At 48.0% G+C, this 118,525-nt stretch overlaps 1 protein-coding gene and 1 non-coding gene across 2 annotated transcripts; one reads left to right on the top strand and one right to left on the bottom strand.

The window, feature by feature from the left end:
- Window positions 1-17,501: 17,501 nt before the first annotated feature.
- Window positions 17,502-17,583, bottom strand: TRNAS-UGA (transfer RNA serine (anticodon UGA)). Its single transcript has one exon. It is a non-coding gene; the product is annotated as a tRNA-Ser (tRNA).
- A 24,290-nt stretch (window positions 17,584-41,873) lies between these two features.
- Window positions 41,874-83,224, top strand: LOC141976044 (uncharacterized). Its single transcript, XM_074936827.1, has 4 exons — window positions 41,874-42,008; window positions 49,230-49,352; window positions 81,124-81,229; window positions 81,600-83,224. Exons 3-4 carry the CDS (start codon window positions 81,145-81,147, stop codon window positions 82,706-82,708), a joined length of 1,194 nt encoding a protein of 397 aa, XP_074792928.1. The 5' UTR covers window positions 41,874-42,008; window positions 49,230-49,352; window positions 81,124-81,144; the 3' UTR covers window positions 82,709-83,224.
- Window positions 83,225-118,525: the final 35,301 nt, after the last annotated feature.

Here is a 118,525-nt window from a genome sequence, read left to right as displayed (position 1 = left end):
GCGATCAGCAGGTTCTCTCAAGTGCTTATATACGAATGCACAAAGCCTTGGAAACAAGCAGGGAGAACTGGAGGTCCTGGTGATGTCAGGGAATTATGACGTGATTGGAATAACAGAGACTTGGTGGGATAACTCACATGACTGGAGTACTGTCATGGATGGTTATAAACTGTTCAGGAAGGACAGGCAGGGCAGAAAAGGTGGGGGAGTAGCACTGTATGTAAGGGAGCAGTATGACTGCTCAGAGCTCCGGTAGGAAACTGTAGAAAAACCTGAGTGTCTCTGGATTAAGTTTAGAAGTGTGAGCAACAAGAGTGATGTAGTGGTGGGAGTCTGCTATAGACCACCGGATCAGGGGGATGAGGTGGATGAGGCTTTCTTCCAGCAACTCGCAGAAGCTACTAGATCGCACGCCCTGGTTCTCATGGGTGACTTTAATTTTCCTGATATTTGCTGGGAGAGCACTACAGCGGTGCATAGACAATCCAGGAAGTTTTTGGAAAGCGTAGGGGACAATTTCCTGGTGCAAGTGCTAGAGGAGCCAACTGGGGGGGAGCTTTTCTTGACCTGCTGCTCACAAACAGGGAAGAATTAGTGGGGGAAGCAAAAGTGGATGGGAATCTGGGAGGCAGTGACCATGAGATGGTCGAGTTCAGGATCCTGACACAGGGAAGAAAGGTAAGCAGCAGGATACGGACCCTGGACTTCAGGAAAGCAGACTTTGACTCCCTCAGGGAGCAGATGGGTAAGATCCCCTGGGGGACTAACATGAAGGGGAAAGGAGTCCAGGAGAGCTGGCTGTATTTCAAGGAATCCCTGCTGAGGTTACAGGGACAAACCATCCCGATGAGTCGAAAGCATAGTAAATATGGCAGGCGACCAGCTTGGCTTAACGGTGAAATCCTAGCGGATCTTAAACATAAAAAAGAAGCTTATAAGAAGTGGAAGGTTGGACATATGACAGGGAAGAGTATAAAAATATTGCTCGGGCATGTAGGAATGAAATCAGGAGGGCCAAATCGCACCTGGAGCTGCAGCTAGCAAGAGATGTCAAGAGTAACAAGAAGAGTTTCTTCAGGTATGTTGGCAAGAAGAAAGCCAAGGAAAGAGTGGGCCTCTTACTGAATGAGGGAGGCAACCTAGTGACAGAGGATGTGGAAAAAGCTAATGTGCTCAATGCTTTTTTTGCCTCTGTCTTCACTAACAAGGACAGCTCCCAGACTGCTGCGCTGGGCATCGCAACATGGGGAGTAGATGGCCAGCCCTCTGTGGAGAAAGAGGTGGTTAGGGACTATTTAGAAAAGCTGGACGTGCACAAGTCCATGGGGCCGGACGAGTTGCATCCGAGAGTGCTAAAGGAATTGGCGGATGTGATTGCAGAGCCATTGGCCATTATCTTTGAAAACTCGTGGCGAACGGGGGAAGTCCCAGATGACTGGAAAAAGGCTAATGTAGTGCCAATCTTTAAAAAAGGGAAGAAGGAGGATCCTGGGAACTACAGGCCAGTCAGCCTCACCTCAGTCCCCGGAAAAATCATGGAGCAGGTCCTCAAGGAATCAATCCTGAAGCACTTACACGAGAGTAAAGTGATCAGGAACAGTCAGCATGGATTCACCAAGGGAAGGTCATGCCTGACTAATCTAATCGTCTTCTATGATGAGATTACTGATTCTGTGGATGAAGGGAAAGCAGTGGATGTATTGTTTCTTGACTTTAGCAAAGCTTTTGACACTGTCTCCCACAGTATTCTTGTCAGCAAGTTAAAGAAGTATGGGCTGGATGAATGTACTATAAGGTGGGTAGAAAGTTGGCTAGATTGTCGGGCTCAATGGGTAGTGATCAATGGCTCCATGTCTAGTTGGCAGCCGGTGTCAAGTGGAGTGCCCCAGGGGTCGGTCCTGGGGCCGGTTTTGTTCAATATCTTCATAAATGATCTGGAGGATGGTGCGGATTGCACCCTCAGCAAATTTGCGGATGATACTAAACTGGGAGGAGTGGTAGATACGTTGGAGGGCAGAGATAGGATACAGAGGGACCTAGACAAATTGGAGGATTGGGCCAAAAGAAACCTGATGAGGTTCAATAAGGATAAATGCAGGGTCCTGCACTTAGGACAGAAGAACCCAATGCACAGCTACAGACTAGGGACCGAATGGCTAGGCAGCAGTTCTGCGGAAAAGGACCTAGGGGTTACAGTGGACGAGAAGCTGGATATGAGTCAGCAGTGTGCCCTTGTTGCCAAGAAGGCCAATGGCATTTTGGGATGTATAAGTAGGGGCACAGCGAGCAGATCGAGGGACGTGATCGTTCCCCTCTATTCGACATTGGTGAGGCCTCATCTGGAGTACTGTGTCCAGTTTTGGGCCCCACACTACAAGAAGGATGTGGATAAATTGGAGAGAGTCCAGCGAAGGGCAACAAAAATGATTAGGGGTCTGGAACACATGACTTATGAGGAGAGGCTGAGGGAACTGGGATTGTTTAGTCTGCAGAAGAGAAGAATGAGGGGGGATTTGATAGCTGCTTTCAACTACCTGAGAGGTGGTTCCAAAGAGGATGGTTCTAGACTATTCTCAGTGGTAGAAGATGACAGGACAAGGAGTAGTGGTCTCAAGTTGCAGTGGGGGAGGTTTAGGTTGGATATTAGGAAAAACTTTTTCACCAGGAGGGTGGTGAAACACTGGAATGCGTTACCTAGGGAGGTGGTAGAATCTCCTTCCTTAGAAGTTTTTAAGGTCAGGCTTGACAAAGCCCTGGCTGGGATGATTTAATTGGGGATTGGTCCTGCTTTGAGCAGGGGGTTGGACTAGATGACCTCCTGAGGTCCCTTCCAACCCTGATATTCTATGATTCTATGATTCTATTGTCTGGTGGGATACACATTTGATCTGAGTTTGAGGGCTCTCAAAAATTGACATTCTGAGAACCCACAATGAAATTTCAAACAATCATTGCTGATAGAATAGTTATAAAAATGTTCAACTCCACTGCCTTGGCATGGTAGCTTTTTCCCCTGGGATAATTCTGCATCTCTCCAGTTACATGGGATTGGGTATATTTTTTTAGGAGCCAGTTTGTCCCGCTCATTGAGAAGTTCCAAGACACAATGTGGTAGTCTGTATTTGACAGAGACTGGCTCTGTTATCATGCGTATCTCTTCCTCATGCCTCATCAGCAGTCACGCAGAGATCATAGAATCATAGAATATCAGGGTTGGAAGGGACCTCAGGAGGTCATCTAGTCCAACCCCCTGCTCAAAGCAGGACCAATCCCCAATTAAATCATCCCAGCCAGGGCTTTGTCAAGCCTGACCTTAAAAACTTCTAAGGAAGGAGATTCTACCACCTCCCTAGGTAACGCATTCCAGTGTTTCACCACCCTCCTAGTGAAAAAGTTTTTCCTAATATCCAACCTAAACCTTCCCCACTGCAACTTGAGACCATTACTCCTTGTCCTGTCCTCTTCTACCACTGAGAATAGTCTAGAACCATCCTCTTTGGAACCACCTCTCAGGTAGTTGAAAGCAGCTATCAAATCCCCCTTCATTCTTCTCTTCTGCAGACTAAACAATCCCAGTACCCTCCGCCTCTCCTCATAAGTCATGTGTTCCAGACCCCTAATCATTTTTGTTGCCCTTCGCTGGACTCTCTCCAATTTATCCACATCCTTCTTGTAGTGTGGGGCCCAAAACTGGACACAGTACTCCAGATGAGGCCTCACCGATGAGGCCTTGAATAGAGGGGAATGATCACGTCCCTCGATCTGCTTGCTATGCCCCTATTTATACATCCCAAAATGCCATTGGCCTTCTTGGCAACAAGGGCACACTGCTGACTCATATCCAGCTTCTCGTCCACTGTAACACCTAGGTCCTTTTCCGCAGAACTGCTGCCGAGCCATTCGGTCTCTAGTCTGTAGCTGTGCATTGGGTTCTTCCGTCCTAAGTGCAGGACTCTGCACTTATCCTTAATTTTTTGATTTTGAAATTCTTCCTCTATATTGCTTGCCAATGCAATGCACTGAATTGTTTCATCTTCTGAATGTGCAATTTTGTGTAACTGCCTTGCCTGAATAGAAGGGATGAGGCTAGCAAGTTTCATCACAGTCCACCATCTCTTGATCTGGCATAAATGACGCTGTTACAGGTGTCTTTTGTAGATGGAGCCACTGATTCACAGAATTCCTGATGTTGTCATCCAGGGAAGATAGTAAGGTCTTTTTATAATTGGTGTGGTCAGCTAGATAAATGATCCTTGGTACTGTAAATGTGTTTAGAATAATCAATTTTTCTGAAGGTTTTAGTGGGGCTTTGTTGATTCTTTCAAGCCAAGTGTCAAGCTTTTCTGATAATGCCAGTTTGGAAAACCTAATCCATGGGTCAATCTCCCAAGCTCATGATAAATCCACTCACTAAAAAATATTTTGTCCATAGGTCCAAGGACCTGAATCACTCCACTAATATATTTTACACTGCCAGCCGGGGCATCAAAGCAGGCAGCGGGGGCGTTGTTTACCCAGTCCAGCACCAATTTGGTATATAAATTAAAATTTATTTTCTCCATAACTAATAGATATAACCCTTCACAGGGGGAGGCTATCCCTTACCGGGGGAGACTAACCCTTACCAGGGGGATTCAACCTGTACCTGGAGGAGGCTACGCTTGCAAGGGGGAAACTACCCTTACCAGGGGAGCAGATTTTCTTGTGACTGCCCACCCCAATCCACCACCCCAATAGGGGTGGAGATTTGCTCTTTGCAATCTGCCTGGCTATCCAAGCCTGTTACTGACTCTCACCATGAGGAGGTGGTGGTAGGACTTACCATCCAGAGGCTATGCTCACTGAGGGGTCCCAGCCAACATAACGCTGAGCCCTAATGGGAGTGTGGAAGAGGGCTTGGATCTTGGCAGAGATTGCCCCTATTGGCAGGGTTCACACCTGTGAGGATTCCTTCCCCACTCTGAACTCTAGGGTACAGATGAGGGGACCCGCATGAAAGACCCCCTAAGCTTAGGTTAAAAACTTTCCCAAGGCACAAACTTCGCCTTGTCTTTGAACAGTATGCTGCCAGCACCAAGTGATTTAGACAAAGAACAGGGAAAGGACCACTTGGAGTTCCTATTTCCTCAAAATATCCTCCCAAGCCCTTACACCCCCTTTCCTGGGGAGGCTTGAGAATAAACAAGATGAGCACAAACCAGCCTTGGATTTTTAAGACCCAAAAAACCCATTCAGATTCTTAAAAAACAGAACTTTATTAGAAAAACAAAAAAAGATAAGAGAACAACTCTGTAAGGTCAGAATGGAAGATAATCTTACAGGCAGTCAGATTCAAAACATACAGCATCCCTCTAGGCAAAATCTTAAGTTACAAAAAGACACAAAAACAGGAATACACATTTCCTCCAGCACAGCGAATTTCACAAGCCAAAACAAAGAAAACCTAACACATTTTCTAGCTAGAGTACTTACTAACTTTACAGGAATTGGAGGGCTTGCATCCTTGATCTGTTCCCAGCAAAGGTATCACACAGACAGACAAAAGTCTCTCCCCCTGCCCCCCAGATTTTAAAGTATCTTTTCCCCTCATTGGTCATTTTGGGTCAGGTGTCAGCCAGGTTACCCCAGCTACTTAACCCTTTACAGGTAAAAGGACTTTGCCTCTGGCCAGGAGGGATTTTATAGCACTGTATACAGAAAGGTGGTTATCCTTCCCTTTATATTTATGATAACACCCTTCTCCACCTCACTGATTACCCAGAGATGCATGGAAGGTCTTAAGAGAGTCATAGTTACTCCTGCCATTTGAGAGCACTGGGAAGAAATCACATTGTGTCAACACCCACTGCAGAGATTCACGATGCTTTGTTTTAATTAAACAGTCAGATTCCCCTGGTCTGCATCAGGTCTAAGTCAGCTGCTAGGTGCCAGCTGAGGTGGAACACCACCCCTCCCACCATCCCCAGAGAGGGGGAGAGGTGAGCGATGCCTGCTGCAGCTGGGGCGATCCACAGGAAGGGCCCAACTCACATCCAGAGTTGCCGCCGCCCCCTGGAGAGGGCGGCGCCTCATCCAGCCATGGATCACTTCCAGCCCCTCTTGTAACTCCAGTCCTTAGAGCCAATCTTTATCCCAAAGTTACGGATCTGGCTTGCCAACTTCCCTTTCCTACATTGTTCTAACATGCCAGAGGCTGTTCACCTTGGAGACCTGCTGAAGATATGGGTATGGCCCAGGAAGAGATTTACACCATCTCCCCCAGATTTTCAAAGCCAGTGAGAGCTCACCAGACACTGCTGGAACATTGGTGCTTTCCAAGGCTCGGGCCACTCTCTTGGAGTGAACCCATTCCAGGGTGCCCTGCCCTTCACAAAGAAAAGAGAACTCTCCCCGGGGCTCCTGCCGGCTTCTCTGGAATCGGTTGTTTTACCGGACTGGAAGTTTCATGGCGCCCATCTCCGCCACTCCGGATTCGGGGATCTGAACCTGACTCCCTTTTCACTGGCTGAGGGCAACAGAGGCCATTGCCTGCCTTTTGGAATGGCACTCGCCTATCTCTTAGGACTGACTGACCCATGTTCAACTGCTGTTCACATTGAACCCACCCTTCTCCATTTCGGCCTTCAGAGTTCTTGTTTAACTATTTGCTACTATCACCAAGATCTGCATCTGTGGCAGCTCCACCCAGGCTCACACCATAGGCTTCAAGGTGCACTGCAGCAGCCCTCCTACTCGTTGCGGCATAGCCCCCACGGCTCACTTTGCCGACGATGGCTGGATATGGGCCCGACGCTCCAGCGCCATCCGTTTTCAGGGCTAGTTGATTCTGCAGGTGAGTTGTTATACACTCCTTAGCAGATTCCAACTTCCATGGCCACTCTCTTGCTCTCTGTATCAGCCAACACCTTTTCTGTGGTCTGATGAGTGTTGGCATTGGGCACCTTAACTCGGCATTCGGTTATCCCACAGTGCCAGTTCTACTTACCAAAAGTGGCCCTCTAGGCACTTGCATTCCACACCTGGCTCCACGCCAGCGAGCCGGGCTTCTTACCCAGTTAAAGTTTAAGAATACGTTGAGATCGTTTCGGCCCTAAGACCTCTAACCATTCACTTTACCAGATAAAACTGCGGAGACGGATGAGTGCCAGCTATCCTGAGGGAAATTTTGGAGGGAACCAGCTACTAGATGGTTCAATTAGTCCTTTGCCCCTATACCCGGGTTGGATGACCGATTTGCACATCAGGACCGCAATGGACCTCCACCAGAGTTTCCTCTGGCTTTGCCCTGCCCGGACATAATTCACCATCTTTCGGGTCCTAGCACTTATGCTTATGTTACACCTCCCCTACAGGGTGGGCGAGACAGGCTGGTGGTGTGCCCTCTGCAAATCAGTGGCCTCGGGATTCCATCTCAGCCAGCACACACTGGCCCTCACCTTTATTGCGCCATGGGCTTTCGTTCAAGCCTGTGACTCATGCATGTGTTAGACTCCTTGGTCCATGTTTCAAGCCGGATCAGGTGGGTTGCCGACATTGCTGCAGACCCTGGGCACCCTGGAGTGGCCCTCCCCACCAGGCAGTGTGACGTGGTCAGGGCACACTGAGGAGCAGAGGGACCCTCACAGCCCCCATACCGCCTGTTAGGATATAGATATTCAGGCCTGTCTGCAAAGGCCTATACTGTGATAGTCTGAGGCCCTGTTCTTAGGCTAAGACCTCTGGCTAAGCAGCAGAGGCAGCCATAAGCTGGGAAGCGAACGGTCACATCCTTACATTCCAAACTGGTCACATTGAAATAAGGTGCTATTGGGCTGTTCGGAATACAATCCTGTCCTGATAATGCCTATCACCTCCAGAGAAAGGGAAGTGCCTAGAAAATGTAAAAGGAAACTTCGTTTGATAGCATCCTGTCTGGCAAGAACTCACTTATCAATAGCTGGGATGTGAAATCCTCATTTCTTTAAAAAGAAAAGGAGTACTAGTGACACCATAGAGACTAACAAATTTCTTTGTTGTTCTATCACTGTAGTCCCCATTTCCCTATTGTTTGTCTGTATAATCTCTGTCTGGTTCTGTGATTGTTTCTGTCTGCTGTATAATTAATGTTGCTGGTGTAAACTAATTAAGGTGGTAGGATATAATTAGTTAAATAATCATGTTACAATGTGTTATGATTGGTTAGTTAAATTTCAGTAAAATGATTGGTTAAGGTATAGCTAAGCAGAACTCAGGTTTTACTATATAGTCTGCAGTCAATCAGGAAGAAAAGGGGGGGAATGGGAATGGGGAATGGGATGGGGAATTGGAATCATGTTTTGCTAAGGGGAAGGAAATTGGAATCATGTTTTGCTAAAGTGGGGAATGGGAACAGGGACACAGGCAAGGTTCTGTGGTGTCAGAGCTGGGAAGGGGGACACTAAGGAAGAAAATTGGAATCATTGCTTGCTGGAAGTTCACCCCAATAAACATTGAATTGTTTGCACCTTTGGACTTCGGGTATTGTCGATCTCTGTTCATGCGAGAAGGACCAGGGAAGTGAGTGGGTGAAGGAATAAGCCCCCTAACACCGCCCGGGGAGGCGGAGCAGGGAGCCACGGGGGAAGGTGCCATGGCAGTCATCTCCCTCGGCCTGGGGACTGTAACACTCCCTGCCATGAAGCAGCAAGCCACCTGCCCACCAGGCCTTCCCAGCCAACCCAGAGCCATGTGACATTGCACTCCATAAGCTTTATAAAAGCTTTATAAAAATATGTTTATATATGTGAAGATGATGTAACTAAAATATGCTTTATGCAAAAGATCTCTTATAAGGTATCATTACAAAGCTTATGATCTACTGAGTGTGTTCATCCCATTTGTTTGCATGTATTATTTCTATGTCTGGAGTTAGGAGAATAAGGTATAAACTTGGTATTACTGATGCAAACATATTATGTGGAAGCCATTAAGGGTGCTTCAGAATCAATTTCCTGTAAATGGCTCTGTTTACTTGTAAGCCTTCCTGTATATGTGTGTGCCAGCCAGTGGGTAATGAAGTTTTACAGTGACATGTGACCATGTCACATGATACTGGAATCCATCTTAAACCTGGTGCTTTTCCATTTAGAAGGGGGGAGGGAAACAGAGAGACAAAGGATTCCTGCCTTTTGCTGGGCTGGTTTTGTTCAATATCTTCATAAATGATCTGGAGGATGGCGTGGATTGCACCCTCAGCAAGTTTGCAGATGACACTAAACTGGGAGGAGAGGTAGATACGCTGGAGGGTAGGAATAGGATACAGAGGGCCCTCAACAAATTAGAGGATTGGGCCAAAAGAAATCTGATGAGGTTCAACAAGGACAAGTGCAGAGTCCTGCACTTAGGATGGAAGAATCCCATGCACCGCTACAGACTAGGGACCGAATGGCTTGGCAGCAGTTCTGCAGAAAAGGACCTAGGGGTTACAGTGGACAAGAAGCTGGATATGAGTCAACAGTGTGCCCTTGTTGCCAAGAAGGCCAATGGCATTTTGGGATGTATAAGTAGGGGCATTGCCAGCAGATCGAGGGACGTGATCGTTCCCCTCTATTCGACATTGGTGAGGCTTCATCTGGAGTACTGTGTCCAGTTTTGGGCCCCACACTACAAGAAGGATGTGGATAAATTGGAGAGAGTCCAGCGAAGGGCAACAAAAATGATTAGGGGTCTGGAACACATGACTTATGAGGAGAGGCTGAGGGAACTGGGATTGTTTAATCTGCAGAAGAGAAGAATGAGGGGGGATTTGATAGCTGCTTTCAACTACCTGAGAGATGGTTCCAGAGAGGATGGTTCTAGATTATTCTCAGTGGTAGAAGAGGACAGGACAGGGAGTAATGGTCTCAAGTTGCAGTGGGGGAGGTTTAGGTTGGTTATTAGGAAAAACTTTTTCACTAGGAGGGTGGTGAAACACTGGAATGCGTTACCTAGGGAGGTGGTGGAATCTCCTTCCTTAGATATTTTAAAGGTCAGGCTTGACAAAGCCCTGGCTGGGATGATTTAATTGGGGATTGGTCCTGCTTTGAGCAGGGGGTTGACTAGATGACCTCCTGAGGTCCTTTCCAACCCTGATATTCTATGATTCTATGATTCAAAGCTATAAGAGGGGATGAAACAGAACAAAGGGGCTTCTAGTCATGAGAAAACCCCTAGTTTCCACCTAAGATGCCTGCTGGAACTAACAAGGACTGTACCAGGGGAAAAGATTGGGCCCAGACTAGGAAGGAGTCCAGTCTGTGAAAGAATGTTATTGGAACATCTCTGAGGGTGCGATATTCTCTGTAATCAGTTTCTTAATGTATTAGGCTTAGACTTGAGTGTTTTGTTTTATTTTGCTTGGTAACTTACTTTGTTCTGTTTGTTATTACTTGGAATCACTTAGGCCTGGTCTACACTACGAGTTTATGTCGGATTTAGCAGTGTTAAATCGAATTAATCCTGCACCAGTCCACACAATGAAGCCATTTTTTTTGGACACAAAGGGCTCTTAAAACTGATTTCTGTACTCCTCCCCAACGAGGGGACTAGCTCTGAAATCGACATCGTTGTTTCCAATTAGGGTTAGTGTGGAGGCAATTCAAAGGTATTGGCCTCCTGGGGTTATCCCACAGTGCACCATTGTGACCGCTCTGGACAGCACTCTGAACTTGGATGCACTGGCCAGGTGTACAGGAAAAGCCCCGGGAACTTTTGAATCTCATGTCCTGTTTGGCCAGGCGAGCTCATCAGCACAGGTGACCATGCAGTCCCAGAATCGAAAAAGAGCTCCAGCATGGACCAAACGGGAGGTATTGGATCTGATCGCTGTATGGGGAGAGGAATCCTTGCTATCAGAACTACGTTCCAAAAGATGAAATGCCAAAACATTTCAAAAAATCTCCGAGGCCATGAGGGACAGAGGCTACAGCAGAGATGCAACACAGTGCCGCGTGAAACTTAAGGAGCTCAGACAAGCGTACCAGAAAACTAAAGAATCAAATGGACGCTCCGGGACAGAGCCCCACACATGCCGCTTCTATGCTGAGCTGTATGCAATTCTAGGCGGGGCCGCCACCACTACCCCACCCCGTCCATGGACTCTGATAATGGGATACTCTCCGCCATGCCTGAGGATTTTGTGGATGGGGAGGAAGAGGATGAGCTTGAGGAGAGCACACAACACACCGTTCTCCCCGACAGCCATGATCTTTTTATCACCCTGACTGAAACACCCTCCCAATCCAACGAAGCTGGAGAAGGGACCTCTGGAGAGTGTACCTTTTAAAATATAATACAAGTGTTTTTAATGATTAAGTAGCCCTGAGGACTTGGGATGCGTTCGTGGCCAGTACAACTATGGGAAAAGTCTATTAATGTGTCTGGGGATGGAGCGGAAATCCTCCAGGGACATCTCCGTGAAGCTTTCCTCAAGGTACTCTAAAAGCCTTTGCAGAAAGTTTCTGGGGAGAGCAGCCTTATTCTGTCTTCCATGGTAGGACACTTTACCACGCCATGCTAGTAGTCAAGTAATCTGGTATCATTGCATGACAAAGTCTGGCAGCATATGGTCCCGGTGTTTGCTGGTGTCAGGGTTCCTTCCCCACTCTGAACTCTAGGGTACAGATGTGGGGACCTGCATGAAAACCTCCTAAGCTTACTTTTACCAGCTTAGGTTAAAACTTCCCCAAGGTACAAACTATTTTACCTTTTGCCCTTGGACTTTCACTGCCACCACCAAACGTTTAACCGGGTTTATTATTGGGAAAGAGCCATTTGGAAATGTCTTTTCCCCCAAAATCCTCACCAAAACCTTGCACCCCCCTTCCTGGGGAAGATTTGATAAAAATCCTCACCAATTTACATAGGTGACCACAGACCCAAACCCTTGGATCTTAAGAACAATGAAAAGAAGCATTCAGTTTCTTACAAGAAGAATTTTAATAGAAGAAAAAGTAAAAAGAATCACCTCTGTAAAATCAGGATGGTAATTACCTTACAGGGTAATTAAATTCAAAATATAGAGAATCCCTCTAGGCAAAACCTTAAGTTACAAAAAGACACAAAAACAGGAATATGCATTCCTTTCAGCACAGCTTATTTTCTCAGCCATTTAAAGAAATCATAATCTAATGCATATCTAGCTAGATTACTTACTAAATTCTAAGACTCCATTCCTGTTCTGTCCCAGGCAAAAGCATCACACAGACAGACACAGAACCTTTGTTTCTCCCCCCCTCCAGCTTTGAAAGTATCTTGTCTCCTCATTGGTCATTGTGGTCAGGTGCCGGCGAGGTTATCCTAACTTCTTAACCCTTTACAGGTGAAAGGGCTTTTCCTCTGGCCAGGAGGGATTTTAAAGGTGTTTACCCTTCCCTTTATATTTATGACAGCTGGTGTTCAAGCAACATCCGTTCTTTATCTCTCTGTGTTATCCTCAGGAGAGTCATATCGTTCATGGTAACCTGGTTGAAACAGGGGAATTTAATTAAGGGGATTCAGAGATGGCCATTCCTACTGGGCTGTTTGCCTGTGGCCAAAAAGAAATCCTCCCTGCAAGTTAGCCACACGGTGGTGGGGGAGGGCATTGGCGTTGATCTTTTCATGTTTGGCTAGCAGAGATGTTCCCTGATACCAGCCATGTGGTGGGGTCAGGTGTAAAGCAATCATCCCAGAGAATTGGATGGCGGGGGGGTTAGTTTGGTTTCTGCTGCTGCATAACAGGAAAACCGCAGCACTAAATGGCCAACTCAACATGCTTTGCTTGGTATGGGAGAGGAGGGTGCTGCTGTTATGAAGGTTGCAGAAGCCAAAAGACTATGGCTTACCATGGCTGCCTGCAAGCTGAATTCTGTTGCCCGGCACTGCATGTGTGATCTCTAACACCAAAGCCACAGGCACTGAATATAAGTTGCAAAATGCGACCTTGTACCAAAATCACGTTATGTAATGTGAATAGTGTTGTTCACCGTGAAAGAGTATAGCCGTTGTTCTGTAAAATGTATCTTTTTAAATACTTCACTCCCTTTTTTTTCCTCCAGCAACTGCAAATGTTTCAAGCCTCCCTTCTCCGTCCCAAAGGCTATCTCAGGTAAGGTGGCGAAAAAACGCACGTGCGAAGAAATGTTCTCTGAGCTCATGCAGTCATCCGGCACTGACAGAGCTGTGTGGAGGGACACAATAGCAGAGTACAGGACAGTGGCTGATGAACGTGAGGAGAGGTGGCAGCAGGAAGATCAGAGGAGGCATGAGGCAACACTGGGGCTACTGCGGGATCAAACGGACATGCTCCGGGTCTGGTGGAGGTTCATGAATGGCAGCAGAATCACAGACTGCTGCTGCAGCCCCTGTTTAACAGCCCTCCCTCCTCCCCAGGTTCTATAGCTTCCTCACCCAGACGCCCAAGAACGTGGCGGGGGAGGCTCCGGGCACCCAACCACTCCACCCCAGTGGACAGCCCAAGCAACAGAAGGCTGTCATTCAACAAGTTTTAAAATGGCCTTTTCCTTCCCTCCTACCATCCTCCCACATCCCACCGAGGCTACCTTGTGAGTTATCTCCCCATTTTTATAATCAATAATAAAGAATACATGTTTTTTAAATGATAGTGACTTTATTTCCTTTGCAAGCTATCTGTGATCAAAGGGGGGACGGCGAGTGGCTTAGAGGAAATTTAGAGTCAACCAAGGGGGCGGGTTTTCATGAAGGAGAAACAAACAGAATGTCACACAGTATCCTGGCCAGTCATGAAACTGGTTTTCAAAGCTTCTCTGATGCGCAGCACTTCCTGCTGTGCTCTTCTAACCACCCTGGTGTCTGGCTGCATGTATTCAGTATTTGCCTTAACCTCCCACCCCACCATGAACATCTCCCCCTTACTCTCACAGAGATTGTGGAGACGACAGCAAGGAGCAATAACAATGGGAATATTGGTTTCGCTGAGGTCTGAGCAAGTCAGTAAACTGCGCCAGTGAACCTTTAAACGTCCCAATGCACACTCTACCACCATTCTGCACTTGCTCAGCCTATAGTTGAACAGCCTATAGTTTCCTTACTACTGTCCAGGGTGCCTGTGTACGGCTTCATGAGCCAGGGCATTAAGGGGTAGGCTGGGTCCCCAAGGATAACTATAGGCATTTCAACATCCCCAACAGTTATTTTCTGGTCTAGGAAGTAAATCCCTTCCTGCAGCCATTTAAACAGACCAGAGTTCCTGAAGACGCGAGCGTCATGAACCTTTCCCGGCCATCCCATGTTGATGTTGGTGAAATGTCCCTTGTGATCCACCAGTGCTTGCAGCACCCTTGCGGTTTATATACTGGCTGCCCTGGTGGTCCGGGCACTGTGGCCCCACTACAGTTAGGGAATTCCATTGCAGCAAAGCTATCTAGTATGACCTGCATATTTTCCAGAGTTACTACCTTTGATAGCAGCAGCTCAATGATTGCATTGGCTACTTGCATCACAGCAGCCCCCACAGTAGATTTGCCCACTCCAAATTGACTACCGACTGACCGGTAGCTGTCTGGCATTGCAAGCTTCCACAGGGCTATTGCCACTCGCTTGTGAACTGTGAGGGCTGCTCTCATCTTGGTATTCTTGCACTTCAGGGCAGGGGAAAGCAAGTCACAAAGTTCCATGAAAGTGATCTTATGCATGCGAAAGTTTCGGAGCCACTAGGAATCATCCCAAACCTGCAACACTATGCAGTCCCACCACTCTGTGCTTGTTTCCCGGGCCCAGAATCAGTGTTCCACAGCATGAGCCTGCCCCAGTAACACCATGATCTCCAAATTGCTGGGGAGCGCAGTTTTAGAGAAATCTGTGTTCATGTCCTCATCACTGCACTGCTATCACCTCCTCGCCTGGTTTTCAGGCGCTGGTTCTGCATAAACTGCACAATAATGCATGAGGTGTTTATAAAGGTCATAACTGCAGTGGTGAGCTGAATGGGCTCCATGCTTGCTATGCTATGGCGTCTGCTTGGGCAATCCAGGGAAAAGGGTGTGAAATGATTGTCTGCTGTTGCTTTCATGGAGGGAGGGAGGGTTGACTGACGACTTTTACCCATAACCACCCGCAACAAATTTTTGGCCCCATCAGGCTCAGCCCAGAATTCCAATGGGCAGCAGAGACTGCAGGAACTGTGGGATAGCTACTCACAGTGCACTGCTCGGAGTGTCGATGCTTGCCACTGTACTGTTGACGCACACCGCCAAATTAATGTGCTTAGTGTGGATGCATGCACTTGACTTTATACAATCTGTTCTCCAAAATAGACTTCTGTAAAATCGGAATACTTTCGTAGTGTAGACATGGCCTAAAATCCTGGTTTTTATACTTAATACAATCACTTTTGTTTATTAGTAAATCCAGAGTAAGTGATTAATACCTGGGGGAGCAAAGAGCTGTGCATATCTCTTTATCAGTATTATAGAGGGTGGACAATTTATGAGTTTACCCTGTATAAGCTTTGTACAGAGTAAAACAGATTTATTTGGGGTTTGGATCCCATTGGGAGCTGGGTGTCTGGGTGCTGGAGATAGGTGACCTGCTGAGCAGTTTTTGGTTAAAGTCTGCAGCTTTGGGGGTGTGGACCAGACCTGAGTCTATGTTGCAGCAGGCTAGCATGTCTGGCTCAACAAGGCAGGATTCTGGAGTCCCGAGCTGGCAGAGAAAATGGGCTCAGAGGTAAATTCAGCACATCAGGTGACAGTCCGAAGGGGGTCTCTGTGACTGAACCCATCATAAGCTGGTCGCAGCACACCACCTCAGAGGGAATGTGCCTGATGGGGACCAGGGCCGTCCGAGTGGTGGTCCCCTCCCAACAACCCCAGCAGGGGGGCGAGGGTGATCCATCGTCCCAGGCCCGGCCAACCGAACCCACCGGGTTGATCCTCTGGGCAGACTGTGTGGACCCCACCCATTTAGCTCTTAATGGTTTCACTGCCTCTTGAACTCTCTCTTCAAAGTTCTTTTCAACTTTCCCTTATTGTACTTGTTGACTATCGGTCTCGTGCCAATATTTAGCCTTAGATTGAGTTTACCACCAGCTTTGGGCTGCATTCCCAAGCAACCCGACTCCAAGAAGACCCGGTCCCAGCGTGCTGGGGGCCATTACTGGCCTCACACCATCCATGGGCTGTACCTCAATCAGAAGGATTTGGGCCCCCAAAAGCAGCACTGGGGAGTGGGTCTTCTGTACGCCACATTTCCTGTGCCCCATCGCAGGATGGGGATTCAGGACTGGGCTCTTCCCTGTTCACTCGCCTTTCCTCTTTGGGCACAAGAAGTAGAGTTCCCAGTGAGATGTGAGACTTAATTCTATGGAGCCAGGTGCAGGCCTTTGGCAGGGAGACTTAAGCATGGGGGATTGGGGTGCAGCGGATGGGTTGGCTATCTAGGTGTGGAGATTTAGTGGCCCCGAGGTGCAGGAGGGAGGAGGAGGAGGAGGAATCCTGCTGCTAGGCAGTGGCTGTGCAGAAAAAGAGGAGGGATTCCTGGGACTTTTTTTCCCTCTCTTTTGCCTGTCTGCTTGCTCGCTCTTGTGGTGGAAGGGGAAGATGCTTTCAGCAAGCCCGGCTAGCTCAGTCAGTAAGCATCAGGCTCTTAATCTGAGGGTCCACGGTTTGAGCCGCTGTCCAGTTAAATTGCCTTGTGTGCCAGGAGCCAAATGATTCCTGGTGGTGTCCAGAGCCATGTGAGGGAAAGAGAGGCTGAGACTTGTGACACCCTGCTCTGTGGCAGGGATCCCGGTAGCTCAGACTCAGAGCTGGAACAGGCCCCTGATTTAGGGGGTGGCTGCAGGGTTTCCAACACTCGGATGTCTCAGATAATCTCTCTCTCCCAAACCCTGAGGCTTGGAGTCCCAGGGAAGGCTTCTGTACTCAGAGGCACTGACTTTGAGAGTTCCTGGGGGGTGCTCAACCCCTGCTCCACCTCAGGATCTGCCCCCACCCTGATCCATCTCTTCCCTTTCTGCCACATTCCTCTCCCTCCCCCACTTCTTCCTGTCCCTGCTCCTCTCCCTCCCCCAACAGCACCTCCCGCACACCACTGAACAGCTGATCACTGGCAGGGGGGATGTGCTGAAGGGGAAGGGGCTGAAGGCATTTTGGCAAGGCCGGCTAGCAGGTGGGAGGTGCTGGGGTGTGTGGGGAGCTGGCTGCCAGTGGGTGCTGAGCACTTTTGTTTTCCATTGGCCCCATAGCACCCATGGAGTCAGCACCTCTGGCTGCACTGACTCAGCTCCTTTCACACTCTAGAGAGAGGAGCAGCAACCAGGGCTATGGCTGATCTATGGGGCAGGGGGCGTTAGGTGAGTGGCAGAGGCTTCAGGTGCTGAGAGTTTGCCTGACACCTCAGGGACACAGTGTGAGGTAGTGTCCCAGGCATCTCTACGAAAGGAGCAGAACAGGATTTACTTGGGGTGGGAAGTGAATTGAGAGTGTCTCAGGGGGTTGTATAGCAGTATTGCCCAGGTTAGAAACTGGCTAAAACACAGACCACGCTGTGAGCAGGATTTGAACCTGCGCAGAGAAACCCTATGGGCTTTCAACTCCAATGCCTTAACCACTCAGCCATCACAGCTGGGAGCACAATAATGCCCCAATCCCAGAGAAACTGGTGAATAATCACAATGTCCAGGCTTGACATAATCTGAAATACAGAATTCAAACAGCAAACCTGGCTCCCAAAGCACACAATCGTAGACTATCAGGGTTGGAAGGGACCTCAGGAGGTCATCTAGTCCAACCCCCTGCTCAAAGCAGGACTAATCCCCAACTAAATTATCCCAGCCAGAGCTTTGTCAAGCGTGACCTTAAAAACCTCAAAGGAAGGAGATTCCACCACCTCCCTAGGTAACGCGTTCCAATGCTTCACCACCCTCCTAGTGAAAAAGTTTTTCTTAATATCCAGCCTAAACCTCCCCCACTGCAACTTGAGACCATTACTCCTTGTTCTGTCATCAGCTACCACTGAGAACAGTCTAGATCCATCCTCTTTGGAACCCCCTTTCAGGTAGTTGAAAGCAGCTATCAAATCCCCCCTCATTCTTCTCTTCTGCAGACTAAACAATCCCAGTTCCCTCAGCCTCTCCTCATAAGTCATGTGTTCCAGTCCCCTAATAATTTTTACTGCCCTCTGCTGGATGCTTTCCAATTTTTTCACATCCTTCTTGTAGTGTGGGGCCCAAAACTGGACACAGTACTCCAGATGAGGCCTCATCAATGTCAAACAGAGGGGAATGATCACGTCCCTCGATCTGCTGGCAAAGCCCCTACTTATACATCCCAAAATGCCATTGGCCTTCTTGGCAACAAGGGCACACTGTTGACTCATATCCAACTTCTTGTCCACTGTCACCCCTAGGTCCTTTTCTGCAGAACTGCTGCCGAGCCATTCGGTCCCTAGTCTGTAGCAGTGCATAGGATTCTTCCATCCTAAGTGCAGGACTCTGCACTTGTCCTTGTTGAACCTCATCAGATTTCTTTTGGCCCAATCCTCTAATTTGTCTAGATCCCTCTGTATCCTATCCCTACCCTCCAGTGTATCACAGGGGGGATTTGGGGTTTGTTCTCTTTGCTTAGCCATGTGCAGTAGCACAGAAAGTGCTTTTCAAAGTTTCCCCTCCTGCAGAGTGGGAATGGGAAATGATTCTTAACTTGACGCTTGATGTGAATGAGGATGTCTGGAACATAGGGCCAGGGACTGACCTTTGCTAGTGAAACCAGTGACACACGGAACCAGGCTAAGAAAAATGTTTCCTGGAGTCAATAATAGGAATAGCAGCAGTATTGTGTAGAAGGAAATGTCTCATAAGAGGTGTTACAGCACTGGCGGTTCCATAGAAGAAGTCACAGATACAATGTGGAAGATCTAGCTTCGGTTTCTGGCCAACAGAGGGTTGAGTTTTATTGTCTCCAAATTTCAGTAGAAAAATTCAGACCCAAACTGTGTGTGGTGGGGGTTTCTGGGGTTTGCATTTGGTTTCGTTTGTTTTTCTCATTTGAAATGTCCTTGATAATTTGTCTGGGAAAACTGTTTGGACAAGGCCAAGAAAGAGTTAGAACAATTAAAAAAGCTCCATGGGAGTGAGCGGGTCCTTCAGCGCCAGGGGAGGGGTGGAGATTTTCATGGAGGGGAGTTGAGGAAATAAATGAGAGGCTTTTGCTCCAGAAGAGGGAGAGGCTTGGCAGTTTTATTTTTATCAAGTGAACCCCCCCCAACATTGCTCCCCTGCTGTTGCTGCTGCCCCAGCTCAAACCCCACTGTCACCCCCAGCATGTGACCTACAGCTTCCCACTGAGAAAGCCCTTTTAAGTCAGAGACAAAATCCCCTCATCTGTCCCTTCTCCCCACTGAGCCCTCCACCCACAGAGCCCAGTACAACCCCTACCTAGCTGGATCTTGTGGCAGATGAGTAAGGATGTGCATTGCTGACACGAGGACCCAAGTGTGCACACACTCAAGCAATGTAATAACTGTGTAAGTTAGACATAATTCTGTAGTACAGACATTGCCTTAGTATTTCAGTCCATGCACTGAGATATGAGTGTAAAACATCCACTCACAAATGCAGCAATTGAAATCCCCCAATTTAATATCTCTGCCCTTCTCAGAAAGTCATAAAATTCAGTTCATTCTTGCTAGCAGAGGGGAAATTCAAGTGACTAATGTTTATGATTGATTTAAATAACGTTTAGGGTTTAATTAATATAATATAAATATAAATAGTGATTCCTTGACACAACACCACAAGGTGAAACAGGAACAGAGACAAACCTTGTCAGTAAAGTCTCTTTTCCCCAAAGATCCTCAAAATATTCTTAATTCCCACCCCACCTCCATAGGATGTCTGTGTAGGTTAAATGCCCTGCATCCATCTTCCCATTAGAATTGCCCTTGTTGGACATTTCCAGACCTAGACATTTGTGAAATACAGAATTTGAACAGGAAACCTGGCTCCCTGCACCAAGAATGATGTGGGGTTTTTCTACCTGTCACTTTTTCCTTTATAATACCACAGAGAAAGTTTTTTTCAAAAGCCAAACCATCCCCACACCATCCTCAGTCAGCCAATGAACTAGGGAAAAGGTTACAGACAACAGAGACCTTAGAAACAGTTAAGTAACAACAAGCCCACCAGACAAAGTGGCCAAGTAGTTAAAACAATAGCCTGCTAATCTTTTCTCATCCTTGTGGGCAGGAGCGATGGAAGCCCCCTAAAAGGTTGTGGGCCACAGGCACCCAACCTATGGCCCCTCCCCTCATGCTGCCCCTGAGGCTCTGCCCCACCACGCCACCCTGAGCCTCCACCCTTCCCCCAAGATCCCAACCCTGCACTGTCCCATCTCCTCAAGAACCTGTCCCCTGCTTGCTCCTCTCCACCCTCTCTCACAATCCCTTGCCCTTAGGGCCGGTAGAGAGTTGGAGGACATAGTCCCCCCATCTTTAAAAGTTGGGGGCCAGGCCCCTCTGCCTCCCTGATTCTGGGACTATTTTATTCTTCCCCCATCTCTCTCAACAAACCATTTCGCTCCTGCAGCTCAGGACAGCCCTTTCCTTTCTACATGTAACCCTTCTGCCAGGCCAAGTTGATAGCAGCAAGGGCAAAGTTCAGTACACAGGGGTTCCCTCTCATCAAAGCAAATGCAAAACTGGCTCGAGCCCCCACCCAGTGACCTGGGAAAATCTTACACACCCCCTGGGCGCCTCAAAGAAGTACCCTGGGTACTTCTCCTCTCGCAAGCACAGAGTGTCGGTGTAACAGAGAATCTTTAATAACATGAGGTAAATGACATCAGCATTAAATTGGGGAAACACCACAACTAGTGTTCATTAACCAAACCATGAGCAAAGACCCACCCCAGCAAAGTGGGCCACATCCTTTCCCTCAGGTTCTTGAGTCCAGCAATCCACAAATCACCCAAAGTCCAAAAAGTCCAGCCCCAGAGTTCAAAAGTTCATCTGCATAGTGTTACTCCCCAGTCTGGCTAAAATGTGCCTGTGGGGGGGGGGAAGAGGTAAGGGGCACCTTACGTGTCCTGAAGCTGACTGCCCCACAGGGCTCTGCTCCGCCATCTCACATACAGCTCCGCTCTGCACAGCTCGCCATCTCACAAATGCTCCACTCCGCTGTCTCATGAACAGCTCCACTCTGCTCTGCACAGCTCGCCTTGCCATCTTACAAACACTCCACTGTCTCACAAATGGCTCCACTCTGCACAGCTCACTGTCTCACGAACACGCCACCAGCCTATCCACGAACAGCACCACTGCACGCTAGATCTTCCAGCTCCCACTACTTGACACAGCTCTCAGTGAGTTCAGCTCATAGTAGTGGGAGCCTTAGTGCTGGTGCACCATAATGCCAAAGTGAATTCAGCACAGTACTTGTAGCAAGACTCTTAATAAACTCAAAATTAGCTCTGACATTCCACAGTGGAGAGAGACAGAGGTGCAATTGGTGTTTCAGGCCCTCACAAAGGGGCCCACACCACCAGGTACTAATACCTGTCTCAAGCCTCTCTCCCTTCACAGAGTTTTGGAACCCATGTCCCTTGCCTAGCGAGTGCTACTTAGTTGATGGTGAGTCCCTCCATCATAACTAAAGGCCAAGTACAGTTCCAAGCACAGTTCCCATAATCAGGGTAATAACAATTTATTCTTCCCGCCCCAATAACAGAGACACTGGGGATCCCACAACAGCCAAAGTGACCATTTGGGCAGTTATGGCCTCATTCTAGGCGGGGTGGGTATGCCTATGCAAATGAGATCAGCCCCTGAAGTTCTTTTCCACAACTTGCCACACCTCATCGCCAGATGTCAGGGTGGAGCTCATCCTGACTCTGCTTACATCCACACAAAGATTCACACACAGACCTTGCAAGGAAAACCTCCTCAAGGAGTCAGAAGCACTTGAAGTGATGGAAAACAGAGGAGAACTGACAATGTGACCCAGAGAGGTTCCCAAGCAGATTAAGGAGATCCCCTGCTGCCCATTTTCACCAATTTTAGGGAAGAACCATTGCTTTTGGGAAACTGCCTTGCAGGGCCGTCCTTACCCATACGCAAAGTACGCAGCTGCGTAGGGCACCAGGAAATTGGCACCAAATTTCCTGGTGCCCTGCACGGCTGTGTGCTGCTCCAGCCCCTGCTCTTCCCCAGGGCCTCAACCCCTGCTCTGCCCCAGCCCTGCCCCCACTCCCCTGAGGACTCCAGAAGCGGTCAGACCTGCACTCACTGGTAAGTAGAGTGACCTGGACCCAGCCTGCTCTGCTCCCCTTGCTCCCAGCCGCGCTGCCAGTGAGTGCTGGGGAGTGGTTCCCCCCTCCCCCAAGCCTGGGAACCAGGGGAGCAGAGCAGGCTGGGGCCGGGTCATTCCACTTTTTGCAGGAAGTGGGCAGCCCCCCCATCCCCCACGGAGGTCTGGGGCCAGCCCCCACTCCTGTGGAGGTCTGGGGTGGGGCTCCACACAGCTCCCCCACGGGGGGGGGGCTGCATAGGACACCAAAATAGCTAGGGACAGCCCTCCTGCCTTGAATTAGATATAAAATCATTATTCAATCTGAAATATGGTTACAGCATCCACAACCCCAGTGTCACAACTACTGAAATCGCTTGGTCCTTATAGTTTACCAGCCACAGAAATAAATGGATTTGAAATAAATCCCTTTTCAGAGTCAATGAGGACTGAGGTATCATGGAGCTTTTCATGTCTTAGACTCTGGCACCATCGTGTGGCCATTTAATTTTACTCTTTACAACAGTGGTCACCAACTCATCGATTGCGATCACTGGTCTATCCTGGAGCCTCGGCCAGTTGATCATGATCTCTGGGCTGCTAAAAGTCCAGTGACATAGTGGGGCTCAGAGGTTGTCTGCCTCACATGGCCCCATGCCACTTGAGAAGCGGCTGGCTGCTGGCACATCTCTGTGGCCCCTGGGGGAAGGGATGGGGCATGAGGCAGCTCCATGTATTTCCCCCACCCACAGAACTGTCCCCACTGCCCCTCTTACTCCCAGGGGCTGCATGCACAGATGTGCCAGCAGCCAGCCACTGACTAGGAGCTGCCTGTAGTAAACACCTCCCAGCCAGAGCCTATAGAATCATAGAACATCAGGGTTGGAAGGGACCTCAGGAGGTCATCTAGTCCAACCCCCTGCTCAAAGCAGGTCCAACCCCAATTTTTGCCCCTGATCCCTAAATGGCCCCTTCAAGGATTGAACTCACAACCCTGGGTTTAACAGGCCAATGCTCAAACCACTGAACTATTCCAACCCCCAGCCTGGAGCTCCCTCCCAGACCCTGCATTCCCTCCCACACCCCAACACTCTGCCCCAGCTTGGAGCCCCCTCTTGCATCCAAATTCCCCCTCAGAGCCTGCACCCCTAATCCCCTCCTGCACCCCAATCCCCTGCAGCAGCCCAGAGCCCCCTCCTGCACCAAACACCGTCCCAGAACTTGCACCCCTCACTCCTGCACCCCAACCCCTGTTCCAGGCTCAGCCAATGCACACCCACAGCTGAGAATGTTACACTGATTTGTGACAATCCCTGAAGGATTTTGTATCTATAAATCACAGATGACACTAATAAAAAGTAAAACTCATTAAATGTCCAGTGGATGCTGTGAGATTAGGTGCAGTGTGACCATATGACACCTCCCTCCCAGAGCCTGTGTCACAACCCCAGGGATTCCCCTGGGAAAGGCAGATCAGCACTGCATGTTGCTAACACTGTTGTAAGCATTGCAAAGCATTTTGGGGAGGGTCAAAGGTGTGAGTGGGGAGTGGAAAATTCTTTTGCAGGCTGCAAGAGGCCAAAGGGGGAAGGAGAAAGAGAGCAGAGAACAGGTTAATGCAACACTGCAGTTAGCAAGCTCAGTCCAACGATAAGATGCTGGCCCCAGTCCAAAGTCACGGCGCTAGACAAGAAGTTTATCTCTCACCTAGCCACAGCCAGGGTAGAGAAAACCAGGGCTGCAGAAATGGAAAACACAGGCAAAATGACAAGGGGGGAGCAGAGTTTCGTGTCCCTGTAGCTGTTGTGTTTTGGGAAAGTGAAGAAGACCACAGAAAGCTGGTTTGGACTGGCACAAAGAGCACCAGAAACAGAGGTCATGGCATGGAACACCCCCAAAGGACCCCAGGACTTAAAACCCTCCTGAGAGCTGGAATAATTCAGAGATCACAGTGAACCCTGGATGACTTGTGCGCACAGGACAGAACTCCCATCCACCCTTCCCCCTCTTCTTCTTATGTTACACCCAGGCCTGGCCAGCTTCGGCCTGTGTGAGTATGAAAGTGGGTTAGGGTTTGGGGCTTTCTTCCTTCCTCTGAGTGACGTGGGGAACACCCCCCCCCCCCAGCACACTCTGCTGTTATTTTATTATTTTATCAATAAAGCTTTAAAACTCAGTTGCTTGATGTGCTCCATCATCTCCCCCCCCACAACGATCCTGTGGCCTCAGCCTGATCACCTGACACCTCAGACAGACTGGTAACAGAAATCTGTCTCAGTTTTGGTGGAGAATTGCAGAGCGGGGGAGCCCTGTGGGGTGCACCAACTGTTTTGCCCTTGGTATTTCATGTTTGCCCTGTCCAGCACTGTTGGTTTTACATGTTGAGGATTTTATGATTAAAGGTGTCCACACTCTCAACCGTAGTAGGCCTGAGAACTGGAGAGAGGTTTAGCACTCCTCTCTCCACCTTGGTTGGTGGGGGTAGGGTACAGGTGGGTATATTTCCAGTTGTAGAAGTCCGGGGTAGTAGTAGGAGGACTCAGGGAGTCTCGCTCCACACATATAATTCTTGGTGTATATGCCCTCAGTCGTAGTAGGACTGAGTTGAAGAGGAGGACATAGGGTGTCTCACTTTGCCCAGGAAGGGTTTTGGTCTATGGACCCTCAGTGGTATTGGACCGAATAATACAGAGGGAGGCTTAGCGTCTTTCCCTCCTGGCCTCGGTGCCAACGTGGGCAACGTAAAATTTCAAGTGATTGAAAAAAATCTTATAAGTTGTACTAAGGGATTGTAACAACATGTTCAAAAACCAGAAGGGTACAGCTGTGGACTCGGGAGTCCCGCAGTCATGGGTGATGGCATCAACGATGGGTTCAAGGCTAGACGTATGTGCATTAGGGAGTGCGGACATGGTAGTCAGTCTGCCCGGTCAGCTGGCATCACGGGAGGCAGGTGAACCTGATGCCCAAGCCACAGGGGAGGCAACAAAGAGGGATGGAACCGTGCTGCCTCTTTCACAGGGGGGTGAGGACCTCTCCTGGCTGGAGAGGGCTCTCACCAAGGTGGGATACAATCCCTGGGGTTCCATGGCGGAGCTTCAGAGAAGAGTGCAGACTTGGCAGGATTTGTTCAACCTATATGCCGAGTATAAAAAGCAGAAGGGTAAGAACTTAGGGGCAGCTGTGGGACTAATTTGGACTGCAACAGCCATGTAGTATCAAATATTGTCAGGACAGAAAGAGGAGTTGGGAAAAAGGGAAGAGGTGTGTACCCAACAGCTGGTGGAAATGGAGCAATTAAAACCGCAGATTACTAACCAGGCTGCAACACAAACCTATGCCCAGGACAAGTTGCAAGCCTTGAGACAGGACTTCCAGGTGGAAAAAGTGGAACGCACCCGCCTGGAAGCACTGGCTAAGCAAGTACTGGTCCTTCAGGGACTTGTCAAAGATTTGACCATTCATGCTCAGCAACGCCACAATGGCAGTGTGCCCACCACAAAAAGGAAAATGAGCAGTTAAAACGTCAGTTAACTGTGCATTCGGTTCAGGTGGCGAGCCTCACGGGGGATGATTCGGGTGACCCTTGTAAGGGCTTTGATCTCTCCCGTTGTGAGGATCCTCAGTTTTGGGTGAAACCTTGTTGCACCCCTCATTAAGACCGAGGAGAAGTCCAGAGGGTGAAGGGGGAAAAGGTCATATGTACAGCACCCCCAACTATGAGGAGAGCACACCGTGGGGTGATTATAAAGAGGAAAGGGACTAGGAGGAGTGGGGGCTAATTAAGGAGCCCATCTTCCTTGCTAAATTGGTAGTGGAACAAACCCTGTGCCCATGAAAAGGGACAGTGCAGCAAAAACAAAACAAAAAAAGAATTGGGCCCAGACAAGCAGACAGGCAGCATATAAAAGCATTAAAAAACAGATTAAAAACCTTAAAAAGTAAAGCAGGAGTAAAAAAAAGCAGTAAGTACAGGAATGGGAAATTCAAATCCCTAAAATAGTACTTAAAATGGTAAAATCTGAGTTAATAAAGGTGTCATTTTGGGAGATAATCAAGTAATTTAAGAAAAAAAAGTAAAAAGTTAACTCTGCAAAGATGGGGGAAATTAAGCAGTTAAATGTTGTAAAAGTGTTAAAAAAAATTCTTGGTTTCTTTGCAGCCATTCTGAAGGAAAAATGGGCCCTTTTCCAAAGGAATGTCTGTAAATAATCCAGGAAAAAAAACCCTATCTAACTAAAATAATTCAACTATGGACAATTTAGTGAAATTTGCTAAAAAAATATAAGGGGGTTCTATTAAAACTTAACTGCCCCAAATGTATAAAGGGAAGGTAATTTATATACAGCTATGTAAAAACAAAGCCATGTATATTGTAGAACGGGTAAAAAAAAAAATGCAAATATACCTTGCTACGTAATTAAAATCCTATTAGGGCTCCAAAGGGAGCCACAATAGATTGTGTTTTCTTTTTCAAATTTTTGTATGTCTTAAAAGCAGAAGTTAAAAGTGAAAAGTAATCAAAACTCTGGTAAAAGTTAATTGTGTCCCTTTTCAGACAGAGTCTCTTAGCTGCTAATGGCTTTGAATCCAAAAGCAAATGAGAAAGCGCCTGTGTTAATGCAAATTACCTAACTAATAAAGGTAGAAGCAATTGAAACCTAACCTGCCTATAAAACAAATACAGGAAAATATGGGGGTAACTCCTCTGTTTTGCCTGAAATCAGCAAGGGTATTTGTAAATATATATATATAAAGCAATAATCTGCCACCCCCAAAGGGGTAGAAATATGTTCTTTTTGTCTTTCACAAAATAAAAAGAAGCTAATACCAGCTGAAGAGCAATCCAAAATACCATAAATTTATTGTCACAATAAAAATTGTGTTTTGTGTTCTATGTTCTGTCTTGTGTTGTTTGTCTTGTTGCTAGCACTGTTGTGTACCAGATACTGCAGGAAAACTTCCACAGGTAACAGACACCATATTAGGAGAAATTGGTTTTAAAGCAGAAATTATAAATACTGTAGACCTGGAGGTGATTAAGAATCAATTAAGCTCTCTGTCCCAGCTACAGAACAGCCTAATACAAAAACAAATAAAAATAAAAAACCATACTGCTATAGTTATGCGATGTATTGAAATGCAAATACTTTCTTTGTTCACCTTGACACATAAAATGTTTTGGGTAATATAAAAAAACACTAAGGTTTTAATACACTTATGTCAAGGTTCCTTCCCCACTCTGAACTCTAGGGTACAGATGTGGGGACCTGCATGAAAACCTCCTAAGCTTACTTTTACCAGCTTAGGTTAAAACTTCCCCAAGGTACAAATTAATTTTACCCTTTGCCCTTGGATTTCCACTGCCACGACCAAACTTTATCTGGGTTTACTGGGAAACATGGTTTGGACACGTCTTTCCCCCCAAAATCCTCCCAACCCTTGCACCCCACTTTCTGGGGAAGGTTTGGTAAAAATCCTCACCAATTTGCATAGGTGACCACAGACCCAAACCCTTGGATCTTAGAACAATGAAAAAGCATTCAGTTTCCTTACAAGAAGACTTTTAATAGAAGTAAAAAGAAAAGAATCACCTCTGTAATCAGGATGGTGAATACCTTACAGGGTAATTAGATTCAAAACACAGAGAATCCCTCTAGGCAGAACCTTAAGTTACAAAAAAGATATGCAGACAGGAATATCCATTCTATTCAGCACAGCTATTTTCTCAGCCATTTAAAGAAATCATAATCTAACACATACCTAGCTAGATTACTTACTAAGTTCTAAGACTCCATTCCTGCTTCTCCACGTGGGCACCAATGATACTGCCAAGAATGACCTTGAGCGGATCACTGCGGACTACGTGGCTCTGGGAAGAAGGATAAAGGAGTTTGAGGCGCAAGTGGTGTTCTCGTCCATCCTCCCCGTGGAAGGAAAAGGCCTGGGTAGGGACCGTCGAATCGTGGAAGTCAATGAATGGCTACGCAGGTGGTGTCGGAGAGAAGGCTTTGGATTCTTTGACCATGGGATGGTGTTCCATGAAGGAGGAGTGCTGGGCAGAGACGGACTCCACCTTATGAAGAGAGGGAAGAACATCTTTGCGAGCAGGCTGGCTAACCTAGTGAGGAGGGCTTTAAACTAGGTTCACCGGGGGAAGGAGACCAAAGCCCTGAGGTAAGTGGGAAAGCGGGATACCGGGAGGAAACACAGGCAGGAACGTTTGTGAGGGGAGGGCTCCTGCCTCATACTGAGAATGAGGGGCGATCAGCAGGTTCTCTCAAGTGCTTATATACGAATGCACAAAGCCTTGGAAACAAGCAGGGAGAACTGGAGGTCCTGGTGATGTCAAGGAATTATGACGTGATTGGAATAACAGAGACTTGGTGGAATAACTCACATGACTGGAGTACTGTCATGGATGGTTATAAACTGTTCAGGAAGGACAGGCAGGGCAGAAAAGGTGGGGGAGTAGCACTGTATGTAAGGGAGCAGTATGAATGCTCAGAGCTCCGGTACGAAACTGCAGAAAAACCTGAGTGTCTCTGGATTAAGTTTAGAAGTGTGAGCAACAAGAGTGATGTAGTGGTGGGAGTCTGCTATAGACCACCGGATCAGGGGGATGAGGTGGATGAGGCTTTCTTCCGGCAACTCGCAGAAGCTACTAGATTGCACGCCCTGGTTCTCATGGGTGACTTTAATTTTCCTGATATCTGCTGGGAGAGCAATACAGCGGTGCATAGACAATCCAGGAAGTTTTTGGAAAGCGTAGGGGACAATTTCCTGGTGCAAGTGCTAGAGGAGACAACTAGGGGGGGAGCTTTTTTTGACCTGCTGCTCACAAACTGGGAAGAATTAGTAGGGGAAGCAAAAGTGGATGGGAATCTGGGGGGCAGTGACCATGAGTTGGTTGAGTTCAGGATCCTGATGCAGGGAAGAAAGGTAAGCAGCAGGATACGGACCCTGGACTTCAGGAAAGCAGACTTTGACTCCCTCAGGGAATGGATGGGTAGGATCCCCTGGGGGACTAACATGAAGGGGAAAGGAGTCCAGGAGAGCTGGCTGTATTTCAAGGAATCCCTGTTGAGGTTACAGGGACAAACCATCCCGATGAGTCGAAAGAATAGTAAATATGGCAGGCGACCAGCTTGGCTTAACGGTGAAATCCTAGCGGATCTTAAACATAAAAAAGAAGCTTACAAGAAGTGGAAGGTTGGACATATGACCAGGGAAGAGTATAAAAATATTGCTCGGGCATGTAGGAATGAAATCAGGAGGGCCAAATCGCACCTGGAACTGCAGCTAGCAAGAGATGTCAAGAGTAACAAGAAGGGTTTCTTCAGGTATGTTGGCAACAAGAAGAAAGCCAAGGAAAGTGTGGGTCCCTTACTGAATGAGGGAGGAAACCTAGTGACAGAGAATGTGGAAAAAGCTAATGTACTCAATGCTTTTTTTGCCTCTGTCTTCACGAACAAGGTCAGCTCCCAGACTGCTGCGCTGGGCATCACAGCATGGGGAGTAGTGATCAATGGCTCCATGTCTAGTTGGCAGCCGGTGTCAAGTGGAGTACCCCAGGGGTCGGTCCTGGGGCCGGTTTTGTTCAATATCTTCATAAATGATCTGGAGGATGGTGTGGATTGCACCCTCAGCAAATTTGCGGATGATACTAAACTAGGAGGAGTGGTAGATACGCTGGAGGGCAGGGATAGGATACAGAGGGACCTAGACAATTGGAGGATTCGGCCAAAAGAAATCTGATGAGGTTCAATAAGGATAAGTGCAGGGTCCTGCACTCAGGACGGAAGAACCCAATGCACCGCTACAGACTAGGGACCGAATGGCTAGGCAGCAGTTCTGCAGAAAAGGACCTAGGGGTGACAGTGGACGAGAAGCTGGATATGAGTCAGCAGTGTGCCCTTGTTGCCAAGAAGGCCAATGGCATTTTGGGATGTATAAGTAGGGGCCTTTTCAGCAGATCGAGGGACGTGATCGTTCCCCTCTATTCGACATTGGTGAGGCCTCATCTGGAGTACTGTATCCAGTTTTGGGCCCCACACTACAAGAAGGATGTGGATAAATTGGAGAGTCCAGCGGAGGGGAATAAAAATGATTAGGGGTCTGGAACACATGACTTATGAGGAGAGGCTGAGGGAACTGGGATTGTTTAGTCTGCAGAAGAGAAGAATGAGGGGGGATTTGATAGCTACTTTCAACTACCTGAGAGGTGGTTCCAGAGAGGATGGTTCTAGACTATGCTCAGTGGTAGAAGAGGACAGGACAAGGAGTAATGGTCTCAAGTTGCAGTGGGGGAGGTTTAGGTTGGATACTAGGAAAAACTTTTTCACTAGGAGGGTGGTGAAACACTGGAATGTGTTACCTAGGGAGGTGGTAGAATCTCCTTCCTTAGAAGTTTTTAAGGTCAGGCTTGACAAAGCCCTGGCTGGGATGATTTAATTGGGGATTGGTCTTGCTTTGAGCAGGGGGTTGGACTAGATGACCTCCTGAGGTCCCTTCCAACCCTGATATTCTATGATTCTATGATTCTGTCTCCGGCAAAAGCATCACACAGACAGACCCAGACCCTTTGTTTTTCTCCCCCCTCCCAGCTTTTGAAAGTATCTTGTCTCCTCATTGGTCAGTTTGGTCAGGTGCCAGCGAGGTTACCTTTAGCTTCTTAACCCTTTAGAGGTGAGAGGATTTGTCCTCTGGCCAGGAGGTATTTTGAAGGGGTTTACCCTTCCCTTTATATTTCTGACACGCCCCCCAAATCTCAGCTAGGGTGAAACGCTGGCTGGGATTTCTTCCTGGAGCTCTAGGAAAAACAGAGTTAATAAGACACATGCACCTCTAAATATACTACCAAGTACATAAAGACTAACAATATTTTCCACATCTCAAGGACGATTTTAACCAGTTGATTCTGGGAAACTTTCACGGGAGAGTGCATCAGCCACTTTGTTAGAAGCTCCTGAGATGTGTTGGATGTCGAAATCAAAATCTTGGAGAGCTAAACTCCACCGAATAAGTTTTTTGTTATTTCCCATGGCGGTATGAAGCCACTGTAGCGCAGCATGGTTGGTTTGCAGGTGGAAACACCGTCCCCAAACATATGGGCGTAGCTTTTCCAGGGCATAGACAATGGCGTAACATTCTTTTTCACTGACTGACCAGTTGCTTTCCCTCTCAGACAGTTTTTTGCTGAGAAACACTACAGGGTGGAATTCTTGATCAGGTCCTTTCTGCGTTAAAACTGCTCCCACACCACGCTCGGACGCATCTGTGGTTACTAGGAACGGTTTGTCAAAGTCTGGGGCCCTTAGTACAGGGTCAGACATGAGTGTCGCTTTAAGCTGATTAAAGGCCTTCTGACACTCTTCGGTCCACTGAACGGCATTTGGCTGTTTCTGTTTGGTTAGGTCTGTCAGTGGGGTGGCGATTTGGCTGTATTGCGGTACAAATCGTCTGTAATAACCGGCCAAGCCTAAGAAGGATTGAACCTGTTTCTTTGACTTTGGGACAGGCCACTTTTGGATAGCATCCACTTTGGCCTGTAGGGGGCTGATAGTTCCTTGACCCACCTGGTGTCCAAGGTAAGTCACTCTGTTTAGCCCTATTTGACACTTCTTAGCCTTAACAGTTAGTCCTGCCTCCCTTATGCGCTCAAAGACTTTTTGTAGATGTTCCAGGTGTTCTGCCCAGGAATCTGAAAATATGACCACATCGTCAAGGTAGGCGACTGCATATTCTCCTAATCCCGCTAGGAGACCATCTACAAGTCTTTGGAAGGTGGCGGGTGTATTTCGCAGCCCGAAAGGGAGTACATTAAATTCACACAGCCCGACATGTGTGGTGAAGGCTGACCTTTCCTTGGTGGATTCATCTAGCGGTACCTGCCAGTACCCCTTGGTTAAGTCCAAGGTAGAAATGAACTGGGCCCATCCCAGTTTCTCTAATAGTTCATCTGTGCGTGGCATGGGATAGTTGTCTGGGCAAGTTACAGCATTTAGCTTATGGTAGTCCACGCAAAAACGTATCTCCCTATATGGTTTGGGAACTAGAACCACTGGAGATGCCCATGCACTTCCAGAGGGGCGGATTACACCCATCTGTAACATATCCTGGATCTCCCGTCCTATAGCAGTTTTAGCTTGAGGAGACACCCAGTAAGGTTGGACTTTAATTGGGTGAGCATTACCTGTGTCAATGGAGTGGTATGCCCGTTCAGTCAGTCGTGGGGTGGCTGAGAACTTCGGCGCATAGCTAGTGCACAGCTCCTTGATCTGCTGTCGCTGCATACGCCCAAGGGTCATGGAGAGGTTCACCTCTTCCACGCCATCAGCACTTTTCCCTTCGTAGTAGACACCTTCAGGCCACTCAGCGTCGTCTCCTCCCTGGGCTGTAAACTGACAAACCTTTAATTCTCTGGAATAAAAGGGCTTTAGAGAATTAATATGGTACACCTTAGGCTTTCGGTTGGAGGTGGGGAATGCTATGAGATAATTAACAGCTCCCTGGCGCTCCTGGACCGTGAATGGCCCTTCCCATGATGCTTCCATTTTATGGGCCTGGAGCGCCTTTAAGACCATGACCTGGTCCCCTACTTTGAAGGAGTGCTCTCTGGCATGTTTATCATACCAGGCTTTTTGCTCTTTTTGAATATCCTGTAAGCTTTCTTTAGCAAGGGCTCAAGAGGTTCGGAGGGTGTTTTGTAGGTTGGTTACAAAGTCCAGGATGTTAGTTCCTGGAGAAGGTGTAAATCCCTCCCATTGCTGCTTCACCAATGGCCCCTTAACCTCACGGCCATATACAAGTTCAAATGGTGAAAACCCTAAACTGGGATGTTGTACAGCTCTGTAGGCAAAGAGGAACTGCTGCAACACTAGGTCCCAATCATTGGAGTGCTCATTTACGTATCATGGCCCCCAAAGTTCCATTAAACTTCTCCACCATGCCATTTGTTTGATTGTGGTAAGGAGTGGCAACCAAGTGATTTACCCCATGAGCTTCCCAGAGGTTTTCCATAGTTCTTGCCAGGAAATTAGTCCCTGCATCTGTGAGGATGTTGGATGGCCAACCTACCCTGGCAAAAATGTCTGCTAGTGCTTGGCACACACTTTTAGCCCTGGTGTTGCTTAGAGCTACTGCTTCCGGCCATCGGGTGGCAAAATCCATGAAAGTCAGTATGTCCTGCTTTCCTCTGGGTGTCTTTTTTAGAAAAGGACCCAGAATATCCACAGCTACTCGCTGAAATGGAACTTCAATGATGAGGAGTGGCTGGAGAGGGGCTTTGACCTTGTCTTGGGGTTTTCCCCCTTTTTGGCATACTTCACAAGACCGGACATAGGTAGAAACATCCTTGTCCATTCCCTCCCAGTGGAATGACCCTCCCAAACGGTCTTTGGTCCTGTTCACCCCAGCATGGCCACTAGGATGATTGTGGGCTAAGCTCAAGGATGATTGTGGGGTAAGCCCGGTATTTAGTTGGAACTACCAACTGTCTCTGAGGATGCCAGTCTTCCTGGTGTCCACCAGAAAGAGTTTCCTTGTATAAAAGTCCTTTTTCTACAACAAACTTGGATCGATTAGAAGAGCTGAGAGGCGGTGGGTTGTTCCGTGCCGCTGTCCAAGCTCTCTGGAGGCTTTCATCTGCTTCCTGTTCGGTCTGGAACTGTTCCCTTGATGCTGGAGACATCAGTTCCTCATTGGATTGTGGACCTATGCTTGGTCCCTCTGGAAGCGATGTAGGGGATGGGGCTGTTTCCGTTGACTGTGAACCGCTCTCTGCTGGGACACTATGTTGGGGTTCAGGCTCCGGCTGAGCCTCTCGTGTAGGGTTATGGGCTGCTGCCAGTTCAGGTTCGGTGGGGCCCTCTGGTTTTGGTGTTGCAAGTACTGGATTCAGTGCTGGCAATGGGTCTGGTACTGGTTGTTCCACTGGTTCCGGTTTTGGGACTGGTTCCATCTGGGTCTCTGGGACTGAATCCACTACTGCTGTTGCAGACATTGTCCTGGGGTCCGGGTCCATCACCTCTGACCAGGTCCTGATAGAAGTTTCCGGAACAGAGCTAGGCCTCATGGCTTGTTTAGCCTGGCTGCGGGTGACCATTCCCACCCTCTTGGCCTGCTTCACATGATTGGCCAAGTCTTCCCCCAACAGCATGGGGATGGGATAATCATCATAGACTACAAAAGTCCACATTCCTGACCAGCCCTGGTACTGGACAGGCAACTTGGCTGTAGGCAAATCGAAAGAGTTGGACTTGAAGGGTTGAATCGTCAATTGGATCTCTGGGTTGATTAAATTGGGGTCCACTAAGGAAGCATGGATAGCTGATACTTGTGCTCCGGTGTCTCTCCACGCGGTGACCTTCTTCCTGCCCACACTCACAGTTTCCCTCCACTCCAAGGGTATCTGGGAGGTATCTGGGCCTGCGGATCTCTGGTGTGATTCCGGTGCAATGAACGGCAATCTGTTGGGGTTCTTGGGGCAGTTGCCCTTTACATGCCCCAGCTCGTTCCATTTAAAACATCTTCCAGCTGATGGGTCACTGGGGCGAGGTGGGTTGTTGGAGAACGGGGTGGTGGGACGATAAGGTGTCTGGAGGGTTCTTTGGGAGGTAGGTGGGGCCTTGGGCAGCCCCCGGTAATAGGGTGTGGTCTGGGGTTGTTCCTTCTGGTCTCTGCTCCAGCTGCGACCAGTTTTCTTCTTCTCTGCCACCTCCACCCATCTGGCTCCAATCGATCACAGTTTTGGGCTTCCCATCTAGGATGTATCTTTCTATTTCCTCAGGAACACCCTCTAAAATTTGTTCCATTTGCATTAGGAAGGGCAAATTTACTGGAGATTCAACACTTGCTCCTGATATCCAGGCATCCCAACGTTTCACAATGTGGGTAAACGACACATCTGGTTTCCACCTTAGGGCTCTGAACCTCTGACGAGAATGCTCGGGTGTTATCCCCATTCTGACTCTTGCCTTGGATTTAAACAGTTCATACTTGTTCATGTGTTCTTTAGGCATTTCAGCTGCCACCTCAGCTAAGGGTCCACTGAGCTGCAGCCTCAGCTCTACCATGTATTGGTCGGTAGAGATGCTGTACCCAAGGCAGGCCCTTTCGAAGTTTTCTAAGAAGGCCTCCGTATCATCGCCTGCCTTGTAGGTGGGGAACTTTCTGGGATGGGAAGTGGTACCTGGAGAAGGATTGCTACGGTTTGTTGGTATATTCTGCTGAGCCTTTACCTTCTCCATCTCCAGTTCATGCTTCCTCTCTTTTTCCTTCTCCTCCTCCACATGCTTCCTTGCCTCCATTTCCCTCCTGTGGGCAGCCTCCTGTACCTCCTTCTCCATCCGCATGAGTTCTATCTGTCTTTCATGTTCCTTTTGTTTTTCAGCAGCCTCAAATCTGGCTAATTCCAGCTCTTGTTGAGCCGTGGATCCTGTCATCCTAACCTCTCTGTTTTTAACTAACTTTACACCCGAGGTTTAGAAATAAAACAAACAAAACTTGGCTTGTAAAATTTTGTTGTGCTGGAATAGGATACCTATTCTCTGATAGTGATTGTCAGCCTACAGAAAAATCCAACCCCCCCCCCCAAAAAAAAAACAAAACAAAACACTAACACTTTTGTCTTCAGGCAAATAGGTAGAAATCCCCTCTAGTTGCTCTTAGGTCTGTGAAGACTTGTGAATTTCCCTGCAGGAGGTTAACTACTCTGCCTTTAGGAAGAGAAACTGCAGCTCCTAAAGACAATTCCCTTTTGTCTCTGCTCTGGCCCCAAAGCAAAGCAAAAAAAAACTTCCAGCTATTGCCAGTTGGAGACCTGCTTTCTAGCCGTACAAAGGATTTTAAAAAATTTCCTTTTAAAATCTGTTTTTCTGGTTCAAAAAATCTCAAATTGATCTCAAAATGATTTCAGGTTAATCCCACCACTCTGCCACCATGTCAAGGTTCCTTCCCCACTCTGAACTCTAGGGTACAGATGTGAGAACCTGCATGAAAACCTCCTAAGCTTACTTTTACCATCTTAGGTTAAAACTTCCCCAAGGTACACATTAATTTTACCCTTTGCCCTTGGATTTCCACTGCCACCACCAAACTTTATCTGGGTTCCTGAAAAAATGTAGTTTGGACACGTCTTTCCCCCCAGAATCCTCCCAACCCTTGCACCCCACTTTCTGGGGAAGGTTTGGTAAAAATCCTCACCAATTTGCATAGGTGACCACAGACCCAAACCCTTGGATCTTAGAACAATGAAAAAGCATTCAGTTTCCTTACAAGAAGACTTTTTATAGAAGTAAAAAGAAAAGAATCGCCTCTGTAAAATCAGGATGGTAGATACCTTACAGGGTAATTAGATTCAAACATAGAGAATCCCTCTAGGCAAAACCTTAAGTTACAAAAAAGACACACAGATAGGAATATTCATTCTATTCAGCGCAGCTATTTTCTCAGCCATTTAAAGAAATCACAATCTAACACATACCTAGCTAGATTACTTACTAAGTTCTAAGACTCCATTCCTGTTCTGTCTCCGGCAAAAGCATCACACAGACAGACATAGACCCTTTGTTTTTCTCTCCCTCCCAGCTTTTGAAAGTATCTTGTCTCCTCATTGGTCATTTTGGTTAGGTGCTAGCGAGGTTACCTTTAGCTTCTTAACCCTTTACAGGTGAGAGGATTTTTCCTCTGGCCAGGAGGGATTTTAAAGGTGTTTACCCTTCCCTTTATATTCATGACAACTTGCTAAAGCAAAAAAAAAAAAAAAAAAAAAAAATCACTGTTCAATACTTATTAATATGAATGGATGCAGTATGTTTCTGGCATAGTAAGGCCAGACCTTTTAATTGGGAAAATTGTTGTTAAAAACGCACACCAAGCAGCTCTGGAAGCAAGGATATAAAAAGTTAGCCCACTCCTCATATGGCACATGAAATCTTTTTGGCTACTCCAGACCTCGAGTCAGTGGGCTGGGGAGGGAGGGAAGCTATTGGACACCAGAGATTGTAGCAAGTGAACTCCTCAAAAGTGGGTGTGCTTGTTCTTGCCTGTTGCTCCAGACCCTTGTAATACAGACATTTCACTAGAATCCTGTATGTGGGATAAATTAAATAATAAAACCAAAGTACTGTATAATGGGCAATGTGTATGTGTTAATTCCTGGAAAAAAGTGTTTAAAAAAAAAAAAAGTGTTAGCAATCTGCTAGTAGACACATGTAAATGTAATGTAATTACTGTGTTTACCAATAATCACATTTACGATTTGCCACAATCAAAAAAATCTCAAGCTTTGCCCGGTTGAGGTAGGAGCTATGTAAAACCCGCAAAGCCTCAGAGGCCGCTTTAAATGAGAAAAAGGCGAAGTGCAAGGGGATCATCATTAAAGACATCCGTGGATGGAAAACTGAAGACAAGGTAATGTTGCAAAAGCTGGGGAAGGTGGCCCACACTCTGGACGCCAAGTGGGTGGGTCCATACCCCATTGTGAATCATATCTCTCCGGCAGTGTACCAGCTTCAGCTACCAGGCAAATTAAAATGGGCACATGCCAATCTCCCTAGGTTTCTGGTCATGGCGTTGTGGGCCTCGGTTGTGGACCAGCCACCTGCCTGGACCATCCGAGTTTCCAGCTGTCCATGGAATTTTCTGGATAATCATAATTAAAAGGAAAAAAAATACCTCCAAAGACTCTCCCTAGCTCGAGCAGCCAAAGGGGCCCAAGCTACAATGTGGTGGGAGGCTGGAGGGGAGGTGCCTTGGAGACAGTGCATAGTCTGGATAGACACAGCAGGGCCATAGCAAAATACCCGGTGGGTGGCCCTGAACCTCCCCGGAATCCAGGACAAACCCTGTTCCTCCTGTGGTGGCCTGGAGTAAAAGTAAAATGAAAAATCCTTTGGCAAGCAATAGCAATTACTGATCTCAGGATGTAGTATTATTGTTGTAACCTCCTAAACCAGGCAAACAACATCCATGACAAAAGCCAGGGAGGGCTGGAATGGGACAACTAATAATTTAAAGAGTTTTTGTATGTGCCTCAGTTTCCCCAAAAGGTGCATTTATGTTGTTGCTTTTTTCCCCTTTTCCTTTGTTAACAGGACAAGGCAGTAATAGCAACAGCCCAGGGACACCCCAAACAGGAGTGGTGGGACCGCTCTTGCTGCTTTAAGCCCGCAAAATTCGTCAGGGAAAAACAATGTATGTATGGTGGTGTTTCTCTTTGGGAATCCTTGGGTTCCCAATGTTTTGGGCCTCCTTTGTTAATTTTACCACTGTTCAGAATTGACCATGGTGGCGAAAAAAATAAAAGGTCAATTATTCATTGGAGGGGGGGAGGGGCAATTGTGGCTTAGCATCCTGGGAATCAGAGTAACAGCCGTGTTAGTCTGTATTCGCAAAAAGAAAAGGAGAACTTGTGGCACCTTAGAGACTAACCAGTTTATTTGAGCATAAGCTTTCGTGAGCTACAGCTCACTTCATCGGATGCACACTGTGGAAAGTGTAGAAGATCTTATTATATACACACAAAGCATGAAAAAATATCTCCTCCCACCCCACTCTCCTGCTGGTAATAGTATGATACACTTTGTAAGGAGAGTGATCACTTTAGATAAGCTATTACCAGCAGGAGAGTGGGGTGGGAGGAGATATTTTTTCATGCTTTGTGTGTATATAATAAGATCTTCTACACTTTCCACAGTGTGCATCCGATGAAGTGAGCTGTAGCTCACGAAAGCTTATGCTCAAATAAACTGGTTAGTCTCTAAGGTGCCACAAGTTCTCCTTTTCTTTTTGCATCCTGGGAATGTGGCATCACATATTATCTGGGATTGGGTGGTCCATCGTGACATGTGGGAGATGGCTCCCCCCAATAACACAATTAAGCGGTATGTGCTGACCACGGCCACTAACCATCAGCATGTATAAATTGCAAAGGGCAACACCTGACGATTATGGCCTATGAAGCCCCCTCAAATAATGTGTTAAAAAAAGGTAATGCCAGGCTGCTTTTATGAAGTGGGTCAACACATCTGCTGGGAAAGGGAGGCATCGGGATATGCCCCCACTAAGGCCCATGTGTTTACCAATACCTCTGCGTGTGTTTAAAGAACCACCGACCCTAAGGTGCTCCTTAACTTGCTGTTACAGTCTCAGGCGCAAAATTTTTCTGTGCATTGGCCCGCAGTTATGCAAAGCATGGTTAATATCTCTAACTATGTTGTGTTTAATTTTTCATGGATTGCACCCAATGTTTTCCTGCCCTTAACGTACACCCGGGAACAACTGACCGTATTCCAAACAGAGGCCTCCTCCTTTATGGTGTTGCAATACACGTTTAATCTGGAGAAAGCTGCCTTTGTCACAGCCATTTGGACAGGACATTTATGTCAACAGGGGGATGTGTTATGTTACTACTGCAGCCAGAAGCCACTACTGGCTATGTATGCAATTGTTGCCACCCTAACAATCTTCTTTCTGCTATATTGCTGTTTATGTAGGCGCCCAACTGTGACCCTAGCCACCGTGTCAGAGGGATGGTGGAAATCTAAGTGGTGACCCCCCACAACAATATGTTGATTCGAGGTCAAGGGGGGGAATGTCATAACCTCAGGCATTTCTCTGGGGAAGGCAGATCAGTACTGCATGTTGCTAACACTGTTGTAAGCATTGCAAAGCATTTTGGGGAGGGTCAAAGGTGTGAGTGGGGAGTGGAAAATTCTTTTGCAGGCTGCAAGAGGCCAAAAGGGGAAGAAAAAAGAGAGCAGAGAACGGGTTAACTCAACACTGCAGCTAGCAAGCTCAGTCCAACGACAAGACGCTGGCCCCCATCCAAGGTCACGGCACCAGACAAGAAGTTTCTCTCTCACGCAGCCACAGCCAGGGCAGAGAAAACAGGGCTGCAAAAATAAAAAACACAGGCAAAACGGTTTGGACTGCACAAAGAGCACCAGAAACAGAGGTCATGGCATGGAACACCCCCAAAGGACCCCAGGACTTAAAACCCTCCTGAGAGCTGGAATAATTCAGAGATCACAGTGAACCCTGGATGACTTGTGCGCACAGGACAGGACTCCCATCCACCCTTCCCCCTCTTCTTCTTACATTACACCCAGGCCTGGCCAGCTTCAGGGAGTGCGTGTGTGAGTATGAAAGTGGGTTAGGGCTTGGGGCTTTCTTCCTTCCTCTGAGTGACGTGGGGAACACCCCCCCCCAGCACTCTCTGCTGTTATTTTATTATTTTATCAATAAAGCTTTAAAACTCAGTTGCTTGATGTGCTCCGTCATCTTCTCCCCACCCCGAATGATCCTGTGGCCTCAGCCTGATCACCTGATACCTCAGGCAGATTGGTAACAAAAATCTGTCACACCTGCACCCCCTCACTCCGGCACCCCAACCCTCTGCCCCAGCCTGGTGAAAGAGAGTGTGGGTGCGGGAGAGCAAGTGACAGAGGGAGGGGGGAATGGAGTGAGCAGGGCGGGGCCTTGGGGAAGGGGCTAGGTAGATCCTGGGTTGATCTTAAGTTCAAAAAGTGGCCTTGTGAATAAAAAGGTTGGAGACCACTGCCTTACAACTAAAAGATTTAGTTTTCAAATAAATATTTTGTCCCTGGGGAAGACCCAGGAATGGAGGCTGCATTCACTATATCTACAAAAGAGGGATTGAGATATTCCCCAATCCCCTTGATCACAGTCTGCCTTTTGTGGTGCCCATGCAGCTCAATCCCAGACCCCATTTGCTGCTGATGCCCCCGAGGCCAAGCTGGGTGGTGCGTGAAGCCCTTTCACTCTGCATTGCCTAGTTTCCAAAACTGGGAGGGACTTCAGCTGCCTCTGTCTTGTGGGACCCGCCACCCCACGCCCAACTTGGCTCCTATGTGCCCGGAGGGTCTGATCCCAGGAGAGGCACATTGCAGGGGGCTGGGTCCTTGTTTGCCTTTTGTCTCTAACATGCACCAGGGTGCCTTGAACTGGGTGTCTGAACACCCCGGCCCTGTGCGGAGCTGCCACTCACCGTCCTCTCCTTTGCCTCACCGCTCACTGACCGCAGCATTTCCACTGGCCAGCATCAGCATCCCAAACGCACCGCCCCCGCCCCCTGCTGCCACCGAGACCCCGGCCCTGCCGCGCGTCAACGGCCGGCGTCCCTGCGACCTCGGCGCTGGCTGCCCCTCCCTGTCCTGGGCACCGAGTCTGTGCAGATGGGACCCGCCCTTCATCGTCGGCCGCCACCCGCAGCAGCGCCGGGGCGCGATTCTCCCTCGGGCCGGGGACTGATCAGCACAACCCCCCCCGGGCCCCACGGCGCTGGGGCCGCCTGCGCGTGCCAGCAGGGTTCCAAGCTGCGCCGCGGAGCCCAACGGCTCCAGCCCAACGGCCGCAGCGCGCGCCCGCGACAGGACCCGCAGACTGTCCCGCCCCGGAGCGGATCCCAAGGGCTGCGAGGCCTGCAGTCCCCGAGTTCAGGCGGAACCTCTGACCTGCCCGCCCCGCGCTGTCCTGCCGTCTCTCCGCCAATCAGGAAGCGGGGAGGGCGCAGCGAATTGACGTGTTTACGGTCCCTCCTCCAATAGAAGGCAGAGCTTGAGAGAGAGACTGCGATTCCCAGTGTGGATAGGCAGGGGGCGCGTGGGCAGATGGCCCACTTCCGCTTCCCGCGCTATGGGCGCGCACGTTGCCTGAGCAATCGGCTCCTTCCTTCCGCTCTGAGAAGAGTCAGGAACTGCAAGTCCCAGCCTGCCCCGGGGCGCTTCCGTCGTCTCCAGCTCAGGTAAGGGGTCAGCCTGACACCCCTTCACCCCCACGCAACTTCTCGTCCCCTCTCCCCTGCCACCCAGAGACCCCCTCCCGGCCCTGCGCCCCGCCCCGGCCGGCGCCGGCCTCTAGGGCTCCGAGCGCGAACTCTCGTGTCCCGGGCCGCGGCTTGGTCCCTGGGGGCCCCGCCTCTCGGCCTGGCCGCTGCGCTGCGGGGGAGCCTCGGCCCGGCCCTGCTGCTCCCCGTGGTCCGGGCAGCGTCCGTCGGAAAGGCCCCCCGGGTCCGACTGCCCCCCCTCCCCGTAACCAGGGAGACCCAGACCAGCCCCCTCCTTCCCGCCTAGGGGAATAGGAGGGAGGGGTCGGGGGGGGGGTTTCTTATGTCCAAGGGCGACTTCAGGGGCTGGTGTCGGGCAGCGGGCCACTTGCGGGTCCCGAGTGTCCGATCCAGAAACAGCCGCGTGTCCCTGCGCCCTGGGACTGCGCCTGGCTGAGGACTGTCTCCTTGTAATCGAGAATTAGCAAATACATCAACGGGGAATGAAAACCCCGCAAGTCCCTGTCAGGGCCCGCAGTATGGAGCCGTGGGCCCAAGTCACTGTCTGTGTGGGGATGTAGTTTGTACTGACTTCACTGGTGCTTTTTCTGGAGCCTGTGGTAAAACTAGGCAATTATCTAGATGAGTTAAAGGACCCCCTGGAAGACCTCTATGTACCCCCAGGTGTACATGTACCCCAGGTTGAGAACCACTCATGTAGGGGAAACCAGGCCCCCCCCCCCCGCTTCCAACCCCCTCCCTGGGAGGCTGGTTCAGCTTTGCTTACCTTGCATCAGCCTCAAGTCAGCTTCTCTGGGTCACCACGTCCGACCATGGCCCCATGGGCAGGAGTCAGAGAAAGGAAGTCTCATTTCAGGTGTAAAAGCAGCAATGGCTCCATGAAGGGTTAGTGCTGGTGGAGCAATTATCGACACTTTCTCTATTCTCCTTTTCAGAGTTTGCCCCATTTTCTCTTTAATTCTCCAATGTTAATTTAATAATCTCAGATTTGGGATATTTTCCCACCCGTTTGACCTGCAGCAATTTTTCTTTCTTTCTTTGGGAAATTGTCCTGAATCGTTCCCCAAACGAGAAGGGGCTTAATGGGTGCAGCTTGTAGAGCCCTGAGACACAGCTGCCTCTGGGGTGGGATGGGGTGGCCATTCTCTGCCAGCAACAAGACAAGGAAGGGGATGGGAGGAAAAAGTCCCCAGTGGAGACTGTCCAGCCCAAGGTTACACAGTCCAGGTTACTGCTATTCCCAACTGCCCAACACAGCTCCCCCCAGGTGCCAGTCACCTGCCTGCCCCTGCTGCTGCCTCCTACCTACTGCCAGGGAGTTTTCCTGCTCCATATTACCCTCACGTACTCTCTTAAAGCACCTCCCCAAGGGGCTCCCTGCTGCCATGTGAATGGTGTGGGTGTGTGGGGGAAATTATTACTGTCTGTTTATTGAACTTCCATATACAATCCAGTCAAACTGTCCAACTACTCTCACTCACTTACTATAAACTCTCTTCAGATCCAGGTGTTTTTCTCTCATTATCAAATATTTCTTTTTAGACCTATTTCTTCCCCAGTTCTCAAAGATAGATATAAAATATCCTGTGTGCAGTGCTGTAGTAGCCATGGTGGTCCCAGGATATTGGAGGCTGTCCCCTTTGGAATCATAGACTTTAAGGTCAGAAAGGACCATTATGATCATCTAGTCTGACCTCCTGCATAATGCAGGCCACAGAATCTCACCCACCCACTCCTGTAACAAACCTCTAACCTATGTCTGAGCTATGGAAGTCCTCACATTGTGGTTTAAAGACTTTGAGGTGCAGAGAATCCTCCAGCAAGTGACCCGTGCCCCACACTGCAGAGGAAGGCGAAAACCCCCCAGGGCCTCTGCCAATTTGCCCTGGAGGAAATTCCTTCCTGATCCCAAATATGGCGATCAGCTAAACTCTGAACATGTGGGCAAGACTCACCAGCCAGACACCCAGGAAAGAATTCTCTATAGTAACTCAGATCCCACCCCATCACAGGCTATTGGTCATATTTACCTCTAATAGTTGAAGATCAATTAATTGCCACAATTAGGCTATCCCATCATATCATCCCTTCCATAAATTTATCAAGCTTAGTCTTGAAGCCAGATAGATCTTTTGCCCACACTGCTTCCCTTGGAAGGCTGTTCCAGAACTTTGCTCCTCTGATGGTTAGAAACCTTTGTCTAATTTCAAGTCGAAACTTCTTCATGGCCAGTTTATATCCATTTGTTCTTGTGTCCACATTAGTACTGAGCTTAAATTATTCTTCTCCGTCCGTGGTATTTATCCCTCTGATATATTTATAGGGAGCAATCATATCTCCCCTCAGCCTTCTTTTGGTTAGGTTAAACAAGCCAAGCTCTTTGAGTCTCCTTTCATAAGACAGGTTTTCCATTCCTTGGATCATCCTAGTAGCCCTTCTCTGTACCTGTTCCAGTTTGAATTAATCTTTCTTAAACATGGGAGACCAGAACTGCACACAATATTCCAGATGAGGTCTCACCTGTGCCTTGTATAATGTACTAATACCTCCTTATCTCTACTGGAAATACCTCGCCTGATGCATCCCAAGACCGCATTCGCTTTTTTCACAGCCATATCACATTGGCGGCTCATAGTCATCCTATGATCAACCAATACTCTGAGGTCCTTCTCCTCCTCTGTTACTTCCAAGTGATGCGTCCCCAGTTTATAACTAAAATTCTTGTTATTAATCCCTAAATGCATGACCTTGCACTTTTCACTATTAAATTTCATCCTATTACTGTTACTATCATTCCAGTTTACAAGGTTATCCAGATCATCCTGTATGATATCCCAGTCCTTCTCAGTATTGGCAATACCTCCCAGCTTTGTGTCATCCGCAAACTTTATTAGCACATTCCCACTTTTTGTGCCAAGGTCAGTAATAAAAAGATTAAATAAGATTGGTCCCAAAACCGATCCCTGGGGAACTAGTAACCTCCTTCCAGCCTGACAGTTCACCTTTCAGTGTGACCCGTTGTAGTCTTCCCTTTAACCAGTTCCTTAACCACCTTTCAATTTTTATATTGATCCCCATCTTTTCCAGCTTAGCTAATAATTCCCCCTGAAAAGGAGGTAAATTAGATCCACTGCGTTTCCTTTGTCTAAAAAATCTGTTACCTTCTCAAAGAAGGAGATTAGGTTGGTTTGGCATGATCTACTTTTTGTAAAACCATGTTGTATTTTTTCCCCAATTACCATTGACCTCATTGTCCTTAACTACTTTCTCCTTCAAATTTTTTTCCAAGACCTTGCATACTACAGATGTCAAACTAACAGGCCTGTAGTTACCCTGATCACTTTTCCCCCCCCTTTCTTAAAAATAAGAACTATGTTAGTAATTCTCCAGTCATACGATACAACCCCTGAGTTTACAGATTCATTAAAAATCTTTGCTAATGGGCTTGCAATTTCATGTGCCAGTTCCTTTAATCTTCTTGTATGAAGATTACTGGGCCCCCTGATTTAGTCCCTGTCAAGGTTCCTTCCCCACTCTGAACTCTAGGGTACAGATGTGGGGACCTGCATGAAAACCTCCTAAGCTTACTTTTACCAGCTTAGGTTAAAACTTCCCCAAGGTACAAACTATTTTACCCTTTGCCCTTGGACTTCCACTGCCACCACCAAACATTTGTCCGGGTTTATTTTATTAGGAAAATGTTGTTTGGAAACGTCTTTCCCCCCCCAAAATCCTCCCAACCGTTGTACCCCACTTCCTGGGGAAGGTTTAGTAAAAATCCTCACCAATTTGCATAGGTGACCACAGACCCAAACCCTTGGATCTTAAGAACCATGAAAAAAACATTCAGTTCTTGAAAAGAAGAATTTTAATAGAAGAAACAGTAAAAAAGAATCACCTCTGTAAAATCAAGATGGTAAATACCTTACAGGGTAATTAGATTCAAAACATAGAGAATCCCTCTAGGCAAAACCTTAAGTTACAAAAAGACACACAGACAGGAATATCCATTCTATTCAGCACAGCTTATTTTCTCAGCCATTTAAAGAAATCATAATCTAACGTATATCTAGCTAGATTACTTACTAAATTCTAAGACTCCATTCCTGTTCTGTCCCCAGCAAAAAGCATCACCCAGACAGACACAGACCCTTTGTTTTTCTCCCTCCTCCCAGCTTTTGAAAGTATCTTGTCTCCTCATTGGTCATTTTGGTCAGGTGCCAGCGAGGTTATCCTAGCTTCTTAACTCTTTACAGGTGAGAAGATTTTTCCTCTGGCCAGGAGGGATTTTAAAGGTGTTTACCCTTTCCTTTATATTTATGACAGTCCCATTAAGCTGTTCGAGTTTCGCTTCTCCTCGGATGTGGTAATATCTACCTCCATATCCTCCTTCCCAGTTGTCATCCTACAATTATCCCTAAGTTCCTCATTAGCCTCTGTGGCGGTTCAATGACAAGACAGAACACAGCTTTTAGCAAGCAAGCAGGCTGGTCTGCTAACGGGCTTCTGCCTGTCAGCTTTCCACCTTCCCCTTTATTCCTTCTCTCTCTCCCCCCGCGCATTACATTCTCCAACAGATAAAAGGAATACACTGGCTTTGTTTAACATTCTTATTTACCAATTTCTAACTACCGCATTCCTTGCTCTCGGGCCTTGAGCCCAGTCCTGAGAGGCTTCCCACGGTTCATGTCATCTTGGCGAGATTCCAAGGTTGATGCCCTTGAGAGGAGCTGTGTGTGCACAGGTCCAGCACAACACTCCGGGTGTGCCCTGAATGTTGCCAAGCACATAAACCTTGTATGAATCCTACAAGCCTCATTAAAGACTGAGGCAAAGTATTTGTTTAGATATTGGGCCATGCCTAGATTATCCTTAACCTGCACTCTATCCTCAGTGTTTAGCAGTCCCACTTCTTCTTTCTTTGTTTTCTTCTTATTCGTATGGCTATAGAACCTTTTACTATTGGTTTTAATTCCCTTGATTTATATACAAATGTTTAGAGTTATTCTCCATCCGATTCCTTATGAATCCTAACATGTTGTTAGCTTTTTTGCTGGCAGCTGTGCATTGAATGAAGCTTTTAATTGACCTGTCTACAGCAACATGCAGATCCCTTTCTTGGGTTGTGTAGCCTATAATATGTTGGGCTGATGTCGCTAGGTGTAATGCATGTTCAGTAGGGGTTTCTCCTCTCTTCCTTGTTTGTATTTCCTCTCCCTTCTATGTTGGGGTGTGCTCCTGTAGGTTAGTGTATTAATGATCTTATCTTGGTGTCATATGTGTCAATATGTTGCCATGGCTCTCCTGTGTTCAGACGTCTGTGGATGTTCTATCTGAAAGCCGGTGTTAGCTCATGTTCCTCTGGTCTGCTGGTGTCTTTACAGATGAAATTCTCCCTTAGACACTCTTATTTCCAGTTCCCCAAACCTTAGGGGTGACCCTTAGGCCATTTATCTGTGCCAGAGTTCATAGACCTCAAGCCTTATGCTAACTGCTGATGCCAGTGTTGTACAGGAGACAGGTCTGTGGGTTCCTTGCATTACTGCTGCATAAAATAAATGTTAAAGCTAGCTATATGGGCTACAGTTGATAGTTAATTTACCACTGTCGAGTTTATAAGTAGCTCTAGTTTCTCTCTCCAATGTGCATTGCTTTGCATTTAGAAAGAGAAGATGGGTGAGGTAATATCTTTTATTGGGTCCACTTGAATTGGTGAGAGAGATACATTTCTGAGTTACACACAGATCTCTTCTTCCGGAGAATATCCTAAAATCTTGCCCTCCTTTCTCTCTAGTTATCTATTTCTAATTTAATATTCCCTGAGATTTTTTCCATGTCTCACTAATATTAAAATATTAACATAAAATATTCTCAGATTTTGACCTTTTCTCAAATTTTTGAATCTATGTAGAAAAGTTTTGCAGATGTTTCCCATTTTCCTCTCAATTTGTCAAGTAACAATATGAAATTCACTCTCATTTTACCTCTTTACCTACTATTGACTATCGATATAAAATCTTCACATTTTTTCCACTTTCTGCTCTACTTTGTGAAAATTGATCCAAAATTCTCCAGATTTCCACCCTTTTCTCTTTAATGACTTAACATAGACATCAGCTGTCAGATATTGTCTTTTTCCATGTAATTATTAAATGTCTGTTAAAAAGCATCTCGTGTTTGGAGACGTTCCCATGTTTAGTTGCATCAAGTCCTCCTGTTTTGGAGGGAATTTGTTGCCTTAGTCATTCTCCATACTGGCAGTTGCGGGTAGTTAAATGGTCAACTTTCTCCTCTCATTTGAGACTCATTTCTTTCCCTCTTTATCCTCATTAAAGTGTTTGCTGATGAAAGTGACTCGCCCCATATTTAATATACACCAAAGCCAGAGGTCTCCCCCTGTTTGGGGGAATGGTGTCTCCCAGCTGCTCACGGGACAGTTGGTTGGAACCTCTTCTTTTCCTGAGGGGGCACATGATGAGCACTCACTCTAGGACTGCCTCCTTGCTGCCCTGGCTGTACCCAGAGTGGCTGAGAATCTCCATGCTACTGTATTAGCCTCTCAGTTTCCCCTTATCATGTTCACCAGCAGTATCCCAAACCCCCCTGACAAATGGTCTCCATGAGGGGTTGCTTCGCCCAGTGCTGAGATGTAGTTGTCTCTGGAGTGGGTTCCTATTGGCCATTATCTGCCAGTCACCGGGCATGGAAATTTCTTACAAAATCTGGCTCCTCCATGCCATCCATTCTTCTGTTAAAGAAGCCTCACCCAGGGCTCCCCACCATGTGAATGGCTGGCAGGGGCTGCTGATAACTCCCTATCCATTTATCAATTACTGATATGAAATCACAACAGACTTTGCTTCTCTCCCCATTTTCAAAACTGGAGGAACTTCCAGTTTTGGAGGGAAAACTGTTGCTATGAATCCTTCTCAGAAAAAGGGGAAGGAATGAGGGAGCAGGAAAGGATTCTGGCCTCATCCCTCCTGAGCCATGTTTCTGGTCTCACTGAGACTAGAGTTAATCAAGAGACACCTCAAGGAAGAACATGGAGTGACTCCAGATTAACATGGGGGCAAATAAAATCAGGATATGTCCCTGTGGGGGTGGGGGGGTTTCAATTGTTGCTAAAGGAGGGGGAGCCCTCAGTCCCTGTCTGACTGTGTCTCTCTCTCTTCTCAGGGTTGAGCTTCCTGGGTCAGACACATTGTGATCTGGGAGCCCGGACTGAGCAGCTGCTGCTCCCCCGGTGGGGTCTGGGCTTGGGAGTGACTTGGAGTGAAGCTTCCTCTGTGCCCAGGCAAGGTGAGGACTTTCTCCAGCTGTAATTAGCTCCATGGGCCAGCCCTAGGCTCTTCCCGCACTAACATCTGAGCCGGAGACTCCAGGTGATTGATAGAGACCTCAGGGAATGTGCTGGGGATAGGCATGAAAGTGACTGTGCACAAACAGCCCCTCCTTACCCCACATCTCTCCTCCCCTTAGCAATTTCAGGAGCCGATCCAGCCATAGGAGAGTGAACGCCCAGGAATGGCTGGCTGTCTGTCTGCAAGAGGGGGAGGGACAGGAGATGTGAAACACAAAGAGAAAAAGGAGAGAGAGATTGATAGGGGCAGTGGGAGAAATAATTGGGGAGAAAGATTCCCAGATCTCTAACGTGCCCACACAGACTTAGCACAGCATCCCTGGGCAAATTCACTTTCCAGTGAATAAGGTGAAGTGCAGGGAGAGGAAAAGCCAATTCCTGACTCTGCCTGTGCCCCCTGCTGTGGGAGTGTGCTGCCCTGGGGACAATGTCGGGAAATCCCCCAAAGTCACTCCTTTTGTTCTGCTCTTGTCTTGTATTTGGTTCCCAGACTGTTACTGGAAGGGTTTCAAAATGTCTTGGCTGTTTAGTACTAGTGGGGTGGGCCGGGTCAGTGGTGTAATAAAATGACCAAATATTTCCTCAGAATAGAATCAGAGAACTGTAGGGCTGGAATAAACCATGAGAGATAATCCATTCTAGCCCCCAACACTGGGGTGTTTGATCAACCTGTCCTTAAAAACCTCCAATGATGGCGATTCCACAACCTCCCTCGGTAACCTATTCCAGTACTAAACTAGCCTTTGTCACAACTGAATCACATGGCTGGCTCAGATTCAATTTGTGATCCATTATAACCCCCAGATCCTTTTCAGTAGTACTGCCCCCTAGCCAGTTAGTCCCCAGTTTGTAGTCATGCATTGGATTTTCCTTCCCTAAAATGTAGTACTTTGCACTTGCCTTTATTGAATTTCATCTTGTTCATTCAGATCAATTCTCTAATTTATAAAGGTCATTTTGAATTCTAATCCTGTTCTCCAACATGTTTGCAACTCTTCCCAGCCTGGTGTCATCTGCAAATTTAATAAGTGCACTCTCCTCTCCATTATCCAAGTCATTAATGAAAATATTGAGTAGTACCAGATCGAGGATTGGCTCCTGTGGGACAGCATTAGGTATATCCTCCCAGTTTGTCAGCGAGTCATTAGTAATTACTCTTTGAGTACAGACTTTCAAGTACACTACATTTCCCTAGTTTGCTGATGAGAATGTCATGGGGTTTTCTGTCAAAAGCCTTACAAAAATAAAGATATGTCATGTCTACAGTGTGTCCCGGATTCATAAGGCCAGTTACCCCTGTTAAAACAGGAAATTAGATTGGTTTGGCATTGTTTGTATTTGATAATCTATGCTGGCTATAACTTATCACTTTACTATCCTCTAGGTGCTTATACATTGATTGTTTAATACATTTTTCTTTCTGGGTATCTAAATTAGGCTTGACTGGCCTTTATTCCCCAGGTCTTCATTCTTGCTCTTCTCCAGTCTTGTGGGACCTAACCATCCTCCTGGAGTTGTTCAAGTTCATTGTTAACTGTTCCAAGATTACTTCAGCTAATTCCTTAGGTACCCCAGGATGAATTGCATTAGGCCCTGCTGACTTTAATAAATTTAACTTATGTACATATTTTTTCAACCTCTTATTTCCCCATTGTGGTTTCTGTTCCTTCCCCCTCTTGGTTAAAAATAATTAAGTGTCCAGTCACAATTACATTTTTTTAGTGAATGTAAAAAGGCATTAAACATCTTCATCTTGTTGATGTCATCTATTCTTCTTCTTCTCTGGTAAGTAGAAGACCTACATTTTCCTTCCTCTGTCTCTTGCTCCTAATATATTCATAGAACATTTATCTTATTGCTTTTTTTGTCACTTCCAAGGTCTAACTCATTTTGTGAGTTAATGTTTCCAGTTTTGTCCCCTCAGGCTTGTGCAATTCTTTTGTACTCATCCATAGAAATTTCTCCATGATTCCACTTTTTATAGGATTCCTTTTTATTTTCTGGTCATGAAAGAACTTATGGTAGAACCATATTGGCCACTTACTCTTTCTGTCTTTCCTTCACATCCTTTGCTGCTGCTCCTTTAATATTGTCTCTGAGGAACTGCCAGCCAGCTCTCCTGAACTCTTTTCTCCCTCTGAGATTTTATTCCCATGGGACCTCACCTACTAGTTCTTCGTGTCGGTTGTAGTCTGCCTTTTGGACATCCACTGTCCTTATTCTGCTGCTCTCATGCCTTCCTTCTCATAGAACCATGACATTGATCATTTTCTCATCACTTTTGCCCATGTTGCTTTCTGCCTTCAGTTTCCTAACGCATTCCTTCATCCTCCAGTTACTGCTTCCATCCTCTCAAAGAAAACAGGTGTCCCCTGTACATTCCAAGAACTTATTGGACACTTTGTTTGGTTGAATTCCTTTTGTAACAGATGTCTGGGTAGATAACAGCCCCCCCCCCCCCATTACTGTGTTTTGAATTGTTCTATTTGCATGACACTCTAGACCAGAGATGGGCAAACTACAGCCCACGGGCCACATCTGGCCTGGGCCCTGAGCTCCTGGTCCGGGTGGCTAGCCCGCGGCCCCTCTCCTGCTGTCCCCCCTCCCACAAAGCCACGCCACCTGTCCTGGTGCAGCCGCGCTGCCAGCCACTGGTGCTCCAGGCAGTGCGGTAAGGGGGCAGGGAGCGGGGGGGGGGGTTGGATAGAGGGCAGGGGAGTTTAGGGGGTGGTCAAGGGTATGGATGGGATGGGGTGGTTGGAGGGCAGGGAACAGGGGGGTTGAATGGGGGCAGGGGTCCTGGGGGGGCAGTCAGGAAGGAGAGGTGGGGTTGAATGGGATGGTGGGGGACAGTTAGGGGTGGGGTGCAGTTAGAGGCGAAGGGTCCGGGGGCGGTAAGGAAGAAGGGGTGGTTGGATGGGGCAGGGGTCCAGGGGGGGCAGTCAGGAAGTAGTGGGGGGTTGGATGGGGCGGAGGGGGGGCAGTTAGGGGCAGGGGGTCAGGGAACTGAGAGCAGTGGGGGTGGATGGGGAAGGGGTTCCCGGGGGGCCGTCAGGGAACAGGGAGGGTTGGATAGGGCAGGAGTTTCGGGGGGGGGCATCTGGGGGCAAGAAGCAGGTGGGGATAGGGGGTGGGGGCCATGCCATGCCTGGCTGTTTGGGGAGGCACAGCCTCCCCTAACCGGTCCTCCATACAATTTCAGAAACCTGATGCGTCCCTCAGGCCAAAAAGTTTGCCCGCCCCTGCTCTGTGCCCCATCCCTGTGCAGGGAAAGAGCCTGGAGGGAATTGTGCTGTGAAATTATTTCCTGTTCTGACATGTCCCCAATTGCCCTTTTTGCGCTAGCAGGTTGCAGCGTAACATCCATGTTTTGCTCCAGCTCATTCTGTCCTGGGGGCCAGGGAAAGGAAATGGCTGCAGTGGAGCCATTGGAGGTAGGGATTATCAGGGAGTTGCTGATGGGTTCTCTTTGGAGGGAGAAGGGCAGTAAATACAGAAGAACTGGGCACTTCTGAGGGGGCTAGTCTGGAAGTGGGAGGGGTCAGGAAATACACAGGGTGGAGAAAGGGAGAGGGACACGGTGTGATAAATCTGCAGAGATTTGTTTACTGTGATGCCTAGATCTCAGCAACAGACCCCTATGGTTTGTGGGTGGGAATTCCCTAATTGGCCAAGCAGGAAACAACCCCCCGGACTGGGTTAGGGAAATTTAGGCTTCAATACTGGAGCCTGAACCTACTGGCCAGAGGCTGCTGTGAGATATAAAGGGCACCCACCAGTGAAGCTCAGGGAAGACACCCCATCCCCTCATATCCAGCTGCTGGCAATGAGGAGGGTGTTGTGATTCACACCAGGGAGTTGTCCCTGGACTCTGCTGGGGGCTCCATCTCCTGTATCAGCCTCTGGCTGGTAGGTGAGTGATGAATGTGAAGACTCCTGCCCCCTCACTCTGCTGAGGGCGGGGGCTTTTTTTCTCTCCTCACCCTGATGCTTCCTGTCTGCTCTCATGTGATGGGGTGTGGGTGGGTGGAACTATGGTGTGGAGAAAATGGATAAGGAAGTGTTATTTACCCCTTTGCATAGCACAAGAGCCAGGGGTCACGTGATGAAGTTAATAGGCAGCAGATTTATAACAAACAAAAGGAACAAAAGTCATCCTGTGGAACTCATTGCCAGGGGATGTTGTGAAGGCTGTAATTATAACTGGGTTAAAAAGAGTTAGATAAATTCATACAGGATAGGTCGATCAACTGCTACTAGCCAAGATGGTCAGAGATGCAACCCTATGCTCTGGGTGGCCCTAAGCCTCTAACTGCCATGTGCTGTGAGTGGATGACAGGAGATGGATCACTTGAAAAGCTCCTTCTGTTCATTCCCTCTGAAGCATCTGGCATTGGCTACTACCGGAAGACAGGATACTGCACTAGATGGGCAATTGTTCTGACCCAGTGTGGCCTCTTACGTTCTTATCTGTTTGGCTTTTGCTGATCTGAAGCTCCAAGCACTATAGTTATTAACTTGTTTGGTACTGCTCCCCCAAACAGGCAGTGTGCACTGTACACCAGCTGAGCGAGATGCCAAGTGTCGAGCAGTTGGGGGATAATCAGAAACACAGTTCTGAGCCTCAGTTGTGTGCAAGAGAATGTTATCAGAGCAAGGTGATTTTTGGTCAAAAGCTTGTTTTCAGAGGGCTGTAGCTCAGGAACCTCTGGAGCAATTAACCCCATCTTTGGAATACTAACCCTGTCCTGCACCCACATGATGAACAGTGTATTTCAGGCCAATGTGAGTAAGCATGTACATTTTAGAGAAATTAAAATAGTTGGCCTTTAAACAGAAAGTAATGCTGAACCTTAAATCTAGTGCAGCTGGTGGTCTGTTATGATAATTTTCTAAATGCATGGAGAATGTGGCAATCAGGTGCACCCATCTGTGGACTGGAGACAGTGTGAGGGTCTCATTCAGGAGTCTTTGAGACAAGGGAGAGGATGAGGAGGGGAGAAAGATGATGGGGAGCTGGTGTTCATGGAGTGACACGTAGGTGGGAGGGCTGAGAGCAGAGGGGATGAAGGGGAATGGGGTGGGAGGACTAACATTAGAGAAAATCAGGGATGTTTGGGTACAGTGTGTTAGAAGAAAAAGAGCAGGTTGCCCCAGAGGTGGATTGAGTAGATGGAATCCTTTATTGTGATACCCAATTGTCCAGTAAGCACTGAATTAGTTACAACACACTTTTTGTTTATGTTAGTAAATACACACCTACATCTGTTACAACACCCCCAAAACCCGTATTAAGTAATAGAAACACCCATACCATGATTATACCCACCCCATTGACTGATTACAGCATTACGCATATTATACACACATTTTTACCTTGAAAATACATTTCTTTGCAGTGATTGTTGCTACAAATTTCCTTAATTAACAGTTCTTAGGAGAGGGAGGGAGGAAGGGGCCATGAGCCAGGGCTTGTTTATGTAGCTGGGAAAGGGAGGGAGGGGAAGATAACATTCCTTTTACCTTCTTTTACACAAAGGACATTTCTCCTGCAGCTGCATCCTTATCAGTGCTTACAAGCAACAGAGAAGGGAAGAATCTGCAACTTATGTATTAGACAAAGAAATGCTGCCTACATATGCCTTTGTCCCCAATGCCATGTTAGCACATTAGCAGCTTATTGTTATACTTAACCCTAAAATATCCCAACACAATGGAAGGAGGTGGATGGAGGGTGTCAGGGAGAGGAGCTCCCTTGAGCTGGTAATGATGTGAGCTGGGCAAATGGGGGACTGGGAATGGGGAAAAGGGAGGTGGAGGGCCCAGCAGTGGTGCTGTTGTTGAGGGAGGGTTGGGTAGGGAGTGGGTTAACTGGGAGTGGGGAACACTGCAGTTAGAGGGACAGGGGAATGACGGGGTTGGAGAGTGGTTGGTCTAGGAAGTAGGAAGGTCTGGTGGGGGTAGGAACTACCGGTTTCAGGAAGCCGGAGATTGTAGCACTTCACTGAGGCTGCTTTTGCCAAAGTCTCTAATGAAGCTCAGCCAGTACTTCATCCTCCTCCTTGACCCATCAGCTGTCTCTTGACACTATTGACCATGGTCGTCTTCTTGAAATATGATCTTCCCTTATCCTCTCCTGCTTCTCCTCCTACTTCTCTGATCTCTCCTTCAGTGTGTCCTTGGACAATCCTCCTCATCCCCACTCCAGTTTTCTACAGGCCTTACACAAGCTCTGTCCTTGGTCTGCTTCTCTTTTTCTTCTGTACCTTATCTCTGGTAATCTCATCCACAAACACAAATTTGGCTACCGTCTCTGCTGGCAACTCACAGATGTAACTCTCTGCTCCAGACCTGTCTTTCTCCCCAAACTGAAATCTCAGCCTGTCTCTCTGACACTTCCTCATAGATGTCTGGCTATCAGCTCAAGTTCAAAAGCTAAAATGGCCAGAATACAGGTCTTGATATTCCCCCAAGCCACCCCGCACCTCCTTTCTGTATCACTGCAGAATCATAGAATATCAGGGTTGGAAGGGACCCCAGAAGGTCATCTAGTCCAACCCCCTGCTCGAAGCAGGACCAATTCCCAGTTAAATCATCCCAGCCAGAGCTTTGTCAAGCCTGACCTTAAAAACCTCTAAGGAAGGAGATTCTACCACCTCCCTAGGTAACGCATTCCAGTGTTTCACCACCCTCTTAGTGAAAAAGATTTTCCTAATATCCAATCTAAACCTCCCCCATTGCAACTTGAGACCATTACTCCTCGTTCTGTCATCTGCTACCATTGAGAACAGTCTAGAGCCATCCTCTTTGGAACCCCCTTTCAGGTAGTTGAAAGCAGCTATCAAATCCCCCCTCATTCTTCTCTTCTGCAGACTAAACAATCCCAGCTCCCTCAGCCTCTCCTCATAAGTCATGTGCTCTAGACCCCTAATCATTTTTGTTGCCCTTCGCTGGACTCTCTCCAATTTATCCACATCCTTCTTGTAGCGTGGGGCCCAAAACTGGACACAGTACTCCAGATGAGGCCTCACCAGTGTCGAATAGAGGGGAACGATCACGTCCCTCGATCTGCTCGCTATGCCCCTACTTATACATCCCAAAATGCCATTGGCCTTCTTGGCAACAAGGGCACACTGTTGACTCATATCCAGCTTCTCGTCCACTGTCACCCCTAGGTCCTTTTCCGCAGAACTGCTGCCTAGCCATTCGGTCCCTAGTCTGTAGCGGTGCATTGGATTCTTCCATCCTAAGTGCAGGACCCTGCACTTATCCTTATTGAACCTCATCAGATTTCTTTTGGCCCAATCCTCCAATTTGTCTAGGTCCTTCTGTATCCTATCCCTCCCCTCCAGCGTATCTACCACTCCTCCCAGTTTAGTATCATCAGCAAATTTGCTGAGAGTGCAATCCACACCATCCTCCAGATCATTTATGAAGATATTGAACAAAACCGACCCCTGGGGCACTCCACTTGACACCGGCTGCCAACTAGACATGGAGCCATTGATCACTACCCGTTGAGCCCGACAATCTAGCCAGCTTTCTACCCACCTTTATAGTGCATTCATCCAGCCCATACTTCCTTAACTTGCTGACAAGAATACTGTGGGAGACCGTGTCAAAAGCTTTGCTAAAGTCAAGAAACAATACATCCACTGCTTTCCCTTCATCCACAGAACCAGTAATCTCATCATAAAAGGCGATTAGATTAGTCAGGCATGACCTTCCCTTGGTGAATCCATGCTGACTGTTCCTGATCACTTTCCTCTCATGTAAGTGCTTCAGGATTGATTCTTTGAGGACCTGCTCCATGATTTTTCCAGGGACTGAGACCACCATCCTTTCTCTCACTTACATCTGTACACTGCACATATGCTGCAACACAGGACTCTTTCTAGGACCTCCCGTGCAGCTTATATCTTGTATTTTCTTTCTGCAATAACGTCCCTAAGATACAGGCTTTCCTATCCATCAACACAGCTAAAACTCTTATCCAGGCTCTCATCGTCTCCTGTCTGAATTAATGCACCATTCTTTTCTCTCCCTTGACAAATGCAATCATGCCCTGCTCATATCCATTGAGAATTCAACATCCACAAAGCTAGCTCACTATTCTAAATTGTGACCTGTGAGGAAAGGTTAAAAGAATTGGTCATGTTTAGTTTTGAGAAAAGATGACTTGGGGGCTGGTCTTCAGCTATGTTAAAGGCTGCTGTACAGAGGGTGGTGATCAATTTTTCTCAATGTGCACTGGGGTAGGAGAAGTAATTGGCTTGATTTACAGCAAGGGGTGCTTAGGTTGGATATTAGGAAAACCTTTCCAACCTTGAGAATCGATAAGTACTGGAATAGGTCACGAGAGAGGTGTTGGAATCCCAGTCACTGGAGGTTTTTAAAAACTAGTTAGACAAATATCTGTCAGCCATAAGTTTGCTGTCATCAAGGGTGTTAAGGTTCCTTCCCCACTCTGAACTCTAGGGTACAGATGTGGGGACCTGCATGAAAGACCCCCTGAGCTTATTCTTACCAGCTTTGGTTGAAAACTTCCCCAAGGTACAAACTTTGCCTTTTCCTTGAACCCTATGCTTCCACCACCAAGTGTGTTAAACAAAGAACAGGGAAAGAGCCCACTTGGAGATGTCTTCCCCCAAGCCCTACACCCCCTTTCCTGGGGAAGGCTTGATAAAAATCCTCACCAATTTGTACAGGTGAACACAGACCCAAACCCTTGGATCTTAAGAACAATGAAAAATCAATCAGGTTCTTAAAAGAAGAATTTTAATTAGGAAAAGGTAAAAGAATCACCTCTGTAAAAATCAGGATGGTAAATACCTTACAGGGTAATCGGATTCAAAACATAGAGAATCGCTCTAGGCAAAACCTTAAATTACAAAAAGACACAAAAACAGGAATATACATGCCATTCAGCACAACAGTTTTACCAGCCATTAAACAAAAGGAAATCTAACACATTTCTAGATAGATTACTTACTAACTTTTTACAGGAGTTCTAAGCTGCATTCCTGATCTGTTCCCGGCAAAAGCATCACACAGACAGACAGACCCTTTGTTCCCCCCCCTCCAGCTTTGAAAGTATCTTGTCTCCTCATTGGTCATTTTGGTCAGGTGCCAGCGAGGTTATCTTATGTTCTTAACCCTTTACAGGTGAAAGGGCTTTTCCTCTGGCCAGGAGGGATTTTATAGCACTGTGGACAGAAAGGTGGTTACCCTTCCCTTTATATTTATGACAAAGGGCAAAAAGAGTTAGACAAGGAGACTGAGAGGGAAGGAAATGAAGTCCATGCGGCTTTTGAAAAGCTGGGCAGATGACTGCCAAAATGAATTCAGAGTTCAGTTTTGCTTTACCAAACTAACCATGCGATCTGTAAATCCTGTGTTCTTCAAGAGCTTGCTCATGTCGATTCCTTTCTAGGTGTGTGCGTGCCCACGTGCATGGTCGTCAGAGATTTTTGCCTTAGCGGTACCCGTAGGGTCGGCTGTTTGTGCCCTCTGGAGTGCCGCACTCATGCAGCGGTCTATCAGGTGCTGCTGGCCCTATGCCCTCTCAGTTCTTTCTTACCACCCATGGTGATTAGATGGAGTGCCTTCCTTGCTTAGCAAGAGCTAGCATTTTTTTCCTCTTATGAACTTTGTGCCTTAAGGCCTTTGTACATAGTTTGTATACAATAGTAGTTAAGTAGTAGTAAAGTGTTTGTTAGTTAGTCGTTAGGGTCCCAGCAGGAACTTTGTCCCAGGTGGGGCATTCTGCAGTCTCCTGGGTTTTGTAACCTGATCTAGGGTGTACTAATATTAATTTAATTCATCAATTTAAATTAATGTTTTAATTTAATTAATAATATTAATAATTAATTATTAATATTATGGGGTTTAGGCTTGCCAGTCTGTTCGATGAGAAGATAAAAGTTCTTGTCCTGAATCAGGCTCCACAGAATTTACAAAGGACCCTCGGAGGTATGACAGGAAGCTCACACTGAGGCAGATAGAGCCTTAAAGACTTTTTATTAAAATCAATAATAGTAAATGGTAAAATACTCAGACTTACAAAGTTACAATTGCATTACTGCTATTCAAAAGATACATATGATAGTATCGTATTATATGCAACAAAGCTTTGGTTAATATACTCACACCCTTCCTTGATAACCTGGTTGTAACAGACACAGGACCAGCCTTGTGGTTCAGGTTTCTCAGTTCTTGAGTGATGGATGCCGTGCTTAGAAAAACTAATACTAAGATCTATCAAAACTAACTTAGGGTTTACTTGACTAACTTAAACTTAAAATCAGAACCTAATGAACAAACTAAGAATAAAAACTTAGGGAAACCAAGCTTAGCCTAGTTCCCTTGAAACTTAAAGTTTAAGAAGAACAAGAGTAGCCTACTAATAGTAGTAGTCATAATAGATAGAAGAGGAATAGAGAGAGAATAGAAAAAGAATACCCTAGTGAGGTGGGTTACCTCTTTTATAGGGCACAAGTGCTGGAAATCTTTCCTTCTATGCCCAAATTTCATTCCTCACCCACAAAATGTTAGGGTATGCTTACTCCATAGGCTAGTATGTTTGTGCATATTGATGACATGTATATTCGCACACAAGTTTCCTTGTGGTGTACCTGTTAAGTCTGTGGGTACAAATTGAAAACCCCCATATGCCATTCTTCCATTGTCTGTTGGTCTAGATAAAAGGTCTTAGACATATGCAGGGATATGTAGATTTTCATGTCTACATATTCCTGGGACACAGGCATTTTCTGTGTTTCATGGTGGCCAGGCGCCACTTCCAGTTCACAGTGCTGCCCTTTGGTGTGACGCCAGTGGCAGCTTGCCTGACACGTCGAGCAGCCCAGATCTTCCCGTGTCTCAACGACTGGTTCATCAAGGGCAAGTCTCCAGGACTTGTGCAAAGGAGCCTCAATCTGGTGTGCTCCACCTGCAGTGACCTGGGCCTGCTAATAAAAACAGAAAAGTCATGTTGATGCCAATCCAATGCATAGAATTTATTGGAGCAGTTCTTGACTCCTTGTGGGCCAGGGCCTGCCTTCTGGAGGTGCATTTTTGGGCCATGTGGGACCTGATTTCCCACATAAAGAACCATCTGCTCACCATGGCCAACACATGTCTGCGACTGATGGGCCACATGCACTTACGTAGTCAGCCATACTCGATTTCATCTGTGGCCTCTGCAAGCGTGGCTGGCCTCAGTCTATATCCCCAGCAGGCATGCCCTGGACCGAGTGGTCATGGTGCCGAGCCACATCCTCTCATCCCTGGACTGGTGACTGGATCCCAAATTGGTGCTGCAAGGAGTTCCCTTAATGACCCTGTCCCCATCACTCATCCTGGTCTCGGACATGCAGGTCCTGAGGGACAATACCATCTCAATATATTACATCAACAGGCAGGGCAGTGCCGGGTGTTCAGCCCTTTTATGGGAGACGCTCAGCCTCTGGGACTTTTGTGTGTGGCATGCCATTCATCTGGTAGCCGTCCACCTGCCTGGAACCAAGAAAGTCCTGGCAGATCACCTCAGCAGGACCTTCTCATCTCACCACGAATGGTCACTCCATCCAGAGGTGGACAACCTAATCCCCCACAGGTGGGGGATGCTGCAGGTGGACCTGTTTGCATCCAGGCAGAACAGAAAGTGCCACGTGTTCTGTTCTCTGCAGGGAAGGGATAAAAGCTCCCTGTGAGACTCCTTCTCGATTCAGTGGGCGGGAGCGCTGATGTATGCCTTCACGTTGGTGCCTTTAATCCACAAAGTCCTGCTAAAGAGGAGGCAAGACAAAGTGAATGTCATCCTCGTATCCCCCGCATAGCCTTGCCAACACTGGTTCGGCATGCTGTTGACTCTTTTGGCAGCCATCCCGCTGCAACTGCCTCTTCGGTTAGATCTGCTGTCCCAGAACCGTGGCAATCTGCTGCATCTGTACCTGGCAACACTGCACCTGAAAGCTTGGCTTCTGCGTGGCTAAGTATGGATGAATGGGAGTGCTCTGCTGGTGTCTAGCAGGTCCTGCTGGGCAGCAGGAAACCCTCCACCATGGCTACCTACGTGGCAAAGTGGAAGCGGTTCACTTGTTGGGTCTCGATCAACACATTTTTGCTGAAGAGGCCCCACTGCAGCACATCCTGGACTTTTTGCTGCATCTTAAGCTCCAGGGTCTGTCGCTATTTTTTGTTCAGGGTACACCTGGTGGCCATTTTATCGTTCCACCCTCCGTTTCAAAGCAGGACGGTCTTCGCCCGTACCATGATGGCACAGTTCTTGAAAGGTTTGGAGCACCTCTACCCTCATGTCTGGGATCCGGTCTCCCCTTGGGACCTTAATCTTGTGCTGTCAAGGCTCATGAGTCCGCTTTTGAACCTTTTGCTTCCTGCTCACTCCTGCTTCTCTCCTGGAAGGTCTCCTTCTTGGTCGCTATAACTTTGGCCCGTAGGGTGTCCAAGATCAGCATGCTCACGTGGGAGCCAGCTTATACGGTCTTCTATAAGGACAAGGTCCAGCTGCGTCCGCACCCAGCTTTTCTGCCCAAGGTCATCTCACGGTTTCATACTGGTCAAGACATATACTTACCGGTCTTTTGTCCAAAGCCTCATGCAATGGATGAGGAAGGCAGGCTGCATACCCTGGACGTCAGATGGGCTCAGGCCTTCTACATAGATAGAACAAAGCAGTTCTGAAATTCAACACAGTTGTTGGTTGCTGTAACAGACAGGATGAAGGGTTGCCCAGTGTCTGCCCAGAGAATCTTGTCTTGGATCACGGCCTGCATCCACTACTCTTATGAACTGGCAAAGGTGCCCCTGCCGACTATCATGATAGCTCACTCTGCTAGGGCACAGGTGTCATCAGCAGCCTTCCTGGTGCATGTGCTGATCCAAGAAATCTGTCTGGCTGCAACCTGGTCGTATGTCTACATGTTTGCATTTCATTACGCTCTTACCCAGCAAGCGTGGCAAGGCAATACTGCAAGCTCCAAGACTGTGAACTCCGAGCCTGCCTCTGAGGATACTTCTCGTGAGTCACCAAGAGTGGAATCGATCTGAGTAAGCACTCAAAGAAGAAAAATGGTTACCTACCTTTCATAACTGTTCTTCGAGATATATACCTCATGTCCATTCCATTACCCTCCCTCCTGCCCCTCTGTCGGAGTTGTCGGCAAGAAGGAACTCAGAGGGCGTAGGGCTGATTGAGCTTGATATTCTGCTGCATGAGTGCGGCACTCCAGAGGGCACCACAGCTGACTCTACGGGTACCACTAAGGCAATAATCTCCAACCATGCACACCTAAAATGGAATGGACATGAGCAATCCATCTTGAAGAACAATAATTACGAAAGCTAGGTAACCATTTTTTATGGCTTCAGCACCCCAGAGGAGATGGTGTTTAGGAGGAGTCTCAAATCATTTGGATTCACTGAAGTGCCATCATGACACAAAGGGGTACTGTCTCCAGAAGGCCTGTCTCAGAGTAGTGGAGCTGTGGGGATCAGCCTTGGTAAAAGCAGAGCCTAAGAAGTAGCACATGATGGGTATGTCTACACTGCCTCTGGGAGAGATCCTCCCAGCCTGGGTCTGCACACTTGTGCTTGTGGGCTTTTTGTAACTGTGTAGATGTTGGGCTGAGCTCGGTCTCTCAAACCAGGGGTAGGCTTGGGAGCCTGAGCCTCCAGGCTGAGCTGCAATGTCTACACAGCTATTTTTAATGTGCTAGCCTGAGCATCATTAACACAAGTGTAGCGAGGTGGTCTGGTTTCCTGCCACCCCGGAGAGGGACGAGCCTCTCTGGATGCCAAAGTGGGCAGAGCCAGCAAACCCTGCGCCCGCCCCTCAGAGGTCAAGGTGCAGGACCGGAAGTATATACGCCCGACCCCAGAGCTCAGTTGAAACACAGCCACCGGAAAGGCCAGATGCATGTGGCAGAGCTCCCAGCCATGAGACCACGACGGCCAACCTGAGGACTGGCCAGACCAGCCAATGCCTGATGCTAGCCCGAGCCCAGAGATGCTGCCAAGCTTGCTGTTCACCAGTTACTCCGAGGAGCCGCCAAGCCAACCGAGCGCCAGTTACCCCGAGGAGCCCATGGTGTGTGACCCCTTGGAGGATGCCGGCCAGACCAAGATACCTCTAGAGGGAGAGGTAGGAAGTAGCCTGGGGCAGCCGACCCTAGTCAGGCTGCAACACTGCCAGAGCCAATGTCAGTGTGTTGAGGCCAGGATCCCCACTGACCCAGCAGCGGGTCTTCTGCTGCTGCTAGGGCCCCGGGCTGGGATGCAGGGGAGTGAGAGGGCCTGCGTCCCCCCTGCCACCCATCTTGCAGGTGGCAGTCTCCCCCTCTCCCAGGCCACTCGGAGCCAGAAGCCTGGGTTTGCTATTGAGCTCTGCCTTTGCTCAGCCCCTGCCTGAGGGCCCTGAGCTACTGACTGGCTGTTGCCCCGCCTTGACTCAGGGCCTGGGCCTTGCTATTGAACTCTTTGCTCAGACAGGCTAATTCCCTGACACACCTGACAGAATCATAGAATATCAGGGTTGGAAGGGACCTCAAGAGGTCATCTAGTCCAACCCCCTGCTCAAAGCAGGACCAATCCCCAATTAAATCATCTCAGCCAGGGCTTTGTCAAGCCTGACCTTAAAAACTTCTAAGGAAGGAGATTCTACCACCTCCCTAGGTAACGCATTCCAGTGTTTCACCACCCTCCTAGTAAAAAAGTTTTTCCTAATATCCAACCTAAACCTCCCCCACTGCAACTTGAGACCATTACTCCTTGTCCTGTCATCTTCTACCACTGAGAATAGTCTAGAACCATCCTCTTTGGAACCACCTCTCAGGTAGTTGAAAGCAGCTATCAAATCCCCCCTCATTCTTCTCTTCTGCAGACTAAACAATCCCAGTTCCCTCAGCCTCTCCTCATAAGTCATGTGTTCCAGACCCCTAATCATTTTTGTTGCCCTTCGCTGGACTCTCTCCAATTTATCCACATCCTTCTTGTAGTGTGGGGCCCAAAACTGGACACAGTACTCCAGATGAGGCCTCACCAATGTCGAATAGAGGGGAATGATCACGTCCCTCGATCTGCTCGCTGTGCCCCTACTTATACATCCCAAAATGCCATTGGCCTTCTTGGCAACAAGGGCACACTGCTGACTCATATCCAGCTTCTCGTCCACTGTAACCCCTAGGTCCTTTTCCTCAGAACTGCTGCCTAGCCATTCGGTCCCTAGTCTGTAGCTGTGCATTGGGTTCTTCCGTCCTAAGTGCAGGACCCTGCATTTATCCTTATTGAACCTCATCAGGTTTCTTTTGGCCCAATCCTCCAATTTGTCCAGGTCCCTCTGTATCCTATCTCTGCCCTCCAACGTATCTACCACTCCTCCCAGTTTAGTATCATCCGCAAATTTGCTAAGAGTGCAATCCACACCATCCTCCAGATCATTTATGAAGATATTGAACAAAACCGGCCCCAGGACCGACCCCTGGGGCACTCCACTTGACACCGGCTGCCAACTAGACATGGAGCCATTGATCACTACCCGTTGAGCCCGACAATCTAGCCAACTTTCTACCCACCTTATAGTACATTCATCCAGCCCATACTTCTTTAACTTGCTGACAAGAATACTGTGGGAGACAGTGTCAAAAGCTTTGCTAAAGTCAAGAAACAATACATCCACTGCTTTCCCTTCATCCACAGAATCAGTAATCTCATCATAGAAGGCGATTAGATTAGTCAGGCATGACCTTCCCTTGGTGAATCCATGCTGACTGTTCCTGATCACTTTCCTCTCGTGTAAGTGCTTCAGGATTGATTCCTTGAGGACCTGCTCCATGATTTTTCCAGGGACTGAGGTGAGGCTGACTGGCCTGTAGTTCCCAGGATCCTCCTTCTTCCCTTTTTTAAAGATTGGCACTACATTAGCCTTTTTCCAGTCATCTGGGACTTCCCCCGTTCGCCACGAGTTTTCAAAGATAATGGCCAATGGCTCTGCAATCACATCTGCCAATTCCTTTAGCACTCTCGGATGCAACTCGTCCGGCCCCATGGACTTGTGCACGTCCAGCTTTTCTAAATAGTCCCTAACCACCTCTTTCTCCACAGAGGGCTGGCCATCTACTCCCCACGGTGCGATGCCCAGCGCAGCAGTCTGGGAGCTGACCTTGTTAGTGAAGACAGAGGCAAAAAAAGCATTGAGCACATTAGCTTTTTCCACATCCTCTGTCACTAGGTTGCCTCCCTCATTCAGTAAGAGGCCCACACTTTCCTTGGCTTTCTTCTTGCCAACATACCTGAAGAAACTCTTCTTGTTACTCTTGACATCTCTTGCTAGCTGCAGCTCCAGGTGCGATTTGGCCCTCCTGATTTCATTCCTACATGCCCGAGCAATATTTTTATACTCTTCCCTGGTCATATGTCCAACCTTCCACTTCTTGTAAGCTTCTTTTTTATGTTTAAGATCCGCTAGGATTTCACCATTAAGCCAAGCTGGTCGCCTGCCATATTTACTATTCTTTCGACTCATCGGGATGGTTTGTCCCTGTAACCTCAACAGGGATTCCTTGAAATACAGCCAGCTCTCCTGGACTCCTTTCCCCTTCATGTTAGTCCCCCAGGGGATCTTACCCATCTGCTCCCTGAGGGAGTCAAAGTCTGCTTTCCTGAAGTCCAGGGTCCGTATCCTGCTGCTTACCTTTCTTCCCTGTGTCAGGATCCTGAACTCGACCATCTCATGGTCACTGCCTCCCAGATTCCCATCCACTTTTGCTTCCCCCACTAATTCTTCCCTGTTTGTGGGCAGCAGGTCAAGAAAAGCTCCCCCCCAGTTGGCTCGTCTAGCACTTGCACCAGGAAATTGTCCCCTACGCTTTCCAAAAACTTCCTGGATTGTCTATGCACCGCTGTATTGCTCTCCCAGCAAATATCAGGAAAATTAAAGTCACCCATGAGAACCAGGGCGTGCGATCTAGTAGCTTCTGCGAGTTGCCGGAAGAAAGCCTCATCCACCTCATCCCCCTGATCCGGTGGTCTATAGCAGACTCCCACCACTACATCACTCTTGTTGCTCACACTTCTAAACTTAATCCAGAGACACTCAGGTTTTTCTGCAGTTTCGTACCGGAGCTCTGAGCAGTCATACTGCTCCCTTACATACAGTGCTACTCCCCCACCTTTTCTGCCCTGCCTGTCCTTCCTGAACAGTTTATAACCATCCATGACAGTACTCCAGTCATGTGAGTTATCCCACCAAGTCTCTGTTATTCCAATCACGTCATAATTCCCTGACATCACCAGGACCTCCAGTTCTCCCTGCTTGTTTCCAAGGCTTTGTGCATTCGTATATAAGCACTTGAGAGAACCTGCTGATTGCCCCTCATTCTCAGTATGATGCAGGAGCCCTCCCCTCACAGACGTTCCTGCCTGTGTTTCCTCCCGGTATCCCGTTTTCCCACTTACCTCAGGGCTTTGGTCTCCTTCCCCCGGTGAACCTAGTTTAAAGCCCTCCTTACTAGGTTAGCCAGCCTGCTCGCAAAGATGCTCTTCCCTCTCTTTGTAAGATGGAGCCCATCTCTGCCCAGCACTCCTCCTTCATGGAACACCATCCCATGGTCAAAGAATCCAAAGCCTTCTCTCCGACACCACCTGCGTAGCCATTCGTTGACTTCCACGATTCGACGGTCCCTGCCCCGGCCTTTTCCTTCCACGGAGAGGATGGACGAGAACACCACTTGCGCCTCAAACTCCTTTATCCTTCTTCCCAGAGCTACGTAGTCCGCAGTGATCCGCTCAAGGTCATTCTTGGCAGTATCATTGGTGCCCACGTGGAGAAGCAGGAAGGGGTAGCGATCCGAGGGCTTGATGAGTCTTGGCAGTCTCTCCGTCACATCGCGAATCTTAGCCCCTGGCAAGCAGCAGACTTCTCGGTTTTCCCAGTCAGGGCGGCAGATAGATGACTCAGTCCCCCGGAGGAGAGAGTCCCCGACCACCACCACCCGCCTCCTTCTCTTGGGAGTGGTGGTCGTGGAACCCCCAACCTCAGGACATCGCATCTCATGCCTTCCAACCAGCGGAGTCTCCTTCTGCTTTCTCCCCCCAGACGTATCGTCTGGTCCACTCTCCGCAATGGTACCTGTGGAGAGAACATGAAAGCGGTTAGTTACCTGTGTCTGCGTTGCTGGAACCCGGACATTCCCCCTTCTTCTTCTGGAGGTCACATGTTGCCAAGCTTCTTCACTGGCCTCTTGGCTCCGCTGTGCAACCTGCTCTAAATCTTTAGAGCTTTGCGCCCGTAGAAGCATATCCTGACACTTGTCCAGAAAATCCTCAGATTCTCGTATGCAACGCAGGGTCGTTATCTGTTGCTCCAGACCTTCAATCTTCTCTTCCAATATGGAGACCAGCTTGCACTTTGTACAGACAAAGTCGCTTCTGTCCTGTGGAAGAAAGACAAACATGGCACATCCAGTGCAGGTCACAACAGCTGAACCCCCCCCTTCGATATCACTTTCCTACTATGAGCTTCCTCAGAGAAGTTGACAAGATGTAAGCCTCCCTGGGCTCACTCCAGGCGAACTCCCAGGCAAACTCCTGCTGTGTGCTGCTCTGCTGTCCCCCGCTGCTCAGCTGGTTCGCCGCCGGCCCGGAGAGTGACCAACCTCGGCCGGCCGTGCCTACAACAAGTCTGTGGACCCTGGCTGAAAGCCCCGCTCCCTGGTGTTGTGCAGACATACTCTAACGGGAGCGGAGCCAGGAGAGCCTGTATCCCCCATCTCCATCATATCAAGTGTAAGCCGCTTATCTTCACTGTCGAGGTCTTTCATGGCCTATCACTACCTTACATGTCACTGTCTCCGTGCATCACAACATAGAATACCAAATTCAGGACAAGCTGCTGGGAAAAAGTGCAGACACACCCCAAAACTGGTGGTTATTCTTCCGTGAGATATACCAATCCAGCAACAAAAGTAAACTTCTGTCTCACCACACTGGCTAACAAGAAGTCAGAAATGCAGCCTCCTTAGGTATTCCAGTCCTGGATTCAACACCCAGATGCTAGACTTAATGAGAAGTGGTTATTTAAAACCGGTTTCATCTTTCTTCTGATCCCAAAGAACCAGTCACATACCAAGGTCAATATATAACTCAGATCTTACCCAATAATCATGCTATTGACAATCCTTTAGTATCCAATATCTAAAAGTTTATTTATAAAAAGAAAGGCAAGTGAGAGTTAAAATTGGTTAAAGGAATCAAATACATAGAATAAATGCAAAGTTCTTAGATCAGGCTTGTAGCAGTGATGGAATAAACTTCTGGCTTAAGTCTCTGGTTGCTTCCAAATCATTGGAAGGGCCTGAGACCCTTGGTTAGAATGCTCCCATTAGTATAAGTCCATAGTGCAGAGGTTTGAGCAGGAAAGAGGCCAAATGGAGATATTTCCAGGGCCTTTTTATAGCTTTTGCCAAGTGAAGTGAAACTCATTGTTCTCATTGAGGAAAATTACAGGTAACAAGATGGTGTTTGGAGTCACATGGGCAAGTCACGTGTCTGTGCATGCTTTGCTTAGTCATAGGACAGGCCATCACCCATACTCTAGTTAGAATGTTCACAGGAAAGTCCATTAAATATAGATAGGCACATCCCATGGTCCATTTTGAGTTCCTGGATGGGCCATTTATCATGAATAGTCCCTTCAGGATGTGCAGGCTAAATACCTTGTGGGTGTTACCACATGAGCAAACATTTGAAATACAGGTACACAGTTAATATTTATAACTTCAGATACAAAAATGATACATGTATACAAATAGCAGGATCATATTCAGCAAATCATAACTTTTCTAATGACATCTTACTTGACATACTTTTTATAAGATTTGTTGCAATGATATAACAGTGGAGGCAACAATGATTTTGGTCATATTTTAATCTGATAATGCCACAGTCACCTCTCATTCTCATCCCACTTTTGATCAGCCCATCATGCTAAGTTTTCAGACAAGCCTTTTCATGGACAGGAAAATTACAGTAAAGTCAAAGGAGCAACAAGAGGAAAATCAATGGGGAAATCTGCTCAACATCTTGGTTATCTGTACACAAATGCAAGGAGTATGGGGAAGGAGGAGGAAGAGCTGGAAGAATTAATACATAACCTAAATTATGACTTAATTAGCATCACAGAGACTTGGTTGAACAAGTCTCATAACTGGAATATTGGTATAGAGGAGTCTAGCTTGTTCAGGCAGGACAAGCAGGGTAAAAAGGGAGGAGATGTTGCATTATAGATCAAAAATTATATATATTCTTGTTCTCAGGTCCAGAACAAAGTGGGAGGCAGACCAGATGAAGTTCATTAGATAAAGATAACAGGAGAAAAAAATAGGGGTGAGCTCCTGGTCAGAGTCTGCTATAGATCATGATATCAGGAAGAGAATGTGGACAAGGTATTTCTAGAGCAAATAAAAGAACTATCAAAAGACAAGACCTAGTAGCCATGCCTGATTTTAACTACCCCAACATCTGTTGGACAAGTAATACAGCAAAACACAAAATGTCCAATAAGTTCTTGGAGTGATTTGGGGACAACCTTTTTATTCCAAAAAATGGCAGAAGTAACCAGGAGGATAGCCATTTCAGATTTGTTTATGGCCAAGATGAAGGAATTGGCAGCGAATCTGAAGGTGGAAGGCAATTGGGTGAAAGTGAACATGAAATGATAAATTTTTGTGATTCTGAGGAAAGAAAGAAGTGAGAGCAGCAGAATAAGGACTTCAGACTTCAACAAACTAAGAGAACTGGTAACTACAGTCATATGGGAAGAAAATCTAAGGGAAAAATGAGTACAGGAGAGCTGACAGTTTGTCAAGGAAACAAGGCATAACTGCAAACTAACCTGATATGAAGGTGTGTTGTTATTGACATAATCTAGGACCGTATAGATCATTGTTGCAACCAAAGTCCTGTAGTGGCACCAAATCTTATATAAAGGGGGTCAAATGAGGTGTCTAAGACAAGGTGATGGTTTGCTGATTATGATTATGCTGTCTATATGTGTGTATCATTTTTGTAGTTGAAGTTATGAATATTGGCTCTATACTGTCTGTAGTTCAAACCTGTGCTATGCTTCTGGGGGACACCCCAGATAAATTGGTGTCAGCTCTGCCTAGCCTGCTTGATGGCCCGTTAAGGACCATCAGCTATACAACTGACCCATTGAGAGAAGGCAGACATGCCTTGGGTCTCAGCAAGGTATGCAGGGACATGCCTATGGACAGAACTCTGAGGTTTTTCCAGGTCATGTGATGGGCAGCTTGTCTTTGGAACAAAGACAGACAGACTACCTGGCAAGAGAGTATAAAAAGCTGCTGCAGCTTCTCCATCTTGTCTTCAATCTGCTTCTGGAAGAACTTTGCTACACTGAAGCTTTGAACAAAAGGACTGAACGACCCATCCCAGCTGTGGATATACTCCAGAGACTTGATTTGAACCTGCAGTTTATTCTATCACTCCTGCAAGCCGGAACCAAGAACTTTGCCATTACTGTGTGTAATTGATTCCATTTAACCAATTCTAGCTCTCATCTATATTTCTTTCCTTTTATGAATAAACTTTTAGATTTTAGATTCTAAAGGATTGGCAACAGCGTGATTTGTGGGTAAGATCTGATTTGTATATTGACCTGGGTCTGGGGCTTGGTCCTTTGGGATCAAGAGAACCTTTTTTCTTTTACTGGGGTATTGATTTTCATAACCATTTGTCCCCATAACGAGGGGCACTGGTGGTGATACTGGGAAACTGGAGTGTGTAAGGGAATTGCTTGTGTGACTTGTGGTTAGCCAGTGGGATAAAACCAAAGTCTTCTCTGTTTGGCTGGTTTGGTTTGCCTTGGTGTGCATAGAAACCCCAGCCTTGGGCTGTAACTGCCCTGCTTTAAGCAATTTGTCCTGAATTGGCACTCTCAGTTGGGTCCCACCAGAACCAGCCTCGTTATAGAAGGAAAGAAAGGGAGAATAGTAAGAGGCCAAGATAGCACCACAGGAGTGCTTTAATGACCTGAATATCAAAATGGAACCCTACAAAAAATAGAAACATGGACAAATTGTGGGGAGGAGTATAGGAGGAGGGCACAACCATGTAGGGACAAATCAGAAAGGGTAAGGAACTAGCAAGGGATAGAAAAGGCAATAAGAAAAGGTTTTATAAATACATTAGGAGCTAGAGCAGGGGTTCTCAAACTGGGGTCGGGACCCTTTAGGGTGGTCACGAAGTTATTACAGGGGGGTTGCGAGCTGTCATCCTTCACCCTAAACCCCACGTTGCCTCCAGCATTTATAATGGTGTTAAATATATTAAAAAGTGTTTTTAATTTGTAAGGCGGGGTCGCTCTCAGAGGCTTGCTATGTGAAAGGGGTCACCAGTACAAAAGTTTGAGAACCACTGAGCTAGAGAAAGACGGAGGAAGGTGTAGCTCCTCTGCTTAGCAGGGAAGAAAAACTAATAACGACATCAAGAAAGCTTAGGTATTTCATGCCTGTTTTGCTTCTGTCTTTACTAAAAAGGTAAATGGTGAGCAGATACTTAACACAATGAATATTAACAATGAAGAGGAAGGAAGACAAGCCAAAATAGGGAAAGAACAGGTTAAAGAATATTTAGATGACGTGAATACATTCAACTTATCAGACGTGATGAAATTCATCTTAGGATACTTAAGAAACTTGCTGAAGCAATCTGGGAATGGTTAGCAATTATCTCTAAGTACTCCCGGAGGAGGAAAACTTAGTACCTGTCTTTAAAAACAGGAACAAAAAGGACTTTGTGACTAGTCCACCCTTACTTCAATACCTGGAAGGATTCTGAAACAAATTATTAAAAAAATCAATTTGATAGCATCTAGAGAATAATAGTGTCATAAGTTATAGCCAACATGGATTTGTCAAGAAGAAATCATGCCAAGCCAACCTAACTTCAGTCTTTGAATGGGTTACTGGCCTAGTGGATGGGGGGGAAGCAGTAGATGTGACACATCTTTATTTTAATAAGGCTTTTGACATAGTCCCACATGATGTGCTAAAAAAATAAATAGAGAACAGTGTAGGTAGAGTCACAATGTTTTGAAAGACTGTCCTGAAAGAATAGTTACCAATGTTCACTGTCAAGTTTGGAAGGTTAGATGATACGTTCTGGGTCCAGTACTATTCAATGTTTTCATTAATGACTTATATAATTGAGTTAAGAGTATGCTTCTAAAATTTGCAGATGACATCAAGCTGGCAAGGTTGCAAGTGTTCTGGTGGCCAGGATTAGAATTCAAAATGACCTTTACAAATTGGAGGATTGGTCTGAATAAACAAGATTAAATTCAGTAAATGCAAGTGCAAAGTACTTCACTTGGGAAGGAAAAATCAAATGCACGACTACAAAATAGGGAATAACTGGCTAAGTGGCAGTACTGCTGAAAAGGATCTGGAGGTTATAGTTGATCACGAATGGAATGAGTCAACAATGTGCTTTAGCTGCAACTGGCTTGTTTAGTCTTGAAAAAAGAAGACTAATGGGGAACCTGAAAAGAGTCTTCATATATTAAGGGCAGTTCTTAAGAGTACAGTGATGAATTGTTCTCCATATCCACTAAAGATAGGAGAATAAGTAATCATAGAAATGTAGGACTGGAAGAGACCTCAGATCATCTAGTACATTTCCCTGTGCTGAGGAAGGACTAAGTATTCTGTAAATTATCCCCGACAGTGTTTTTTCAACCTGTTCTTAAAAAGCTCCAATGATGGTGTTGTTGGTCCTACTTTAAGTAGGGGATTGGACTAGATGACCTCCTGCGGTCTCTTCCAACCCTAATATTCTATGATTCTATGGAGATTCCACAACCTCATACTGAGAATGAGGGGCGATCAGCAGGTTATCTCAAGTGCTTGTAGACGAATGCACAAAGCCTTGGAAACAAGCAGGGAGAACTGGAGTTCCTGGTGATGTCAAGGAATTATGACGTGATTGGAATAACAGAGACTTGGTGGGATAACTCACATGACTGGAGTACTGTCATGGATGGTTATAAACTGTTCAGGAAGGACAGGCAGGGCAGAAAAGGTGGGGGAGTAGCACTGTATGTAAGGGAGCAGTATGACTGCTCAGAGCTCCGGTACGAAACTGCAGAAAAACCTGAGTGTCTCTGGATTAAGTTTAGAAGTGTGAGCAACAAGAGTGATGTAGTGGTGGGAGTCTGCTATAGACCACCGGATCAGGGGGATGAGGTGGATGAGGCTTTCTTCCGGCAACTCGCAGAAGCTACTAGATTGCACGCCCTGGTTCTCATGGGTGACTTTAATTTTCCTGATATCTGCTGGGAGAGCAATACAGCGGTGCATAGACAATCCAGGAAGTTTTTGGAAAGCGTAGGGGACAATTTCCTGGTGCAAGTGCTAGAGGAGCCAACTGGGGGGGAGCTTTTCTTGACCTGCTGCTCACAAACTGGGAAGAATTAGTGGGGGAAGCAAAAGTGGATGGGAATCTGGGAGGCAGTGACCATGAGATGGTTGAGTTCAGGATCCTGACACAGGGAAGAAAGGTAAGCAGCAGGATACGGACCCTGGACTTAGACTTCGACTCCTTCAGGGAACGGATGGGTAGGATCCCCTGGGAGAATAACATGAGGGGGAAAGGAGTCCAGGAGAGTTGGCTGTATTTCAGGGAATCCCTGTTGAGGTTACAGGGACAAACCATCCCGATGAGTCGAAAGAATAGTAAATATGGCAGGCGACCAGCTTGGCTTAACGGTGAAATCCTAGCAGATCTTAAACATAAAAAAGAAGCTTACAAGAAGTGGAAGGTTGGACATATGACCAGGGAAGAGTATAAAAATATTGCTCGGGCATGTAGGAATGAAATCAGGAGGGCCAAATCGCACCTGGAGCTGCAGCTAGCAAGAGATGTCAAGAGTAACAAGAAGGGTTTCTTCAGGTATGTTGGCAACAGGAAGAAAGCCAAGGAAAGTGTGGGCCCCTTACTGAATGAGGGAGGCAACCTAGTGACAGAGGATGTGGAAAAAGCTAATGTACTCAATGCTTTTTTTGCCTCTGTCTTCACGAACAAGGTCAGCTCCCAGACTGCTGCGCTGGGCATCACAGGATGGGGAGTAGATGGCCAGCCCTCAGTGGAGAAAGAGGTGGTTAGGGACTATTTAGAAAATCTGGATGTGCACAAGTCCATGGGGCCGGACGAGTTGCATCCGAGAGTGCTAAAGGAATTGGCGGCTGTGATTGCAGAGCCATTGGTCATTATCTTTGAAAACTCGTGGCGAACGGGGGAAGTCCCAGATGACTGGAAAAAGGCTAATGTAGTGCCAATCTTTAAAAAAGGGAAGAAGGAGGATCCTGGGAACTACAGGTCAGTCAGCCTCACCTCAGTCCCCGGAAAAATCATGGAGCAGGTCCTCAAAGAATCAATCCTGAAGCACTTACACGAGAGGAAAGTGATCAGGAACAGTCAGCATGGATTCACCAAGGGAAGGTCATGCCTGACTAATCTAATCGCCTTCTATGATGAGATTACTGATTCTGTGGATGAAGGGAAAGCAGTGGATGTATTGTTTCTTGACTTTAGCAAAGCTTTTGACACAGTCTCCCACAGTATTCTTGCCAGGAAGTTAAAGAAGTATGGGCTGGATGAATGCATTATAAGGTGGGTAGAAAGTTGGCTAGATTGTCGGGCTCAACGGGTAGTGATCAATGGCTCCATGTCTAGTTGGCAGCCGGTGTCAAGTGGAGTGCCCCAAGGGTCGGTCCTGGGGCCGGTTTTATTCAATATCTTCATAAATGATCTGGAGGATGGTGTGGATTGCACTCTCAGCAAGTTTGCAGATGACACTAAACTAGGAGGAGTGGTAGATACGCTGGAGGGCAGAGATAGGATACAGAGGGACCTAGACAAATTGGAGGATTGGGCCAAAAGAAATCTGATGAGGTTCAATAAGGATAAGTGCAGGGTCCTGCACTTAGGACGGAAGAACCCAATGCACCGCTACAGACTAGGGACCGAGTGGCTAGGCAGCAGTTCTGCAGAAAAGGACCTAGGGGTGACAGTGGACGAGAAACTGGATATGAGTCAGCAGTGTGCCCTTGTTGCCAAGAAGGCCAATGGCATTTTGGGATGTATAAGTAGGGGCATAGCAAGCAGATCGAGGGACGTGATCATTCCCCTCTATTCAAGGCCTCATCGGTGAGGCCTCATCTGGAGTACTGTGTCCAGTTTTGGGCCCCACACTACAAGAAGGATGTGGATAAATTGGAGAGAGTCCAGCGAAGGGGAACAAAAATGATTAGGGGTCTGGAACACATGACTTATGAGGAGAGGCTGAGGGAACTGGGATTGTTTAAGCTGCAGAAGAGAAGAATGAGGGGGGATTTGATAGCTGCTTTCAACTACCTGAGAGATGGTTCCAGAGAGGATGGTTCTAGATTATTCTCAGTGGTAGAAGAGGACAGGACAGGGAGTAATGGTCTCAAGTTGCAGTGGGGGAGGTTTAGGTTGGATATTAGGAAAAACTTTTTCACTAGGAGGGTGGTGAAACACTGGAATGCGTTACCTAGGGAGGTGGTAGAATCTCCTTCCTTAGAAGTTTTTAAGGTCAGGCTTGACAAAGCCCTGGCTGGGATGATTTAATTGGGGATTGGTCCTGCTTTGAGCAGGGGGTTGGACTAGATGACCTCCTGAGGTCCCTTCCAACCCTGATATTCTATGATTCTATGATTCAACCACCCTAGGTAATTTTTTTCCCCAGTGCTTAACTACCCTTATAGTTAGGAAATTCTTATTACTCTCTAACCTAAATCTCCCTTTGTGCAATTCAAGCCCATTACTCCTTGTCCGGTCCCAAGAGGATATGGAGAACAGTTAAGCACCCTCCTCTATATAAAAATCTTTTATGTATTTGCAGACTATTATCATGTCCCCCTTTTTCTCTTCTCCAGAATATAAAAACCCGATTTTCCCAGTGTTTCAGGTCATGTTTTCCGGACCATTAATCATTTTTTAATTTTCTCTTCTCTGGACTTTATCCAGTATGCCCACATCTTTCCCAAAGTGTGTGTTTGCCCAGAACTGGATACAATATTCCAGCTGAGCTCTTACCAATCCTGAGTAGAGTGAAAGAATGACTTCTCATGTCTTGCTTATAGCAGTCCTGCTTATAAATGCCATAACGAAGTTTTAGTTTTTCACAACAGCATTAAATTGTTGAGTCTGTTTTAGTTGGTAATCCAATACAATCCCCAGATCCTTTTCTGCGGTACTCATCGTTAGGCACTCCTTTCCCATTTTGTATTTGTGCAGTTGATTATTCCTTTCTATGTGTAGTACTTTACATATATCCTCATTGCCTTTCATGCTATTTATTTCAGGACATTTTTCCAGTTTATCAGGCTCATTTTGAATTCAAATGTTGTCCTCCAAAGCTCTTGCAGCCCCTTCCAGCTTGGTGTTGTCTGCAAACTTTATAAGTATACTCTCTCTGCCATTTATAAACACATTGACTAGAACTGGACCAAGGACAGATCCCTGGGGGACCCCACTCAATATGTCCTTCCACCTTGACTGTGTACCGTTCACTATTATGCTCTGATAAAGGTTTTCCAATCAGTTGTACATCCACCTTATTGTAGGTTCGTCTAGGCTATATTTCCCTAATTTGCATATGAGACGGTCATATGAGAGAGTACCAAAAGTCAAAATATATCATATTTACTGCTCTCCCCATCCACAAGGCTTGTTACCCTTTCACAGAAAACTAGGTTGGTTTGACATGATTTATCCTTGACAAATGTATGTTGACAGTTGCTTCTCACCTTATTTTCTTCACGCACATACAATTTGTTTGATTATTTGCGCCATCATCTTTCTGGTTACCAAAAATTAAGCTGACTGGTCTATAATTCCCTAGGCTGTCCTTGTTCCCTTTTTATAATTAGTAACTATATCTGCCCTTTTCCAGTTCTCTGGGATATCTCCCATCCTTCATGAGTCCTCAAAGATAATCTTCAATGGCTTAGGATTCTCTTACATCCAAGAATACTTAAGGAACTTGCTGATTTTCATAAGGCCTTCCTTACTTGAAGACACCTTCAATGATTATCTCTAATGACTCAGAGGTCTCTTCTGTCAGGTCCTTTAATGAGCTTACATTGCAGCAAAGAGGATTTATGTTAGATATTAAGAAAAACTGTCTACTTATAAGGATAGTTATGCTCTGGAATAGGCTTCCAAGGAAGCTTGTGAATTCCCCATAATTGAAAATTTTAAAAAACAGATTGGACAAATAAATGTTTGTGAGGGATGGTCTAGGTTTACTGGGTCCTGTCATAGTACATGGGTCTGGACTAGATGACTTCTTGAGCTCCCTTCCAGCCTGACATTTCTAAGGTTCTGTGCTTTCTTCATGCTGCTTCTTGCTTTTTGGAGGAACTCCCCATAAGCATCCCCAGACCTATCTCGTTATCATCCTTCCCATCCCTCCGTACAACTCCCCTGTTCCATGAAGCCTTCAAACATATGACAATGGTTAGGCTGCTGTTGAGCTGAGACCACTGTTTATCAGGGTGACAAATTCTGTCTTATTGTTTCCTTGTGCTCCCCCGTCACTATTCAGGTCCTGTATTCATTGGACCTGTATTCCCCCTCTATGGTCCAGCAAGGCTGTCCTCTCAGGCTGCCCAGCTGGCACCTCTATTGGGTAGCAACCCCCAGCAGTCAGGAGGGAGAGATGTATATCCAGGCTGCACAGCTCCCTGCCTATCCTGTGAATTCCCCAGCAAGGCAGATCCCCTCAGCAGGCCTGCTTTGCCTTTCTTCCTCAGAGGCTATGAACAGTGTAACTGCCCTTGCTTAACTTACCACACAGCCATTTCCCAGCAAACAATGATTCTCAAGTTAAAAGATTACAGAACGAATATTTTAAAAAGAATTATAGAACCTATATGCATGCTAATAAGTTTACCAGAGATCACTCCAGCTGAGGCAGGTGAACAGACTTCAAACCCCACCAAGAGGTTCGTTTTTTTCTGTGGTCGCAAGCTAATAATTCTTAGCTCAGAACAAGCATACCCATGCATCTAAGAATCAGTCTTTTATCCAGTTCGGGCCTCTAAACTTTACTCTTGGGTGAATTCTGCAGACGCGCAGAATTCATGTGCTGTGCAGAATTTTTTTTCTCTGCAGAAAATGCATTCTGCCAGAGATGTGCTGCAGTTGTACCTTTTGCCCACCTGGGTCTGTTGTGGTGCCAGAACAGAGAGCAGCTGCTCTCAGGCACGACCGGCTCCTGCTGCAGATAAGGAAGAGAAGAGGCTGGTTTCCTTACGCTGCCCTAACCATGGGACCAGGTCAGGAGGCACTGGCTATGAGGGGATGGACAGCATGGGCACATGGGGCTGCTGGGTGGTCAGACTGAGGTTCAGAAGAGCTAGTGGGGAGGGACAGATTGGTGTGGGGTCTCAATGGGAGAAGGGGTTTAGGGACACATGGGGACAGGGCAGAGGGGTTGCAGGGACATATAGGAATGGAGGAGAAGGGGTAGCTGAATGGGGGTGTAGGGACACATGGGGATGGGAGGATGGGGTTGCTGAGTGGGGCTATATGGGGAAGAGGGAGGGAGTGCAGGGACACCTAGGGTAAAGGAGAGGGTGGCTGTGTGGGAGAGGGTGGCTGAGTGGGGGTGCAGACACACATGGGGACAGAGGCAGATGTGCCTGGGTGAATGAGAGAGAGAGAGGCTAGGGGTCAGCCGGAGTCCTGCATTGGGGAGGCTCCCTAACAACCCTCCCCATCAACAACTGTTCTATACTTCTCCCACCCACCCCCAAAAACCCTCCAGATTAACATCCAGCCCCCTTCCCAGCAATTACTTCCATCCTCTCCTCCGTTACCCCTGACTCGCACAAGCCTTTGCACTACTTTTGGGCGTGCTGGAAATACAGTTCTGTATTGTAGTTTAAATGAATTATTACTCAGTTTTATATTAATATCCCCAGTAATGAATCTTTTTGTCAAAAAACATTTCCTTAATCTTTTTTGTGCTCTGTATTGATACAGAAATACTTGCTGACAGGTATTTTGAAATAAATTACCAAAATAATTGAAACTGGTGTGATTATAATGTGTTATTTTGACAAATAAAATATAAAGAATTCTAAAATATTGTGAGCAGAATTTTTAATTTTTTGGCACAGAATGCTCCCAGGAGTAGAACTTATGTTCATGTAACAGGTGATCAGCAGGCAATGGTTTCTCCTCAGGGTGCAGCTTCCATAGGTTTGGTGTGGAGGTGAGACATTGCCTTCTCCTCCCACTGTGTATTTCCTAGGAATCTATCCCACTTAACTTTGTCTAGCACATTGTTTCAAAGAGTCCTTTGAAACTCATAACACTTTCTTGGACTTTTGTTAGCCAAGTCCCCTCCCCAGAGATGTTACAGACCATCCTACAGTAATACATACACACTCTTATTTTTAATACAATAAACTGCTAGGATACTGAAAACTTAATTCAATAAGGTTTGAGTTAATTCAGTAATGATGGTCCAGGATATTGCAGAAAATTGTCATCGCTGTCAAACCCATGTCTGTTTGTATCCATCCTTCTCTTGTCTTGTTCTTAGATTCTCATATTTTGGGGCAAAGAGTTTTTTGTTCTGTGTTTGTAGAATGTCCAGAAGATCCTGGTCCATGATTTGCACTACTAGGTATTATGATAATAGAAATCATAAATGATAATAATGGGGAGGTTGTGGTTAGTGGTGTGTGTGTGTGTGTGTGTGTGTGTGTCAGAAAGTGGGGAGAGGAAGGTTTTGGGCAAAGAGCTCCTGTGAGCCAGGAGTGCTGGAGCGGGTAATGGTGGAGATGCCATGGAACAGCTGCTGTAGGGAATTAGGATGCTGTGGAGGGCTGGAAGAAATGGAACTCAAGGATCTGGAAGGGTTGCTGCTGATTAGAGTAATGGGAGCATGGGTGCTGGGTAGCGGGTGCTCCAGGAAAAAGGGGTGCTAGCAACAGGAGGGAGAAATGGTACACATTTTTGGCAGGAGCTCTTGGGAATCAGGACCATGGAACAATCAAGACAGTGGGATTATGGGGTGAAAATGGTTGGGGAGCAGAGAATTTGGGAGTACTGATAACAAGGAGGGCTGTGCGTAATGGGAGGAGAGGAGAACACAAGGAGTGGCTGTTCCTTGGGTCCCAGGAGGCAACGAAGGGCAAGATTAGTTTAGAGAATGGTGCGTGGAGGTCCTAGTGATTGGCAGGGCTAGCTCCCTCTCTGTGCCCTTCTTTGTCTCTCTGTCTCCCCTCAGCTGTCAGGCCTTGTGCCTTTCCTCCTCCTGCACTCTCTCTGGGCTTCTCTCTGTCAGAAAAAAGCAGTTCCAGGGGGATTTACCCTCTGCCTGGAGTCTTCCCTTTCTGTGACATGGAGTTAGGTGCTCTTTGATCGTGACTGTCTGGCTGTGTGTTCCCAGTAGGCCTGGGCACAGTTGAACCCCTCATAAGAAGAGTGTCTGCACCTTTGAGAACATTGGGAGCTGGCCCCATGATTTTACTGCTTTTAAAATGGGTTGGGGTTAAAATAACAGAAGTTTTTGTTGTGTGACAAAATGTCCCATGAATTTACCTTATCTCACTTGTCTCACTTGATCAGGGTTTCCAGTTTCCAAACCTGATGTCACCTCCCAGAAGGAGCAAAGGGAAGAGCCGTTTTCCCCAGATCGCAGAGGAAAGCGAGATTCTGAGAGGTTGCTGTACAGGTGAGTGATCATTAAACCAATTCAAATACTGTCAGTTCCTGAAGGAAACAGCTGGGATTCCCAACAAAGACCTGTGAGCTGTCTGAATTCAAGATTGTCCCCAGCAGGTGTCCTATGCTCAGGGCAAATATTGCTCATGGCTTCTACCCACCCTGACTAACTCATGGCAGTAGCTCCCTCCCTGAACTTCCTTCTCCCTGAGTGTTTGGATGGGAGCTGGATGCAGAATTGATCCCCTACTCTCTCCCATTTAGGGAAGAGTTTGGGGAAATTCAGTCCCTGATTTTTTCCCATCTCCAGCTCTTCTTTTGGTTTGTTGTCCCCTTTTCCATTCTGGTTTCTGAGGGTTTTTCTTTCTCTGTACCACCAGGTGATGGGATGGTGAATGAGACCATGGTGCAGGATCCTCAGCAGGAAGATGATGAGGAAGTGGAACCACATGGGGTGTTACTGCAAAGATGCAAAGGGAGTGTGTCCAGGAGCAGTGAGCAGGAAAAAGCCTGTGAGAATCAGTACAGGCCAGAGAAGCAGCAGGGAAACCAGCCAACACAGAAAGCTGGTCAATCTGTTAATTATCAGGGAACTCAGAAACACAACAAGAAAACCATGGCCCAGCAGATTATCCTCATGGGAGAAAGAAATAACACATGCATTGAGTGTGGGAAAAAGTTCAGTAAGCGAGCACACCTTATTATCCATCAGAGAAGCCACACAGGGGATAAACCCTATGAATGCTGTGACTGTGGGAAAACCTTCGCTCAGAGCTCAAACCTTACTACACATCAGAGAATCCACACAGGAGAGAAACCCTATGAATGCTGTGAGTGTCGAAAATCCTTCACTGATCACTCAACCCTTATTAGTCATCAGAGAATCCACACAGGGGAGAAACCCTATGAATGCTGTGACTGTGGGAAATCCTTCTCTCGGAGCTTACACCTTATTCAGCATCAGAGAATCCACACAGGGGAGAAACCCTATGAATGCTGTGAATGCGGGCAAACCTTCGCTCAGAGCTCACAGCTTATTAGACATCAGAGGATCCACACAGGGGAGAAACCCTATGAATGCTGTGAATGTGGGAAAACCTTCACTGGTAGTTCAAACCTTATTAGCCATCAGAGAATCCACACAGGGGAAAAACCCTATGAATGCTGTGAGTGTGGGAAAACCTTCACTGATAGCTCAACCCTTATTAGCCACCAGAGAATCCACACCAAAGAGAAACCCTATCGATGCTGTGAATGTGGGAAAACTTTCTCTTGGAGCTCAGCTCTTATTCAACATCAGAGAATTCACACAGGGGAGAAACCCTATGAATGCTGTGAGTGCAGGAAAACCTTTGCTCAGAGCTCAGCCCTTATTCAACATCAAAGAATCCACACAGGGGAGAAACCCTATGCATGTTGTGAGTGCGGGAAAACCTTTGCTCAGAGCTCAAAACTTATTAGACATCAGAGGATCCACACAAGAGAGTGACCCTATGAATTTTATGAATATGACAAGTTCTTATATCCGAACTCAGCCTTTATTTATCATTAGAGATGCTGCAAGGGAGTTAGAGACCATACAAACCCTGTCTAGAAAAGATTGTTTTCCTTTTGCTAATTCCCACATAGTGAAATTTAAGGTGTCATGTGTGTCCCTGTGATATTTCAGTTCCCCTAGATGAGTTGTCTGCTTTTCCCTTCTGTAGCACATCCTCCCTTAGGGAGAATCCCAGAGTCTTTATGATCAACTGCTTTGTTCTATGTCATGGAAGTGTGTCTCTCAAACAACTCCAGAGGTTTAATGTACTTGAGCCTTGATTCCACTAGGATTTACCTAGCTTCAATTAGCAATCTTGATGTAAAAACAAGGTTTTTTCCAATTAAAAAAAATAAATTACCGTGGCCACTATAAATGGACTATCAAATTTTGTGAAGACCTGAGATAACATCCATCATTTTTCCTAGTGTAAACAAATTCGGAGCATCACATTTATACTTTTCCTCCCACTGCAAAGCAATTGTTGGTTACCACATTCCCTCGCTATGGACAGATTGTCTCATTCCCAGTTGTTTTCACATTGCACTGGGTTCTGCTGAATGTTTTTATACCATTTTAAATATATATAAAGATAACAAAGAGAAGGAGCAGGATTAGGGATAGGAAAATAAAAGTTTTTTCAACCTCTGTGACACCTGAAAAAGAAGTGGTGAGTTGCAGGGATTACTCCAGCAGTGTTTCTTTCTTTGATCCAGAATTTATGTAGAATTAGTTTTCCACTTTCTACACCTCCACCTCTCACTGTTGTCTTATGATTCAGTGTTATCAGCCCTCTGCGTGGGAATAACACTTGGATTTGATCCTAAACCATAGTAATTTAGGGCCTGAGATGAAAGTGTCAAATATCTGGAAGGGGAATTTGAATTAATCTCAACTGCAGTATAATAATTTGGAGTTCAAATCTCAGTTTCCAGCTATTGGCAAAGCCTCTTCTAGGATTTTTCCTATTGAGATGGGATTGTTTGGAGATGGAGAGGCTGGGATTTTTTCCAGTTATGATGATGCTAGAAGTTTTGTAAATGATACCACTCAATAGTAATGAGTGAAGCAGGTTTCAATGAGTCAGAAGAGAATGTAATGGGAGAATATCTTGTTTTGATTCTGAGTCATCACCTTTAACTTGCTCTGGAATTTCTAGTTCAGTGGTCTCTAACCTTTCTGTGGGAATAGCACATTGGCACCCGCCACAGTCTGTTGAGAATAGCAAACACCCCGCCTCCGAAATGCCGCCGAGAAGTGGCAGCGGAAAGAAGCCTCACCGCCGAGAAATGGCAACGCTTCTCGAAGGCATTTCAGCGGGCCATTCTCAGGTGGCTGTGCCCGGCGGCGGCATTTCAGCAGCATAGTGTCCTGCGGGCATTGGGGACCCCGTTCTAGTTATATGAAACTGGATGTATCTTTTACCTTTCTGCAGTGTGGGTTTTTCCTCTTTTTGAAGGGCCGTTTGGTCCCATAACCAGATATTAGTTAACTTGCCTGACTATAGTTCAGATTGATTGGGGACTTTGAGAAAATGACAGTTTACTCAAGTAGTCTTTTCTTATTTTATTTTTGCTTTTCCCTGCCTCCTCCATGATGAGATGGAGAAACTTCAAGTTTAATCAAACAGGAGAGAATACTCCAAGCTTACTGTTTTTACATCTCCCATCTGAAATGGTCAACAGCAGCCCACCCCAAATTGCACAACTAACTGAAATAAACTGGATACAATCAGAGTGTTGTTCAGTTGTTTAGGTCAATATTGTATCACATGATCCGGGGAGAGAATTCCACAGTAAGTGACTAGGAACTAAGCAAAAGGTGCATGTGTTTGTTTCCCAAGGCAATTGTGACCCAGACTCTTGTGACAGATGATATCCTAGTGTTCACACCGTACACACACTTGCAATAATTTTAGTGCAAGGCATTGAGAGATTACACTCCATATCCTTTATGAAAATATGCTTATGATATGGATATGACATAACAGAAATACTTTCTGCAAGATGGCTCATGTAAGATATCATTGGACAGGTTATGATTTACTGAATGTGATTATCCAATGTATTTGCATGTATCATTTCTTTATCTAAAGTTAGAATATCAACTATGTAACGATTACAACTCAGAGTGTATTGGGAAGATACCCACCTGATGATGGGCCATTAGAAAGATACAATAAGACTGGAAAGATACTAATCTCTCTCCTTCCTGGGATCTAGCAGTGTCACAGCTACATCAGGTGGTCTTGTCTCCTGATACTAAACGTTATCTTGGACTTCTTGTATCTTTCCACTACAAGGAGAAGGAGTGTCAAGTTTGGGAAACAAAAGATTCCTAGCTTATGTAAATCTTAGGGAAGGGTGGGGAGGAGGGCAATCGAGACTTTCCTCCATTGCCTTCCCAAGAAGAAGGACTGCTGAAAGTACCTGGAGGAACAGAGGAACTAACCTGAAGGTAAAGGCAGGGGAGAGTCCAGGCCGAGGCAGGGTTCTGGTCTGCAAGAAGAAATAACTGGGACTTTGAGCTACAGAAACTCTTCATCCTGCCTAATTCAACATTTAGGGTAAGAAACTACATTCGGTATCCTGTATCTTTAGTGAATCAAGCTTAGTTTGCGTGTTTTGTTTTATTTGCTTAGTAATCTGCTTTGATCTGTTTATCTTATACTCACAATTTTTCTGTAGTTAATAAAGTGACTAAGTGATAGCAAACAGGTAATCTGCTATGATCTAACAAATAAACAAGAAACTGCAACCAGCCTACTATACTAGGTAAATAGGATTTGAATTAGCAATTTCTCACCCTGACTGATAATACAAGCAGTCCACCAAGTTTCCATACACAGGTTTGAAATCCCTTTAGCCTGGGAACAGCACTTCCCCCAGTTCAGTCTTTGTACCTCAGATATTTCCAGGAGTTCTCTTGGGTGGGGAGTGAGGCCCAGAGATGATGTCACTCCTCATTTTATGTAGTTTTTCCATGTGATGGGAACCCTTTGTTTCAAGCTAAGTTCACAGACCAGTTTGTGGAAAGATCTAGGTACCAAACTGGAGCTCAGTGTCATGTGGTCTGGTCACATGCCCTTGCCTTCCTTGCTGAGTCATAGCAGCCATTACTCATAGATTGTCTGGTGCGTTCTCAAGAAGGCTGAGCTCTTCAATGCTCCATTGTCTTTGTTGATGAGCCATCACCACTTGTCTAGCTTCTACATTGTTGTACCTGAAAGGCTAGTTCTGGATGTTACCCAGAGTAAGCACATTTGAAATACAGATACCTAGCCAATATTCATACCTCCAGATGCAAAAATGATACATGCATACAAATAGGATAATCATATTTAGCAAATTATAACTTACCTTACATGACATATTTGTACAAGATGCATTATAGCTATGTCTTAATCATATCATAATGATACCAGTATGATGAATATGGGGTGCAGTGTCAGTGGGTGAAACCTTGCAAAAGACAGGCTGTGAGCAGAAGTCAAGCTCTGCCTGCATGCAGGCTCACAGAATCTGACAAGAAGAGGGCTCATATTGCAAAAACATACACATTCCTGAGAAGTGTTAGGCTCAGGACATTCACAGAAACACATTCCAGAAGGATGGTATCAGAACCCCCTGACTTCTCTTAAAGATATGGTCAGGATGACAGTGTGATGGATAGAGATGTTTTGATCATACCAACATGTACAAGGTAAAGGGTGATTACTGACCATATCAGAGGGGCAATATGAAATTTGTTTGTATCAGTGTACAAAATAGAGTCTTGGAGGAAGTGTCTTTGGCTAGCCTAGGGGAAGTGGAAAGTCCCACCACTGACTGAGCTGGTCCATTGTGACAAGCATACATGTGGTAGTGGTCCTGTAGAGTCTACAGGATACTAGGACTGTGCTTCATTAATAAAGTTGGCTGGGTGCCTTTGCTACTAAACAGGTCTGTGGTGATGGGGCAGTTCGATCAGAACCTGATGTATGGGCTATCTGGCCAGTGCAACACAGAGAGAACACACACATGCAGACATCTGACAACTGCAGTGTTATATGTGAAGTAGTAAACACAAGCTGCAATTATGACTAATAGTATGTTATCCATATAAAGCTGGGGAGTGGCCAAAACCAATTCCTCAGAGGCAAAGGGCAGCTGATGCCTCACCCAGGTGTAAACAAGGGTGATGGACCATTGCCTGCGAACTGACCATTCTTTGCCAGGAAAAGGGGCGGGGCAAAAAAATTCTACATTTTAGCAAAGAAACATGGAGTTCCTGTTCACACAGACTACCTGTAGTCTTGCTCCCAGCTGGGAATGCTTCTCAAAGTGGGAACAGGACTATAAAACAAAGGGGCAGACCCTCCCCAACACCCCTTTTCTCTCCCTGCTCATTGCATTCTCTGCACCTGGGAAGACAAAATGACACAGCCCTTAAGCTTTGATGGAGGTGTACTACTTCTCAGCACGTGCTTCAGGAGTAAGACTACTGAACCACGTGCTGAGAAAAATTTGCTTTGAAACTAAGAATTTCTTAAGTATGTGTTAGGAAGCATTTTATCTTTATTTTTTGTAACCATTTATGACTTTTAAGCCACATTACCTGTACTCTCATAAAATCTCTTTGTAGTTGTTAAACTTGTTTTCTGTGTTAAATACAGTGTGTTTAAACTGAAGTTTCTGAATAGCTATTTGAAATAATAAGATGGTATATTATTCTCTTAAAGGTTTATTGGACTTCAAATACTTTGTAGTGTCCAGGAGAGTACTGGGCAGTACAAGACATACATTTCTGGGGAAAATCTGGGACTGGGGTGTGTGTTAGGGCTCACCATAAAGTGTAGTAGAAAGAGAGCCTAAGACATGAGGTGTGGTAAAAGGGGCCTGGTGCAAGGCCTAAGGCTGCTACTAAATTCAGGCCCTGCTGAGAGAAAGCAAAGTTAGCAAGAGTCAAGGTATGAGCAGCAGTCAGGCCCTGTTACAAAACATGCTTATTTGGAAGTGCACAGGACCTAGCAGTGTTATGCTTATAAGAAGCACACACAATTTTTAAAAAAGAGGGTAAGGCAATATTCCACATTTATTGGGAGTACAGTTTAAGCATTAAAATCAGCATATGCTTTCATACATTCACACACACCAAAAGGTTCTGCAACTGGATCTTATAGTTACCAGCCCATAGTGTTGCTTGGTCAGTTCCAGTGGCCAGCTGAAACTGCACACGAGGGAGGGGAGCTGGAGTTCTGTCAAACACATTCAAAGCTCCAATGTTGATGCAGAATGAACCCAAAGTCCCACAGCAATACACCTTTCTTTTATAGTGATAAGTTCCCATACAAGTCTCTGGACCTTGCTGTGTCATACCGGAGCTGTCAATCATGAGGTATTCAAGGTTGCTCTTAATTAGCATTATTTTGAGTTGTTACCAGGAGGATCCACAACTGTTTCTTATCTTGTCCTTATGGCTCAACTCCTTATCTTGTCCTTGGGGTGTATGCCTTTAGGGTTGTCAATTTGCCATCCGGGTGATTGATAATAAAGATGGTACCTGTTGACTCCTCCACTCCCTTCTTGACCATCCAACCCAGTTGTTCTTTCTTAGTTAATTACCATACATTTTTTACTCACACCAAACAATAGATAAGGCAATTACAGCCATAAAACTTCTATCCGTCTAAGAACAAATATTAACCCCATCAGCAAAAAATAAACTCAAAACAATTTCTTCTTACTAATTCAAGGCTACAATTTATTTTTACTAATTCAAAATTAGCAAAATGGAGTATAAGGCAAAATAAGCAAAATGGAGTACAATTTTACATGAGACAATTTCTTCCCATTAGGCTTTTGGCCTACAGCAGAAACAGGGCTGGTATTGCAAAAACACAAGGACTCCTAGCCTAAGTATTCACATAAACATTCCAGAGGTGTAGTACCAGAATACGCTGATGCAAAGTTATGGTGTAAACACACTCCCCGAAGATGATACAGAGACACATTTGGCCCCTCTTAAAGAAAAAGTCAGGATGATAGCGTGATGGATAGAGATGTTTTGATTGAACCAACATGTACAAGGTAAAGGGTGGTAACTGACCACATGAGAGGGGCAATCCGTAACTTGTCAATATCAGTGCATAAAAAAGGGGCCTCAGAAGGGGTATCTTTGTCCAGCTGAGGAGTGGAAAATCTTGCCAGATGAGTGGGAGAGCCCCGCCTCTGCTGTGTGCAGTCTGGCAGGGCCTGCGAAGGAGGGTGCGGTGAGGGTGCAGCTGGGCATGAGAGAGGGTCTGCCCCAGGAAGAGTTTTCCCTCCCTCGTGCCATCCCACCACTAGCTCCCTGAGTCCCTGTGCCATCGCCCTTGTCCCCGGCCTGGCCACTGCTAGCCAGCCCACAGATGACACATGGAGGGCTGGGGCCCTTGTACAGGGGAAGCAGGGCAAATGGAAGGTTCAGGCTCAGTTCCTCCCCTCTGCTGCTCCTGTAAGAACAGGAAGGGGGCCATAGATGCCAAACCTTCTGCCTTGCCCTGCTTCCACCGGAGCTGGCTGGGGAAGACGTGGCAGCAATAGGGGGCAGTGCTGCTCCTCCTCTGGGGTCCCTCCTTGAGGGGACCTCTGGTGGCCCCCCTCCCCCCCTTGCCACCTAAGCCTCCTGCAAGCTCCAAGGCAAGTATCGCTTCAGGTGCTGGTGGGGAGGTCCCTGGGGAGGTGGGAGACGTCTCCTCCATATTCGAGGAGATTGAGGCCCAAGGTCTGACCCTGGTCACACAGGGGAAGAATGATCCTCTGCCAGCAGGCCTCGCTCTTGGTGACTTTACACCACCCTCCCCTCCCCATGACCACTGCTCCCACTCTCACTTCTGGGGAGCCCCTGGACTCTTCCACCTGCCTGGTCGTGCACACCTCACTGAAGGCCGCCAAGCCCATCGAGGCAACAGCCCATGCTATGTGGCCGGGCCCTGAGTCACCAGGGGCACCTCTTGCTGTTGCAGGGCAACCGACCTCCTTTCTGGGTGGGGACCCCGCTGCCAATTCTCCATCCATCGATGCCATGGCTGCAGCACCCACCATGGAGAAAGAGCCTGGCATCACCGAGGGCCCCATTCCCATTCCCCTAACACCTGAGTCCAGCCGAGAGATGCCTCCCTGGGTTGCCTGGCTGCTGGGGCTCATGGTCCCATTTTCACCCCTCTCCCTGACCCCGCTCCTGATCCCTGCCCCGACCCCTGATGCTGATCCTGTCCCCCTCCACCTCCCGAGCTGCTGCTGCTCCTGGGGTTGACCAGTGGATGACCCCCAGGGTGTGGCCTTCATGTTCCCTGGTTCTGATCCCCTAAGGGCTGCTATTTTCCCTCCCACCCACTGAGCCAGGGTCTGAGGAGGGCTGCATGGGTCCGGCCCGTTTGGCACCATGCCGGAGGTCTTCCCCCTGCCTGCCCATTGTGGTAGGCCATGGGACTTTGACAGGGGCCCCACCAGAGGACAGCCAGGGGCCTGTGACCCCACCCCCTGATAGGTTGCGAGAGGAGCTGCAAGAGTTTCTCCAGGATGCCTGTCAGTCCTGGAACAAGGTGCAGCTTGCTCTCCAGCTCCGAGGGGACTTTTATCAAATCCTCCAGGCCATGAGGGCCATTTTGGGGGAGGGTAAAGGGACAGAGAGGCTGGCCGCTTCGGCCTACCAGTGGGCCCACTGCTTCTGTGACTCCCAGCTTACATATGGGGTTGGTCACTTATTAGTGCGTGGCCCAACAGTGTCCCTGCCAGCAAGGATTCCCCCGCAGCCCTCCCTATGATGCCCATTACCTTCACTACATTAAACACCTGGGGCTGTAGGGTGGGTCTCTGCAGGTGCCAGATGCTCTCCTTTTTGGGGGGGGGTACTCTGTGGTTTTCCTGCAGGAGACCCATATGGATCCAACAGCTGAAGCAAGTTGGTGGCTGGAGTGGGGGGACAGGGTCCATTTTAGCCACCTCACAGCTCATACAGCTAGAGTGGCTACCCTGTTCTCCCCTGACCTATGGCCCGAGATACTGGGGGTTGCTGAGGCTGTGCCGGGCCACCTGCTGCACCTCTGGGTCTGCATGGAGGGCCTGGTGGTCAATCTCATCAATGTTTATGCCCCAACATCGGGCCCAGTGCAGCTACACTTTTTTAAACTGGCGTCTGCCCTCCTCAGCTCCTTGGATCCTCACGAGTGCCTGGTCCTGGACAGGGACTTAACACCATCCTCGAGGAACAGGACCGCTTGGGGACCGAGCAGTTCCCGGCTGTTGCGGACATCCTCTGGGAAATTGTGGACCATCATTCCCTGGTGGATGTCTGGCGTGACCACCACCTGGATGACGTGTTGACGTTCACCTTTGTCCGGGTGGAGGCCCATCAGTCGTGCCACTCCTGGTGGGACCACATTTATTTATCATGCTGTCACCTTTCACAGGCCCACTCCTCCAGCATCCAGCCAGCCCCATTCTCGGATCACCATCTGGCAACCGTGACGGCCTCTCTTAGTGCAGAGAGGCAGGGGCCAGCCTATTGGCACTTTAATAACAGCTTGTTGGAGGATGTGGGCTTTGTGGAATCCCTCCAGGAGTTCTGGCTGGCCTGGTGAGGGCAGAGGTGCGCCTTTCCCTTGGCACAGTGGTAGTGGGATGTGGGGAAGGTGAACGCCTGGCTCTTCTGCCATGACTACACCTGGCACACCAGCCGGTGGAGGGATATGGTGATAGAACAGTTGGAATGGGAGGTCTTAGAGTAGAAGAGGCATCTGGCCACCAGCCCTGTGGATCCATCCTTCAGTGGAGCATGCTGGGAGAAGTGGGAGGAGCTCCGGTCCCTTGAGAGCCATTGGGTCCGGGGTGCCTTTGTTCAATCCTGCACCCACCTCCTTTGGGAGATGGACCACGGCTCCTGCTTCTTCTACGCCCTGGAGAAAAAGAGGGTGGGGGGGCTAAGAAGCATGTCACCTGACTTCTGGCAGAGGACAGCATCCCCCTCATGGATCTGGGAATCATAGAATATCAGGGTTGGAAGGGACCTCAGGAGGTTATCTAGTCCAATCCCCTGCTCAAAGCAGGACCAATCCCGAACTAAACCATCCCAGCCAGGGCTTTGTCAAGCCTGACCTTAAAAACTTCTAAGGAAGGAGATTCCACCACCTCCCTAGATAACGCATTCCAGTGTTTCACCACTTAAATTGATTTCTTGAGCACCTGCAGAGTTGGAAGGGACCTCAGGAGGTCATCTAGTCCAACCCCCTGCTCAAAGCAGAACCAATCCCCAACTAAATCATCCCAGCCAAGGAATCAATTCTGAAGCACTTAGAGGAGAGGAAAGTGATCAGGAACAGTCAGCATGGATTCACCAAGGGCAAGTCATGCCTGACTAATCTAATTGCCTTCTATGATGAGATAACTGGCTCTGTGGATGAGGGGAATCATAGAATCATGGAATATGATTCTATGGTTCTATGATGCCCTTGGTGAATCCATGCTGACTCTTCCTGATCACTTTCCTCTCCTCTAGGTGGGAAAGCAGTGGACATGTTGTTCCTTGACTTTAGCAAAGCTTTTGACACGGTCTCCCACAGTATTCTTGCCAGCAAGTTAAAGAAGTATGGGCTGGATGAATGGACTATAAGGTGGATAGAAAGCTGGCTAGATTGTTGGGCTCAAAGGGTAGTGATCAATGGCTCCATGTCTAGTTGGCAGCCGGTATCAAGTGGAGTGCCCCAAGGGTCGGTCCTCGGGCTGGTTTTGTTCAATATTTTCATTAATGATCTGGAGGATGGCGTGGATTGCACCCTCAGCAAGTTTGCAGATGACACTAAACTGGGAGGAGAGATAGATACGCTGGAGGGTAGGGATAGGATACAGAGGGACTTAGACAAATTAGAGGATTGGGCCAAGAGAATTCTGATGTGGATCAACAAGGACAAGTGCAGAGTCCTGCACTTAGGATGGAAGAATCCCATGCACCGCTACAGACTAGGGACCGAGTGGCTAGGCAGCAGTTCTGCAGAAAAGGATCTAGGGGTTGCAGTGGATGAGAAGCTGGATATGAGTCAACAGTGTGCCCTTGTTGCCAAGAAGGCCAATGGCATTTTGGGATGTATAAGTAGGGGCATTGCCAACAGATCAAGGGACGTGATGGTTCCCCTCTATTTGTCATTGGCGAGGCCTCATCTGGAGTACTGTGTTCAGTTTTGGGCCCCACACTACAAGAAGGATGTGGAAAAATTGGAAAGCGTCCAGCAGAGGGCAACAAAAATGGTTAGGGGACTGGAACACATGACTTTTGAGGAGAGGCTGAGGGAACTGGGATTGTTTAGTCTGCGGAAGAGAAGAATGAGGGGGGATTTGATAACTGCTTTCAACTACGTGAAATGGGGTTCCAAAGAGGATGGATCTAGACTGTTTTCAGTGGTAGCAGATGACAGAACGAGGAGACATATGAGTGTCCTTAGGGCAACACAGCTGCAAAAATGAGTAGTGGCACACTGCAGCACACACCACACTTGCTGGCTCATCCTTGTGCATGCTGGGGTGGCCATCTCCCCGTTGATGAGACCTGGTACCACCGTATTCCTGGAGCTCCAAACTGCCCTGCTGCCATCCCTGGCTATGTTGCTGTTGTCTTCTCTAGCGGTTGACTGGAAAGTGCGCATTGGCCCAATGCCATGTAGCCATGTTGTCTCGAAGGGTGAAAGCAGGAAGAATGGTGCCTTCATAGCCCACCCTTTATTCCATAACATAATTAAGGAAAATATTTCTCAATGAACCCTCAATAAAAGATCAGAAACAGCCAATGTTTGCATCATGTTAAGGACACTGGTATTTTCTTTAAATTTGCCAGACCAAACTAACTAACATCTAACTCATTTGAAGCTGTTCTTTTCACACCGTTGCTCATTCTCAGGGTCTGCTTTGTCTCCAAGCAGATCCATTCTCTTTCAGAACTGCCTTGCTCTTTCTGTCTGTTTCACTCATTGACATGTCAGAGTAAACACTCCCCTTCACTCTATTCTCAGACAAACACTAGTATTAACTTTTTGATTCTGATGTATTTAGAAAGCATTTGTCAAGTGGAAGATGACATTGTTGGGGGATTGTTCCCAAGATCCAGTACTTTGTGTTCAAACATCTCCCAGCTTCCTTGGTGAAAATAAGACCGAGATTTCCTTTCAATATACAGGAGGAAAGTAGTTTTTCACCCCAGGTGGGACTTGAACCCAGAATCCGGAAGCCAATGCTTTATCCATTAGTCCACTGGGGCCCTGCTGTTCAACTGGTGGAGGGATGGAAATTCCCTCTCATAATTGCACATTGTTCACATTCACTTGGAATCTAAATACCCCCTTTATGTGCTTTACATAACTGTCTGCATCCCCTGTCAGCGAGGCAACTGGACGGGTCGCTGTCAGAGCTGAGCACCACATTTCTGCCAGCCATCTTTAGAGAAGAACCCCACCCTAGAGTCACACCTCCCTCCTTCAGCACCTCCACGACTGTGGCTCTGAGTGGCAGTAGGATGATTAGGGGGCGAATCCAGGGCTGGAAGGCAGGTAAGGTAAGACTGTAAGAAGTAACCACGTGGGGCATACCCAGGGTGAGGCTGTGGGCTGCTGGTTGGTTGTTGGGATCCGAACTCTAGATCAAAGCTGCACAGCGACCTGACACCCAGGGTTATAAGGCTGAAATAGTGAACCCCTTACTTGCCTCGGTGAACCCCAAACCCTTGTTACTCAGGGCATTTAGGAGTCTCTGTCCCTTAATAACTTCCGGGAGCTCCCCAGCAGGCTGTGGGCCTCAGCCACCTCCTGCCTTACAGGTTAGATTCTTGGGGCTCTTCCAGCCGCCCCCTCGCTTGAAGGCCCAGTGTAAGAAGAAGGAGGCCCGGTGCTAGCAGAAGAGGGTTTTGATTCATCAACCTCTGTGTTATGGGCGCGGCACACTTCCACTGTGTCACTCTGCTGGCTTTTTGTAAGCAGCACCTAGCAGCCCTGGGTCCAGGCTAGTGCTTTGTGAACTCTGGCACTGGCAGGAAGCGGTGCAGGGTGCTGGGCAGTGGCCCAGGCAAACCAGCCCCTGGTAGGTGTCTCTGTGGTATCCTGGATCAGTGAGTTCGGCTGTTAATCGAAAGGAGGGTGGTTTATGCTCCCCCAGGAATGCCACTGAAGGCTGGTTCCTCAAGGTCTGCTGGGAGCCATGAAGTCCACCTTTTGCCACCTCAAAGGCTCCCTCTTGGACCCAGTGGGTTCATGTGCTGGCTGAAAGAGTGTGGGGGCCATGCCACAAAACCCCGTTTCTGAGCAGCCACGCCGGGGACTTCGGCTTAATCCAAGTGCAAAATATTCAGTTGGGCATGTTTCACTCCCTTCCCACCTCCGCCCAAGCAACAAGGGAGAAACAGACGAGACACGTGGGCTTGAAGACTGCCTCCATACGACGTCTCTGTAGGCTGCTGTGATGTTATTAATATGACCTGGAACAGTATATATCATTGCTGACACCACCGTTATATATTTGCAGCCAATATTGTACAAAGGTTGTCATGTGAGGTGTCGATGACAAGGTTATGATTTGCTGATTATAATTATGCTGCCTGTATGTGTGTACCATTTTTGAATTTGAAGTTATGAATATGGGCTCTGTACTTGTATCTCAAATTTATTTTATTCCAAGTAGCCTCCTTGATGCATTTGGTCAGCTTCTTGAGAAAGGACTATTCTCAGTAGGTGCCCAATCAAGAAACACTTAACTGACAATGGACTTTGGGAGATGCCAATCCACAGCTGAGCTTTCCTGGGAACATTCAAACTAACATGTAAACAATGGTCTGAATGACCCATCCCAGCTGTGGGTGTACTCCAGAGACTTGATTTGAACTTGCAGTTCATTCCGTCACTGCGACAAGCCTGAACCAAGAACTTTGTCATTACTGTATGTAATTGATTCCATTTAACACATTTTAGCTCTCCTCTATATCTTTTTCCTTTTATGAATAAACCTTTAGATTTTAGATTCTAAGGGATTGGCATCAGCATGATTTGTGGGTGAGATCTGACTTGTACATTGACTTGGCTTGGTCCTTTGGGATTGGGAGAATCTTTTTTTTCTTTTATTGGGGTATTGGTTTTCATAACCAGTCATCCCCATAATGAGTGGCACTGGTGGTGACACTGGGAAACTGGAGTGTCTAAGGAAATTGCTTGTGTGACTTGTGGTTAGCCAGTGGGGTAAAACCAAAGTCTGCTCTGTTTGGCTGGTTTGGTTTGCCTTGGTGTGCATAGAAACCCCAGCCTTGGGCTGTAACTGCCCTGCTTTAAGCAATTTGTCCTGAATTGATATTCTCAGAAGTGTCCCAACAAAGGCAGCAATGTTACAGCTGTGCAAAGCTCTTGGCTTGCCTCATGCGTCGTCAGGGAAGTGTGGCCATGCTGCCCAAGCCTGAGTCACGTCCACAGCCTGGCCCACCCCTGCTGATGGAGCGCAGAGCCATGCAAGTCAATGGCAGGTCAAGTCGGGAACCTCGGCTCTTTCCCCTGACAGCTACACAGAGATGCCTAGTGTCCCTAAAGCCTCCCTTGTGTTCTCCCGCAGCAGCCGCCTACTGGTGTGGGTGGGAAAAGGGGACGAGGAAGCACTGCTGTCTAGAGCCAGGACAGGAGGCCCTCACCACACACGGGCCTGCCTCTTGCTTTCAGCCCAGGCAGCCAAATGTCCCGGGGAGCTTCCTGGCAGTCCGACACCTCAGCCACCTCTTGGCTTAGGCCAGTGGTCCCCAATCTTTCTGTGGAAATAGCATATTGCTATTCCCGGAAGACTGTGGTGGGCACTGGACACCCTGCCGCCAAAATGCCACTGCCGAGTGCTGCCAAAAGCTGCAGCAGGAAGAAGTGTTGCTGCCGAAATGCCGCTGAAGAACAGCAATGCTTCTCGGTGGCATTTTGGCGGCGGGGTGTCCTGCAGACGCACAAAAATGCCCCAGCAGGGGCCAAGGCACCCTCAGGCACCGCGTTGGGAACCACTGGCTTAGGCTCTTGGTGCTCTGCTGGTTGCCGCCTCACTTGAAGGCCCAAAGCAAAAAGAAAAGATCACATGCATAGCAGAGGATGGTTTCGATCCACCGACCTCTGGGCCCAGCATGCTTCCGCTGCACCACGCTGCTGGCTCTTCCCCTACAGAATCCAGCACCCAGTCTCCAGCATCCACACTAGTGCCTTGCAAGCTCTAGCCCCAGGCTGCTGGGGAGCAGCCTTGGTAACAGAGGACTTGTATCTCTGTGGCGCAATGGGTCAGTGCATTTGGCTGTTAACCAAAAAGATGGTGGTTTGAGCCCACCCAGGGATGGTGGTAACCTCTTGTTCCTCAAAACCTGCTGAGAACCTCAAAACCATCCCCCTTGGACTCAGTGGTTTCAGCTAAGGCCTGAAGAGTGTGCTGCATGAGAGTGAGAAAACCAGCACCCCTGCTGGAGGCTCGGGCTTAATCCTCAAGGCTGAGCGTAAAACCTTCCACCAGGCATGTTTCATTTCCTTCCCACCTCCACCTAACTGAGTCTGACTTAACTGAGAGACTACTACTTGATTCGGAGGCTGAGTGCCAGGCCTATGTACACAGTGGCCAGCCCAGCAGAGTTGGTCTTTCATGACCTGCGCTTCTATATTGCTGATGTTGGCTGCAGAGATAATGCTGATGTTAGTGCATTGGTCTCCCCAGCTGATCCTGAGAATCCTCCTAAGGCAGCACTGCTGGAACCACTCCAGCTGCTTGAAATGACGTCTGTAGGTGTCACATCAAGGGGAAGGGTGGGGATGACAACTGCCTTGTGAACCAAAATTTTGATACCTGTTTGTAGGTCCCTATCATTGAAGACTCATTTGAATAACTTCCAAAAGATGTGCTGGCACAGCAGATCCTGTATTCAATTTCTGTGTCAGTGCTGGTTGTTTGGGAGAGGTGGCTGCCAAGGTATGGAAAATAGTCCACATTTTACAAGGGTTCTCCACTGATAGTGATTTGTGGAGTATGAAGAGTAGTTTGTGCAGGTGAGGGCTTGGAGAGTACCTTGGTTTTCCTGATGTTGAGAGAGAGACCCAGGCTGTGATAGGCATCTGCACAAAGATTTAGGGGGCTTTGCAGGTTGGCCTCTGTGTGTGCAAGAATGACAATGTGATCTAATTCTCATGATCTTAGAGTTTGTTCATAGGAGACGGAGATTGATGAGTTGACCATCCATATGACACTCAATCCCGATTCTGTCAGGAAGGCGGTCACGGATGAGAATCAGGGTTGTGGCAAGGTAAATGGAGAAGAGTGTTGGAGCAGTGACACAGCCCTTCTTGACACTGGTGCAAATGGTGAATGATTCCGTCTCTGAGCTGTTGCACAAAATGGTGGCAGTCATCCCATCATGGAGTCATCTGATGATGGAAATGAATTTCTGTGGACAGATAGAACACCTTCCATAGGGCATCACGATTGATAAGAGTCAAAGGCCTTGGTTAGGTCTATGAATACCATGAACAATTCCTGGTGTTGCTCTCTGCTCTTCTCCTGAATCTGTCACGCCACAAAGATCATGTCGGTTGTGCCATGGATGGCCTGAAGCCACCCTGTGATTCAGGGAGGAGTTCCTCAGCAAAGAGGAGGAGGTGGTTTTGTAGGATCCGTGCAAGAATCTTCCCTGCGATGGAGAGGAGAGCTATACCTCTATAGTTCCTGCACAAAGATTTGTCCCCTTTCTTGAATATTGTAATAATGTTAGCGTTCTTAAAGTCAGGTGGAATTTCTTTGCAGGTCCAGATTTTTTGAGGAGTTGGCAAAGTTTGTGCTGGAGCATATTTCTACCAGTTTTAAAAACCTCAGCTGGCATGCCATCTGGGCCTGGAGCCTTGTGATTTTTTTGTCTGGGTGATGGCATGCTGGACTTCCTCTGGATATGGGGGGATCAGCAAGGTGTTCCATTGCTGAGAGTTGTGGAATAAACTCGATGTTGTCTTCAGAGACCCGTGGCTTTGTGGTTTAGTAGGCTTTCAAATTGCTCCTTCCAGCATTGTTTAATGGCTGCACTGTCCTTGAGGAGGGTGAAGCCATCCTGAGAACGTAAGGGGGTTGGGCCTTTGGAGCTTGGCCCATATATAGCTTTGGTTGCTTGAAAGCAGCTGCTCATGTCATCCTGGTCTACGAAACCCTGGATCTCAGGGGCCTTCTCTTGCTACCACTTGTTTTTGATGTCACGTAGCTTCCTTTGGACTTTGGCTTCAAGCAGGTGATAGACCTCATGTTTTCTTTTGTTAGAGGAATCATTTTGACAGTTACAAAATGAATTTCTTTTCTGTGAATTAATGCTAGGATTTCCTTGTGGTTTTTGTCAAACCAGTCTTGGTGCCGAAGAGTGGAATACCCTATGGTTTCAGCACATGCATTACAGAATCATAGAATCATAGAATTGTGAATGTGTTTTTAAGTTGATCCCAGTGCTCTTGAAGGTCAATGATGTTGTCAGGCAGTTTAGAGAGTTTCTCAGACAGATGTTGCTGGAACGTCTCACAGCTGGCTAGGTTTTCAAGTGCTTTGGTGTAGTACTGCTTTCACTTAGTCTTTGGGTGTTTGCAGTATCGTGGAGCGAGCCGAAGGTACATGACTAATCTTACTAATCCATGGTCCGTCCAACAATGATCGGTACCTCTCATAGCTTTTGTTATATGGACATCGGTATAGTCTCAGGCTCTGACTATAACGTAGTCAAGGAGGTGCCAATGTTTGGACCAAGGATGTTTCCAGGTGGTCTTAAATGTGTTACTCTGCCTAAAGATGGTATTTGTGATGAGCAGGTCATGCTCCACACATTTGCTGAGGAGATTACCATTGGGGTTTACATTTCCCACCCCTTCTTTGCCCATTGTGCCTCTCTAGAGTTGGGAATCCTGTCCGACTCTGGCATTGAAATCTCCCAGGAGGATGAGTTTGTCTGCCTTGGATATGGTTGTGAGGACTGCATCAAGAGTTCTATAAAACTGCTCCTTATTGTCTTCCTTATCATTGAGTGTTGGGGCGTATGTGCTGATGACCGTGGCATATTGGTTGTTGCTAAGCTTGAGCTGAAGACTCATGAGATGCTCGTTGATCCCCGTGGGAAGCCCCAAAAGCTGACTGGCGAGCTTATTTTTCATGGCAAAGCCAATCCCGTGAATGCGTCTCTTTACAGGTGGCTTTCCTTTCCAAAAGAAGGTGTAGTCACCTCCATCCGCTTTTAATTGACCCTCATCAGCCCGATGGGTCTCACTAAGAGCTACGGTTTCAATGTTGAGTCTTGCCAGTTCTCTGGCAATTATGGCAGTTCTTCTTTTTGGGCATTCACTGTGCTGAGAGCCCATAAGGGTGCGGCCATTTCAGGTGACGAAATTCATTGTCTTCTATCACTTGTTTCGGCTGCGGAGTTGAGTGATGCCACTGGATACGGCCATCCCGTCAGAGAAGCGTGAGGCAGCCTATGTTTGGGGCAGCTTTTCTAGCCTCCTCCCCATTTGGGGTGAGCAGAGGCGATCCCCAAAAGGCCTGCTTAGTCACCACTGCTGCTGCGGAAATGAACTTCTGTCTCAACCAAGCACAAAACGACCATCACACAGCTGCTGCCTGCGTGCAGATTTGTGAAAGATCGCTGCTCCTGTCTTCTCCGCCACTCATCCGTCACCGCAGGACTTTGTTCAGGTGTGAACCCTTTGGCAGAGGCCTGTGTATGAAATCTTTTAACATGGGGAAACCGGTGTGCAGGCGGTAATCACACAAAACTTGACAGGAGGAACCCCCTGACCCAGTGGCAAGGAGATCCAGGGGCCTCCCTCCTGCTGCAGCCCTCATCCACCTTTACAGCCACAGAGTACTGGAAGGTCTTGTATATATGCCCAATGCACCACTGGGGTCTTTTGAAGTTTGGACCACGGTTAGTCAGGATCCTTGCCTCAGTCCTGTTCACCAAGGGGAACCCTACGAGGAGTATAAAAGCTCTGAACAATACAGCGCTGACATTCTTTAGCCAATACAAGCTTCTCCACCACGATAAGGTTGTGGTCCATCACAGAGGTATCAATAAGGAGAACAAAGTTTTGTTACCCCCGCACTCAATACTACAGTGAACTGTAACCCAAAACCAGTCAAAACTGATCATTTTGGAAAAGCAGATGCACTTGCTGAGCACCCAGGCAAACTAGGCAGGTCTATGCAAATACAATCTGCGCCTGAAGTCCTTGTCCCCCAGATTCTCACTAGATGTTGGGTCTGCTTCCAATAATACTAATCAACATTAAACTGACCGGTTTCAGAGTAGCAGCCGTGTTAGACTGTATCAGCAAAAAGAAAAGGAGGACTTGTGGCACCTTAGAGACTAACAAATGTATTTGAGCATAAGCTTTTGTGGGCTACAGCCCACTTCATCGGCTGCATCCGATGAAGTGGGCTGTAACCCACAAAAGCTTATGCTCAAATAAATTTGTTAGTCTCTAAGGTGCCACAAGTACTCCTGTTCTTTTTATTAAACTGACCTTTATCATTGTCATAAACCTAGGGGGAAGGATAGTAACCTTTATCTATGCAGTAGCATAAAATCCCTCCTTGCAGCTGTACTGGATTGCTTTACCTGTAAGGGGTTAAGCAGTTCAAATACGCTTTTGGCACCTAACCAGGAGGACCAATGAGGAAAGAAGATATTTTCAAATCTTGGGGAGGGAAGGATTTGTTGTTGTTCCCTGTCCAGATGGAGGAAGAAGCCAAGGAGGTACAACATTGCCTGAAAATATACCTGGAATATGCCATGTAAAACCACAGAAATTGTAAGTAGGGCAAGAAAATGTGTTAGGTTATCTTTTGTTTTGTCTTGTGAATTTTCTTATGCTACAGAGGTAGTTTTATTCCTGTTTTTGTAACTGTGAAGCTGAGCCCAGAGGGGAATCTTCTGTGTTTTAAATCTTTTTATTATCCTGTAAAGTTACCTTCCATCCTGATTTTGCAGGTGTGTTCTTTTATTTTTTCTTTATAAATAAAGTTTTTCTTTTAAGAACCTGATTGATTTCAGCGTCGTAAAGACAAAGGGTCTAGTCTGTGCTCACAATGCTAAGGCTATTGGTTGGTATATTATTCTCAAACCTCCCCAGAAAAGGGGGTGAAGGGACTTGGGGGAATTTTGGGGGGGCGGGGGAAGGGATTCCAAGTGACCCTTCTCTGAATTTTTGTGTAAATCACTTGGTGGTGGCAGCAATACCATCCAAGGAGAAGGAAAGGAATGTGTGCCTTGGGGAAGTTTTTAACCTAAGCTGGTAGAATATAAGCATGGGGGGGGGGCTTTCATGCAGGTCTCCACATCTGTACCTCAAAAGTCAGAGTGTGGGGAGGAACCCTGACAATCAACTATATTTCCATCATCTTATTGGCTCTTAACATCACCCATTATTTAAATTAACAGCTAGGCCAATGTCCTTCCCAGACTATCAATAGAGAAGCATTTTAATAAAATATTTGCAATTCTCGAATACACTCCTTATGAACCCCGCTCCAACCAGTTATAATCACAACTGAATGGGGACGTAACCCTGGGCCATGTCCTTGCTAGCTCTGACTTTCCCACCACAATCTGTCTCTAACTTCTCTCAGTAGCAACTTCAATGTCTCCTACTCCTCAACACTTAGGCCCCAAACGTAACTTCTACTTAATTCTTAACCTGAGCCAGCCTATAGGTTACAATCCGCTGGCTCCCCACTTGCAACGTCACTTCTTTTCTGGGTCCGGTTGCTGCCTTGCTCACTGCTAGCCTGTCTCCCACCCCTGGGCAGCCTCCCTCCAGATTTTCCAGGATTACTGGGTGGAGGCTGGAGCCAGTTGTGCTTTGAATTGCATAAACCACCCATTAGCGGGGAGCTGCAATAACCATTTGTTTGCCGTGGGGCAGGTTAATGGCTGGATGGTTTGGAGCTGGCACCCTCTCTTACCGCACTAGGGGCGGTGATGCTGCCACTTGCCTGGTCCCTGATGCAGTGCACTCAGGGGGGCCATGAACTGCCAAGCCACTATCACAGTGTTGCCCCGGCTGGGATGAACCGAGCTCATTAGTCTGCTGGGGCTTAGTCACACAGCTCACTTTAATGGATAAAACCTGCCCCTCAGCACACTGGGGGAAGGGATGTGAGGAGAGCCCCTATCAGCTGACTTTATTCCCCTTCATTTCAACAAGGGCCCCTCAGGAGCAAGATGTGCTTAACACATTCACTGTGTGCACTCAGGTTTCCTTTCACCCACCAAAGAACTGCAGCCACTTCTGGCGCACAGCATGGCCACTGTTAACTCCCATGCAGTGACTTCACACAAAAGCCTAGGCCAGGAAATGAAGGAAAACGCTGTCTCCAGGCGCAGCTGCATGGGGTTGGGGACCTAAGTCCCCAAGATGGGATTTTTGCCAAGGTGCTGGGGCTAGCGCTGGACATAGGAAAAATGCCACGAGGCAGCAGAGCCTTCTCTAAAAGACCCTCCAGCTCCACAGGGCATTGCTGGGCACTGGGCTCGGCACCAGCTTGGGAGGGACAGTGCCCACTGCTGGAGACAGGGCGAGCTGGGCATCCAAGGATTTCCCTGGTGCCAGAGGGAGGCTGCCAGCCTTGGGCTTGTCAGTGGCCAGTCTGGGAAAGGGGTGCTTTCTCTGACTTGTGTATTTGCAGCAGAGTAGCAGACTGTCCCCAAGCGATGAGGCCGAGGCGCACAGCCCCCTCTTCATGAGATGCAGGCAGAACAGCAGACACCCTCAATCTGCAGCAGCTGTCAGTGCCAGGTGGCGGGGTGGTGAGGTGGAGATGAGAAATCCCCCCAGGGCTTTCTAGTCTGAGCCATGCTGCAGCTGGCAGCTGGATAGATGTGATAAGGTTCTCTTGAATCTGCCAAGGTGGAATCACTTAGTAGCCAGGGCCTAGCGCTGAGCTATCTGCCCCTGGGGTCTGGGCCGCACTGGGCTGAGTCCTCTGGCAGTTGGTAACAGGGGCTCTGTGCACTGCAGCATGTCCCTGCCTTTCTGGGCCAGTTCTCTGAAGTGCATGGAGGTGCCAACCTGCCCTGGGAGACTCCATCCTAGGCTCCACCTCCGGCCCCAGACCAGTTCTCCCCTCTCTGCATGGTGGGGGTGTTCTTACGGAGTTGTCTGTGCTGGCTCTCTCCTCCCATGCCTGAGATTATCACTTCAGCAGCTGGGCTCCACCCTAGACACAGGCGCTGGAGGACAGACATGGTGAGGGGAGGAGAGGCCACAAGACAGACATGTCCTCCCAGGCACATGTGGGGAAAGTGTGGGGCTGAGAGACAGCAGAGGCTTGAACATTCCCAGAGCCCTCAGCCTCACGCTCAAGGGCAGCAACATCCCCCTTCCCACCAGCCAGAAACAGGCCCATCTGGCCCAGGAGCTGGAGAGTGCTGGGATAACGGACCCTCTATAGCACAGGAGCAGATGGAGCCAGTGGCAGGGTAGGGCACTGAGACTGAGGAGGTGGAACCAGGATGAACAGTGTCCCAGACTCAGGGCCCCAGTCATGCCCTTCTCCAGTGCCCCAGGGAGGGTACACATGGACCTGACTTTGAAAGGGGGGTGTGTCAGGTTGGATGCAGAAGATCCCTGTTTCCTCAGGCCAATGTAGCCCCAGCTCCCTGTGTCTGCCATTCCTGGCCTTGAAGGCAGTTGAAGCCAGGAGATGTGTGAAGGCCCAAGGAGACTGGGTCCTTCTCCAGCCAAAAGCACCATTCCCTATGGCACTGGCCAGCTGCTGTCCCCAGCCCCCTCCTTTCCAGGGGTCAGAGCCCTGGCTAGCCCCAGGAACAGTGCTTTGAGTTAGCTAGCCTCGCTCACCCCCAACTCCATTTAACACTGACAGCAACGCGGGTCCTGAGCTCTGTTCTGGGGTTTGGACCTAATCAGGAGCGTCTCCCCACCAGTCACTCCTGCCACGGGCAGACTTCTCCTGCAATGCTATGTAATCCCAGCCCCTGGCAGGGCAGCGCTCGCTCAGCAGGGAGACCTCCCAGGGGGCTACTTTCCTGCAAGCATGGCTGGAGAGTCAAGGCGCTCTTCCCACCCATGTTGTGCTGAGTGCAGCTTCCCAGCCTGCCACTAGGGGTGCTGTCTCTTTGAAGAGAGAGGGCTTCTGGACCACTTGTGCTCATGGGCAGGGTCCTTTCCATAACAGCGGGAGCATTAGCTACTGGGTCCAGGCCATGGGTCCAGCTCAGCCTCCATAACCACCCCCGGCAGCTTCAGGGGATTCCCCTTTCTCCTCTGCTCTAACTTGCTGCGCCATGTTGCCGTGCGCTGGGAAGCAGCTGCTGTCTTCTACCCCAGAGGTGGCTGCATTGTGGGAGTGGGTGAAATCATTTCTTTATACCGGGTGTTCTAGGCAGCACTTTATACCACCTAGCAGATAAACTGGGGGGAAGAGGGAGCGGGTTTGGGGACGGCAGTGCTGGGTAACCGCAGGGTGACAGTAGATTTGATTTCTTTTGCGCTGCCCCCAAGTGCCATGATGCTTGGTGTGGTGGGTATCCTTGTTATGGGAATTGCAGGAGCACAACTGGGCCTCACACAGGGATCAGGGCCCTGTTGTGCTGGGCGCTGGATGTATGTCACAACTGAGGGGCAGCTGCCTTGTAGGAGCTATTGGGGGAAGATGGGAGATGGGCACTGCGGGAGGGGCATCTGGGGCTTGCAGCACCAGGGAAGGCTGTTCCAGCAGCCAGAGGCAGTGGAGGCTCTGGGGAGATTCACCTCCCCTTCAGCCTCTCCTGGAACGGAGAGCAGGGCCGACCCTTTGGTATTTGCCATAATTAACCCCATGCCAAAGGGGCACCACAGATCCCTGGATTATCCAGTTCTATCAGACCTAAACCATCCCCTGCAGGATCTATGGCCTCCCAAAGCATCTCTGGCTCCCAACACAGGATTTGACTCTGATCCCAGCTGAATGGTTCAGAACGAATGACTGTCCAGAGATGGAAAGCAGGTTAATAGATATTATCAGGGAGGGAGGGACTGCGGGTCAGGATTCAGGGGCATCGGCAGGGCTGGGATAACACGGTGACTGTGGGTTGGGATTGAGGGGAATCGGCAGGTCTAGGTGCATGTTCAGCTCACTCAGGCCCTGGCTGCCCTGCGCCTGGCCCAGCCAGCATTGTGTGTCACTGGCTCCCTGCCACGTGAAGCCTGCTCTGTCGTTTCTTGATTTCAGGCCTGAGGGCAGGGATGAGGAATGACTGTCCACCATCCTGTGCCATGGAGATTGAGAGGGCCCCAAGCCCAAGTGCATGAGGCCAGCGGGCAGCAGCACAGACCAGTACCCTAGAGAAATGGGGCTGAGGGTGGCAGCCTGCCCAGATGGGACTGTTGAAGCCCCACACGAGACAGGGGGCTGGGCCCAAGCCCAAGGACCTGATCCTCCATAACCCAGAAGCTCTTACCCTGGGGCAAATGGCTCCAGTAGTGTTTGACCCCCCCCACCAGGTGCAGAGGTGGGGCTCAGGTCCCAGGTTGTAATGGGAAGCTCAATCAGGTAGTGCCAGAGTTAACACTGGTGCCAGCGTCCCTACCAGGCTAATACACAAGATCAGGGATGTTGCAACAGCTGGGCAGTGCCCTGTAAACTGTCACCAATGGGCAATGAACTGAGGCCCTGTTATTGATCCATGTCATTCAGAGTGTGGCTTTCATCCATGAGCCCTTTACAAACATTCACCAGAAAATTGCCACAGACCAATCACAGGGCAAGAACCTCCCGAGGGGGAGACCTAGACAAAGGTGAGGGGGGGAGTGGAGAGGCAGAACTGGAACTAGATTGTGGGTCTCAGCTCCCAACTCTGCATTCCAACCAGGAGAGTCCCCAACCCCTATGGCTCCCAGAGTGCTTTGTGCCATTCTGCCAGGGTGTGTCTAGGGGGAGCTCTGCAGTGGGGCCATGCTGGGAGTGTTGGTCCGATGAGTTGCTCTGTGTCACTGGAAACAAGGCAGCAAGGAGTTCCCAGCATACTCCACCCTGCACCTGAGATTCCATCTCCTGCCCTCTGGGATATTGCATTGGCGAACCATCCCCTTCCCAGTGTGAGTACAGGGGAGTGGGGTCTGCACAAGGATCCTGTCCCTCCTCTGGTGTCAGTACAGTGGGTCCCCCCAGTGGTAGTACAGGGGGCAGGGTCTGCATGGGGGATCCCCCCAGTGGCAGTAGCAGGGATACACTCACAGGGGCTGTGTTGTCCCATGCTGTACGAATTTCTGAGCCATGTTCTGTGACAGGAGCCCTGTGCAATTCCCCATCCTGTTCCCCCAAGGGCTGCAGTGCCAGGGCAGGAGACAGCAGCTGCCTGAGAGCTGGAGAGCTGGCCTTACCCAAGGATTGGTGGGCACCCGCCCTGGCCTGCCTGCACTGGCAGGGCCATGGGCAGCAGACTGTCCCGAGTGCAGGTGAGCTCTCCCAGACAGGCAGCAGACAGCCCCACCATGATCCCTGGGCAGGGACAGAACTCACCCTGCTCTCAGCTGGACCCTCCCTAGGGATCTCATGGGGGCATGACAAGGAGCAGGTAGGTGGGGAAATCTACCCCCACCCCCATGTGCAGGCAGCTCAGTGCCCCCCGGCTCTCACAGCTCAGACCAAGGCAAACGGGCTTGGCCTTTCCTTGGCGAAGGCGCTGCAAAGCCCAGACACTGAGGACCCACTGCCAAGTCCAGCCCGGAAATGGGCTGCAGAGGCCAGAGCAGGGCAGGGACTTGGCTAAGCCACCCAGCAACTCCCTGCCCTCGGGCCTGTGCTCAGACCCCAGCACACACGGCTCCTTATGCCGCTCCCAGGCTGCTGAGGCCAGAGATGCTGGACAGGGCCTGGGGGAAGCCTACTCTCAACTCCAGGAGGACTCAGCAGCAGCCTTGTGTTCAGATCGGGGACAGATGAGATCTCACAGGGCCCCAGCTCACGCAGTGAGTCAATGGGCCAGATCCCCGCTGGTGTCAATGGGCCATGGCTCCACTGGAGTCGATGGGGCCAGATCACCACTGGTGTCAATCGGCTATGGCTCCAATGGAGGCAATGGGGCCAGATGCCCGCTGGTGTCAATGGGCCATGGCTTCTTTGGAGTTGATGGGGCCAGATCTCCGTTGCTGTCAATGGGCCATAGCTCTGTTGGAGTCATGGAGCCAGATCCCCGCTGGTATCATTGGGCCTTGGCTTCTTTGGATTCGTTGGGGCCAGATCCCTGCTGGTGTCAATGGGCCGTGGCTCCATTGGTGTCAATGGGGCCAGATCCCCAGCAATCAGAAGGGCTGCTGTACCATCTGCCAAGAGGTAAATGACAAGGGCAGTAGAGAAAAGGTTGTGAGCACATTGTAGGCGGCGGGTTGATCAAACAGTTTAAAGATTGCATGAATGTAGGAGGGAGCATTTAAACACACACACATACCCCGTCCAGCCTGACACACAGTGCTTTTGTGTATGTGTTTACTGGTTTACAAACACTAACTGTCTCCTTCACACACATACCTAGAAATAGACTGAGCATCCAGCTCCCATTTCCAAATACGTTGCTAAATGCACATGCCTACAGGGAGAGCTACTGTCGCTCTCGGGACACCAGCCACGAAGTGTTTGTCTGGTCTAGGAGGTTTCACTCAGGCTCAGGTGAGCAGAGCTAGCTAAGCCCAACCTAAACCCTCTCCCTGATGCTGATGACAGAGTAACATCTTTAGCTTGATTTTAGCTGGTCGTGCCCTAGCCCAGGCAGGAGCCCAGCTGCAGCTCGACCAGCTGAATCAGGCGACAAGGTGTTACTCTGCGTCTCGACTCAGAAACAGGTTCAATGGATGCCAGGCTTGGCTAGGACAGGAAAGCTGAGCCTGACCTAAGCTCCACCACTTCCCCATGTCTGGACAAAGCCGCTGGGAGCAGAACGGTGCTTGCTTCATGTGTGACGCGAAGGGGCTCTCCAGCACAGCGCCAGCTTAACAGCAGACAACTACACCAGTGGTCTCCAAACTGGGGTGCCGAGATGATACCGGGGGGGGCGGCAGCAAGAGCGCCGCTGGACGGCACGCCACCAGTTTTTTTTCTTCGGTGGCAGCTCTGCACGTCCGTGGCTGGTGTTCCCGTCCGGCGGCGTGCCTGCGGGAAGTCTTCTGTTCTTCTTCTGTCGGTGGCGCATCTTCTGGTCTTCCTCTGCAGCAGATCTTCTGCTCTTCACCCTAGGGATGCGCGAGCCAAAAAGTTTGGAGACCACTGAACTAGACAATGCCTATGAGCAGCATGGGCCTTCCCTTTCCAGGGCTGGGGAACATGTTCCTGTTTGCACCACAGTTACCAACTGGGGCAGGGGACCAAACTGCACCACAGTTGAGTCCCGATTTCCTTTTGTTTTGGGCTCCCAAACACTGCCAACGCCTTGGACTTGTCTTTTGTTCCCAGCCCTGTGTGATGACTAGCAAAGGACAGGTGGGTGAACAGAGCATGTCTGGTAACAGAGACTGCAAGGCCCTGAGGGACACCATGACAGCCGAATCCTGCAATGCAGCCACAGTCTGGGAGGCCAATCCACACAGCGGCAACACCCTGTCACACCTTGGGTACAACCGACAAACGCTGCAGCCCAGCTGACAGGCAAAGGCAAACCCGGTGCCCTCACTTAGTTAGGAACCACAGTGTGTCTACCAGGCTGTGTGCTGGCTATCACTCCTCTGTTCCTTGGTGTTAACATGTGAAAGCAACCACCTTACAAATGGGGTTTGGACAACACCGTCCACCCTGCCTGCACCACATCACCTTACCATGCAAAGCAGTGTGCCCCACAATGCCAGATGAATATTTAAGTGTCATTTCACCCTCAGAACGTGTGTCAGGAGATCTCTCTGATCATGTTAGAGGAGCCATGGAGCAGAGAGGCCATTCAAAGCACCAGATACCATCTCAACAAAGCAGCTGTCCTCATCGTCACCCTGAAACAATCACCTCCCTGGAGGAGCACTCATTCCCATCCCCCTAGACCCCAGTCTCCAGCGTATCAGGTGCACCACAATTCCTCAGCCATGGAATCTACACAGAATCCAGAAAACTCTGCTCCAGAATCTTTGCTTTCTGTTTTTTTAAATTATGTTTCTAGCCCTTGTGGTTGTTTTTTAAAAAAAACTCTGAAAACGTGACCAAGTATAGTGGAAGCTTCTTGAGTCTGCAGACAGCCTGGGACAATAGCTCTGAGGGGCCTGAACTGCCCCAATCAAGAAAAGGGAGTGTTGACTCTGAAGCCTAATGCTGACAATATAAATGTCAGCACTGACATCTGTTTCACTATTGATAATTTCAGTAGAACTATCAAGCTAATTTTCTTATCCCAAATTGCCTCCCCCATTTTCTCTGATTGCTATAAGCCTTGACTGTTCCTTCCCCTGCTGCCCAAACCTCCAGCTTTCCCCTAGCACAGTGACTCTCAAACTGTAGGTCGGGACCCCAAAGTGGGTCAAGGGGTCACCAGGGCTGGGATAGACTAGCTGGGGCCTGTGGCCAAAGCCCACATCTGAGGGCTTCAGTTCTCCACTCCCCCCCAGGCCCTGCACGGGGCAGTGGGCCTTGGGCTTTGCCTCACACACACACCCTGGGCCTTGGGGGCTCAGGCTTTGGTCCCTGTCATAAATACAAAGGGAAGGGTAAACACCTTTAAAATCCCTCCTGGCCAGAGGAAAAACCCTTTCACCTGTAAAGGGTTAAGAAGCTAGGATAACCTCGCTGGCACCTGACCAAAATGACCAATGAGGAGACAAGATACTTTCAAAAGCTGGGAGGAGGGAGAAAAACAAAGTGTCTGTGTCTGTCTGTGTGATGCTTTTGCCGGGGACAGAACAGGAATTAGAACTTAGAACTTAGTAAGTAATCTAGCTAGATATGCGTTAGATTCTGTTTTCTTTAAATGGCTGAGAAAATAAGCTGTGCTGAATGGAATGGATATTCTTGTTTTTGTGTCTTTTTGTAACTTAAGGTTTTGCCTCGAGGGATTCTCTATGTTTTGAATCTAATTACCCTGTAAGATATTTACCATCCTGATTTTACAGAGGTGATTCTTTTTACTTCTATTAAAATTCTTCTTTTAAGAAACTGAATGCTTTTTCATTGTTCTTAAGATCCAAGGGTTTGGGTCTGTGGTCACCTATGCAAATTGGTGAGGATTTTTATCAAACCTTCCCCAGGAAAAGGGGGGTAAGTTTTGGGAGGTTTTGGGGGGCAAAGACATTTCCAAATGAACTCTTTCCCAGTAACCGGTGTTAGATGTTTGGTGGTGACAGCGAAAGCCCAAGGGCAAAGTGTAAAATAGTTTGTACCTTGGGGAAGTTTTAACCTGAGCTGGTAAAGGTAAGCTTAGGAGGTTTTCATGCAGGTCCCCACATCTGTACCCTAGAGTTCAGAGTGGGGAAAGAACCTTGACATTCCCCCATCCTGGGGTCGTGCAATAATTTTAGTTGTCAGAAGGGGGTTGTGGTGCAATGAAGTTTGAGAATCTCTGCTCTAGCTGATATGATGTGAGGCACTTCTGCATTGTCATTAAAAACTCTACAGCATATTGAAACTTAACCATGTGGGGCCTTGTGAAACAAACAGAGATGAACATCACTGTAACTAACCGGAGCGGCTGGACTGGCTGCACTGTTCATGCTCCCAACTACTTCACCAATATCTCCATGCCCCCAAGCTGCTGCAGAATGCCTGCCCTGCTGCCCCGGAGCCTGGCACAGAACTTAGGGCCAGTTTGGTAAATGCTGTTAGAGAGCTTATTCCTTCACTCTCCCACTTCCCTGGTCTCGCATGAACAGAGGGCAACAATACCTGAAGTCCGAAGGTGCAAACAATTTGATGTTTATTGGGGTGAACTTCCAGCAAGCTTAAATTCAAGGTCCTTTTTCCTTATTTTTGAATCCCAACTTACTTCCTGTTTGCCCCTAATTTATATAGTAATATTCTTAGCTATATCTTAACCAATCATTCTACTGAAATTTAACTAACCAATCCTAACATATTGTAACATTATATCCCAACACCTTAATTAGTTTACACCCAGCAAAATTAATTATACAGCAGACAGAAACAATCACAGAACCAGACAGAGACCATACCAATAAACAATAGGAAAGTGGGAACTATAATGACAAAACAATACAGAAGTGAGGATTTCACAAAGACATCTATAAAGACATAAGGGTTTCCCAGCTGTGTCTATTGATAAGTGAGTTCTTAACAGACAGAAAACTATCAACCTAAATTTCCTTTTACATCTTCTAGGCTCTTCCCTTTCTCTAGAGGTGATAGATCGGATCACCTTTCTAACAGCCCCAGATCGACTAGTTTGGAATGTGAGGAGGTGACCGGTCGCTTCCCAGCTTATGGCTGCCTCTGCTGCTTAGCCAAAGGCCTGGGCCTAAGAACAGGGCCTCAGACTGTCACAGTGAGAGAAGACCCTTACACAGATTCTTTCTTGTATACCTCTATTACTAGCTAAATGATAAACATATACCTACATTCTTAGAGCATAGGCCTTTACAGACAGGCCTGAATATCTATATCCTAACACTCCACCCCTTTTTTTCTTTTTTTTTCTTTTGGGATCCTCCTGCCCAGGTATCCCTGGAAAAGCATAGGACATATGACGACACACTTTCTGATAGGGCCAGGCATCAAAGTGGAAGGTTTTGAAGCTCCATCTGTCCCACTGCCCCTTGTATAGTACCATGTCCTGCACCTTCTCTCGTATGGGCATACCACACCTATTCCAATTAGTGTTCCAGACTTCCCAGTATAGTGGGCCCGAGAAGGTTGGTTCCAGGTTGTCAAGTACACTCGGGGGGGGGCTTACTACATTACTTATAGGTTATAATTAGTGGCTGTTCTCTAGGGGGTTGTGCCCCCCTTGATCGTTTCCATATGCAATGTAACACACATATAGTTAACAATACACCAGCTGCCATGATAATCCACAGCAACACCGAGAGTCCTGACCACTGCAGTATGGTCCAACATCCTGGCCACCACCAAAAACACTCCTTCTCCTCCTTTGATAGGGTTAAAATTTTGTCAGTGCCATCCTGTAGTGTGTATTGTAAGTGTGTCCAACTGTTGGCACTTGCAGCAAGTTGCTCTTGTAATCTTTGTGTACTTTTGTCCATATTGTGTGTCCATTGAATATCCACAGTGAAATTTGGTATTGTCCAAACCAATTCAACTACTTGGTATGGTATGGGGTAGTAGGTGCTGGTTCGATTGTTTACAACGATTGAGTCCACTGATCCATTGGTGCACCATAGTCCAGGTGGCAGTGTATAGAAGTTCATAATTTGGTCATACACTGGAAGGATTTTGCCTCCTAGTGTTATATTGCAGGATTGCATACATTCCCAACAGAATACACCGTACCCCATAAACATTACCCCTAAATGCCCCCCCTTTGCAATAGGCCATTGATCCTGCTCCTCCATAATCATAGGAGAGGGGCACATCCATATTCCTCCTCTGGATATACACCTGCTTAATGTGATGACAGTCCAATTTACCCCATTCCACCCCCCCACCTATTTCCTAGTGGCTCCCAACGCACTCCCCCTTCCCTAGTTACTCCCATAGGGTTCAAGGGAACCACCTTATTTGCATTTCCTTCTCATGGTATCATAGTAACAATTACATAAGAACTGTCCCCACAGGTCGGGGATGTTATTTTCCAGGTAGATGTGTATGTTTTTGCAATTGTGGATAAATATGGGCTAGCCTCCCGATTTAATACTGAACGCCATTGTTCTGACCAAGCATCTCTCATAATATCCATTAACATTATTAACTGAGCATTTTGAATACCTACGCACACTTCTCCCCATGTTAGTCTTCTGAAGCCATCCCCTACTCATGTCACCAGGTCCCCTGCCCAATGAGTTAACTGCAAGTTTACCTCTACTGCTGTCCTCCACCCTGTGGCAACTGCTGATAGTTGCTGTGCCATTAATTCATTAATTTGTTGTTGACATTTCACATTTTGGCTTACTAATTGTTTGGTTACCCACTCGTCCCCCAGATTCCATGTACCCAGCATAGTGTTCCCCGCTGCCCACAATCCCCTTTTCCGACAACGATTCCAGGTGTGTCCCCTCACCCACCCACTGAATTATTGTTTCAATCCTTTTATGTACATACTACAATTAGGATGGATTTGGTCCACCCACCATTCCTTGGGGCGTACCACCCATGTAATAGAGTGAAAGGACACGTTAAAAAGTGCTGGCTGCACCTGCTCCCACAATGGCTCCCATACATTTGCTCATCGGGGAATATTCTCGGCTCCAGGCTGTGGCCACTTTAAATTTGGATTCTTCCAACTTGGCATCTATATCACCTGTAGGGTTACATTCTGTAAAATGGTTAACTCATGGTACACCCAGCGTCCCAAAGGGGATTTACGCCTAATGTAATATGTACATAACAATCACACCTTCGGGGATACACATGGAAGTACCATTGTGGTTACATATGGTAACATCACACCCTAAATGTGGGCCCTATTTTCCCAAGAGGGTTCATTTGCTCCAGGAGACCAGAGGATTATATTCTTTGGACCCTCTGTAACAAACCACATAGCTGGGTAACTGTGTTTTCCACTATCGTTAATCATGGCAGCACCCAGGGAGTACCATGCGATATTTCCTGATAAATTTGATATTCTCCACTTGGGATTCCCCCATCTAATCCATAAACCATATACCGACACTGCTCCTGTCCATGACCTGGCGCTAACCCCTGCAATCCTGGAGCATGGTCCCTTTTGTCCCCTGCCCCTGCCCGCCCTGGGGCATGGTCCCCTCCAGAGCATGCTCCTGCCTCTGCACCCCCTGGGCCATGGCTTCCCCCAGGACAGGCTCCTGCCCCTGCACCCCCTGTAATGATGATGGCTTTGGTGCTTTCAGCTGGTGGCCCAAAGAGGGTGCTGGATGCGACTCAGAAACCCATCTCCCAGCAGTCATAGGAATAGTCCCTTCTTAAGAAGCTGACCAAATACTTCACTGAGGCTACTTAGAATCAAAACATATTAAGATACAACTACATAGCCAATATTCATAACTTCAACTACAAAAATGGTACACATCCAGATAGCATAATCATAATCAGCAAATCATAACCTTTCCATAGACACCTCACATGACAACCTGCGTACCATATTTGCTGCAAATATACAATAGTGGCTGCAACAATCATCTATACAGTCACAGGTGATGTCAGTAACGTCACACCCCCACCACCTCAGATTCTGATACCACATCTTGGAGCACTCCCACTCCCACTCCCATTACCTACGTGACGTTGTCAGCAATCTTCCATCCTGGTGCAGAGGACGTTCTGAGCCCGCCTCCGGGCCTGGCCTCCGCCAATCCCGTGGTGGCCCCTAACCTGCTCGGGACGACATCATGGCTGGTGAAAACCCCCCGTGGCTGCATGAGCCACAGCCAGTGCAGGGCGGGCAGGCAGCGGGAGGAGCAGCCGGGCCCGGCCGAGCCCAGCTCGGTCCAGCATGGCCAAGCACCATCACACCCCGGCATGGAGCCCATAGCCCATCATCGAGGTCAAGAGCAAGGTAATAACCTGCCAGCGGTGCCACCTGACACATCTCTGCCCTTCCCCAGAGCCCCAGGGGGCAGCGCGTTCAGCCTCTGGCCCTGGGGGAGGCACCAGATCCCTGTTGCAGGGGGTCCTGCTTGGCCCATGGCTGTAGCCGTGACAGGATGGGCATGCTTCGGCTACTGCCAACTCAGCCCGTGTCTCCACTGCTCTGGCGGATGTGGGGTCAAGCGGGTTATTCCATGCACGGGGCTGCAGCCTGGGGGGCTCAAGTCGCTCTTCAGTTCAGGGGCTGGATAGCCCTCAGTCTGTCCCCATCCTCCGAGGAGGCAGGGGGCTAGCTCGATAGCTCTGTGTGGTGCGAAGCCCTCGCAATAGCTGGCAGGTTATGCAACAGAACCACGCTGCAATCTTGCAGACTGTGACAGCTCTACTTTCAGTCCCTGGGACATCGGTGGGCTGTGCGAGGAAGGGCCCTCACCAGTGGAGCTGGCAGAGGGACAGGCAGATCTCTGCCCGGCTTGTGCCAGTTGATCAGCTCTGTAGGCCAGAAACTTTGCCTCTCTGGCATGGGGCAGACAGAAAAGCAGGTTCCTGGCTGTGGCCACCCTGGAATCCACCTGGCTTCCTCTCTGGCATCTCTGCCCGCTGGAGTCTGGCTAGGGGCTGCAGGACAGTGTCGTGCATCTGCCGTTTTGATCAGCTTCTCTTTGTCTCTCTGTTGGGTGACTGATTTTTCTGAGGGGAGCAGTAATGAGGGAGTTTGCTGGAGGAAGTGCCTGGGTTGTTTGAGGAGAGATGAGGGGCTGTATATGCAGCCTCCCATGCCCGGCTAAGGCAGTTGGGCAGAGAAGTTCCCTTCCACCCCCCATTAACCCTTTATTCTGCCAGCCTAGGCCGAGTGCCACAGCTCTGAGTGTCCCCGTTGCCACAGCAGTGCAGGTTTGCCCAGTGTTCATGGCTGCCATGTAGACTTTATTGTTGCCTCTGGTAGGGGGTTCCGCTGGAGGAAGTGTGGGACAGAGGGCACACCTGAGGGCTTGGCTCTCCTGACAGTTGTCTCCCTGGATGGATTTTAACCTTGCCACTCAGAGGCTCTAGTAGGCAGCAGCTCCTTGTGGAAACGTGACCGTGGAATTGCCTCCTGGCACCGGAGTGCCTTGCCCTGATGTTTGCATGTGCCAGGCTTACAGGTGGTCAGGTAGGCCTCTGCAAACCCAGTGGTGGAAGTGGAGCGGTGGCTACCGGGTCTTGTGAAGCTTGGCTTACAGGGGAGTGAGGGGACATAGATGAGGCTTTTGTGTCTCTTCCTGCATGGCAGCCTAGCTATATGTGACCCAGGTCTGCTTTCTCTGCCTTGCAAAGTAATGCTGGGCAAGGGGCTTTCCATAGCCCCCTGCAATAGTGAAAACACAGTGGCTAGAACTGGCCAAGTGCAGAGGCAGTACTTCCCGTGCAACCTTGGTGTGTGACCCTGTTCAGGCCTCCTCGCACCTGGGAGCATCCCTCTGCCCTGCAGTGCCACCTGGCATTCCCAGTGGCACCTCTCTTCTCACTGGCATGACTCCTCAGCCCACACATTAGATCCTGGCAGATCCTTGGGCTCTGGACCCCATATGGGCCAGAGGGTGCCCTGATGCAGCAGTCAGCGTGGGGTGGGAAGGAGCCTCTGGAGAGGTGAGGGTGCTGGGGTGATGCTCAGGGCTCCTGGGGGAGGAGTTGGTGTCGGGGACCCAGTAGGCCATGTGTAGTCTGACCTCACTCCATGTGTGTGCAGGCACCAAGACCTCACTATCTTGGTTGGTGAGAGCCTGACTGATCCCCTATGGACTGGACATGAAGCAAATTGTAGGGCAAAGCTGAGTCTGAACCCCCTGGCTACTGTGCTAGCCTGTAGCTCTCTGGCCCTGACCCCTCTTCTCTGCCCCCAGTTTGACGCCGAGTTCCACCACTTTGCCATGAAGTGCTCCAGTGTGGGCGGCTTCCAGGAGTTCTACCAGCTGATCCAGACAGTCCATCAGATCCCTTGCATGGATGTGTTGTTGGGGTACATGGACATTGCTGCCCACAACGATGATGATAACTACCACAAGGTGCTCTCCTCTGCCAACCCGCTGCTCAGGATCATCATCCAGAAGTGGGGTAAGTCTGGCCCAGCGGGACAGCACAGGGCACTGTTAGCTGCCCATGTTGGCCTTGGGTTCCTTACCTGACAGAGCTTCCTCCAAGGGGAAAGTGGGGAGTGGATTGGGTTGACTTCCTATTCCAGAGCAGTAAACATCAGACCAGCTGCAGCCTGTTTTGTGATAACTTCGTGGTATTTTAGTGCCCAGGCACTTCAGCTGTGTTACAGCCGCCAGTACACAACCAGTGCTGCCAACTCTTGCTGCACAGGAGAGCATAGCCAGCTGGAATGTGTGATCGCCAGTGAATTTTATATCCTGGCTCTGATGGGAACTGTCAGCTGTGACAGTTCATTTGCTTTGATGGTGACTTGTGGCCCAGTGGGAGGAGTGGCTGGGTGGACTTTAACTGTGCAGCTGTTGTGCCTATAGTAACATCCTAGTTGGAAGATGTGATTTTGGGGTGGGGGGAGTCTGGCTGTGCCTTTTCCTTATCTTGCATTTGCGGGTGGGAGAGCCTGCCGTGATCTGACCTGTTATAAAATCATTATAGTCAAAGAAGGAGACTATAATGGATGCTCTCTTGATGCTCGAGGATTCCGTTTATTCCTTAAATCTACCACAGCATTGCTGAAAGCATGGCTCTGGGGAAAAATTAGTCTAGGACCTGTCAGGGTTCCCTCCCCACTCTGAAGTACAGATGTGGGGACCCACATGAAAGACCCCCTAAGCTTATTTCTAGCAGCTTAGGTTAAAAACTTTCCCAAGGCACAAATTCCCTTCCTTGTCCTTGGACAGTATTGCTGCCACCAAGTGATTTACACAAAAGTTCAGGAAAGGGTCACTTGGAGTCCCTATTTCCCCAAAATATCCCCCCAAACCACCTTCCCTTTCCTATTGGGGCTTGAGAATAATATACGAACCAATTGGTTAATGAAGTGAGCACAGACCAAACATTTTGGTTTTTAGGACTGTCAAGGTTCCTTCCCCACTCTGAACTCTAGGGTACAGATGTGGGG

This window comes from Natator depressus, chromosome 22 (genome assembly GCF_965152275.1).
Source record: "Natator depressus isolate rNatDep1 chromosome 22, rNatDep2.hap1, whole genome shotgun sequence".
Lineage (NCBI taxonomy): Eukaryota > Metazoa > Chordata > Testudines > Cheloniidae > Natator > Natator depressus.
Note: the sequence above shows the minus strand (reverse complement) of the source record. Positions and strands in the feature narration are given on the sequence as shown.

Bases quoted from the DNA above. Each gene is read 5' to 3' on its own strand.
- LOC141976044 (XM_074936827.1), top strand. From the start codon at position 81,145: ATGTCACCTCCCAGAAGGAGCAAAGGGAAGAGCCGTTTTCCCCAGATC. The intron at 81,230-81,599 runs GTGAGTGATCAT...CTGTACCACCAG, and splicing joins TCTGAGAGGTTGCTGTACAG to GTGATGGGATGGTGAATGAG.